This window comes from Leucoraja erinacea, chromosome 14 (genome assembly GCF_028641065.1).
Source record: "Leucoraja erinacea ecotype New England chromosome 14, Leri_hhj_1, whole genome shotgun sequence".
NCBI lineage: Eukaryota > Metazoa > Chordata > Chondrichthyes > Rajiformes > Rajidae > Leucoraja > Leucoraja erinaceus.
The window spans coordinates 30,957,691-31,070,365 of NC_073390.1; the positions used below are offsets into that span (position 1 = coordinate 30,957,691).

Genomic DNA, 112,675 nt, shown 5'->3' on the forward strand with positions numbered 1-112,675 from the left:
TGCTGCCTGACTCCAGCATCTTCAGTGTAAACCAGCATCTACAGTTTCTTCCCACAATTTCAGGTGTTTTAATGCAGACCAGTGTATGCACTGTATGAATGAAATTAACAAGCAGCAGCGTAAGCATGAAGCAAGCTGTAAAAAGTTAGTGTGATAAGAGTTTTGAATGAGGATAAGGATGCAGAAACTTTATGGGTAACACAATGTTTTTGCTTTTGTGTGAACATAAATTTAGAGCTGCTTTCTATCGTTCACCTGAATCTGAAATTGTCTAACACATGCAGAGATGTTTGGTAGCAGGAAATGCATTACTGAGATAACATGTAAAGTTCAATTGTGCACTTGGGGCTCGAGAACTCAGCACAGCCTAACTGCTGGACCCAATATGATGTGGTGGGTTGAGGTCTCCGTTGGCAGTTAAAGGTTCCAAATAACCTGGCCTTCATTACCGCTCATTTTCGCACTTAGTCCCAATCATTATCCCCATCAACCCACTCTCCATGTTGATGTCCTGAGACCTTCAAATTTCACTCCATCTCTTGCCTAAACCTCATCCATAACTCCCCAACATCAACTGAGAATCCCATACACATCAGTTCGTACCCGCCCTAATCCTCACCTTCAGATAGGGGCAGAACAGTGGCACAGCAGTAGAGTTGCTGACTTACAGCATCCTGACCACGGGTGCTGGCTGTCCATAGTTTGTACGTTCTCCCCGTGACCGCATGGGTTTTCTCCGAGATCTTTGGTTTCCTCCCACACTCCAAAGATGTGCAGTTTTGTAGGTTAACTGGCTTGGGTTTGTATACTAGGTATAAGTGTAAATTGCCCTAGTACTGTACGAGTAGGATAGTGTTAATGTGCGAGGGTCGCTGGTCGGCACGGACTCGGTGGGCCGAAGAAACCTGTTTCTGCACAGTATCTCTAAACAATATTAAAGATAGCTAAATCATTTAGTTACAGTATGTATAGCAGATGCGTGCAAAGCAAATGACAAGAGACGAGTTCACTGTGCAGTGGGAAACAACGCCAGAGATTCAATCAGTCCTGAGTGATGCATAACTACCATTCAGACCACCAGAACTGGAATAATAAAGTATTTGCAAGCAACTTGAGATATAGCATATAATAATTACAACATTCTTAAGGTGACGTTAATATTGACAACTAATGCTTGTGTGTTGGAAAGGTTCAATTCTGGTTCCAATGGACAGCAACATAGGACTGACTCAAAACGCAGCACAGTGGTGGAGCAGTAGAGCTGCCACCTCACAGTGCCGGAGACTTGGATTCAATCCCAACCTCGGCTGTCTGTGTGGAGTTTATATTTTGTTCCTGTGACTGCGTGGGTTTCTTCCGCATGCTCCAGTTTCCCCACACATCCCAAAAACATGGGACTTTGGAAGTTATTTGGTCACTGTAACATTACCAACATTACAAGTATGCAGGAAGTTAATGTAAAGCTGTTATAATATAGAACTAATGTGCTGGTTGGTGTGGACCTATTGGGCCGAAGGACCTGTTTCCAAGCTGTATCTTTAAACAAAACTAGGTTTCATCAGTGCTGCTCCATTATCTGAATTGCAAAACCACAGAATCTTCTTCTCAATTCTTGTATCTTCTCCTGTTTCCTCTGCTGACTGCTTTTCTGTGTTAAATGTTCTTACATAGTGAAGAAAACAAGTGATGATGCATCCAGTCTAGCCAGCTGGCCTACAAGATCACAAGAGAATAGGAGCAGGAGATTGAAGAAGGCTCTGGACCTGAATTATCACCTATTCCATTGATACGGAGATGCTGTCTGACCCGCTAAGTTACTCCAGCTTTTTGTGTTTAAACCAGCATCGGCAGTACCTTCCTACACAGGAGCATGAGTTCATCAGTTGGTCTCGCAAGCCTGCCCCACCATTCAATATGATCATGGCTGATCCACCCTAGGCCTCAGCTCCTCTTATGTTCCAATTTTCCATCACCCTGAATTCACTGATTTTTTTTTTGTTTCATGGAAGGATTCCTGCAGCAATTCTAAAAACAAAATTGGTTTTTGGTGGAGTGTTATATAGATTTGTTTCATGTCAGTCTCGCACTAATCACTAACACCGTATTAATCAAGAATCTATCTCTGCCTTAAAAATATTATTGATTTGGTCTCCACAGCCTTCTGTGGCAAATAATTCCACAGATTCACCACCCTCTGATGAAATAAATCCCTCCTCATCTCCTTCCTAAAGGAATGTAATTTAATTCCGAGACTATGACCTCTGCTCCTAGACCAGGGGTCGGCAACCTTGTTCTGCATAGAGGCCGGGACGCATGTCTGTGAGCGGATGGCGGGCCACATCTATCACGTGTACACATGAATCCCACCCCCATCCTGCCTCGGATGGCAAGCATCAAATCACGTGTTCACATGTAGCCAAAAATGCTGGAGAAACTCAGCGGGTGAGGCAGCCTTATGCAATCCTTGCATGTCCCACCCGCTGAGTTTCTCCAGCATTTTTGTCTACCTTCAATTTTTCCAGCATCTGCAGTTCTTTCTTAAACGTGTTTGCAGAAGGTGCGCGGCTGTGCCGGTGGCTTTGCGCAGGATGCAGTACAGCCAGAGCTCGGCCGCGCTTGGGGTGCTCAGCCGCTGCTGCTCGGGGAGCCCAGTGGGCCGGATGATTACGGGGAAAATAAATCCGCCTGCGGGCCGGATGATTTCCGGTTATGGGCCGCATTCGGCCCGGGGGACGTAGGTTGCCGACCCCTACCCTGTCTCCCTCCAGTGGAAACATCCTCTCCACATCCACTCTATCCAAGGCTTTTACCATTCAGTGAGTTTCGATAAAATCTCCCCTCATCCATCAAAATTTCAGCGAGTACAGGCCCAGTGCCGTGACACGCTCACCATATGCTAACCCACTCATTCCTGGGATCATTCTTGTGAAAGCTCGTCCAATTTCCCTGCATTTGGTCCATATCCCTCTAAACATATCCTATCCACATAGTTGTCCAAGTGCCTGTTATAATCATAACATTCATGTCATTAAACTCGGAGATCCACCTTGAATTCCTCATTATCCTTAATGGAGGAATCAAAAGCAAAAAGACAATCTTCTAATACTGTACATAATCATTAATTTATCTCCAAGACCTAATAAGATGTAACAGCTCCAGAATCTTATGATTAATGAGAGAAAGCTCAAAGATATAAGAAAAGTCCCAAGCTGTAATGTCACCTGTCCATGTTCTCTAGAGATGCTGACTGATCTACTGAATTATTCCGGTGTCCGATTTTGTAAACCAGCATCTATAGTTCCTTATTTCTTCCAGAATATAAATCCTATAGCTATTTTTTAATTATAATAGTGTGTCATATCAAACACAGATCTTATTGCTGGCAAATTGACATTAAAACATTTTTTTTTCATACAACAGGTCTAAGAAGGCTTTAATGTATGGCTGCACAGATGAAAAAAAATCCCTTTCAACTATTCAGTTTTAACTCGCATGAAATGGGATGAGACTATTCCTTTGGAAGAGGTTCATGGCACTGAAAGTATTTGGCTATGAATGGGAAAGATTAAAAGATTGAGGAGAAAGTCAAGAAAAACTTGGTCAAGCAGAGAACAGTTGAGAGAAAGGAATGTATTAACTTTGGGAGAGTTTTAAAGTGTAGCAAGATACAATAAGGGATTATGTGAAGGGAGAGGCGTACAGTGAATCAGCTTTACATGGTCCTGGCAAAGAGAAATGGTTACAATGTGCCAAATAAGAACTTTCTGTGATGTTAACTTCCAAGGTTTAATTGTAAACTCATCCTCTAAAGGAATGAGAAAAAACTTTGGCACGCTTTACACTGTCAGTTGTGGGACCATGGTACACAGGTAATTCCCACTTAGAATCATCTGGTAAGGGAGAGGGGTCTAAGAGTTAATTTTTACCTCTACCAGGTCTAATATCTTAAATGATGACGGTCAGGGAAATCTCAACACTGATGAGAGTAAATGAATGATAATTGCATGCCAAAGAACAGTTGTAATATTTTAATTACTAACTAGCACAAGTATAACACAAATGGAAAAAAACACATTGGTATAGCAAGAGAGGTAGGGTTTTAAGCACGCTGTCAGGCAGTCTAGGGGCTCTATATTTTACACAATATATTGGAGCCACACTTATTCGATTGAAATCTGCACAATGCTATCATCAGGACAACGCAATTCAAATTCCCGGCAATCTTGTCTCCCAGCTTGAAGAATTTATACACTGCAGACACACGGTTGTGAATACACAGGCACATTCACACTCATGGGCACCCTTGCACTACAAGCATTCATTCACTCAACCATTCACCTCTCTCTCTGCTTGAACACAAAGACATGTAAAAGTGTGTGCATCTGCTCTCCCCTCCCTTCCTTCCACACACGCATTCTTCTTCAGTAAGTTATGTGTTGATCAGATTTCAACTGTCCTAGTTTTTTGGACTTTGACATCCTCAAATTGAACAAAGCAACACTAAGACGTCTTGGCTGACTCTTCAATGGGTGGCCCCGTCTTTACAATGCGTTAACTTGTGGTGGATTAACTAGCACCATCCTTCTGATGTCTTCGGACGTGATCTCCTTCCACACATCAGCTACAAGGCCCTAAAACAATGAAATAATATTTCACAGTGAATGAGGGAAGTGGCTAACACTTCAAGAATCTCCCTATCACTATATTATTGTTTAAAGGAAAATAATGGCATTAGACCAAAAGCCCACAGGTCTAACATACCAAGGCAGAAACGTGTAGGAAAGGATGAACAGGGTTAGTAGTAATGAGCCCAAAATATGATATAGACGTTTCTCTTCCACAAAGCTGAAAGAGAAAGGAAGGTCTGTTGGGGATACCTGGGAAATAATACGTTTGAGCAAAAGAAAGTGTGATCAAATTTGGATTTAAATTACATTGCAATACATGAAGAAAAATGATGAGAAGAGAAAGTTATGCCAGACAAGAATGAAAACAGATTTCAGTTTATATGTGTTGCACTGTGAGTTACCCATAGATTGTTGGGTGGAAGTGTTTGGGAGAGTTATCTGAGACACTCCCAATTGCACCTGGGCAGCAAATAGTACTTCTTGTAGATATATTGTAAATATGTCTATGGAAGGACACGGAAGATAACAAGATCAAGATGGAGTACCCTGCTACTCTGGGGCTAGTTGATATCAGGAAAGAGGAGATATTAGATTTCTGAAAAGTATTAAGTATTAAAGTTCTCAGAATCTGATAGGATCCATTCCTGGTTATTGCGGGAGGCAAGAGGGTATTGACAGAAAAAATGGTAAACTGTTTAGCCACAGTTCGGGTCACAGAACACGAAAGAATAACCAATGTTGTTCCTCTGTTATAAAGGGCTATAGTCTCAAACCAGGAAATTATAGGTCGGTGAGCCTTATATCAATGGTAGGGAAATTATTGGAGAGGATTGTTAGTATAGGATCTATTCACATCTGAAAAAGCATAGTCAACACAGCTTTGTGCAGGGGAGGTCAAATCTTAAACACTTAATTGAGTTTTTTGAGGAGCTTGTCTGTGAAAGTAATAGGAAGAAATAATATTGCCGTGCAGGTACAGCAGGCAGTGAAGAAAGGTAATGGAATGTTGGCCTTCATAACAAGAGGATTTCAGTAAAGAGGTTCTTCTGCAGTTGTATAGGGCTCTGGTAAGATTTTGAGTATTGTGTACAGTTTTGGTCTCCTAAATTGAGGAAGGACATCCTTGTGATTGAGGCAGTGCAGTGTAGGTTTACGAGATTGATCCCTGGAATGGCAGGACTGTCATATGAGAAAAGATTGAAAAGAATAGGCTTGTATTCACTGGAGTTTAGAAGGATGAGGGGGAAATCTTATAGAAACATATAAAATTATAAAAGGACTGGACAAGCTAGATGCAGGAAAAATGTTCCCAATGTTGAGCGAGTCCAGAACCAGGGGCCACACTTAGAATAAAGGGAAGGCCATTTAAGACTGAGGTGAGAAAAAGTTTTTTCACCCAGAGAGTTGTGAATTTGTGGAATTTGGGACAATCAGCCATGATCACAATGAATGGCAGTGCTGGCTTGAAGAGCCGAATGGCCTCCTTCTGCACCTATTTTCTATGTTTCTATGAAGAACGGATGGGATCTATCAGGTCAGAGTTTGCACTGCCAGAAGTTGCTATGTGATATGAAACATTCTTAAGGACCCGTCCCATTTACGCAACCTTTACAGGCGACTGCCGGCACCTGTCATATTTCGCCGAAAGTTTCAACGTTGGAAATTCAACGGCGACCAGAAAAACGCTACTACTCTTTGGAGACCTGTCACGACCATAGGAGACCTGTCACGATCATACAGCCTGTATGGTCGTGAGCGGTCTCCTATGGTCGTGAGAGGTCACCAGCGACATGTCGCCAAGGGTCGCCTTTATGGTCGCAGCTGAATTTTCAACATTTTGAAAATATCGGCGACCTATCATGGGTGCCGGCAGTTTCCTGTAAAGGTCGCGCAAGTGGGACAGGCCCGTTAAGCTGTAGAACTAAGTATTCCGCAGATATTGATGGAAAATTGCTGAAATGGAGACAGAAAATGTGGGAGAGGGAAAAAAGAGCCAGAGAACTCCTGGATGCTTATAAACAATTGACTGTCAAAGTAACAGTGAGCACGTTGATTAACATTAGTCTGTGGCAAAGAGCAACCATTGAAATACCAATAAACATTTTCACATCGATCAGTAATCAGTCCCAAGAAAACCTTAGTGAAAGTAATCACTACCTCAGGATAATTAACAGTTGAACAGTGGGAAAGTAATCTATTCCTCTCTGCTTGTACTAAATGTGTGGGAGGGGATTGGCAACCTTCCATCATTTTTTTCCATTGAGTGCCAACTGTGCGGAGTTTAGTACAACTAACACACACACTTAGCATTAACAAGAGATAAATGTTTGTATCCCATTATTTCCACAATTACGGTGAATATCAAGATTACAGTCAAAGCCTTATGATAAACTAATGATTACTCCCAACAGTCCTCGTTGGGCCAGATGGTGAACACCAGACCGTGACCACATTGGAGGCTGCATTGCAGACGTTATCCATCAAGGATTTACAGACACCCTTTCTTATATTTACACGTCTCTGGAATGCTAGAGGCTGTGGTGAGACCTGATAGAAGTGTATGAAATTATGAGAGGCATAGATCGGGTTGACAGTCAGAACCTTTTTCCCAGGTTGGTATAATCCAATACTAGAGGTCACAGTTTTAACTCGAGAGGGCAACAATTGAAGGCGATGTGCGGAGCAACTTTTTTTACACAGAGGGTGGTGAGTGCCTGGAATTCACTACTGGGGTCGGTTGAGACAAATATGAAAGTGGCATTTAAGAGACTTTTGAATAGGCATATGGATAAGTAGGAAATGGAGGGTTCTGGATTATGTGCAGGTAGATAAGAGATGTCTTTTACATCATGTTCGGCAAAGGTATTGTGGGCCAAAGACCCTGTTTTGACTCTGTAATGTTCTATGTTCTAGTCTAAGCCAATGTAAAAGAGGCCACATCGGGAGCACCAAATGCAGTAAAAGGTAGAGGTTGTGCACGTAAGCCTCTCATCTGGATGGACTGCCCGGGTCCCTGAATGAATGTGAGAGAGGAGGTATACGGACAGGGATGACATTTCCAGTAGGTGTAAAGAAAAGTACTTGGCGAGGGGCTGTTCGGGTGGGAAGGGATGAGTAAATTTACATTCCCTATCACAAGAAAATGTTATTTTACAATGCACAGGATATCACAAACACACATTATAACTGGTGTAATCCTCACTCACTGACAATATATGTAAGCATAGACGCAATGGTAACCTGACTCCCAGACTTAAAAGAATAGAGCAGGATCAGATGGCCAAAGCATCTTGCAAGCGTTCCCAGGCAGTAGCACAGTTAGAAGTGAAGAGGAACAATTAATTTTACATATATTACATTGCACGGTATTATATTTATCTAGATCAGGTCAGCATGGATTTACGAAGGGGAAATCATGCTTGACAAATCTTCTGGAATTTTTTGAGGATGTAACAAGTAAATTAGACAAGGGCGAGCCAGTTAATGTAGTGTGCCCAGACTTTCAGAAAGCATTTGATATGGTCCCACACAGGAGGTTAGAAGGGAAAATTCACGCACATGGTATTGGGGGTAGGGTATTGACATGGATAGAAAATTGGTTGCAGACAGGAAACAAAGAGTAGGGATTAACCGATCCCTTTCAAAATAGCAGGCAGTGACTAGTGGGGTGCCGCAAGGCTCTGTGCTGGGACCGCTGCTATTTAGAATATACATTAATGATTTACAGTAGATGAAGGAATTAAAAGAAACCTGGCCTGGATCAATCTGTTCTGGCCAATTTTAGACCCATCTCGAAATTGCCTTTTATTTCTAAATTACTGGAGAGACTTGTTTATGCTCAGCTGAAACTATTCCTGGAGGAGCATGATATTCGGGAGATCTTCCAGTCTGGATTTAAAACCATGCACAGCACGTAGTCAGCATTGCTAAGGGTTTTTAACGACATCCTCCTGGCTAATAATTCTGGGGATTGTGTGGTTCTTGTCCTGCTGGACTTGTCTGCCGCCTTTGATACGGTGGACCATAATATCTTGTTATCTCGGCTACAGCTATTAGTGGGCATCTGCGGCAGTGCCCTGGGATGGTTCAGGTCCTATCTGGCGGGCAGAACCATATGTGTTAGCCTTGCTGGGTTTGATTCCTCTTCCGCTCCCCTGTCATATGGGGTTCCACAGGGTTCGATTCTGGGGCCCCTGCTTTTCTCGCTGTACATACTTCCTCTGGGTTCCATCCTTAGAAAGCATGGCATCTCTTTCCACTGTTATGCAGATGATACCCAGCTTTATTTGCCGCTGAGGGGGGAAGACGCCTTTTCTGTAAAATCGCTTCTGTCTTGTCTTGATGACATTAAGTCCTGGTTGGCCCTAAACTTTCTTGGATTTAATGAAAAGAAGACAGAGGTGATTTTATTTGATCCCAATGGCTGCCGTGAACCTCCATTTGTTGATTTAGGTCCATTGTCAAGGTACGTGAAGCCAACAGTTGTGAACCTGGGTTTTAGGATGGACAGTGACTTTAAATTAGATTGCCAAATATGCGCGGTGGTTAAGTCCAGCTTCTTTCACCTAAGGAAGCTGGCGAAGGTGAAGCCCATTCTCGAGCGGCAGCATTTTGAGACAGTAATCCATGCCTTTATTACATCTAGGCTGGATTACTGTAACGCGCTCTATTTTGGTGTTGCTCGTTCTTCACTGGCTCGTCTCCAGTTGGTTCAGAATGCTGCTGCTCGCCTTTTAACAGGGACTCGAAAGAGGGAGCACATAACGCCAATTCTGGCCTCCCTACACTGGCTCCCGGTGCACTTTCGAGTTCATTTTAAGATACTGTTATTTGTTTTTAAATCTCTGAATGGGCTCGCCCCGCCTTACCTCTCTGAGCTGCTCCACCCATACGCTCCTGCCCGGTCCCTCAGGTCAGCTGGTCAGCTGCTCCTGGAGGTACCGAGGTCTAGTCGGAGGCTCAGAGGGGATAGAGCCTTCTCTGTTGCTGCTCCGGCACTCTGGAACACCCTGCCGTTGCACATCAGACAGGCCCCCTCTCTGTCCATCTTCAAATCCAGTGTTAAAACACATTTGTACTCCCTGGCTTTTGACCATGCCTGAGGCTTTGCTTCCGTTTGTGGTGTTTTTGATGTTTCTTTATTTTACATGTCTTTTCCTACTATTTCTTTTGATTGTTATTTTTGGTGTGTATTAACTTTTTTGTCAATAATTAGTGATGTACAGCACTTTGTTGCAGCTATGTTTGTTTTTAAAGTGCTCTATAAATAAAATTATTATTATTTTTATTATAAAAGTAACATTAGAAAATTTGCAGATGACACAAAGCTGGGTGGCAGTGTGAACTGTGAAGAGGATTCTATGAGGCTGCAGGGTGACTTGGACAGGTTGAGTGACTGGGAAGATGTGTGGCAGATGCAGTATAATGTGGATAAATGTGAGGTTATCTACTTTGGTGGAAAGAACAGGAAAGAAGATTATTGTCTGAATTATGTCAGGTTAGGAAAAGGGGAAGTATAACGTGATCTGGGTGTCCTTGTACCTCAGTCACTGAAAGTAAAGGGCCTGTCCCACTTGCATGCGATTGCATGCGTTTGTCGCAACCAAACGGAAGCGGAGTTCACGCGAAGTTCGCGCTAAGTACGCGCTATGTTCGCACACGACGTCATTTGCGTCACGCTTACCAATCAGCTGGGCATGGCGTCGGGCAGTGATGTCATCACGCAACGCCACACCGGGCGGTGATGTAATTGCACAACGTGCTAGGCGTTTGCCGTCAAGATGCAGCATACGCCGTCAAGACTCTGTGTACGACCACAATGCACCTGTGTGCCGATAGGCCGTTGGCGCACGAAGATTTCAGACACTGTCAGATTTTCGGAGCCCCACGCGATGTCGGGACCAGCCTCGCACAACTCCGCGCTTCTAAGTGGGACCGGCCCCACGGAGCCCGTACGCCTTATGCGACCACGTTAGGTCGCGCCAAACACATGCAATCGCATGCAAGTGGGACAGGCCCTTTAGCATGCAGGTAGAGTAGGCAGTGAAGAAAGCTAATGGCATGTTGGCCGTCATTGCAAGAGGATTTGAGTTTAGGAGCAAGAGGCCCTATTGCAGTTGTACAGGACCCTGATGAGACCACATCTGGAATATTGTGTGCAGTTTAGGTCTCCTAATTAGTGGAAGGCCATTCTTGCTATTAAGGGAGTGCAGCGTAGGATCACCAGGTTAATTCCCAGGGTGGCGGGAGTGACATATGATGAAAGAATGGATCGAATGGGCTTGCGTATATTCACTGGAATTTAGAAGAATGAGAGGGGATCTTATAGAAACATTCAAAATTATTAAAGGGCCTGTCCCACTTTACAGCGGACTGCCGGCGACTGTCAAGTTTGCAGCACGCGCCTGAACAACCGGGAACTGGAACGGCGACAGTCAAAGTGGAACACACACTCACACACACACATACAAACACATCGCAAAGGCGGGGACAGGGAAAGCGGGCGAGCGCTGTCTGAAATTCACACGGTGCAAAGCCAATGTGATACAGCCACACACAGCTGTGAAGTTTAGCGGGCATTTAACATTACCGGTTGGTTATCCTTGGTTCTGAAAACATGTGCTTGCTTTTTTTCCCCGCAATGAGCCAATAAAAATGCCAGGTCAGCAAAGACAATTAGCTAAAACTACCTACGACTACCTCGACCACCCATAACTACATGGCGACCCCACTACAACTGCAGGTATGACTACAGGATTATCGATTCTCTCCATGGCGACCAATTTTTGGTTGCAGAAAATTTTTCAACATCTTGAAAAATTTGCGGCGACCATACTGAGGCTGCGACTAGTTCCCAGAATGCGGGAACTCCTCGCGACCATGAAGGAGACTCACCAGAGACCACCTGCGAACATGTGGCAGCCATGTGGCGATCATGAGGCGAGCGCAGTCTCCTGCACGTGCCTAAAAAGTCGCATAAGTGGGACAGGCCCTTAAGGGATTGGCCACGCTAGATGCAGGAAACATGCTCCTGATGTTGGGGGAGTCCAGAACCAGGGACCACTGTTTAAGAATAAGGGGTAGGCCATTTAGAACTGAGATGAAGGAGCAGCAAGAGCAATAGGGGGACTCAGTGGAGGGCCAACAAGAACAATGGTGACCCAGCGTGGGGGGGGGCGGCACCAAGAACAAAGGGGGGTGAGCGTGGGGGGGCTGCCGAGAAGGAAGGTGGTACAGACAATGAATTTTGGGGTGGGGGGGGGGGAGGGAGTAGGGAAAGGGGACCTGCAGCCATATATGGTGGCAAGTGGGGATCAATTATGTTTCCAGTCACAAGAAAATGCATGCCATTTTACAATGCACAGGATATCACAAAAATGCATTATAACTGACGTAACACCCAATAATAACTGGCAATATATATTAGTGCACCACATCTAAAGGGATACATCCATTCATCACACACATTCTGGTCCACAAATACAAACACATACAAATCAATGAAGAATCAGTAAATGAAATCCATAAGGCATACTCACCAGTAATTAGTTAACGTCTGAATAACCTTCTGTTTCCTGAAGGAGGAGGAAGACATTATTTTAGTAATAATTGGACAGATATCGAATCCCTGCTACCCTGGTACAACTTCACAAACTTCACCAGTAGTAAAAGTCCCTCAAAGCAAAATCTTTTTGAGTCTGCGTCTTTTCGACCTATTTGTAATTCAGCCCTGTATCAGAGCTAGTGTGCCTTATGCTTTATTAATTATTTCACTATCAAATTTGATATCAATTCCCTTCCTCCGGAGAACCATCTTTACTTTGTTTGTAAAAGTATTTAGTTTTAGGCCCGATTTGTCACGTGAGTAGTCTGTGATTTTTATCTTTATGTTATTAGGGTCTGTCATAAGAATCCAGGGAGAAACGGATTAGGGCCTATTGCCATCTAATCAACACAGTCCATATTTTCTGCATTGTTTGCAAGTCTAACGTCAGAAGATTTCGCAGAAGATTTTGTTTAGCTGATCAAGGTGCGATACGATTCCCTGTTCATTCCTCTACCTGGAAATCTGATCAAGCCAATGAGCTCATGTTCCTTAACAATTTAAAATAAGTAGAACACAGGAATGAGAATAGGCCATTTGACTCTCAGGCTGGCCCCACCATTCAATCATGGCTGATATAAGCTGGCCTTCATTCCACTTAGGTCTGGATAAAGTGGATGTGGAGAGGATGTTTCCACTAGTGGTAGAGTCTAGGGCCAGAGGCCATAGCCTCGGAAAAAAAGTACGTACCTTTAGGAAGGAGATGAGGAGCAATTTATTTAGTCAGAGGTTGGTGAATCTGTGGAATTAATTGCCACCGAAGGCTGTGGAAGCCGTCAATGGATATTTTTTAAGGCAGAGATTAATAGATTCTTGATAAGTATTGGGTGTCAGGGGTTATGGGGAGAAGGCAGAAGAATGGGTTTGAATGACAGATCAGCCATAATTGAATGACGGAGTAGTCTAGATGTGCTGAATGGCCTAATCCTGCTTCTATCACTTATGGACATGAACTTAGAGGCATAGGTCATACATTATGGAAACAACTCTTTCAGCCCCATTCATCCAAGCCAACTGGGCTAGTCCCATTTACTTCCATGCCAGTTCCCTACCATCTTCAATTCCTTGTTCAAATATTTATCTACATCAAATATATCCAACCCCGTAGTGTAGAGAATTCCACACATTTACCACTTTCTGTGAAATTTCTACACAGCTGTTTTAAATGACCAGCCCCATATCTTGTAACTAACACATACAATATGTATAATTTTTACATTCATACTTTATTTAATACTAAATATCTTGCACTGAACTGAATGTCTGGCCTTGTGTGTGGTGATATGTTGTGTGTGTGTGTGTGAATACTCACTGGGTGTTCTGTGTATTACAGGCTCACAAACTTCTTTGTAGCAGGTATCCTGGTGAACTTTATAAATTCTTCTATACCTTATACACAGAAGAGAAAGGTGAGAACTTCCCAAGCTCCCGTGGGATTACAAACTCAAACCAAAACTTAACTGTAATCCAAAAGAACATCAGAAATAAAACCAGAAACAAGCGGCATGATCGTGGAGATTCATGAGGCAGGGTCTCGACCCGAATCGCTGACCTTCCCTTTACCTCCAACAGAACGTCCATTGTCATCGTGAGGCTAAGCGCACTCCTTCATTGTCAAGAGTGAGGCTAAACGCAAATTGGAGGAACAGATCTCATATTTCACTTATGCAACATACAGCCCAGTGGTATGATATTGATTTATCTCACTTCAGGTAACCCCAGCATTCCCTCTTTCTCCATCGCTCCCTCACCCGTCACACTAACTTTGTGTTTTCACCCAACAAACAGCTAACAATGGCCCGTTTCTTTTATCATCATTTCTTTTGTTTTTGCATATCTTCTATGACTGTATGCACATAAATAGATTTATTTATTGCTCATATTCTATGTCGCTCTTCTAGGGAGATGCTAACTGCATTTCGTTGTCTCTGTACTGTACACTGCACAATGACAATTAAAGTTGAATCTGAATCTGAATCTATTAATTGTTCTTTATCATTCGTCATCATCATCTATATCTCATGTTTCCCTCATCCCTAACCAATCTGAAGAAGGGTCTCGACCCGAAACATCACCCATTCCTTCTCTCCAGAGATGCTGCCCGTCCCGCCGAGTTACTCCAGCTTTTTGTGTTTATCTTCAGTAGTTTGTTTTTTGCAACAGATTCCAGCATCTGCAGCCTCTTGTGACTCTCCTTAGTCTGCTTCTTTACTGAATAACATTGAGAAGATATTTCAGATCAACTGATCCCATATTACCCGATTCTCTCAGTGATAAAATATCATTCAGTCACAGCTTTGAAAATACTGAAGGGGGATTCCTTACTCTTTGAAGACTTGCAACCACTCTGAAAATAAATTTGTTCTCATATAACGTCTAAGTGGCTAGTTCCTCATCCTGGTTCCAGACCTTCCCACAAATGTATCTCTCACAGTATATTCTGTGTCGTAGTGCAATGATCCCTACAGTTCGAAACTCCAGTCACTTCAGGCCCTTTGTCCTCAATCTCTCTGCAAACAACCACCTCACTTGTTTCCAGGAATCAGTCCAGTGAATCTACCCTCCGCTGACCCCTGTCTTTAGGTGCAGTGACAAAAACAACATAAAGTATTCCAATGGAGACACGAAAAACTGCAGATTGAGCAAATATAAAATACTGGACAAATTCAGCGAGTCAGGCAGCATCTGTTGAGAGAATGAATAGGCGATGTTTCGGGTCGGGAACAACTGATTGGAGTAAGGGGGGGAGGGGGGGGAGCTGGAAAGGAGAAGTATGTATGGAATAAAGCCTGGCAAGTGATACTCAGCGGGTGCAGCAGCATCTATGGAGCGAAGGAAAGAGGCGAAGTTTCGGGCCAAAACCCTTCTTCAGCATCAGACAATTGATAGTTGGATACAAGTGAGAGGGGGAGGGGTTGATTAACAGATGGATGATGCTCGAGGTGAGATTGAGACAAAGGGGAGTCGGATAAGGAGCATGGAGTAGGAGTGAAATGTAATGCCAGAGCGAGAGATATAGATTGGAAAGGACAGGGAGGGGGAAGGAGAGGAAATAAAAGGGAAATGGGGACTTGGAGATGGGAGTGTGCGAAGGAGCAAAAAGGACCAGGGTGAAAGGGGGATGGTGGAAGATAGAGTGGGGAGGAGGGAACAAAAGCTAAATATTTTCTCAGCCACACTTCCCAATTTTTTAAACTCCTACCCCTTGCCAATGAAACTGTTTCCTAAATAATTCAGGTCCCTTTTGATTGACTTTGTCTTCCAAGCAGAATGCCTATTGACACATTTTCTAACATATTTCCCATCTGTCATCTTCTTGCCCAATCACTCAAACTGAATGTAGTTCTTTGTGGATTATTTCTGATCTATCAGATCACTTTTCCACCTGGGTTTGTATCAGCAGCAAACTGAGATACACCACAATGTTTTTCTTCATAGGATCATGCAGTACAGAAACAGGCCCTTCAGCCCACCATATCCATGTCAGCTATCAAGTACTTATAAATGTTGATTACAGTGTCCAACACTTGGGCCATGGCTCTCCATGCCTTTGCAATCCAAATATTTATCCAGATCCTTCTTAAATAGTGTGAGCATATCAGGCAATGCGTTCCAGATTGCAACCATCCTCTAGATGAAAACAAAAATGCTGAGATCCTCTCTAATCCTCTCACTCCTCAACTTAAACCATGCCCTCTGGTTTTACACATCTTCATTATGAGGAAGAGGTGCATCACTATCCACTCTGTCTAAGTTCTTCATAATTTTGTACAGTTCCATCAGATCTCCACCTCAGCCTTCTCTGCTCCAGGGAAAAGAAACATAACCGATCCAGTCTCTCTGAAACTGAAACAATCCATCCCAATTATGTGTAAGAAGGAACTGCAGATGCTGGTTTAAACCAAAGATAGGCACAAAAAGCTGGAGTAACTGCAGGACGCAGCTTCTCTGGAGAGAAGGATTGGGTGACGTTTTGGGTCGAGACTCTTCTTCAGACTAAAAAAAATTCTATTAAATTTCACTTGTGCCACTCCAGTCTTCTGCAACATGGTTCCTTCCTCTGGTTTCCCTTTCATCTAGTTTGTTTTGATTAGAAAAATTCAATATCATCTACCTCGTCCATGTCTAAATTGTGGAAAAAACAGGTGTTCTAATATGTATACTTCTACATTTTTCCTTCTCCATGGCCATACAGAATGATTTACTGATGCATTTCTTAAATTAACCTCAATATTATTCAAACATGCACTGTAACTTTCAAGTTTTATTTCATTAACACATGAATTCCCAAAACAATAACTTGCCTGAACTTACTTAAACTGGAAGACACTGTCCTCCCACACTGGAATAGATTTAGTTTCGGAGTATAGGCGTGTGCAGGGGTGTGGTAGTTTCTTGCAAACTGAAATAAAGATAAAATAAGTTTTTAAAAACAAATTCCAGACTGAAACGCATTCGACTCAATTTACATTCAGCCTAGACTGAAAGGTCCTGGTTACACATTATCCTTACCGCATTATTGTACAAAAACTAGAGTTGTTAGCTGCCCAAGTGAAATATGAACAACACCTGATATTTTGCTTGGACAGATTACAACCCAGCGGTATGAACATTGATTTTTCTAACTTTAAGTAATCTGTCTCCGTCCCTCCCCCGCCCATCATTGTACCAGCTTCAAAGTCGTCTTGATGAGTCTCATTGTCTGTAACTCGTTTTCACCTAGATCACAGCTAACAATGGCCTATCTCCTTCATCATTGTTAATTTTTTCTTTGATTCATTTGTTTTATAACTCTCTATATCACCGTCTATATCTCTTATTTCCCTTTCCCTTGACTCCTAGTCTGAAGAAGGGTCTTGACCTGAAATGTCACCTATTCCTTTTCTCTAGAGATGCTGTCTGACCTGCTGAGTTACTCCAGCTTTTTGTGCCTATATCCAATATTTATTTATGGTATTGGTTTATTATTGTCATGTGTACCATGATAAACTTTGTTTTGCATGATATCCAGGTAAATCATACCATACATGTATACATCATATAGTGCAAGAGATAAAGAAGCAGAATGCTGAATATAGGGTTACAGCTACAGAGAAAGTACATGCGCAAAAAGAGCAAGGCCACAATGAGGTAGATTGGGAAATTGGTAACTCGTCCTTGACATATGGGAGGTCTGTTCCAGAGTAAGAGAACAGAGGGAAAGTAGCTGTTCTTGAATCTGCTGGTACGTGCTTTCAAAACTACTTTTAAATACAGATTATATAAGATACATTTACTACAGAAAATAATATCTACTACAGTACGTGCTTTCAAACTTTTGTATCTTCTGCTTGATGGTAGATGGGAGAAGAGGAAATGACTTAGATGTCGGTGGTCCATGATTATATTTTTAGCTTTTTCAAGTCAGCGTGAAGTGTAGACAGGGTCAAAGGTGGGAGATATTGGTTTACGTGCTGGATGGGCACTGTTCACCATTTTTTGCACTTTCTTGCAGTCTTGGCAGAGCAGTTACTATATTGAGCTATAGTGCTGGATCCAGATGCACAAGCAGATCTCAAGAAAAATCCTAGAGTTTCGGGCCGAAACCCCTCTCTTCAGACTGGACTCATCTGTTCTTCCCACCCTGCTTCCTGTAAGGAGATGCCATCCACACCAGCCGTATTGCAGATTCACTATTCAGGGAACGGGGGTTCCCCTCCTCCACCATAAATGAGGCTCGCACCAGGGTCTCTTCCATACCCCGCAACACTGCTCTCTCTCCCCATCCCCGCACTCGCAACAAGGGCCGAGTCCCCCTAGTCCTCACCTTTCACCCCACCAGCCATCACATACAAAAAATAATCCTCCGTCAGTTCGCCACCCCAACGGACCCCACTACTGGCCACACAATAAAATTCTTGCTTCCTCTGCTTCAGCACAACAAAACATAGTAGACATGACTACAAAACAGATCAGTGTGGCCATATACCATTATATAATATATATTCACACATGAATAAATAAACTGATAAAGTGCAAATAACAGATAATGGGCTATTAATGTTCAGAGTTTTGTACGAGCCAAGTTTAATAGCCTGACGGCTGTGGGGAAGTAGCTATTCCTGAACCTGGTCTTTGCAGTTTTCAGGCTCCTGTACCTTCTACCTGAAGGTAGCAGGGAGATGAGTGTGACGAAAAACAATCAGTGTTTCCTATACATTATAATAAATCGTATTCACACATGATAAATAACGAAAAAGGTTCAAATAAGATCATGGGCTATTAATGTTCAAGTGGCCAGGATAGTGTAGGTCCTTGATGATACTGCCAGCCTTTTTGAGGCAGTGACCGCGATAGATCCCCTCGATGGATGGGAGGTCAGAGCCGATGATGGACTGGGCAGCGTTTACTACTTGTTGTAGTCTTTTCCTCTCCAGGGCGCTCAAGTTGCTGAACCAAGATCAGATGCTTTCTATGGCACATCTGTGGAAATTGGTTAGAGTAATTGGAGACTTGCCAAATTTCCTTGGTATTCTAAAGGTGAAAGCGGTGTTGTGCTTTCTTGGCTACAGCATTAATGTGGTGGAACCAGGAGAAATTGTCAGTTATATTTACGCTTGAAGCTGTTGACCATCTCCACGTTAACACCATTAATACTGATAGGCATGTCACTCTGCCTTGCTTCCTGAAGTCAACGAACAGCTCATTCATTTTGCAGATACTGAGGGAGAGGTTGTTGTCTGAACACCATTCTACCAAGACCTTTCCTTTACTCAGTTTCATTGTTATTTCTTTACTTGCTTATTTTCTCCATTGCATTATCAAACACTTCTCCAGACTGAGTTCAATTTAATTAGTTAGTATCAGTTTGATATTACCTTCAGAGTAAAGTACACAAAAAATCTAATGGATGTTAGACTCATAATCTTTCCTTACACAATTCACAGTATTTTCCCTTGAACCCTGCTTCACAGTCGCACAGATACGAGTTCATCCCCTTCACGCAAGTCCCTCCATTTTTACAGGGGTTTGAGGAACATTCCTGGTGGTCATCTGCAAATAGAGAAGTTGGAGATTGGGATCGAGAAATAAAAGCTGCCAATTCCATCCTTGCACTCTCATTCCACTCTGAGATAACAGCTCCCCTCCTCCCCAATAAAGACCATCCCTCTCCAGGACACCAGCCCCTCCCTCACCCCCCACGCGTAATCCCAGATACCCAGTCCTTCTGTCACCCACATAGACTGTCCCAGCTCAGATACCAGCACCTCTCTTACTCATGTGCTTTTTTTTGGTTTCCCTTCCCACATTTTCCATATGCTCGACACTCATGCCGCTACAAATGCAAACTCATCAAATTCCTTCCAATCCTCCATTATTCTACCTTCATATCGAAACAGTAATTGAAGCTCCCTTTGCCTTTGTGAACATTTTCAGAATTTAAAAATAGTATTCTTGGCGTTGAGGCCTCTATGCTGTGAGTCTAGTGTGGCTCTGGCTGAGGGATTGCTTTAAGCTCACTTAATGTCCTCTAACTTTTGACATGAGAGAGATATGAAGTTATTTGACTCCCCATTGCTCCGTCAACTCGGAGCCAATAATTGAACCTAGAAGTTTCTTGTTTTTTCTCATGGATTATTCTGCACCTACCTTGACCTTTATGGTATGCTTATTAAAATAAACTGCTAATCTCTGCATGCCATTACTCAGGTTAAGAGATACCCACAGGTACACATCAAGTACCTACCGGGCTTGCTGTTGGTCTCAGACTTGGCATTGGCCTCAGACTCTTGCATCTCCAGGGCCAGACTGATTCGATTAGTCGATTCCTCCAAGTTTTCTAGTTGAATTGGAGGCTCTGGAGCTGTTCAGGAAAGTAATAAAAGATGAACAATATTTCCATCTTAAGAGATAAATAAAGCTCCCTAGTACCATGATACCTGTTCTATTTGCTTATTGTGAAGCCACAAGATATTTTCACTGTTGATAAATGATGGATTGAGGGAACAGATGACAGTGAACATCGAGGCACAATATAAAAGATGGAACAAAATGGTACCTCCATAACTAGAGCTGACATTTATGTTCATAGACTCTATACTGGGTTTCCTTCCCTCCCTTGGGCTTTGATATTGGAGTAAAAACAACTCCATTCTTTGATAACTTTGGGATAATGAAACAGACAGGTTCTTCAAGATAAACTGATTACATTTTTACCTTTCCAATAAAGTTAAAAGAGACTGCATGAATTTTAGTGGGCCAATTTGCAGATGATCTATTTGATGGTTCAGTGATTTTGAAAATATCTAAATGGGATAACAATAAAGATACCAAAGATAAAAGATGGTACCCAAAATGAAATCACCTTAGACTAATCTGTTTTGTTTATTTTAGTTTAGAGAAACAGCGGCAAAACAGGCCCTTAGGCCCATCGAGTCCACACCGAACCATCGATCCCCGCACATTAACACTATCTTACATACACCAGGGACAATTTACATTTATTGCAAGCCAATTAACCTACAAACCGGTACATCGTTGGAGTGTGGGAGGAAACTGAAGATCTCGGAGAAAACCCATGCAGGTCACGGGGAGAACGTACAATCTCCCCACAGACAACACCCATAGTCAGGGTCAAACACGAATCTTTGGCACCGCATTGCAGCAACTCTACCGCTGTGCCACCATGCCGCCCATGCACTGTGTTAGTCCCTCTCTTCCTAATATCTTCTATTACATTTTTTTTTAATTGATTCTGCTTCTGCAATGCACCTTACATTGTTTCTACATGCTAAAATAAAAACGTTGTTGTATCTTTAAGAATCAATGCCTGAAATATTAAAATGAACAAGGCACTGCAAATCGCTTGTGTTCTGGTACCTACATGCTCGGTGAGTTATTGGTTTGGGCGGTAGATTGCCAAATGTGGCACTGATTCTGCCTCTTCCATCCACCATCTCGGAGTATCTGAAAATTAAATGCAACATAATTTATATTTGGATCTTTATTGAATACCAATATCTTTGACGTTTTACTGCTGAACAACTGTGATAGCTAAAAGCAGTATTATACAAATATGTTGCCTTGTGCACTCATGTTCGTGTTAACTGCAAGTTGAATATTCCTCCACACTGGCTCATGTTCTCCAGGGCCATGTACAGTCATGGTAAATGCACGCTAAAATCACTCCGCAAGAGACCAACATCCTGGTTTCCCAAAGGCTTTCCATCATCTCTAGGGCACAGGTCAGGAATGTGATGGAATACTCACTGCTTTCCTAGATGAGGGCAGTTTCAACAACATTCAAGCAGCAAGCCATTATTCAGGGCAATGTAACCATCCACTGCCTTAAGCATTCACTCCCTCCCTCCACAACAGCAAACCATGGTTGCACCGCAGCAACCCAGCAATACTACTTCTCAGTACAATAAAGCCCAGAGAATCCAACACACTCAATACCTTGGAGGTTTTCTGGAAGAATTAATGCCTTTTCCATGATACTCAGTGTTATGGCCGCTCAAGTTACAGAAATTCACCCCTGCAGTATTCACAAATCACTGCCCACAAATCTAAAATACAACGTAAACCTTGCTCTCACAATATTTGTGTGTCAATTTTTATTTTATGGTGAATACACAGATGATCAGACTTTGTGTTCAGGAAAATCGTGATGCGGATGGTTTTCTGGGAATGCAAATCCCTTGTCCGCCCCCTAGAGATAATATGGGGATTGCCTATACTCCAACACTCCTAATTGACCCTGTTTATATGTTGCACAGTAATATAATAATGTTTCTAGTGTATTCTGTAAGTGTAAAGGGAGCATGAGAGATGGAATCCAGGTCAGTTTAAAGAGAGCATGGAAAATCAAAAAGAAGCCCCAGTAAGTCTGGAGCAAGTGAGCCTGAACCGCAGAGTCAGATGGGAAGGCTGGAACTAGGAACTTGGTGAGTTGAAAGGAAACACATCAAACATCACCAGGAGAACAGATGGTGAACCATTGAGATGCCCAAACAATCACTTAGTGGTTTATCTGAGCTTTGCCATACCAGTCTCTACCACCTCGAAGATCAATAGGTACAGAGAAATAACACTCACGCCAATTTTCCTACCAAATTACACACCATCCTGACTTGGTAGATATTGCATTTCCTCATTATTAAGTCAAGAAAATAATGACATGTCAATAAAAAACACAAAGTGCATGAGTAACTCAACGGGTCAGGTAGAACAAGGAAAGGTAACATTTCAGATTGGGACCCTTCTTCGAAACACTTTTATATGGACTTGTCAAGGCCAATTTGACTCAGGGACTAAAGGTTGGTCATGCCATTGATTTTAAAATATAATGAATGCATTCAAAATACTTGCCATGTTAAGTCCTCAATCTCATAGAGAACAAAGATTTACAAGGATGTTGCCAGGACTAGAGGGTGTGAGCTATAGGGAGAAATTAAATAGACTGGGTCTCTATTCCATGGTGTAGGAGGATGAGGCAAAATCTTATAGAGGTATACAAAATCATGAGAGGAATAGATTAGGGAGATGCACAGTGTTTTACCCAGAGTAAGGCAATCAAGGACCATTGGACAAAGGTTCAAGGTGAAGGGGAAAAGGTTTAATAGGAATCCAAGGGGTAACTTTTTCACAAAAAAGTTTGGCTGCATGGAACAAGATGCCAGTGGAGGTAGTTGAGGCTGGGACTATCCCATCGTTTACGTTGTGGCATGTACATGGATAGGACAGGTTTGGAGGGTTATGGACCAAGCGCAGGTAAGTGAGACAAGGGTAGATGGGACATTATTGTCCTGTGTGGGCGAGTTGGATCGAAGGGTCTGTTTCCACACTATATCACTCTATGACTCTGACAACTATACCTGTTTAGATAAGGAGTAAAATTCCTTCTTCAGTGTCCATCACACATTCCCAGCCTAATCCCAATATCATTCCTTAGGCCAGTGTCTAGTTTCAAGCCAAATAAAAGGATCTCTACATTACTTGATGAAATACTTCCATGAAAATTCTTAAAGCTTGATTTAAAGCAACTGACCATTGCTCCTTAATCAAATCTTATTAAACATTTAAATCTACCACCAAGGCAATTCTACCTTAAATCTTGATCAATTAAAATTCACAAGGAACCTCTGGAAGTCAGTTATTGTCTAGTTCCTTAATGGTACACATGTTGTGGATGTTTTCAAGGACCATTGCTGACATTGAGGTTTCAGAGATTTTGATGCTTCCTTCTCATCCCAATTCTTTATGTCCATCAACTCTGAGGGGAAACAGCTAACCATTCTGCAATTTTTTCTGATTTAGTCACGGCTTAGTTGGCCTGTTGCTCTAACTTTGGTTGCAACATATTGTCAACAAAAACCCCTGACCATTCCAGGATCTGGGTATTATTGACTGCTGCTGGGCGACTGTGAACATCAACGGGGCTTACAGGCATAACACCTCCTGCTACAAATTATTTTTCCTCCGTCAGAACTGCGGGACGTCTTACGTCTGAGCCTCATCTTTGACCTTGCTCTTTATGACCTTGATGAGTCCTGCACATTGGAGTACTCTTCAATCAAGGGCATGAAGCAAGAGGCAAGAGGAATAAAGACATTTTGAAGGAGTTAAACAATGCACCTACCTTATGACTTGAGAATTGTCTTCGTAGCTCCTGTTGTTGATTTCGGCCTCTTCATCAGGTTGTGTTGTGATATGCAGCAGGTTGTTGTGCACCCCTACATTGACAGGCTCTGACTTGGCCTTGCCTTTCCCATGGCCTTCCCTTTGGCTTGTGCCACTGTGGGTTCCCACTAACAAAGGTGCAAGGTGATTATTAGTGCCATTCCATTTCATTAATCCCACTGGAGAAATGACATTCAAGTCACCGAGCCATCTTCAAGGTGCGCTGTACACTTGAAAATCCTGCCATTTACCTCTACCCACCCGAGGTTACAGTGAAAAGCTTGGCTTTAATGATTGCAGTAAGTGAACTACACCCATAGGTAGAATAGGCACCATCTACATACTCATTTAATTAAAAATAAATATTATTTATCTTTCTCCCAATTCTGTTGAAAAGCCATCAGTCTGAAATGTTAACTCTGCTTCTCTCCCCACAAGTTCTGCCCGACTCAATGAGAATCCTTAACATTTTCCACTTTCTTTTGTGATGAAAGTTGAATCATTTGTTGGGCCGGCAACATCTCTGAGTGTGAGGATATCATCATTCTGGTCTGGACCTTCTCATTTCCATCCTACTCGCCAATCTACAATTTCTTTGTTACCCCATCTTCTGCAGATCTTTGGTTTGTAGAAGGACTTGGACAGGTTGGGAGAGTGGGCAAAGAAATGGCAAATGAAGCAAAGTGTATGGTCATGCACTTTGGTAGAAGGAATAAAAGCATAAACTGCTTTCTAAATGGGGAGAGGATTCAGAAATCGGAGGTGCAATGGTAGCATCACATGCACATAGTCTTAGACTCTTCCAAGGTCACATATCCTCTCGTCCACCCTTCCATAGCCTGTATTCTTTATCTTAAGTTAGTCAGTGTACCAGTTTCCTCCACATTCTAGACCTTGGCCTATATAATTAGCTTTCCCTCATCTTACCATGTATCCACTCTCTTTTTCCTTCTTTTACCAGGCAAATTTCATATCAATTAATGTCCCCTTCGAATTCCAAGTCTATTTCCCAGCTTCCTGCTATGAACCCAATCTTTGTCACTTCTACCTGCAGTCTATAATCCAGTCCGCCTCTCTGGATCTATATTCTTTTGTTATCCACTTCCCTCCCAGACAGTTATGTTTTCCTGTTCCCTCCATTTCCCAGAACGTACCATCCCTTCATTCCCATGTCTCTGTTTGCATATCCTCAGTTTACTCAATAATCAGGCACTCTGCTGCTTGTATGTACCTGTGCTGAAGGTCAGATGGGCTGGGTCACTAACCAGCTTGCCCCTCTCCGTGTTCAGCACTCTCATTAGCGCCAGGTTGTATCTTCGTCCCATCTCCAGATTGCGCACGTTGTACGTGGTTAACTTTCCATTGGGAAGGTGGCGGCTTTTTAAGTTGTGGTTGGTTGTGATATTCAAGATGAAGCCATTGCTAGAGCCAGACGGGGGGTTGTTCCAGTGGAGTTTTGCCGTGGTTGTTGTGACTCCAGCCAGCACAAGATTGTGAGGAGGGAGTGGTCCTGTGGGAGAAGCACATGGAGAGCTTTTATTTGTGGTGTCCCTTAAACCACTCAGCCATCACTAGTAGCCATGGTTGACTGCCAATATGCCGATAATCTCCACCACATGGCATTTACCATGTACACGGCTGCGCTTTAGCTGGTGTCCATTTCACTAGAGTTATTTCTCAGGATTGGAACTAGACTTGGGCCACCAAGATAAATAAGTGGCCAAGCATGGGTGAGGTGGAAGGTTTTCATTAGGAATGTTGGCCTGGGATCAGGAGGGGAATTTTTCCAAAGATACCTTGGTTGGGGGCTGAGCTCATTTTTATCAATAATTAGGCATGGTATTGAGTAGAATGCAAGGTGTCTCCCCAGATGGATCCATCAAATGGAGCATTCATTTCAAGGGGACTAAGGAGGTGGAGGAGCACGAAAGGAAAAAGGAAGAGGAGGAGCCCGAGGGCTGAGGGAGAGCTGAGAAGGGGAGGAGACAGCAAGGGCTACCAGAAATTGGAGAATTCAATGTTTATACCACTAGGGTGCAGACTGCCCAAGCGGAATATGAGGCGCTGTTCCTCCAATTTCCGGTGGTGCTCACTCTGGCCATGGAGGAGGCCCAGGACAGAGAGATTGGATTTGGAATGGGAGGGGGAGTAGAAGTGCTGAGCCACCGGGTCAGGTTGGTTAATGCGGACCGAGCGGAGGTATTCGGCGAAACGATCGCCAAGCCTACGCTTGGTCTCACCGATGTAGATCAGCTGACGTCTAGAGCAGCGGATGCAATAGATGAGGTTGGAGGAGATGCAGGTGAACCTCTGTCGCACCTGGATGACTGGTTGGGCCCTTGAATGGAGTCGAGGGGGGAAGGTAAAGCAACAAGTGTAGCATCTCTTGCGGTTGCAAGGGAAAGTGCCCGGGGAAGGGGTGGTGTGGGAGGGAAGGGAAGAATTGACAAAGGAGTTGCGGAGGGAGCGGTCTTTGCGGAAAGCTCACGGGTGGGGGGGGGGGGGGGGGGGGGGGATGATGGGAAGATGTGGCGAGTGGTGGGGTCACATTGGAGGTGGCGAAAATGACAGAGGACTATTTGTTGTGACAGCTAGTGGGGTGGAAGGTGAGGACTAGGGGGACTCTACCCTTGTTATGAGTGGGGGAATGTGGAGAGAGAGCAGGGTTACGGGGTATGGAAGAGACCCTGGTGCAAGCCTCATCTATAGTAGGGGACGGGAACCCCCATTCCCTGAAGAATGAGGACATTTCCGATGTCCTGGGAGCAGATGCGGCGTAGACGGAGGAATTGGGAGTAGGGGATGGAGTCCTTACAAGAAGCAGGGTGGGAAGTATAGTAGTCTAGATAGCCATGGGAGTCCCGGGCTCCTCCTCTTCCTTTTTCCTTTCTTCTAACCCCCTCCCCCTCCCCACCTCCCTCCATCAGTCTGAAGAAGGATTTCGGCCCTATTTCCTTCACTCCATAGATGCTGCTGCACCCGCTGAGTTTCTCCAGCACTTTGGTCTACCTTCGATTTTCCAGCATCTGCAGTTCCTTCTTAAACACAAGGCCAAATAACCTTACTATGTCTTATTCTGCTCCACGAAAGAAGTTTTAAAGAAGATTAAAACTTGCTAAATAGCATAAAGCTAATGGTATTTATCTTATGGTTTTGTGTGCTAATGGGATGGTTCCACAGGTCAGTATCTGGCCCCTTGATTTTGTAATAAAAAATATTCATTTAGGCCTAAATGAGGGACATGTCAAAGACATTTTGGAGATGATACAAGAGTTGATCATGTGATTAACAGTGAAGAGGAAGGAAGTAGACTTAAGATTTATTTTGGAGATACAGCGTGGAAACAGGCCCTTCGGCCCACCGCGTCCGCTCATGCCTACACACACTAGGGACAATTTCCACTTAGTTGGTCTATTTTGACTGCCGACTGTTATTTTCTCAAATGAGGAGTCGTGAAGGTTTGATAAGCCACAGCAAAACACCAAGAGGTGACTGTACACATCGTTTTGGCATCAGTCAACTTGAAGAGTTACAGCCCATTTCTTCTGCATTTAAACAAAAACTATTGTGACTCCTAAATTATTTTCATTACATTGCAATGAAACCATGCAAGAACTCACGTGTCCACACAATTAGGGATTGTGTTGCTATTCCCCTCCAAGGATCGTCCTGGCCTTTAAGACCCATCTGTGGCACAACCTCCACTGTGTAGAGTTCTTGTGGAGAAAGATCACTGTAGGCAGACACATGGGAAAAGTTTGTAATGTATTTAGTTAAAGGACTTAGTTTGTCCATTGCAAGCTCTCTTGGCTAATATTGGTGTGCGGTTGTTAGCCAGTTTGTATATTTGGTTCTGGACACAAGATGAACACACTAGAAAATAGTCACATAGAAATGGACCAGTGCAGCACAGGAACAAGGCTTTCAGCTTATGACGTCTGTGCCGAACATGATGCCAATTTAAATAAATCCCATTTGCCTATACATGATCTATATCCCTCCATTCCCTGCCTGTTCATGTGTCTGTCTAAATGTCTCTTAAACATTGTTGTCGTATCTGCTTTTACCTCCTCCCCTGGCAGCACATTCTAGGCCCCAACCGCACTCTATGTTAAAGGCTTGCCTTGTCAATTTTCTTTGAACACCCCCTCTCTCACCTTATAGTATTTGACATCTGCAGCCGAGAGGCTTTGACTCTATCTATGTCTCCCATAATGTTATATAGATAGGCAGGATAGGTTTGAGCAGGGCACTGCAAGCATTCCATCATTCTATCGGATCATAGTTGATGTACCCCAGGCCTCAACAAATCCTCTTTACCAGATCCCCACAGACCTCAATCCCTCACTTTCAGAAATACATCCATCTCAAATTTAAATCTTTCTATTGAACCAGTCCCTGCAACCCTGTGGGGTAGAGAATAAGGGACTGGCCACCTTCTGTGTGAAGAAATTTCAGTTTTAAATGACTGCCCTCTAACTATGTAACCACATTCCCTCATTCAAGACTCTCCCACTTGTGAAAACATCTTGATATCAACCCTGTCAATTCCCCTAAGAATGATATGTTTCAAGACGTTCCTCTAGACTCCAAAGGCACAGTCTTGCTCAAGACCACGGTATTGCTAGAATATTTACACTTGACATCTACTCTCGGATTCCTAGCAAAGGCTGGCAGGTATTGAGAGCTCGGTCAGAGTTCTCCCACCTGTGTTCTGCCACAATGTAGGAAGGAACTGCAGATGCTGGTTTACACCGAAGATAGACCCAGAAAGCTGGAGTAACTCAACGGGACAGGCAGCATCTCTGGAGAGAAGGAATGGGTGACGTTTCGAGTCAAGACCCATCTTCAGAGTCTACAGAATGGTCTTGACATGAAACGTCACCCATTCCTTCTCTCCAGAGATGCTGCCTGAACTGCTGAGTTACTCCAGCTTTTTGTGTCTATCTTTGCCACAATAACTCAGGCACAGGAGAAACTGCAGCATCCAAATACTGCTTCAACTCCCACCAAAATAACTTGATCCAGATAGTACAGTAAATGTAATTGCTAATAGAAGGTTGTATTTGCAAATGTATACCTCAGCTTAGGGCATACTTTCACCAGTGGATGCCTCCCTGCATGAAGGGTGAGGAGTGTTGGATGGTGATGAGGCAGAGAATACAGACTTACCCAAAGGTGTACCGTGTGAGATTGGAACTCAGTGGGACTGTTATGTCCCTAACCAAGTCAGAAGACCTCAGGGACAGTCGAACTGTGCTTGTCGCTGCCTGTTTCGGACTGTACAAAGACCAGGCGATGGATATACTGGTAGCAGTGACATTTGCCAAAGATAGATTTCCAATAGGACCGGGTTCTAAGGATAAGAAGAGGAATGTCCATTACTTGAAGCCATTACTTTACAAAGAAATGTATGACAGGGCGAGCAAGTAGCCAACACAGAAAGATACACAAATGTTTTAGGTGGATGAACTAAAATCGATTCCAGGGGTGAATCCCAGACCAAGGGCAGGGAACAACAGGCAGTGTTTAAAGTTTCTGCTCAGACTCTCCTCTTCACAATAATTAAGAGATAAACTCTGGGCATTCGTGGAATCAAGGAATATGGGAATTACGCAGTCGAGTGACACTGAACTGAAAGGCCAGCCATGATCATATTGAATGTCCGAGACCCATTTTTAAAAATAGCACAACAATTAAAGGGTTGTCCATCATCTCCATTAATCCCTTTTGATGGTGTACATTCTCCAGACAAATGCTGACTAGTCGAACCTTTGGTCGGATTTATCTGCAGATGCAAAATGACAAAGCTTGTCTTTGTTGCCAAGTGTTAAACACTGTCAGAATCAGTAGCCAACTCCACCCAAATGCTTGACATTTATAAAGGTTGAACAACCAAGTATGAAACACTCTCACAGAGACCAAAGATGAATTTCATACAAGAAATCTGCCATTCTCTTGATTTATTTTTGGAGGGCATTTGAATAAATGTATGTAATGAGTAATTTTGCACAGCCCCCTGCAAATGTACAGCAGCAAGACATCTGAGAGAGATGTAGTTGGGTTAATCTGCTGATATCCACTTGGAAACTGTACTATTCCAGAGAAGAGAATGCAGCTTTCCCATCAGCAGGGGAATCATCAAGTCATAGAGAGTTACAGCACAAAAACAAGCACTTTGTCACAATGAGTCTACACTGACCTCCAACCAGCTATTTACACTAATATTACCTTAATCCCCTTTTTGTTTGTCTTCCCATATTCTCTTCAGATCCCACAGATTCTATTAGTCACTTACCACCTAGAAACAACTTGCCGTGGCCAATTAACCAACCAACATGGATATGTTTGAGATGTGGGAAGACACCAGAGCACATGGATGAATCCCATGTGTTCACAAGGTGAAGGTGCAAACTCCACACAGACAGCTCCGGAGTGAATTATCACAGGGAAATGCAATTAATCTCATGGTACCATTTGAGGAAGAGGCAGTTCTCCTCTGAGAAAATTTCAGGCAACACCACAAGACCATAAAAAAGCAAAAAAAACAAAAAACTGTACATGCTTCAAATTAAAAAAAAAAAATGGTAGAAAGTGCTGGAGATCCTCAGGTCAATCAGTGCACATGGAAAGAAAATTAACAATTCACATTGATGATGTTTGATGAGAACGATGAAACATTAAATCTATTTCATTATTCACAGATGCTGCCTGACCCGATGACTATTACCAGCATTTTCTGCATTTGTGAATGCTATCTAGTCATTATCATATTGTGGGACTCTTGGTGTGTGTTAGGTCACTGCTCCATGATCCTTGCAATACAAATATGAACATTATATATAATTCCTGGTGTAATTGCATTATCCTTGGGCGCTGCAAATTATTTTACTATCGGGATATTAGTTTGATCAGTAGGAGAAGTGTATGAAAGATTAAGTGAACATGTATCTAAGGCACAAACAGAAAATTGCAAAGCATCCAACTGAAACCAAGGCCTGTTTTCTTTGTGCCGACAGAGGGAAAACAAACAGGCCAAGCTCTGTAAAGATCTAAAATGGACACAAATGGTATTGCATGGCATTTTGAGTTAACAGAGAGCAAAGCGATCATACTTGTCCACACATGCAGCACAGCAGGTTTGCTGATGTCATTCTGATTAACGTTACGCTTCACTGAGAAAATGGAGATGTTGTAAAGTCTTCCCGGTGATAGTGATCTCAGCAAATGGCGTGACCTGCTCTTGTCAACAAAGTCGGTCTTGCGCATCTCCCCGTTGTACGATGTGTACGTTACTGCAAAGCCATCGATCAAGTCCTGGGTGCTGTCAGCTCCTGGTGCCTGCCACGAGATTTCGATGGCATTTTCTTCAGATTTCTCCACTCTCAGTTCTGCAGGTGGAGCGAGTTCTGGGAAATGAGGTAAAAGGAGCATCTCACTGATATCACTTTTGATATGATTTTGAACATTGATCTCCAATTTTAGGTAGCCCCTGCTTTCTCCTTCTTTCTCCTCCCCTTCCCAGCTCTTCCACAGCCCACTGTCTCCGCCTCTTCCTTTCTTCTTCCCTCCCCCACCCCCCCACCACACATCAGGCTGAAGAAGGGTCTCGACCTGAAAAATCGCCTATTTCCTTCGCTCCATAGATGCTGCCTCATCCACTGAGTTTCTCCAGCATTTTTGTCTACCTTCAATTTTCCAGCATCTGCAGTTCCTGTTTAAACATCACTGATATCACTTGTCGCTTTACATTACCAGCTTCTTTATATTATCACTACGTCCCCACTGTGCCCTCCCCCTCCTCCCACTTCCAATGAGAGGGGTACAAAATGCTGTAAGGAAAGGAGATGAATCCACACATTTAAACCCCTTCCTTTTCCCATCATTAATTCCATAGCCTACGTGAAAACTTGGGACTCTATCCCAAACAAATATAAAGATAACAGCCCTTTCTTAGAACATAAAACAAATAGTAGAGCACAGGATAAAGCCGGTTGTCCCAGTATGTCTGTGCAGAACACAATGCCAAGATCAATTCTTATCTGCCTGTACATAATCCATATCTGTATATTCCCTGCCTATCCATATGCCTATCCAAAAGTCTTAAAATATCATTATTTTATCTACCTCTACCACCCCTAGCAGCGCATACCAAGCACTCACCACCCTCTTTAATAAAAACCTATCCTGCAAATCTCCTTTAAACTTTGCCCCTCTCAACTTATGCCTTTTGGTATTTGCTATTTTGGTAACATTTCCCCCAGAACAAAATTGTTCTGGTAACATTTACATCTGCTTCACTTTTCACTCATGTTCTCCCCATTGATGCTCCTTTGTTCCATCTCTCTTGTGTTTATGAACGAGCCAATGGCATATGACTGCTCTGCACTGACCTGCGTTACAATGCTTGCCAGAGTACCCGACTTTGCAAGTGCAGACGTACGACCCATTCACACTCCGACAGAAGCCACGGGCACCACAAGGGCTGAGACGGCAGGGATTCACAGCTAGGGAACAACACAAAAGAATCCAGTATTACCAGATAGTCAGAAACATCATGTGGCAAAAGGCATATTAGGAAATCATTGACAAAGGTGAAGCTACAGTGCTTTTTAATTCTGGCATTAGTAAATATATTATATTAGACTAAGTGGGGCCCGTTGGGTCCCAGCATCACATGGGAGGGCTGGTCCCCAATGCAATATTCCACCTCTCCACCAATTCCAATATTGGTGGCCAGTGGGGGGGCTTTCTGGAGTGCTAGTATGGGTGTTGTGGGCTGAAGGGACTGGTTTCCAGAGGGCTAGTATGGACATTGAGGGCCAAATGGATTATTGGACTGGCGAGTAGGCTAGTGGGACCAGTATCTTGGTTGTCATAGGCAAGTTGGTCTGAAGATGTTGGCGAATCTCAACAGATCAGGCAACATCTGTGGTGGGAAATGGATGGAAGACATTTCTGGTTTGGTTCCCTTTTCCCAACCTGAAACGTCATCTGTCCATTTCCCTCTGGATGCATCCTGATCTGAACGATCATCGGACCCACTGAATTTTTACCAATAGTTTGTTTTTTCCTCAAGATTCCAGCATCTGCAGTCTCTTTGTAAATTTGTTTGAGCCCTTTATGTGGCGACTATTCACATACCTTGGGTATGCAAGCAAAGAATTTCACTGTGACTTGTCACATGTGACAATAAAGAATTAATTCAAAGTATTAATTCACTTCATTCATTCATTCATTCTTGTGTCTGCTTATCATGATTGTGCTGCAAAACTAAGCTAGTGAATGCCGCCTTCACTAATGTGGATGAGGATTGGCTCCAATATAACTGGCTTAAAAAAGATCCCTCATTCATAGAAACATAGAAAATAGGTACAGGAGTAGGCCATTCGGCCTTTCGAGCCTGCATCGCCATTCAATATGATCATGGCTGATCATCCAACTCAGTATCCCTTACCTGCCTTCTCTCCATACCCCCTGATCCCTTTAGCCACAAGGGCCACATCTAACTCCCTCTTAAATATAGCCAATGAACTGGCCTCAACTACCTTCTGTGGCAGAGAGTTCCAGAGATTCACCACTCTCTGTGTGAAATTCAATTGTGTTTGTGGGGTAATGAAGAGAGAATTTTCTTTGCACCTTTCTTTCTATGCACTGCTGTTTATTTTACACCTTAAATCACGTAGGAGAGTGTAGAGGAATCTTCTTTCCCATATAGAAATTGTGATGACATCGAAAAATGCTTGTTGAAATAACATTGAGGGGTCCTTCTTTGTATTTCATTTACTTCATCATTTTAAGATTGCATAAAATACCATGCAGTTATAAAAATATTATCAAAGAGAATTGATTTGTTTCCCCATTAAGCGATTTATTCCTCAGTCCAAGGAATGCAGTTTCACCACTTACCTGACTCACAAAATGTTCCAGTGAATGCTTTCTGACACTCGCACACAAAGCTATTAATCCCATCCTTGCAGCTCCCACCGTTCCAACAGGGCTCTGAAGAGCATTCATCGATTTCTGAGGAAAGAGACGTTATTAACAAGTTAACAGCACTTCTTTGGCAAAGCCTGTCTGTATAAAAACATTTCATTCTAAGTCTGTTTGCACATTGGCCATGTGGCCTAAAGAGTGGATGTTTGTGGCATCTTTGCTCTGTTCAATACCTACCACAAATGGCTGAGTGCACCACACAAACTGATACATGCATGGATACAAATGAATCTATTAAACCCAAAGACACCACAAACAATATAATTAACTCATTAACCTCATACAAGCCAATAAACTCAAAGACTTGGGGTTAGGAGGGAGAGTTAGATCAGCCATTATTCAATGGCAGAGTAGACTTGGTGGGCTGAATGGCCTAATTCTGCTCCTATCACTTATGACCATATATAAATCAATAAACGCAGGTGCCCTCAAAATACAATAAACTTTGTACATCTTCCCATTCAATCCATTACCCAATATCTGTTTCGGCACCAACACAATAAACATTATGGACACACAATACGTTCCAATGTCCCAAGAACACCTTGGACAACACAATAAAATAAGAATATCCAATCAAACCATAGACTCAATGATATCCTGTGTACATCGTAAAGTGATGAGCACCAACTCAAAACAAACTGAAGAACCCCAAGAGCACAATATGCATCATGGTTAAAATTATTTTTTTAAGAGCACTTGGGTTCGTTGAGACCTTCTGTATTCTTTGGATTTATAAAATCCTATTAGTGTAAGAGTACTCCAGATAACTGAGTAAAGTTGTAAACCACTAATTATCCTCATCCTCAACACCTCCTCCCCTGTCCCAACTAAATAATCTAATGCAGACTCCCTCTAAACCAATAAAGTCAAGAGCAACACACATACACAGCCAAAGATAACCCAACATAACTCATGGGTGCCACAAACATGCAATAAGCTTAAGGACCCTCTGCAAAATCTACTCAGCTTTTGTGCCTAGTGAACCGGGCTGATTGCATCATGGTGTGGTATGGCAAATCCAATGCATAGGAATGCAAGCGGCCTCAGAGAGCAGAGGACTAAGCCCAGTCATTTCAAGGACGCAGCCCTGCCCGCCTTGTATCAAAAGCATCGACATGAGGCTCTGTCTCAATATTAGCAATATTAGCATCCAATATTAAGGATCTCCACCATCTGGCTCGTGCCCTTTTCCTGCCGCTACTACCAGGCAGGAGATGCAGACCACACCACCAGGTTCAGGAGCTACTTTTTGAAACCGATAGGTTCTTGAACTAACCTGTACAACCCTAATCCTACCTCACTATCAGAACAATATGAACCACCCTTTGTACAACTACAGAAGTTGTCCCTCTATCTGGAGGTATGCGTTTACAAACTTTGCACATCTTAAGAGATCACAGAGGTTTGCCTAAAATGAAGAACTAGAAGAGTTGAGGCATTTATTAGCTAACCTGCTGGATAAATCCTTCATATTTACTCCGGGAAAGAAAGCTGTTGACAAGTGTGTGTCCAGATAGTTTAGGAACTGATTTCATAGAGGAAGCAACAACTCAACCTAGAATTGCTATGGAATCACAAATGGAAAGGTCAAAATCTCTGGTGTGGGATGATTCCAGGATACCATTATTCTTTAACAATCAAATATCAAACAATCAAATATCTCAATTTGATTCCAATTCATAACCAGCTTCTCCGTATCCATTATTCTAAATGTCATCACAATTAGACAGCAACGTCATTTAATCCTCTGAATATATTTTCAGTGGGAATAGCACCATGACTCTGGTGTGACAGGCCACTCACCATCACAGATTGGTGCTTCACTCCATCTTCCATCCAGTTGGCAGGTACTCTCCCCAGTACTGGGCTGCACAATGAATCCAGCTTCGCAAATGTACTGAGCAACGGAGCCATACTTGGTCGAAGAAATGAGGAGCTCTGTGTGCTTCACTTCACTGGGAATTCCGCAGTCCACCTCTGCAGGAACAAGATGTTTTAAGGCTGAAAGAACTAATGAATTAGGGTTTGGCCTTCTGCGACTGAGCTGTGTTCCCCACAGAATCGGATTCATGCCAATATCAATAATCACCCGATTCAGAGAGGAGACTACAAGATGGAGACTCCGGGAGGGAGGATCATGTAGGATTTGGCAGATAAGGTTAGTATTTTAATTGGTGAGGAATTCAGAGATTAGAACCAACTAAGAAGCAATGAAAAGTGTCCATTTGTAGAGGGAAACAAGAGAAATGGTGGAACAGATGTAGTGTTACTTCAGCCTTCCTCACTGTCTGAAAATCCATCAATTTTGATGACGCCTGCAAACTTACTAACCAACCCATCTGCATTTACATCCAACTTGTTTATATATATATTACAAGCGACTAATGTCCCAGTACAAATCTTTGCGAAACACAACTGGTCACAGACCTCCAGCCAGAATAACTCTGTTCACTACCCTCTACTTTCTTAAAGAATGTGAAGTCACATGAGTTCACTGTCATTCATCAACATGGTGTAATTCCACAGAGTCATAGAAAGGGGAAACACAGAAACAAAGACGTTCTTCAACCTACCAAGTCTGAGGCAACCACCAAGTATCCACTTTTACATGAATCCTTTCCCAACCAATTTTATTCCCCCCACATTCCCAACACCTCTCTGCAGATTATATCCCTTATCTACACATGAGGGACAATTTACAGGTGACCAATTCATCTACCAACCTGAAAATCTTTGAGATATGTGTGGAATGTAGGTGAAACACTCAAAGTCTCAGGAAGAACACAACAGCAACAAAGGTCAGAAACAAATCTGTGTCTCTGAAGCTGGGAGACAGCAGCTCCACTACCTACACCACTCTACCGCTTAGGTACCACTGGGACTTTCAAAAGAAGGGTGAGCAAGAAAGATGTGATTCTTTAGAATTACAAAGAGTTGAAGCAAAATGTAAGCATTTGGTCCATCGGGATTCTGTACATTGAGAATAAACGGGATGGACTTTCAACCACTGGAATTCTATAGAATGCGAGTCAATAGGAAGGGATTTTCAGTATTGAGAGTACAAAAGAGATATTCCACAGGAATGGATTTGCTTCCATGGAATCCTGTTAGTCGGAGACAATGTTTCATCGGTGGTCTGTATAATATGAAGTGCTATATTGTAACTGTGAAGGAACAGAGTTGCCAGTGTACCTGTATCGCAGTGCCGTCCTGTGAATCCTCTGGGACACTCACACTTGTATTTTCCAATGTAATGGAAGCAGGTGCCACTGTTCTGGCAGGGGCTGGAGGAGCAAGGGTCCGGTTTACCTACACAGAGAAGAAGAGCACTAACAGTCAGCTACAAATGGACAGATGAGAAAGAGGCAGAATGAGAGTCAGACCTTCAGGGACGCCGCACGATTGGCAGCCTTGCCAATAGTCTGTCTGTTTTTTCGTCTTTTAAAATTTTTTTAGTATATGTTGAAAGTTTGTGTAAATGTTCTCCGGTTTGTTTTATGTGGGGGTCGGGGTGAAACTTTTTTTCAGTCTCTTACCTTGCCGGAGATGAGATTAATTTTCTGGGTCGCATCTCCGGTCGCTCTGCGGACTACCATTGATGGAGCTGGAGGCCTCCTCGGACTGACTTGAGCCCCACCGCGGGGCGTGGCCTTGGGATTGCTCTAACTGCGGCCTGCGGACTTACCATCAAGAGCTCGCAGTCTCGGGAGAGACCGAGTCGGGAAGCTCCAATGACGCAGAGGCTGGACCAGCCCCGACCCGGGGTCCAATTACCGACGCGAGGGAGCTGACATTCCCCCAATGCAGGAGCTGATCGCCCACGGTGTGGAGGGCCCAAACGCTGCCGGTTACAAGAGTCAAAATAATCCCGCCAACGGAGGGCTTGAGGCCCCTGAGCAAAGAGGGGAAGAGATGAACTTTTTTTCGCCTTCGATCACAGTGAGGAATGTGGAGGAGTCACTGTGGTGGAAGTTGATGTTAAAATGGATTTTGTGTGTTCTGTTACTTTTGATTTGTATGACTGACTTGGCAAATAAAATTCCTCGTATGTTGCAAAACATACTTGGCTAATAAAGTATTATTGTGTGTGATTGTGAGACAGAAATCACATAACAGTCACACAACAATTCTATGACATTGTTAACATACATGGGTGTTCACTTTTTACAGTGTTTTATAGCTTTACCAAACTGTCTATGAGTGTGATACTTTACATCCTAGTGTTACTGGGGTGCTGACTATAATCTGAAGCACAATTGTATTACAGTGGTAGTGCTATAATTGTCTTCAAAGTGGAAGACTCTGTTATGTATTACAGGAGTGCAATTTTCATATTAATATGTCTAATCTACCTCCTTGACAGTGATTATTTAAATCCAAAACAATTTTCTTTGGGATTCCTTTAAAATTAGTGTTCTTCCATTCTCATATGCAGCTGCATGCCCCACTGGTGTTCGGGCCCACTTTACATTATCTCCTGGACGTACCTGTCTCACAGTTCTTGCCAGTGAATCGATACAAACAGGTGCACTGGTAAGTTCCTCCGGGAGCCTCTTTGCAGGTTCCACCATTCCGACATGGACTGGATGCACAGGAGCGGAGTCTTTCTGAGGGAATGGAGAAAAAAATTATTTTATATGAAGACGACTGAAGGGCATGTTGTGATGAGAATATAATGAACCTGCAACATGATTGGGATACATTGAATGATTGAGTGAAAACCTGGCCAATTAAGTTTAATGTGGGGAATTATGAGATCATGCACTTTGGTAAGAGAAATCAAAAGGCAGATTATTATCTAAATGTAGGAGATATATACTCCAACAATAACTAGGCATGGTGAATCAGATATCCCATCTGCTCCCATCCTGGAGGCACTCCAGATCTCTCCGTTGCCTGACCAGCAGGTCCAGGAACATCTTCTTCCCTGCGGCTGTTACATTACTTAACTCTACACTCGGTGATGGCCAGTCACCCCCCACCCCGGACACTCCTTCCACCAGATAAATTGCACTACGACGACTGTACGTACATATATATATTTATTGCTCATATTCTATGTTCGCTCTTCTGGGGAGATGCGAACTGCATTTCGTTGTCTCTGTACTGTACACTGCACAATGACAATAAAGTTTGAATCTGAATCTGAGATAATACCCGAGGTTTTGGAAGATTAGATACAGGGTAGAACTCTCTGTGCTTTCCCCCATCATATACTCCTAATTAAGGCTTGCCATGGGTTAAGCATGTAGTAAACTCCCTCTAAAGGATCCAGTTAAGCACTTCCAGGTCAGATGCAGTTTAGGTCAGCAAGCCATTAACACAATTTTCTATTGCGCCATTCCCAGTCAGTTATTGCGTGAGTTAAGTATAGAGTATCTTCAACATGGCACCAGTTTTCTCGCAGCTGAGGTGCGGAAGAAGTTGTACATAAGGCAAAGATCTCCCTCCATGGCACTATCATGAAATATCAGGACAAACTAAGTACAGTTCAACTTCAGAATAATGCTTTCAGTTTGCTTCGTAATCAACCAACCTCAACTCAAACTCAGAGTGGTGCGCATAGCTGTACTTGTTATCTACCATGTTATCCATATGTTCCCTCATCCTCAATATCAAGTTGGTGCTGAAATATTATACCATTTTTGGTGCATATCAGCTGGCATTACTAGGAATATCAATATTCGTCTCACACTCACTTTATTCAGATTCAGATTCAACTTTATTGTCATTGTGCAGTGTACAGAACAGAGACAACGAAATGCAGTAAGAGACAACGAAATGATGATGGGGAGAAGATGCTTATTAAATTGGAAAGTACACCAATGATTAGCACACTCCGTAAAGTGAGGCCAGATGGATCATGCAGAGCATCTGAATGGTCTTTTGTTTACAAGTACTTGGAAGAAAACAAAGCAGAAATAAAACAGACCTTTTTCACAGTGCAGTCCACTGACACCTGGTGGACATTGACAGGTATAGGAGCCATCCAATTCCTTGCAAGTGCCTCCTTTCTGACAGGGATCGGAGTCACAAGGGGATGGGATCACTGCAAACAAGAAAAAAAACTATGTTTCATATTGATGTTTCTCTCTCCATTGATGCTGCCTGACAAAGAGTATTCACAGTATTTTCTGTTGTAACCCCTTTTAAGCGACGCATGCTAGCTTGATGTAGTACATGTAGCTTCAACTGCTGGAAACTAGCTTTAAGAGCTGGTGCTGTCTTGTGTGGTAAATGCAAGCTTTAAGTAGCGAAGATCATCTTTAAGTGACAGAGACGGGCTTTAAATGTATCGCACTGAATCCCAATTGAACCCTGCAGCCAATAAACAGAACATTTGGCATTATGCATGCGCCTTGAGCAATTACATGAAGCAACAGGAAGCTGCTAAACTACCTACATTGAAAAATATACATATACCTATGCCTACACCAAAACAAACAGTTTTATGCCAGGCTTATATAGCGATCATACAGTTACCCCAGTCACTTGCAATGCTTTACGGTGAGAATGATTAATTCACTCAGGGATAATCCTGAAATACAAACTTCCTTCATAGGTGGCGCCATTGCACCACTGCAAAAACAAACAAACTTTCAGTATTTCTTCTAGATCAAGATCAAGGTAGATTTTTCTTAATGCTTTTTTCCAAATGCTTTCTGTACCTCCTGTAACATTTTTCAGGGTTTTCTGTGGAAAGTCTACTGAAGTGATGGCAGCAGAACAGGAGAGGCAATGTGACATCAAACACAAACTCCCTGCCTCCAGTTCAGCTAGATCCTTGGATTACCTCATTGATTTACACAGCTGCCCCCTTCTCACCTTCCTCCAAATTTCAAAGACAAAAGCTCAGATTATAAAACCGAATGAATTGCCTGTGCCAAGTTAATTTAGGGGCATGACATCTATTGCTGGGTACAAGACAGTCAGGAGCTCCGTACTAAGACCTTATTATCCGTGGTTCCACATACTTGTGAGGTTGACCTCACAAGTATGTGGAGTTGTTACAAATATTGTGCTTTCACCCAGAGACCTCTCCTGTGGTGTCCAGTGAATCCTCTTTGATTTGAGATGGATTGCGTTTGATGTTGTACTGGAAAGTAGTGCAGTATCAATAGTTAGTGAGGGCAGAGCGGACAGGATGGGTCAAGGTTTTGACAAACAGAAACTGAGATGGAAGTTGTTTTATCCATAGAGGGTGGACCACTGAATGTCATGGCTATCCTTCACTGCCTTTCCCAGTGACCTAAGTCATTGCTGCAAGAAGCGTTTGTCCTTATCCCTCATGTCTGAAGACTGACTATATAGTAATCTACCCCTACAATAAAAGTTAGGAGTGGGACACAAAAAGTTGGAGCAACTCAGTGGGACAGGCAGCATCTCTGGAGAGAAGGAATGGGATGCTGTCTGTCCCGTTGAGTTACTCCAGCTTTTTGTGTCTACAGTTTCAACCAGCATCTGCAGTTCCTTCCAACACAAGTTAGGAGTGGATTTTATAACCTTAGTGATCCAGGAAATCACATCAATGAAGTGAGAGGATTTAATAAGAGGCAAGTAGTGAAGACATTTATGGGGAGAACTAAGAAAATGATGAGGATTTAAGATGAGAATAAATGTCTAGGTCCCTGGCAGCGTTTGTGAAGTGCTAGCTTGTATAACTGAAACAATGACAAAGAGTAGTTTTAATGGAAAATGTTTTCGAGCACATGGATTGAAGTTGTAAGTGCTCAGTTTCAGAACGATAATAGAGTTATGGAAGGTGTTCAGAGTTGATTTGCAACAATACGAATTGAAGCAAAGAATATGATGCAATGAGAAAAAGGCAACAACTGATACAGCAAGAGTTACAACACAGACATGCAAAAACACTTGAGTGGCATCAAAACAAAGCAACGTAATTTAGTATGATCGGAGAAAAATACTTTGATCAAAAATAATACCTTTTAAAATTACATGGCAGTATAACCACTTGTTCCCATGATACTGGCTGCACCTCTGCAGATGTTAATTCATGTCTCACATTATCATTGATTCCTCCCTCTATCTCCTTTCTTATTGACTCCTCCTTAACTGATATTAATCTATCTCCCTCACTCTGTCTGTCATTAATCCTTCTGCCGGGCACACCATGTTACTGTCTCTCTACCGACATCACCCCAATTCCCTCACTGTGTCACTCAGTAAACCTGATATCCTCCAAACCCCCCCAAACCCACATTTCTGCTGACATTATTCCAGCCTCAACCTCCTCCCTGTCCAAGTTGGTTACAGTCTTGGTGAGAGTGCAGAGCCTTCACTACTATTCATTGCTTTCTGAGTAACTCGTAGATAACTCACAATCTTTCCCGCTGGATCCCTGCGGACAGATGCAGCGATACGTTCCTCCATATTCAGCGCAGGAAGCACCATGGGGGCACTGGTGGTGGGCATTGCAAAGTTGGAGCACCTCTGTCGGTAAGGAACGACAAAATATTTCAGTTACATTTGGGTTCAGGGCAATGAGATGAAAGTCTGGAATGGAGGATGCACAAACAATTGCTGGATAAGGTCACAACACCAGAAGTTGAGATTCATAGAACTCTCCACAATTCTCTATCCCCAAGGTTGGTGGAGGTCTTATCTCATGATATATTTAAGGTAGACAGGGAAATATAATTTGAGGAATTGAGGACTATGGAGACTTATCATAGAGGAGGATTGAGCAAAGATCCACCATGATCATATTGTATGGTGTAGCATGCTTGAGGGTTTAAATGGCCTACTCCTACTCCTGTTTTCATGTGTTCTTGTACTGAAAGACAGTAAGAGAATCGGGAAGGGTGGGATTCGGTGGGAGATAAGCCAGGGTCCCACAATGATCGGCGCTGCACTTTTGTTAATAATTGACCATGATTTAGAACAAGAAAACATATTTGTAAATTTGATGAAAATATCAAGTTGGGTTTGGTGTAAACAGCACCGAGGACAATCGCTCAATGAATAAAGATGTTGACAAACTTGCAACAACTTGCAAAAATACCATGAACATAATCAACACCATGAACAAATGCAACAAAAGATGATGGTATGAAGTGGACATTGACTATCTGGAAGAGTGCATGCAGAAGGCAGAGCACTTGCCAGGCATGGAAAAATGTAGGGGAAATACTCAGCGGGGGACAACAGCGGGGAAGAGGCAAAGGGGCGAAAATTGAGTTTACTTAGAAATACTCAGGAACAGTGCAGCTGCAGAAATATAAATGAAACTAGGATATAAACTGGAACAGTGATATACAATAAAGTCAAGGGTTGAGGTGACCTTTGAAATGCACTGGTAACAACAGATAGAACTTAATGCAAATCTACTCTGAAAAGCTCAAATGTCAAGGTCCACAGCAGGCACTGTACCAACAGCTGATGCTGGAGTTCCGTTAAGGTGAGTCTCAGGCTGCTCACAATGCATGTGACCACAGCAGAAGGTACACATACCATTCTCACAGTCACGACCTGTAAACCCCTCCGGACAGTTGCATAAGTAGCCACCTTCGGTCTCGTTGCAACTACCGCCATTCAGACATGGGTTTGGCTGGCAGGCGTTCAATGTTGTGCTCTCATCTTTGGAGAAAGTAAAGTCGTGGCTTAGGATCCTTCAATTAGAACAAAATCCAACTGTGTTTTTCCACCTGGTTGTGTTACGTGCACATTTTTTAATTTCAAAGATATTCTATATTCATAATATTTATAGTAAATACAAGTGCTAGATTTCAGTAAACTTTCCTGCTTCAGAGCAACACAACCCGTTCAGAATAGACCCCTGTCCACACTGAACTTTCATCATACCATCAATTCAGTAAATTCTTATACTCTTAACATCACTCATGTTTCTTCCTTACACAACCCTCCACAAACCTTGCAGTATTTGTGAGGCTGTTACTCATGACCCAGCCAGCTGAAGAAGAATATCGGCCCGAAACGTTGCCTATTTCCTTCGCTCCATAGATGCTGCTGCACCCACTGAGTTTCTCCAGCACTTATGTCTACCAGCCCTTCAATATCTACTTTTTTGCAGGAGTTCCCCCACAGAGCCCAGAACCTATTTATATTTAGAGTTATAATATTATAGAGTTGAACGTGTCGATGTTGGCTGTACGTTCACTGAGATGAACCAGTGATGAGCTTCCACGCTGCATGCACTGGTACTCACTGACTTGGTTTACTGATCCTGGTTAGAGACGTGCCCTCCTCTTACCTGTCTCACAGTGTTTTCCAGTGAACGGCTGAAGGCACAGACAGGTGTAATTATCAATCAAGTCAATACACTCTCCTCCATTCAGACATGGGTTGGAGTTACACTCATTCGTTTCTAGAATACAGGAAAGCACAACATGAGGACCCAAATCTTATGAATTGGGATCCACTTAATACTGAATTTTACAAAACATATTTATTCCAAATTTTATATGTTGAATGCCCACTTTGACTCCATTAGAATTTCCTCGAGGAAGAGCCCATCTCAAACTACCTCCCAGCACGTGAGAAAGGGTCTCATTGCAATCGCAGGGTCAATAAAACTTGTTGCTTGCATTACTGGGGAAAAGAAGCACAGAAATTGCAGAAACACCACAAATTTCCACAGTGTGGCACTCCTCCATCAGACGCCCTCATTGCAGATAGACATTGTTGAAATGAGCTTCCTCTAAACCATCCTGTTAAACACTCCCATGGCAATTCTAGGATGTAGACTCAGTCCAACTCCCTTTAATCCAACAATACCTAATGTTGCTACATCCCAAAGGGGAGTAAAGAGCAAGATCCATCTACACTGCCGCAGCCAAATCTCCTGAGCCAGGGATATAGCACTAGCTCAGACTGTCCACACTGACCCTTCAGTTCTTTCCCAGTCTTAAAATTCAAACATTGTTTTGGCAGCAAATGGATTCTGAAGTGTGCCTTTCAGTCTGTATTCCTCTTTTTTTCCCACATACTTATGAAACTCATCAGCAATTAAAAAAAACTAGAGGGTGAGGTACAAGTAGTAAAGCTTAAACCAACAGGACAGGAAGCATAAAAAAAATGAGGATGAAAGAAATGGCAAATGACCATTGGTGAGATAAAGAGCAAGAGTTAGAGTGAAAGAATGTGTATGTGAGAGAGGGAGAGAGAGAGAGCGAGAGAGAGAGAGATAGATCCTGCACTCATATTTATATGGTCCATCACTGACACGTCCTTTCTTTTTCTGGATCTCTGTGTCTCCATCTTAACCACTGACATCATTCACAATCCCACATACTTCCACAGCTACCTTACTATACATCATCTCCTCTGCTTCCAGCAAAGGCACCCTTCATTTCTCCCAACGTCTTTGCCTCTGTCATATTTGTTCCAATGATGAAGCTTTCCACCTCTGAAATGTCCTCTTTCTTCCAAAAATGTGGCTTACCCTATGCATCAAAGCTTTGAACCACATTTCCTCCCTGCATGTCTGCTCTCACCCCCTTTCCACTGGGCAGGTCACAGATAGAATTAGCCTTCCACCTCACCAGCCTTGGCCTTTAACATATAATCCTTTAACATATAATCCTTTATAATTTCCGTTGGCTCCAACATGATCCCATCACCAGAAACATCTTCTCCTCTTCTATCCTTTCTGCATTTGACAGGAATCACTCACTTCATCACTTCTTGGTCTATTCGTCCATCCTCGCTCACCGCTCCCCATCCCAGTGCACCTTCCAACGCAACTGGAGGAGATGCAAGACATGTTCTTTCACTTCTTCCCTTCCAACCATTCAAGGACACAAACAATCAGTCCAGGAGAAGCTGTGATTCACTTGCACTTCGTTGAACGTTGAATGTTCCAAATCCAGTTAAACTGCTCTCCCATTGATTCCCATTATCATGCTTATGTCCCGTCTCATCCTATTTCTTTAAAATGTCTCACTGACAGTCAGTATTTATGTTCCATATCACCCGATCTGTCTTCACTAATACCTTAACCCTCATTCTCCCCCCCCCCCCCCCCCCCCCCCAGCCCACCTGATCTGCCTTAAAAACTGACACGCCTCCACCACTCTCCACGTTCTGAGGAAGGGTCTCTGACCCACAACATTAACTGATTCCTCCTTCCACATATGCTGCTTGACAGGCTGAGCTCTCCCAACATTTATGTTTTGGTTATTGACTTCCTGCCTGTTAATATTGGCTGGGTTTAATGATCAGGAGAGCAGCCCAACTGGCTTTTGCCCAGGTGCTGAAACTATGGATTATTATGTGACATTGAGGGAGGAAGATAAACATAGGTCCATGCAGAGCAAAAAAAAAGTGACTGGCAGAAATGTACACTTAGAGATTAAGTGAGGAATGAAGGGAGAAAAAAAAAAAGCTGGAAAGTGAGCTTACCATTTTCACAGCTTTCTCCAGTGTAGCCCTTCTGACAAATACACACTGCCGTTCCATTGTTTATATCACAGACACCACCATTTTGACATTCTTTACTCTTACACAAGGAGTCAGCTGTAATCGGAAACCACAAGTCATGGAGTTAGAGACATAAGCAACTTACTGACAGAGACCAGGTCATCTTACATGTGTTAGAATATAGGCCCTGTGTATTAAACTTAGACACCATGTCAGTAACAGTTTGAAACATTTTAGCATTGCGAGCAGTTTTGGGCCCCATTTCTGAGGAAGGATGTGCTGGCATCAGAAAGGGTCCAGAGGAGGTTTACTAGAATGATCCCAGGAATGTTTGGGTTAACATGTGATGAGCGTTTGAAGGCACTGGGCCTCTACTCATATAGTTTAGAAGAATGAGGGGGAACCTCATTGAAACTTACCGAATAGTGAAAGGTCTGGATATAGTGAATGCGAAGAGGATGTTTCCACTAGTGGGTGAGTCTAGGACCAGAGGCCATAGCCTCAGAATAAAAGGACGTACCTTTAAAAAGATGAGGAGGAGTTTCTTTAGTCAGGTGAATCGGTGGAATTCATTCCCACAGATGGCTGTAGCCTAGTCAATGGATATTTTTAAGGTGATGATTAACAGATTCTTGATTATTAAGAGTGTCAAGGGTTATGAGGAGAATATAGGAGAATGGGGTTGAGAGGGAAAGATAGATCATCCATGATTGAATGGCAGAGTATGCTTGATGGGCCGAATGACCTAATTGCCCATAGAACCCATGAACATTTTAGCTTTGATTTCTGGCATTCTGAATCATCTCAAAATGTATTTGTATAATCAAACTCAGCATAACCCAGTTACCCAATGTTATTGTGAGTCATCTGATTATTATTCTATGCCCTGCTTAGTATTGCCTCATAACACTATGTCTCCACAGCTTCTCCATCATAACATTACTCTTTTGGAACCAAGTTCCCAAAGAATATTGTTAATGCTCTGCTGTTGCACTCTGCTCAGTGTAGGCTTTGACACCATGCTCTGTTACACTGTGATTCCCTTGCTCTGTATGCTCAGGAATACTCACCAATCTCACAGTGCTTCCCGGTAAAGCCTATTAGGCACTTGCAGCTATATGCATCAATTCCATCGATGCACATGCCTCCATTTTGGCAGATATTTGACGCACAATCATCGATATCTTAACAAGAGAGGGGACAGTTGAAAACAGTTTTATGAGACAGAAAAGAGTCCTTCGAACACTACTCTCTCCGAGTCCAAGTATGCTTTTTAGAATGCACATATTTGGCATTGCACCATTGCCAATAGCAGAGGATAAAAGATTGAAGGCAAAACCTGTCACACATTGATATCAGCGGACTATATTTGTTTATTTATTGAGTATGCGTGACTGTGTATATATACACACTGAATGTTTTTTCCCCCATTGTGTACTATGTGTACATGTTCTGTTGTGCTGCAGCAAGTAAGAATTTCATTGTCCTATCCGAGACAATTGACAATAAAACACTCTTGACTACCTGGTTTCTTTTCGCAGTGGTAAAAATGTTGAGTGACAATGCAGGGTTTTAAAACAAGTCTTAAAGAAGGAGTGAGGGATATGGTGACCGTGGGAAAGTGAAGGCAAGGTGAAATGAAAGGAATAAGCCCAGGGGTGCATGTGATGGTAATGTTAAAGCAGTCTGGTCCAAAAAAAGACAGTCGTTTTAATGAAGATTGAGTCATTGTGATGTTTCTTAGCCAATAAAAGAAGATGGCTTTAGTCTACAACTAAATATGGTATTGGAACACCAGGGCTGAATTGTGCAGAACTATCTGAGGACACAAAGCAGATGAAGGGTCTGAATGGTAAAATCTCCTCCCCAAGGCTTTTCTGTGACCGTACGTATTCTGCAGCCTCCCCTTTCTTTCGGCAGAATCGTTGCATGCCACCAGATAGAGCCCAGTTGCTTTATGCTTTTTGTGTGTGACTGTCCACCTCTGGTATGTACGGAAGGGCCAAATGGTGGCTACTCTTCATACCAATGTCGAGGAACTGGCCCTGAAATCTCACAGCCCAGTCTGGGAATCTGATCTGTATTCAGAGATTAAAATAGGAAAACACTCATTTTAACATGGATACCATCAATAGAAAAAACACAGCATTGCAGTCCAGGACATTACAATCATAAACCATGGGATATGAACTAACAGATTCCCAACCGGATGATGGTCCCTCTTAGAGTGACTTATCTATTACATTTTGTAGTAATAGTTCAATGCAATGCTCATGATTTTAAAGATGGCTATGAACCTTTAGTCCACCAGAATCGCAAAGCAGCAAACTAAAGGAATGTAAACTCGTCCACACCTTTTTCGCAAATCACTCCTGTGTACCCAGCAGTGCACTGGCAAGTGTAGGCATTTTGTCCATCCAAGCACGTCCCACCATTGTGACAGGGGTATGAAGCACACTCATCAATGTCTGGAAAACATGATGGAAGGTGAAAAACCAATGAAATGTGTGCAGTCCATACACCAATAGGAGTATTCCAGTTAGCTCAGAGTACCACTGCCATAATCAAGATGAGTGTATCTCCTCAAACACAATGATCACAACTTCCCACTAAACCACCCCCTGCCCCATTCATCTAAATCCCATCCCTTCACCTCTCCTTCTCCCTTATCCGTCTCATTCACTGCACCTCACACCTCCCCATGCAACACCTCATCTCCCCATCTCATCCCTCACCTCCCCATCTGACCACCCCATTCCACCCTCTTCATCTCCCCCATTCTGCCCCCTTAAATCATTCCACCTCTTCATCTCCTCCACCTTATCCGTTTGTTACTCAATTCACCCATTCATCTTCCCCATGCTATCCCCATTTCCCCATCTCACTAACTCACTTCCTTTTATCTAACTCGGTGCCAATAATCTTACTACTGGACCTCATCAATCCCAGCACCCTTAGTAGGGTACTCTTCTCATTGGCACCAAATCTCAGCCCCATCTCATCTTCACACATTGTTCCCACACACGTCAATTTCACAGCTCACCTCTCCTTGCTTTGCTCTACTCCACCTTCCTCACTGAGGATATTCCTCTGTCTTCTCCACGTCTTGCCCCAAAATGATTTGAAAGAAATGGTACCCCATGCAATCCAACAACACACGTTACCTATCTGACACCTCCGGCCCGTGAATCCGGCACGACACGAGCAAGTGTAAGAAGGATTTCCGGTGATGCAGTCATCGATGCACCTTCCATTGTTCAAACATGGTCGAAGATTCAAGCACACTGAGGCTGTGGGGAGCAAAGCATTGGTTACAAACTCTTAACGGCTCACCAACTCAAACCTTTCTATTACCCATGTCATGGCATTACAGAGTTATATAGCATAGAAACAGACCCAGGGACCACTGGGCTTTCACCTACAATAGAATACCCATACATATCCTGTGTTTCGGCAATTCAAGTACAGTACTTGCCTAGATTCTGAAACAGTTGAGAGTACCTGTTTCTACCACCCTCTCACTCAGACGGGTGAAAACATATTTCCTTATTTCATCTCTAAGCCTCTTACTCCTTCCCTAATACCTATGCCCCTTATCTTAGACTTCTCCGTCATGGGTAAAGGTTTCTTTACTATTTACCCGATCTATGCTCCTCATGATTTTGTACACGTGTCAGATCCCCAAATCAGTTTCTTCTGCTCCAAGAGAAACAAACCCAACCTGTCCAGACTCTCATCATAACTGAGATACTCCATCTCTGGCAACATGTGATGAATCTCCTCTGCAGCCCCTCCAGGATAAGCACGCTCTTCCTGTATTGTGATGACCAGAACTGCACACAATGTTCCAGGGATTGCCTCACCAATGTTACAATTTTAAATCTCCACCCCAACGCTCTAAAATTCACAAGAAATCTGCTTTCTCCAAGAGAATTCATGTTTCCAATAATAGAAACCTCACCAGCTTAGCTGCCTGGGAACTGAGACGTGCCGCAGGGCTCACGGTTACATTTCAAAGCAAATATTAGCGGCTGGAAGTTGTACGAGATACCCAGCATGTAGATCCATCATAAGCCTAGAGCAGTATTGCAGCATAATTTAATGCCAGCTGCTTCCCAACCCATATATAATTTAATTCACTCAATAGCCCATCCTATTCTTTTATCAGCTATCCTACCCTTCACTCCCTCATCCCACCTCTCACCCATTCTTTACTCATCCGCCTCTGTCATCCCCACCACACCTCCTCATCTCTCCATTTCATCCCTGACCTTCCCTTTCGCTCTGTCACACCCCTCACATCCACATCGCACGCTCTCCCCTCACCATGAACTTACCCTTTCACTTTCCCATCTTACCCACTCACCTCTTACACCATCCCACGCTCAACTTTAATCTTAGTCTCACCTCTTCACCTCCCAGTCCCACTTATTTTTCCTGAAGAAGGGTCTCGACCCGAAACGTCACTCCAGAAATGCTGCCAGTCAAGCTTTTTGTGTCTATTTCCACTTATTCATCTCATCCTCTTACCTCTCCTTTCCAGTCCTTCATCCCAAAAAATAAAGTTTGGGCACGGGACCTGTGTTCCTGACTCTTTCCAGAGCTCAATAAACTCTAACTATCCACAAATGCCAAATCAAATAGGCTTTTAGATGGATGGCAGTCCACCAAGCCAGAATTGAGGCACAAAACTGCACCTTAAACACAGTCAATTAATAAATAATAGCTTTCATCCCGTATTTATTAGTCCTATATAAGTCTTACATGAAGTTCATTGGTATGCGCAATTAAGACTTTACATAGAAGAATTTATTAATGACAGAGGCAACATTCCAAAAATGTATAACATTTCCACTTGTGGTGCAAGATGAGTGGATGCTAAACTGCCTGAAGCTCATACAGCCTGGCCTCACAGCTCTAGTGGCCCAAGTTCAATCCTGACCATTGTATGACCTTTGCACGTAGCCAATGGCTTTCCTCCATCTATCCTGGATCCCTTCGAATTCTAAAGAAATATTGATAAGTTAATTGGCTACTGAAAATTATGCCTCAATGCAGTTGGAGGCAAAATGACCACCCTCATAACTTCACCAGTACCAGACCACCTGATGTCTGTGCAACAGTACCATATAACTCTCAAAAAGAGTATCAGATCAACCTACATCATTAGGACCAACTTGCGTTCCTGGAAGCAGCAGCCCACATCCATAGGACGGTGCCAGCTATACCCTGTCCCCAGATCGATGCCTTACGTAATCAATATCAGACTATTCAATAGCACTGGAACACTGTCAGACTACCAGCAGTTACTGAAATAGAACAAGGCAACATCATAAAACTAGAACAGTATTGGAACACCCCATTGCATGACCACACTTTCAAACCACCTCACATTACTAGGAGGGAACTAATCCAGTCCATAGAGTCATAGGGAAATAAAGCATGGAAACAGGCCCCACAGCCCAGCTCGTCCATGCTGACCACGATGCCCCATCTAAGCTCTCCACATCTAACTGCATAGAATTTAGAAGAGAACACGATAATATGCCTTTCGGCCCACAATGCCTGTGCCGAACATGATGACTAATACTTATCTGCCTGCACATAATTCATATTCTTCCATTCCTTTAATATCCATATGCCTATCCAAAAGTCTCTTAAATGCCACTTGTGTATCTGCCTCAACCACCATCCCAGCAGAGCAATCCAGGCACTCACCACCCTCTGTGTAATAAAACGTGTCCCTCACATCTCCAATAAACGTTGCCACTCTCCTCTTAAAGCTATGCCCTCTTGCATTTGACTGTCCATCCTATCTATGCCTCTTATAATTTTATATGCTTCTACCAGTCCACATCACTCAATAGCAAATTAGTTCAGTCCATATAATTTGGATAGAAATAGTTCAATCTACATCATATATGAGAGAACTAGTCATGTCAACATTGCAAGGAGCAAACTATTACTGTCCACATCAATAGGAGAGAATTATTGTGGTCTACATCACTAGACCAAGACCAGGTCAAGGCCTTTCGAGTAATGTACCACATCACCCCAGGTCACCAGAACAGACAATACCAAGTCATAAGAGCATCTGTAGAGGAAATGGACAGATGATGTTTCGTGTCAGAACCCTTCTTCAGACATAGTTTCTCCAGCAGCTTATTTTTCACTTAAGATTCCGATATCTGCTGTTTCTTGAGTCTTAATTTGAACTTGATTGCAGATATATTGTTTGGTTTACAAATGTCTGAAGTTTTGTATTGATTGTCATTTAATTATGTAATAAACTTTCTTTTGTAGAAAACATGTCACTTAAACAGTATCAGACTCTACCCCTTCACTTCACCAGTACAGAGCAGGAAGACATCAGCAGCCAAGTATGCCCATCACATATCAATAGATAATGGCAGATAGCCATTCGACTGAATATTGCAAGAGCAGACCACATCCCTAGAACAAGGTTACAATGCCTCATCAGCACACCGAGGCATCGCAGAACAGTGCCAGACCCAACACGTTTACTAGCGCACTGCTAACCCGCCTTACAACATAAGAAAAGTGTAGGACGACCCCATATCATGAGTACAAAACCATCCCATCCTATAATAGTACAACAGTGTCACATCACTGACAACAGACAAGACAATGCCACAGCTTCAGGCCAAGATATGCTACTCCACATCACTAGAAAAAAAAACAGATTACTGCTCCAACGCTCTATTCAATGTTCATTTGAAAAAGACTTAAGGCTGCATTTTCTCAAACCACAATAACAGCTATGGATCAAACGTCAGTAAACAGTACCAGACCTCCAAAACTTTACTGGAACATTACCACATGTTAATGGAGCAGTGTGAGACCACACAACCGTACGTGAACAATAACAGACCACAATATATCACCAAAACACCTACAGACCACCCCACAACACCTTACAGTTCCAGGCTTCCAAATCGCTCAAACGGTACCAAACCATCTCACATGTTAGAATAGGCCAACACACAAAATGAAAACAAAATTACATTAAATCGCAAGAACCATATCAGACCACCCTATATAACTGCAACATCCCGGATCACAAAGAGAACAGCAGACCAGATCACAGGGCGGCACAGTAGCGTAGAGGTAGAGTTACTGCCTTACAGCATCAGAGACCCGGGTTCGACCCTGACTATGGGTCCTATCTGTACTCAGTTTGTATGTTTTCCCGGTGGGTTTCCATGGGTTTTTTCCCGAATGTTCCAATTCCTCCTAAACTCCAAAGATGTACCAATTTGTATGGTAATTGGCTTTGGTAAAATTGTAAATTGTCCCTAGTGTGTAGGATGTTGGTAGTACATGGGGAGATCACTGGTTGGCATGCACTCACTGGTTCGAAGGGTCCGTATTTCTATGCTGTTTCTCTAAAGTAAAGATTAAATGAGTCAGTTGGATGATACCAGACCTTCCACACCTTTTGAACAGCCTCTGTGTCCATTGTATGTGTGGATCACCTGAGCATCATAACACAATGAGGGCCCCCACAACACATAAGCAGTACATGGCCATTTATCTCCGTTGGCCACGACACATTGGTAGAACAGCTACAGACCTTCCCACATCACAAGTACACCTCCAGGACTTCACATCACTGGAACCTTTCAACAAACTCTACATTGCTCAGTTGTAGCAGCCTCTCCATATCATTAGAATTATACAAGACTACCAAAACCAATTGAAACCTCACATCACTAGAACAGTATCACACCAGCCCACGTTACTAGCAAGTTCATGAAGCTTTGATGACAGGAATATTGGCAGCTGACATCTTCCAGGGTTCACAAATATGTCAAGATGAGGGGAAACTATTGCAACCAGCAAACTGAATGTCAAGTTGTTATTGTTGTTTATGAAGCTATTTAAAATTGTACAAATTAAACGTGAATCACTCTGTTTGTGCGATATATAATAAATATACAGACTGTGTTATCCCTGTGAAATTCTGGTGTGTGCAGATGAATAACCAAACTTAGGATGGTAATGCCCATCCATCTGGAAAAATAATTTAGTTTTGCCTAATGTTGCCTTCAATGGCATTTGCTGATTGGTGGATGAGCAGGTGTGGAATTGTCCAGGGTCACTATCCAGAAGTATCTGTTCTGTGTGAGCATCAGTTGGGTAGCACAGTGATGCAGCTGGCAGAACAGCCACCTCATAGTGCCAGACACCCAGGTTCGATCTAACATTAGGTGCTGTTTGCATGGAGTTTGCACATTCTCCATGTGACTGCATAGATTTCCTCAGGGTGTTCTGGTTTTGTCCCACATCCCAAAGATGTGTGGGTTTGTAGGTTAATTGGCTACTGTAAAGGGTGCATAGGGTATGGATGAGAAAGTGAGATAACATAAAATTAATGTGAGTGGAAGATCGATGGTTGGCAAGGACTTGGTGGACCGAAGGATATCTGGTTCCATGCTATATCTCTAAATTAAACAAACCTGCTCAAATATTCTTCACATTCCCTCACTGTGTTGGCAACCGAGGTCAGGTCTCATACAGTACATCTAGAATGGATGAATGCATAAAGTAGGTATGTTGCAAAACCTACCTGAATCGTCGCTGAGAATCTGCCCCAGCCCGTGTGCGCGATTTTGGCGCTGATTAGAGGGGGCGGGTTTAAAACGCGATTTTTACTAGGCTGTTCCAATCGAAGATGTTCAGCCTAGTAAATCATTAACGAAAAATTGCTGAAAGACCCCGTCGCAAAAGGTATTATTAGTTTTATAGGCCTCGAATAATAGTTATAATAGTTTTAAAATCACTCTCTCAACCCGCGACCTCTCGCAGCCCCAGGGTTTTATAAAGCAAACAATTAAAGGTATGTACCTTATTTTTACATTAAAAGGGGATTCTTAAGACCCCTTTATACAAAGTTTACTATAGCGAGTAGTTCATTTTGGGCTCTTTATATCCCGCAGTATTTTTATGGGCATTTGAGGGCACAAATCCAGCACAATGTGAACGTTCTAAACCAGCGCGTTCACAGGAACCCACTAGAAAGCTGATTTAAAATGGACTTTAATTTGCAGCAATTGAACACTAAATTCCTTCCTTCTGGCCTATAAATTGATGTAAATAAGATTTAAAAATCATGTTTTATTGTGAATTATTTGTGAATATTATTTGGACACTTAGGCTATTTAAAAATGTTAATCATTTATTAAGAAATGGATAGATGTTTAGATCTAGTAATTGAAGTTTGAAATTAGCTACAATTGGGTAACTAACTAATTATATGCTTTAATTTCAGGTCATCCAAGTAAGATTATTTGATATATTTGTTTCAGAATGGTTCAATCTATGATAACTGAAAATTTCATTCAGTTCTCTTAATTTTTAAGAAGGTTATGGGCTTTTGACTGTCCATGATCGCAGCGTTTTTGTTATGTCCATAGAAAATCAATAGGGAACAAGATGCTAATTTCTGAGTATGAAAATGGCCATAACGTTTTTATTACTTGAGATATGAAAGTGAATTAGGTGTCAAATTAAACTTCTTTTTATGCTTTATCTGATGGGATAAATTGCAGACTTGATTTTTTAAATCTCAAAATGTTGTAACATTGCTAAATAAAGGCATGTTCTCACCAAAAGTAATGAGACATATATTTGTTTTTGTGATGCTGATTAAGGTATAAATATTGGCCAGGAGAGTGATAACACCCCTGCTCTAAATTGTGCCAAATGATACCCATTCAAGAAGGGAAACTGGCACCATCTAATGTCTCATCTTAAAAACACATCATCAAACAATGCTGCCTTTCTTGGTGGCGTGTGCCAAGATTGAGACTTGGACCCACTACCTCCTAACTCAAAGATAAGAATGTTGAGGTTGAGTAAGGTTTGCAGACTATTGTCCTGTTATTGCCCTCTCAGTTAGTGGTGCCGGAGCTGTAAGCTGCCACTGTACCTGTATCATTGCAGCCACCGATCTCGACTTGGGCATCATGGATCCGGAATACCCAGCGGCCAGGAATTCCAACATTGGTTGTCATCTCAACATCCACAATGTCATCCGTGCGTGAACCAGGAATATTGAAGTAGCGTTTTCCATCTCCAGCGTTAAAACCTGCCTGAGGGCACAGGACATGTGTATATTCAGTGGAAGGGACCCAAATGCGATACGTACATGGGTATTCAAAGGGAGGAACACACTGTTGTAATTCAGTCAAAATTCCCACTTGTACAGAATGGCATTCAAAGCAGGATGGATGGATTTTCAGATTGCTTATGGTACTGGGGGTTGCGTTTAAACTTGTTTTAATCCAGCTTTCAAAGACATTTTGTAGGAAATAGCAGCAAGAAGTTGTCCCTTCTTCCTTCAGTTAAGGCATGTTGAGGTCATTTAGATGCCCCATCCTTCCTCTCTTGCCCAGGAGCAGCTCATTGAACACAAGCCAAGCAATTGAGGCCGGCACCTCTGTGTGTTTCGGTGATGCATTACAAGAGGAATTTACCCATTAGTCCTCCATGCAGCATGTGGCTTTCACTTTCACATGTGGTTAAATTTAGTGGCTGCCTGCCAACAACTCAGAGGTAATGGCAAATTGTGGTATTATGCAATAATAGTGTAAGGCTGAGCAGAGGGGCACTAGGACCCTGTGTGCCAGAAGCCAGGCTCCAGTAACCGGATGTGTCTGGAACCCAAGGTGTGGGAGAGAGGTTAGAAAGCCAAAGAGACTTGATTTGTGATTTATTGATCTGTTTTCTACAATAAAGAAAAAGAGAGAGTGAAATGGGATGTGAAAATGTTCTGTAAACCTGTTACATTTACCTGAAACCTGAAAGAATAGTTCACAGTATGGTAACGTGTAAGTTATTTTATTTCTATTTTGCATGCTTAGATCAGGGACAGGTCTTCCAGCAAAAGGGCAGAATAAACCCCTTAAGACCTGCAGAGACAAAGGTAGTCCACCCTTTGTTCTCAAAGAAAGGGAGATGTGGTATTATGCAATAATAGTGTAAGGCTGAGCAGAGGGGCACTAGGACCCTGTGTGCCAGAAGCCAGGCTCCAGTAACCGGATGTGTCTGGAACCCAGGGTGTGGGCAGTTAGAGAGAGGCCTGGGCTTACACGAGGCTGTTGCAGTTGCTGCTGTTATTGTACAGATTAAAGGTATACTCTGTTTACGTCGTCGTACGAGCCTTATTACAAGCATAACTCGACACAAATCACTGGTGAAGTCTATGGCGATTGAGTCACACTCACCAAGAACTAGTGACGTTGGTAGTAACATGCATGAGTAATCAGATTGGCTCTACCTGTGCGGCAATGCCTCCTAATCCAGCAAAATCCCCTCCACTGCTGGCATGCATTCCTGTTGTCCAGGTGATATTTTCATAGTTGAAGATAGTGAAAGAAAACTCTCCATCCGTGACCAGGACAATCTGGAAAGTGTTGACCTGAAAAGCAGCAGAGATCCTATTGCCATCAAAATCATCAAGTGCAGTTTGTGCCCCAGTCCATTGTGTCCTTTTATCCCAAACCCACCTCCTCCACTACCCAACATCCTTCTTAACTACAACCTCCATCAACATCCTTCACTCGCACAATGAAATTGCAGGATGCATATAATTAAATCCTTCATTAATCCAACTGCAGCACTATAGCCCAGCACCACGTTTGTATCACATGATAATACCAAAGAACAACAGAAGACTTTTCTTATGTTGCATTAAGCTATTTCATTACAATACAACAAATCTACATAATTTGCCTGAAAAAATCTATCAAGATCAATATTGAAAACATCAGTTTTTTTGAATAAACATTCACAACCTTGAAGTTGCTAGTTCTGAACTTGCCAATCACACTTGTCCTTGAAGGGTGGCTTTCTTTGCCATGTCCGAGAGCAGTTAAAGGAAGAGCCATGTTGCTGTAGATCTAGTGACATTGATTGGGTAAGGATGAAAGGTTTCCTTTCCTGAGGGAACCAGGAAAGCTTCTAATGACCACATGGACTGAGGCTTGCAAATCCAATCCCTGTTAACTATCGCTCTTTGCTGAAATTATTAGTTATGCCCAAGGCCAGGCATTGTACATTTTTGAACCATAACTTGGCCACTTGATATCCTTTCAGAAACCAGGTTTACAACTCAGCAGAGAAAGGAGCATCAGAGCTTCATAGAACCAGCGGTTTGGATGCTGTAGGAGGAGTAAATCAGAACCAGTGGAGGATGGAAATGAATCAAAACTTGGCTATTACAGGGAAAGTAGGGAAAGTGGTGTGATGAATATTGGCCATGCAACTGGAATGTGTACGGATTGATGGTAAAATGAACTGTGAACCAGTAGATTCAACGGTCCTGGTAAGGGTGGTGGAGCAAGCGTGGATGGTTAAGTGGTGCTGGCCTATGGATGCTTGGCACCACAGTGATCTTGGGGTCAGGAGTTGGGATCTAGTGGGGTGAGAGGTTAGTAAAATGCAGAGTTATTGGGGTCAGGAAGGAGTTATAAGAGAACAAAACATTAAATCAGGTTTTCCAACCAGGCTATTGGCCTGAAGCAGGCCATGTGGTTAACATATACTATAGTTAGTGAACAGAAAATTCAAAGACATATGGTAAAGAGCTTTGATAGATCAATCCTACCGGTGAAAATGTGCTTCCTCCAAAGAATGTTACTTTGTACCAAGTGGCCACGAATGCCCACTGGGTGGTGAATTCCTCAAGCTCTGGAAAGTATCTCCTAATGTCATTGGTAGCACTCTGAAGGATCATAGGGTCCTTGGTCTCCCTGTAGAAGACATCTCCAGCTCGACGGTTGTCCACATCTGCCCAGAAGGCCGCCACCACTCGACGGTCATTAGAGATCGGAAATGCCACTGGCGTGAACTGGGAAACTTCCTTCAGGAATGATATGATCCCATTATTATTCACCTGTTTGAAAAAAATATTTTCAGACGTAAGAATATAGGAACACCGTCTTAAATGTTTACCATTTACCAGCATCTACAGTTCCTTGTTTCTACAGTGAAACTCCAGGATTCTCTGCTCTGTGTGTGTGGGGGTGGTTAGTGAGTGTGATGCCACATGCCTCCCCCCCCACCGCAACTGGGCGTTGGAGGAACAGACCCAACGGATCAGCACTTGGTCTAGTAACATCTAAAAGCAGAGTAACTATCATCTTTAAATGCAGTACATCAACATTTAGTGTCTTTGGGGTTTGAACCATTAAGGTTTACACCCATGAGCTTGGCACTATGGAAAGCACCATTGTTAAAGTTTGCATTTTAACACAAAAGTGTAATATTGTTGTAGTGTTTGTACTTTATACAGTTAACTGAATCTGGTTGAGGACATCATGGAGGCTTCAATCATCAAATCTTTCTATCTGGCTGAGAACAAGGTACGTTTTGAAGTTAATAGGTTGGAAATGGTATTTTCACCATTGATTCCTATGATGATGTCAGTTACTCACTCAGGTTAGCTGCCGATGCTCACTGAACTGGGTTGAGTATTGAGAGTGGTGGAACAATAGTCATGGTTATACATAGATATAGGTCCTTAGACCTTTCATGTCCATGACAGCCCATCATCTATCTATACCAGACACGTGCCTGCATTCATTCCATATCCCTTTCTGCATTATTCATTCAAAGACACTTAACTGTTCCTTATTAGCTATAAAGTCAGTCACAGAGACAGGGCTGCCAACATTGGGTGAGAGTTGAGAATGAGAAATTGTGAGGGAGAGTAGCGACTGAGGGGGGGAGGGTGCCCCCCTCCCATGGTTGGGAGCTTTCGCATTTTTCAGCTTGATATTGTGCAATCTGGTGCATACTGTAGCGAGTCTTTTAACTTACACTTGAATGCAACATTTATGCTTTAAATTGGATTAGGTATGAATAAGGTTAGGCTAAATTACATTCCTAATTACATTCCACAGTAGAGCCAGGCTCTGATCAACAGGTGCAGCACATGAATGACTATTTCAGGCGAAAGGACAGGCGAAGATGTGCAGCACCTGTTGATCAGATCGCTACAGTATGCACCAGATTGCACAATATCAAGCTGAAAAATGCGAAAGCTCCCAACCATGGGAGGGGGGCACCCTCCCCCCCTCGGTCGCTATTCTCCCTCACAATTTCTCATTCTCAACTCTCACCCAATGTTGGCAGCCCTGTCTCTGTGACTGACTTTATAGCTAATAAGGAACAGTTAAGTGTCTTTGAATGAATAATGCAGAAAGGGATATGGAATGAATGCAGGCACGTGTCCGGTATAGATAGATGATGGGCTGTCATGGACATGAATTTGATTGACCATGTTGCACACAAATCTACCAAAGCATTTCAATCTATTTCAATTTCACTCTGCGTCGAAGACACATCCCCATTTTGAGTTGCTAAATTTTGAAAACAAGCTGGCGGGACAGGATCAAGGGTTTGGCATAGTCATTGCCTCCTTGAAGGAGTTTCACATCTTCCTTTCTACTGACTATGCCAAACCCTTGATCCTGTCCCGCCAGCTTGTTTTCAAAATTTAGCAACTCAAAATGGGGATGTGTCTTCGATGCAGGTGTGTCTTCATTGCCGGGAAATATGGTAAGCTAAGAACAAGATGACACTGACAAAGAAACAACACAGTGCAAGCCAGACTTTCCGAGTTGGGGGATACAATGATATCCTCATGAGCCATGACATTACATTGTCTTGGTCACCTTACTCCCAACACACGCTTCCTCTCTTTGTTGATATTTTGATTTGCTCAGCTAAAATTTAGTTAACAATCTCATTTGCCTCAATGCCGGATGCCACTGTTTTGACACCTGTTGATCTTGATGGCAGGCTGATGGCTCCAGAGTGAAATTGAAATAGATTGAAATGCTTTGGTAGATTTGTGTGCAACATGGTCAATCAAATTCATAAAGCAATCAACAAGACCAGCATTAAACTAATGTACATAATACAGTTTAAACTAATGCACAGGTTAAAGTGGTTCATGGGCAAATTAATCCAGGGGAGATGCTAAATTAATATGGGGAACATGGGTTAAATTAATTGTTTAAGAAGGAACTGCAGATGCTGGAAAATCGAAGGTACACAAAAATGCTGGAGAAACTCAGCGGGTGCAGCAGCATCTAAGGAGCGAAGGAAATAGGCAACGTTTCGGCCCGAAACGTTGCCTATTTCCTTCGCTCGATAGATGCTGCTGCACATGCTGAGTTTCTCCAGCATTTTTGTGTACCATGGGTTAAATTAATATGGGAGATACAGAGTTAAACTAATATAAAGGATGCAAATTAGAAGTTGTAGTCACAAAGTTAAATTCATACAACGGTTAATGGATCAAATTGATTCATAGACACAGAATGAAAGTCACACAGGAAACAACATATTTAAACTGATTAATACAGGAGCTGCACTTGCACTAATGCAAGGGGATAGAGTTAAACTAATAGAGGGTCACGGGGTTAAACCAATATAGAGGTCATATGGCCAAACTAATACACTGGATAAAGGGTTAAACTAGCAGAAGGAGTCACGGGGTGAAAGTAATATAAAGGATGAAACTTACACAGGGGGGCGCAAGGTTAAACTAATGCAGAGGCCACGGGTTTAAGCTAATAGGAAGAGACATTATGATTGGAGTTTTCCGGATAAGAAGTGCAATTATTCATGGAACAGCTGGATGCCAGGATAATGCTTGTGGTGAAGGGGAATGAGGGGATTGTGAACAGAGGACTAAAATAGACCAAATCTATCCCATGATTTAACAATGTTGCCAGAACATTTGTGGTTACTGTATTTTTGGGAATCAAATTAAAAAAGAGGAACTTTACTCCGAAGATGTTAAAGTTAAAGCTATCCCAGTTGATCAATGCAATCAGTATTTTTGTACCAGTACTTTAACAGTGTGATCACCCGTCTCCAAAGAACAACTAGTGTTGGGGCACAGCTGTGTCATAGTCATTTCTATGTATCATTTCATAAGGTCATAAGTTCATAAATGATAGGAGCCGAATTAGGCCATTCAACCCATCAAGTCTATGCCATTCAATCATGGTTGATCTATCTCTCTCTCCTAACCCAATTCTCCTGCCTTCTCTCCCATAACCCCAAGGCCCAGAAGTTTAAGGAGCTATTTTTGACATGTGTTAACCCAGAGAGGGTGATTTGGTCAAGGTATCACGCCAATTTCATCTTCATTGAAAGTAGATGCAGAGTCAATGGGATTGTAGCCAAGAACAAGCACCATGTCAGATGCCCAAACTCCAACCCACCTTCAAATGACTGGGGCAGGCTGCCAGGTCATGCCTGGGTATTCTATAACTGATCAGATCCATTGCCAATACCAATCAAACTCCCTGCACTACAGAACAGATCTAATGTAATCACTGATATCATACAAGATGACCAGGCGCGATTTCCACAATACTATGAAGGATGCCAAAAAAGACTTCCAAAACAAGCTGGAGGCTACCAGGCAACTGTAGCATGGCCTTGACACCGTCGCAGATGACAAGCCAAAAATGGGGGTGATCTCTGGAAATGATGTTTCACCATCAGATGAGCTCAATGCTGTTTTCACCCATTTTGAACATAGAAAAAGCGTCACCTAAGTGTGTCCCTCCACCCCCCCCTTGGCTCTGTTCCACCACATCTCAATAGCAGGTCTTCTTTTATGAGTGGAAACTTAAAAAAAAAAAACTGCCAGCCTGGATGGAGTCCATGTACGAGTTCGGAATTTGCGCTGCAGTCAACTGGCTACAGTCTTCACTGGCATTTTCGCTTCAACAGTCTTCTGTCACCATCTGCTTCAAGGAATGCTCCATTATTTCACTCCCCAAGAAAAATAAACTGACCTTTCTCAATGGCTATGGCTCTGTGGCTCTTAAACTTGACTGCAATGAAATGCTTTGCAAGATTGGTGATGACCCACATCTGTACCAGTTTTCTGGACAATCTGCATCTCCTGCAATTTGCTGACAGGAAAAATAAGTCTACACTATCTCCCTTGCACTACATTCTTGGATCACCATGAAAATATGAACATCTATATCAGATGCTATTCATGGACTATAACTTCGCTAACAATGTCATAATACTGAATAAACTCACCTCTAAACCTCTGGACCTTGGCCTTGGGGTCTCCATCTGCAACTGACTTCAGGACTTCTTAGCCAGCAGACCACATTCAGTTAGAACTACTCATTACATTTCCTCTACCCTGAACTTAGCACTAGTGTCCCTCAGGGTTGTTTGTTCATCCCCTGTCTTTATTCCCTGAACATCCATTACTATATGTCCAACCATAGCACCAACTTGACCTTTAAATTCGGCACTGCTACTACTGCCGGATTTACAATAATGATAAGACAAAGTACAGGAAAGAGATTGAGAACCCTACACGGTTTCAGGAAAATAATGCCAGTTGTTGATCTAAGGAAGCAAGCGGTGAACAAATTTCTGCCTTCATTAATGGAGCTGTTGTAGAGACGGGTCAACAGCATCAAATTCCAAGGCATCCCCATCACCAACAATCTAATTGACCCAAGCAATCGTTCCAGGTGCGACAGAGGTTTACCTGCATCTCTTCCAACCTCATCTATTGCGTCCGCTGCTCTAGATGTCAGCAGATCTATATCGGTGAGACCAAGCGGAGGTTGGGCGATTGTTTCGCCGAACACCTCCGCTCGGTCCGCAATAACCAAGCTGACCTCCCGGTGGCTCAGCACTTCAACTCCCCCTCCCACTCCGCCTCCGACCTCTCTGGCCTGGGTCTCCTCCATGGCCACAGCGAGCAGCATTGGAGGAACAGCACCTCATATTCCGTTTGGGGAGTCTGCACCCCGGGGGCATGAACATCGACTTCTCCCAATTCTGTTAGTCCTTGCTGTCTCCTCCCCTTCCTCAGCTCCCCTGCTGTCTCCTCCCACCCTCCAGCCTTCCGGCTACTCCTCCTTTTCCCTTTCTTGTCCCCACCCACCCCCACCCCTGATCAGTCTGAAGAAGGGTTTCGGCCCGAAACGTTGCCTATTTCCTTCGCTCCATAGATGCTGCTGCACCCGCTGAGTTTCTCCAGCTTTTCTGTGTAACCAACAATCTAACCTCATTCCTGTATACGATATGTGGCAATTAAGAAAGTGCATTAGCACAATTACTTGCTTAGGCATCTGAGAGGATTTGGCATGTCCACAAAGCTTCTCTCAAACTTCCACAGACGTGCCATAGAATGTTTTCTGATGGGATGCATCCCTGATTGGTAAGAAAACTGTGTGCTCTCGACCACTTCCACTTGCAGAGAGTGGCGAACACAGCCCAGTCCATCACAGGCTTGTCACTTCCTTCCATACAGCCCATCCTCATGATGCTTTGCAACAGGAAGGTTGGAAGTATCGTCAAGAATGCTTGCCACCTTGCCCGTTCCCTTTTTTCTCTTCCACCTCCTGGAAGGAGATGCAAGAGCTCAAAAGTCTGATTTAACATCCTGACTTCAGGACAGCTTCTTCCCCCCTGCGATCGGACTCCAGAACCAATCAACACCTTTGCACCCCATTCCCAGAGGTGCTGCCACATACTCTTACTCATATAACCATATAACCATATAACAATTACAGCACGGAAACAGGCCATCTCGGCCCTACAAGTCCATGCCGAACAAATGTTTTTCCCCTTAGTCCCACCTGCATGCACTCTTAACTCCACCTCATTCAGTTATTCCGTTAATGTACTTTAATTTTTTTTTGCACCACCAGATTTTGCACTATAATCTTGCATTCGATGGTTTGGATTCATCGGTGCATTTATTTATCGTTGTATTTATCATTACTGTATGTGTACTGTTTACTCTGTGAGCTTCGTGTGAATAAAGAATTTCATTGTATGACAACAAATGCATCTAATTTAATTTAATCCAACTGACGTTGATTTTACGATTTACAAACCTCAAAATGAGTGAGAGCTTGATAAGGAAGAGTTGTTCTGTGAGCAGTAAATTATGAATCTCGGCAAAGGGTTAACTGAGTTTGATATTTAGTAATTCCTGCCTATTGCAGCCAAGAAAAGCTTCCCTTATAGATGTTAATTCCTTGCTTGTAAAAACACATCTTGAAAACACTTCAAGCATGTGCCGGAAGGAGAAAGGGGGATGGATTGGGTCTGAGCCAAAACGCACCAAGCACAGGAGGACATTGTGAATTTGAACGGATAGTGACAGTACCCTTTTTTTCATGGAAGGCAATTGCTCCCATTACTCCGTGGTAGTAAGCCATCCCACACCAAGTTTAGAAGTCCCACTCATCTTTACTCCTTGCTCATCCCAGAATTTCATCATTCACCCGAACCTCTGCTTCAATACAATACAGCCACTCAACAGGACACGCAACATAGAGAATAACGGAAGCATTGTGTGTCCCAGAGGTAATAATGGTTTTTGTATTAGCCCTAGCGGTGAGGACCACTCTGGTCTCTAAACTAGTTCTGCTGTTCCATTCCATGTACTTCCGCAGGGCTGACACCCTCGTGCAGTCCTGAGAGGATACTGCATTTGTTAGGGCTGTCATCTTTCAGATGAGACAATAAACTGAAGCCCCGATTATATCCTCAGGTGAAAATAAATAACTCAATGGCAATACTTAAACAAAAAAGCAGAGGGGTTCCCCTTTGTGTCATGGGCAATAATAATCAACTGACCAATCACACTGATAGTACATTATATTGATGACTATTCATTGTTTTACTTCAGGATGCCATGTGCTAACTAAATGGAGAATACATTCAAAAAGCGCTTCAGTGGCTGCTAAACACGTTTGAAGCACAGCGTGAATGAAAGGTGCTATTAAAATGTAAGTGTCATACTTTTCAAAGTCATTGCCTTGTGTGGCTAGCAGTTCCCCGAGTCCAGCAAAGGGTGCATTCGGACACAGATGTAACAGAGCTCTGTGGCCTGGGCACTGAGGTAAACAGTAACTGAGTAAGTGCCCACAAGCTTGGCTAATATCATTTGAAATACAGTCAGTGGTTTAAGCCACCGATTGGAGCAGTGTGAAGGAAAGGGATTAACTTTAGTTCCAATATATTGTATTGGTTTCACTCGGGGAACAGCTCTATATGGCTCTCACTGCAACACAGCTAATAATAAGGAAATAATCTTTTAACAAGTTACAAAACTGGGAATTGCAATTCTGAACCATTTAAAAACCGTACAAGCACTCGACGTAGAATCTAGATAATCAGCCAAGGAAGAAAGAATAGAAATATAAACTGACAGGGTTAGATAAAACAAGGTAGCAGGAGAGAGAGAGTAATAGAAAATGTAAACTTCAGCGTAAACCAGTCGGGCTGAATGGCCTGTTTCTGTGGTGTGGAATCAAAGCAATTTGATGCAGCACCTGTGTTTACTTAGCAATGTTTCCGCAGGATAAAGTCCCGCAGCCAAGTTTCTCACTGTATAACTCGGATCATTGGTATGTGCCTGACCGAGGCACTGACAGGCCTCGCTGTATAACCTGGAGAGTTGACAGGGTGATACATGGGCATCTCACAAGCTTTATGAAGATGTCAGCTGACAGCAACAATGTGAATTACTAACACTTGTCATACTGTGTAAATAGGAGCACAGACGGGTACTGTTGTGAAATAGGAAAGCAGGCTACCAATCTGAGCAGCGCAGACACACACCACGCATATGCCTGGAAATTTGGTTGCATAATGCTTTTTTTCAGCATAATGCAATCAAATCAATTTTTCCAAGAGCACTTCAAGGACCATTTTGTTTTGCATCAATCGGAAAAGTCGATGGGCACCTTTAGTCATGAGTCATCCACGTGAGTGAAGGGCTTACGGCTTCAGGGAAGAAAGTGGTGATGTTGTTCTGTTGCCCTGCTTAGTTTTGGACCGTCACAGGAGACTATGGATCATGTTGTGCTGGTGGCACTCATTACTGGGCCTTCCTGGGACAATGTAGCCTAGATCCCATCGCACTTACACGGAGACCCGTAAAAATGTTCACCAAATCCAGTGCTCATATTAAAACTATCCACACGACCTCAAGCAGATTCCCAATCCCTGATCTGTATTCCCCTTAAAGGGCCTGTCCCACTTGGGCGTCATTGGCGCATCATGCAGATTTTGTACATCCCAAAATCCTTGTCCACCGCGCGCGACCGCACGTCACTGCCTACGTCACCACGCACCATCGTAACGTGTAAATGATGTCACGTAAATTATGTGCAAATGACGCCAAGTGGGACAGGCACTTAACTCTCTAATTTACAGCCTTTAGATGCCACTGGCCTCCAGTCCTACTCCTTCCGGCTTCTAACCATTTCTTTCACACCAACCACTCCATGATAATGCTACATCTTGACTTTACCTCACAGCATCCTGCTGTAGCTGCATTCCTTCTTGCTCCTCATCAGACACTGGTCTCCATGGCTCCACCACTTGGGCATTTCTGATAGGGCGAGGACCTAAGTGGCAACCAACAGTTCCACCCCTGAGCGTGTGCTTGAATGTCTGGGCCCTCACTTAGTCAACAAGGCCTGGGACATAACAATATTCGCTCCAATATTCGCAGCATATCACCTCATGCAGTGTCCACTCCAGAAACTCACTGACTGAGCTCTCTGTCATCCAGTCCCTCTCCATAGGATTCAACCTCGCTTTCTAGACAGTTCTAATCACACATCTTAAGACTTTGGACTTTAAAGATACAGCATGGAAACAGGCTCGTCGGCCCACCAAGTCTGCGCTGATCAGCATACACTAACCTACACACACTAGGGACAATTTTACAACTTACCAAACCCAATTAACCTACAAACCTGTTCATCTTCAGAGTGTGGGAGGAAACCAGAGAAAACTCACGTGATCACAGGTAGAACGTACAAACTCTGTACATTCAGCACCTATAGTCAGGGTAAAACCTCAGTCTCTGGCGCTGTAAGGCAGCTACTCTACCACTGCGCTCCCTGTGGAATTCAGCATGCTGATCCGTCCCTCAGATAACTAATTATCACCAAATTGTAGTTAGAAGCAGGATGTTCAGATACCCTGTTTGACAGAAAAGTACCTTACTACAAACATGAGCCGTCTGGGATAATCCACCCAAGTCAACCATTCTGTTTCTACCTTTACACCTTACAAACTTAACAGAAAATCACTTCATCAGAGATCCTTTGTCGAAGTTCTTGTGACGTCCCCATTTGGTGCAACTGGGCTGGAAAAGGAAAGGGAGGTTTCTGGCAATCGCCGTGTCGGGATCAGTAGCCCCCTGTACAATCTCCCATGTCTCAGTTCAGGGAAGCAGCCTTGGGTAACTAATGCCCACCAGGCTGATGCAATGCCCCCCAAGGGAGGCAGGTGGAAACAATAGGGCAGGGAGGAAAATTCTTGCTGCGTGTCACAGACTCCAGTTAACCACACAAATGAAACTTGTAATGACCAGATTGTATTTGATGGGTAGAATTACTCCTTAATTTAGTGGCTGCGAACGTGCTCTGAAGTTGCCTGCTCGCACAGAAGGATTAGCTGGTTATCTCCTATGTGTGATCTCACAGCATGATAAACCACAGCAATGTTCGCCTTGATCTGACGGTAGAGATCTGCTGGTGCTAACTGCTCTGTCCCAGCACCGGCAAGCAGGAAATACAACTCTCCTCCGCTTCCCAACCACAAGAACCACACCAAAGGCAGAGCCGGAATGGGCAAATCCATCGACCCCTTGATGCACAAACAACTGCACATCTGTTCTGAGCAGATTGGACACGGGCTCTTGGCAGAAGATCTACTCCACAAGCTGCAACAGCTGGGAAACTGAACTATATGTCAAAGAACTGCTCATTAATGTTCTCTTTGTGAATTTTCGTGTGTTTTTTTTCCACTGGAGAAGCGTTTCTGTTTATATTTCACTGAAAGCATAGCTCAGGAGAAATAAGCATCTTTCCATGTTGTTTTGTGAGAGAGAGAACAGACCACTGGCTTCCGCAGTTAGCCAAGTTTCAGCAGTGTATTATCTTGCTCCAAGACTGAACCTCACAATTTTCGCTTGAGATGGTGAAGTCACAAATCCAGAGTCTTTTATTGTCGTATTCACAAGAATAGAACAATGAAATTGTTACTTGCTGTAACTTTTACAGGCACATTGATGCAGCAACACAACAAATAAATATACAATAAATAATAATGCAACAAATTATCACTATACTAAGTAACCAGACCATAATAGCCAAAGTACATTGTGGCTAAGGTTATACAGTGTAGTTCAGGAGCCTAATAGTTGGTAGGATGAAGTTGGTCTTGAATCTAGAAGCAACGGTTTGCTGGCTCCTGCACCTTCTTTCCAATGGTTGTAGCGAAGATGACAGCATGGCCAGGTTGGTGTGGAACTATGATGATACAAGCTGCCTTCTTGCAACAGTGCTTCCTGTAGATCCCTTTGATGGTGCGGAGGTCAAAACCAGCAATGGACCAAGCAAAGTCCACCACTTTCTGCAGCCAACTGTTTTGAGCGTTCAACTTATCAAAGCAGGTTGTGATGCAGCCAGTCAGTATGCTCTCCACTGTATACAATATGATTGCAACCACCCCCTTGCACATTACTTGACAAAATTGTAGAGACAGGTATGGTCACAGCTCTTATGGACACTGATACTGAGGTCTGGTCTAAGGACTCAATTGCTGATAAATGGAATTAGCATAGATAGGTATGCAATGGTTGCCAAGGAAATGGTGGGCCGAAGGACCCGTTTCCCTGCTGTATAAATCTGTGTGTCTAGATTACATATTGCATCCTGTGAAATTGCACATTAAAAAAACAGCTTTCTGTGCAAGAGGGATATCCTGTACAACAGCCAAAGCATAAGTTACAGAAGTAATGCATTGGGAAAAGCCTGAATAAACCCATTTTGGAACAATATGTTTGATTTTTATCAATGTACTATGATGTAATGAACTTTCACTGAAGGCAAACAGGAGAACTGTTCATTAATATGATTATGATGCAATTTAAGGTGATTTTAAAGAAAGTGTAGAGGAATTTACAGCAAGGAAATCTTCACTGGAATTATGTGCTAATCCAACCAAATGATGCTCCAATACAGATGGTGGAATACATTGAATTCAAAGGATGTGAATATTGTATACCATAAAGATAAATGAAAATCATTGCAAAGAAATAAAGAAAAAAAGAAAACAGGTCCAAATAGAGATTCAGGAAAGGTTACTATTTTTATTTCCTAATTGTATTTTGTACTATTGTCTTGTCTTTTGCAGTCTTTAGGGCCTGTCCCACCAGCATGCGACTGCATGCGGCAAGCGCGACCAAACCGGAAGTGGGGGCCGCGCGGAGGTTGAGTGATCCCCGTACAGGGCCTGTCCCACGAGCATGCGACTGCATGCGGCGAGCGCGACCAAACCGGAAGCGGGGGCCGCGTGGAGGTTAAGTGGTCCCGTATGAGTTGACGTGAAGTTTGAGTGAAGTCCGCGGGGAGTTTGTGCTAGGCGTACGCCGTCAAGATGCTGCGTACGGCGTTGAGACGGTGCATACGCCCGTTGAGGCGGTGCGTACGGTCTCCATGCAGCTGTGGGCTGGCAGGCCGTTGCCGCGCAGAATTTTTGAACAATGTCAGTTTTTCAGAGCCCCGCGCGATGTCGAGACCAGCTCCGCACAACTCCATACGGCTCCGGCGATCTAAGTGGGATCGGCCCCGCGAGGCCGTACGGCTCAAGCGACCACGTTAGGTCGTGCTTGCCGCATGTAGTCGCATGCTCGTGGGACATGCCCTTTTTTCTATTCTCAGTCTTGCAGAATTTGTGTAATTTATGTATAATTTATGATTAATTTAGAATCTTGTATGTGTCTGAGTCTATGTGTCTGTGATGCTGCTGCAAGCAAAATTTGCATTGCACCTCTACCTCATTGTACCTGTGCATATGACGATAAACCCGACTTGACAATTATTGATAATGGGAAGATCAGCGTCATTCAAATAGTGGGGAATAATTGGTTGATTGGAAATTAATTAAATGCATTTAGATCTCATAAACACGAAGCCTAGGGTGAGCAAAAATAAGCCCGGTTGGGGTAAGTGTTATTTATAAATGGTCTTGGGAAATGGTACTTTGTGATCTCCTGCATGTTAAATTAGCTCCCATTGTTCAGTAAATAGACAATGGCACCATTTGAAATCACACCAGGTACACATTGTTATAAATCCAACCATATCTTACCTAAACAGGTAAATATATTGTCAGCATTGTATTTGCTGTTCCAAGCTCACTGTCTTACCTCAAAAGTATGGTAAACTATCATTGTCATTGCATCTGGTATTGTGCTGTCTCAATACAAACGCAATGTAATATCATATTCCCCAAAAAGTATGCACTCAAAGATGCCGTTGTATCATGGGTTGGGAATCATTGTCAAAGGGAGGTTAAGAGTTGATATCATTCCTGGTTCAACAGCAATAATTCTCAATACAAGCACGTAATAATAATAAATGTTTTATCAATAATTTTAAATAATAATAAATGTCTATCAAACTCTGAATATGGACATAGCACGCCTTGAAGAAATAAGACTCCGACTAATAGATAAATATGACCAATTCTTAAGGAGTTGGTCTCCTTTCATCGACTTTTTGGAATCATGTGATGCAGCGGTGCCGTATTTGCCATTTCAGTTCATGACGCGGATAGAGTTATGATATAGATTCCTTTCTCAACAGCAATAATTTGGGGGCAGAAATTCAGAACACCGTAATAATAAATGTTTTATCAATAATTTTAAATAATAATAAATGTCTATCAAACTCTGAATATATACCTTATTTAATTATTTAATATAGTTCAATTGGAGGAGAAAAATATTTCAAAAGATTCAACATTTCCAATGAGACCACAGCTGAACTCTGAAAATTGGAAAGATGCTAACATCTTCAGAGCTATTTTGATAAGCTACTTCGTGAAGGACATAGCTTTACTAAAGAATAGTAAACCAGAGTAATTGCATCATTTGTACAGGGATTTCAGTGTCTCTGGAGCTCTGTGGAACTCATTGGGTTCTCAGCTTCTGGAGTAACATAGGTTTATATAGAAACAGGTCATTCAATCCAAACACTCCATACCAGTGTTTAATGCTTCACTTGAGCTTCCTCCCATCTTTACTCAGCTAACTCTCAGTAACCCTCTATTCCCTCTATGTTCCTGTCGACTCTCCCCTTAAATGCATCAATACTGTTCACCTCAACTTCTCCTTAAGGAGGTGAGTTCGACATTCTTACCAATCTTTGGGTAAAGTTTCTTCTCAATTCCTTACCATGTTACTTGATGACAAACATATATTGACAACCTCAAGTTATGCTATTCCTCAGCAGTGAAAACATGTTGTTTTCCCCCCATCAGTATTTATTTTATCAAAGTGACACGTTAACATATATAACACGTATATCCATCTCCTCCTCGAATATATTTAATTCCACACCCACTGGAAGAAAACATTTCTTTTGATCTCAATACTAAATTGCACACACCATGGTCCTGGAACTGTCCAGTCATCAGCAATTGTTTCCCCCTATATCTGGCCTGTCTACTTGTTAGAATTTTATAGGTTTTTACTGAGAGCAAGACTTCCATGCTCTTGTACTCAAATCCCCTTTCAATGAAGAGTGACACACCTTTCTAACTGCTTACTCCTTCTAAACTCTTGCTGTCAGTAAGGACACAGGTCTCACTGCACCATCCATTGTCCCAGTCTATCACCACTCTCATGTCAGGGATCCAATGTTAACATCTTCTCTCTCAAAAATAGTGAACATCATTGCTCCTTCCCAGCATTTTCATTCTACTGGAGACACAAGAAACTGCGACTGCTCAAATCCTAAGCAAAAATAAAATGCTGGAGGAACTGAGCAGGTCAGATAGCATCTATGGAGTGAAATAGACAGATAATGTTGCAAGTTTCAGACTGATGTGCAAATTTGAAGACTGAAGCCACTGGAGGTATAGCCCCTGTCACTTTCCATCAATATCCCCCCTCCAGCTTTATATTTTCACTCCTCTTATTTTAGATTCAAAAACTATAGAGCATAGTTTTGGTGAGAGGTAAGAGATTTAAGAGGGACCACAGGGGCAACACTTTTATCAGAGGGTAGTTTGCATTTGGAATGAGCTACCTGAAAAAGTTATGGAAACAGATATAAATCCAACTTTTAACAGACGTTTGGACAGATATATGGAAAGGAAGTGTTTAGAGGGATATGGGTTAAATGCAGGCAAATGGGTCTAACCCAATTGCCAACTTGGTTGGCATGGATAAGGTCGACCGAATGCTAGTTTTTTTGCTCTACTGCTCTTTTATGATTCTGTGACTATCTGGATTCATGTTTCTAGGATTCAAGCATCACAAAAGTTAATTGCTAAGTTATGTCACAATTTTTTCCTAGCAGTTTTTGTTACCATCCATGTTAAATATACCCAGACACAGGTGCAGGATTCAACCTTGTGACACTGGAAGGATAGTGCGCAGAGGAATGGTTAGAAAATGATTAACTTACTAATCTCTGCACACCTCCCAATAAAGAATCTGGAACAGACAATACCCATTGCGATAATGTACAGTACAGTTTTATTCACTCCTTATGTTTGTGTGTGTCTAAACATGTATAGTTTGTATGTAGCTGTCTGCATCTATCTGTGGGCGTCTTTATGTCCAGAAATGCTACCTAACCCACTGAGTTATTCAAGCACTTTGTGTCTTTTTTTTTTGTAAGCCAACATCTGCAATTCCTTGTTTCTACTATTTACTGACGCTTGCTTGTTCTCTACAACCCTGCACCATCACACAGCTCCAGAAGGCAGGGCAAAACTTTGTCCATTCCATCAGAAAGGAAGCACGCATTAAGCAAATTCTTTACATTTCACACTGATAAATGAGAGCATAAAGGAATGTTTAAAATTCATTATCTACCTGCCAGCACTTCAGCTCTTCAGTGAGTGTTTTCATTGGAAAGCAGTCGTTGCCTTTGGCTTCAATCCAACAATTGGTGTCTCAGGGCTAATGTACCTCAGCACCTGGTTAATCCCAACCCATTCGACCGAACTCTTTGCAATTTGTCATTCTGTTTTAGTTTATTAATTCTCAGCTTCGGAAGTCGCAAGGATGTTCTGGCTAACAGGACCTCTACCAATTTTGAGGGGGGTACAATGGCTGCTTGCTGTGTGCAACATAATGTGGATACCCTACCTTCAGGTAAACTGGTACCACTTGATGCATATTTGAAGCTCCAATTGTTTTATTAAAATTTCCACCAGTTTGTGTTTTCCTTTTACCAAAGATGCTCACACACAGGGCAGAGGGGTGGTTGCATATAACTAGAGGTGTAGGAATTTAAATTCTGGGGGCATTCATTAAATGAATACAGTTCACAAAGTCCTGTTATCCGTTGACTTATCATCCGTGGATCGTGTACCAGTGAGGTCAGTCATGCGTTACTGACAGCTGCAGTAAATATAGCGTGCTACACCACAGCCCACTCCAGTGGTTGTATTCAGTGAATCTTGGTGGCCATGAGATGGACTGCAATTGATATCTTACGCTGGCAAAGTCGTGAAGTATCAACAGTCGCCGTGCAACGAGGATTGGGGTTGGGAACACTGGTGGTCTGGAATGTGGGAATGCTTCTAGCTAGAGCAAGAGTCCAGGCTGCTTGGATGCTTTGACCAGTGGAAACATGCATAGAAGTTATTATTTCCACAGAGGGTTTGACTCTGTGGAAATAAATGTTTGACTCAGAGTGAGTGATTGCAGCCTTATTGTCATTGCCTGCGGCCTTACTAGCGTCAATGTGTTTTTTTAATCCACAGGAAGTCCATATCCCTATCCCCATATATCGATACCAGTAACAGGGACTTAGTGAACGTAAATGGGGATTTGCATGTGTCCAGAGTGTTTTTAATGATTGTTGGCTGCAGTAAAGTGATCCCTGCACGTGCTGGCCACCTCTCAGTGCACTCTCGGAACCAGCTGTTCTGTAGAAAGGGCTCAAACCTGGAACTGACTGCATTTCCCTGGCCTTTCACCAATGGCCCATCAGACAGTTGAATATAAGAGTTGGAAATCCCTTGGGAGACTTCGTAGTAAACAGCTCAAACCTAGATTCGCTCCAGCATCTGCTCAAGTGTGCTCAAGATAAATAACTTGCCAGAATTCCTCCTCATAGGCCCCAAAGCCACTCTCACCATCGACGGCACCACTGTCTCCCCAGGCCCGCAACCTTGGCATGATCTTTGATTCCACCCTCTCCCTTGAGCCTCACATCCGCCATGTCATTAAAACCTCCTTCTTTCATTTCCGCAACATCGCCAAACTCAGACCCTCTCTCACACCTCCCGCTGCTGAAAGACTCATCCATACCTTCATCTCCTCCCGACTGGACTATTGCAACTCACTTCTCCTTGGCATCAGCTCCACCTACATCAACAGACTCCAACAGGTCCAGAACGCAGCCGCCCGACTCATCACCCACACCAAATCCTGGCATCACATCACTCCAGTCCTCAAACAACTTCACTGGCTTCCCATCTCCCACCGGATCACCTACAAAATCCTGATCCTCACCTACAAAGCCCTCCACCATCTGGCCCCCCCATATCTCACTGACCTCCTCTCCCCCTACCAACCCTCATGGTCCCTCAGATCCACATCAGCCGGTCTCCTCTCCATCCACAAGTCCATCCTCTGCAGTTTTGGGGACAGAGCCTTCTCCAGGGCAGCTCCCAGGCTCTGGAACTCCCTCCCCCAACTGATCTGCAATTCCGTGTCCCTCACCATCTTCCAGTCCCGCCTCAAGACCCATCTCTTCACCTCTGCCTATCCTTAGCCCCACGTGCCGTCCCTTTTCCTCTGTGCATTAATTGCCTCATACTGTGTTTTGTATTGAATTCTGTATTTACTTTGTGTACTAGTCATGTCTCTACTATTTATTTCATTCCCCTTACATGTTTTTCCTTTACCTGCTAAATATTTGTAAGGTGTCCTTGAGACTCTTGAAAGGCGCTCATAAATAAAATTTATTATTATTATTATTATTAGAAGTGTAGATAAAAAACGACCAACTGTAAAATAAGATTCCCACAGTGATATCAGCAATTATCCTTCAACCTGCACAGGACTAGGGCACAGTGAAAAGCAACAGCACGGTACAAGGCATCTTTCGTGAATGGACTCTAATAGCTTCAAAGAAAATGGCAACAAAAGCCAACTTTGCCTCGTACGACACTCCAAATGTAACAAAACAAGGAAAGATTTTGATTGTTCACATTTTAATGCAGCCTAGCAATCTGTCACAGCCACTTCTATTTTGAAGGAAGTTTTGGATTATTTTTACATTTCCTGCAATGTATGAGAAAAACCAAAACTTCCATCAGCAAAAGTAGTCAAATAAAATCCTGCTAGTACCAACTTCAACAGAAATATATTCTGCTACACCCCATCCACCATTGTCCCTCCTCGCTGAATTTAACTAACCTATCTTCAAAGTGTTCATTTTTAATCCAATTGATAACAATAAAATCTCAAATAAATATTGATGATGGAAATACTCAGAAAATTAGGCAGCATCTGCGGATAGGAAAACTCTGTTTCTCACCATAGATTCAGCCTGACCTGTTGAGTGTTTTCAGCATTATCTGTTTTTTGCTTAGAGTTCCAGGATAGTTTTCATTTACATCAACACCCTCTGCCATCTTCCTTTCCTCTGGTGCAGGAAAGTGCACTCTAGTTGTGGGTAAGCTAGGATGTACTGAGTTTTTTTGAGGTCTGGGTAAGTTACAGGATTAAATCAGCAGTGGAATATTGGATGCATGCCAACTGTATGTGGTAGAATCCGTAATGTGATACCCTGATCAAACATTAGTTGGACCTGAACGGGTCGACCTGTCACTGAAGGCTGCTATTTCTTCCTCTTGATTCCAGGTAACCCTGCAGGCCAATGTGACATTGAAGCTAGGGTGAGCTAGGAGTGAGAGGCTTTCCAGTGATCTGAGCCAAGACGCTATGTGGTTTTAGCTGGTCGAACTCCAACAGTAACCCTGCACACACTTGTCTTTAAAACCGTAACTTGCCGACTCACTGTTTTAAATAGCCTTCTGTTTCTATGGATGTCTGGCAATCAGAATTGGGACTTTGTGCAGCATTTTGATGTAAAGACACCTGTTGCTTAACCTTTAATTCCTCAAATACATAACTCAATTAGCACTGTCCTTACCCAAGCATAAAACATCAAACATCATCAATTTTATGATAAACAAAAATCTTGGAGAAACTCAGCGGGTGCAACAGCATCTATGGAGCAAAGGAAATAGGCAACGTTTCGGGCCGAAACCCTTCTTCAGACTGATAGGTGGTGGGGGGGGTGGGGTGAGAGAAGAAAAGAAAAAGGAGGAGGAGCCCGAGGGCTGAGGGAGGGGAGGAGACAGCCCGAGGTTTTACGTGTTATCAGCTTTATGTTTGAGCAAGGACAGTGCTAATTGAGTTATGTATTTGAGGAATGAAAGGTTAAGCAACAGGTGTCTTTACATCAAAATGCTGCACAATGTCCCAATTCCGATACTGGCAAAGTGGATACATTCTGATTTGTTGCACGTACTTTGATTGCTGGAAACAGTTTGCCAAAGGTAGCAATGGCATTCTATGGGCATTTGCAGAAGTAACCAGTTCAAAAAAAAATTAGACATTTCATTAGCAAACCTCATTCTTCAAGCAAATTGGAACACTATGGAAAACAGTAAGTTCCTGTTATTGTGTTGCTACTTTCGAATAAACGTCTGGCATCCAAGCCTACTATAAGTGGATCCAGGCTTACCAACATTTTCCAAGGCGGTAAATGTGGCTGTCAATAGTTCTATATTTTGTGGGTGCGGATGCTCTGGTCCCATACTTGTGGCAATTTCACATCAGATTAGATTCACTGCAAGGTTTGAAGCCAGCTTCAAATGTATGTGCAGGAAGGACCTGCAGATGCAGGTTTAAACTGCAGATAGACACAAAAAACTGGAGTAACTCAGTGGGTCACACAGCATCGCTGGAGAAAAGGAGCAGGTGACATTGTGGGTCGAGACTTTTTTCAGACTCAGTCTGAAGAAGGATCTCAACCCACGTCGTCAGCTATTCCTTTGTTTCAGATGCTATGTTCTACCTTCTGTAATTACTAATTTAATTTTACAGATGAGGATTTCCACCTTTCTGAAAACCTACTGCTGAGGTTGTTCATAGTCGGTGGGGTAGGATGCATGGCTGGAATGGGCAGTGCATCTCCCCAGCCCTGCGGTGCTGCCTGCAGCAGTCTTGCTCCAAACCACAGCCAGTGCCGCAGACACTATATCAACTTAGGTTCCCCGAATTCCAGCTGCCAGCCAGGAACTGCAGCAGCCACCCGGCAGATTTTCAGGGAAACCGCGGCGAAGCTGCCAGCATCCACTGGCATTACTCGATAACACGGAGAGAAAATCCCATACCTCCAGTGTGAGCATGCAGACGTCCAAAGGTGCCCGCAGATGTACACACTGGTTCTGCTGACTGCACTCTGATGCTGACTGCTCATAAGACAGTGTGTCATTACGGAATTTCCCCATCATTTATATAGAGGAACTGTTCCCACAAAGTGAATGCAAGGCAAGCAAGGTGACTTCCTGACGACGGTAAATAATGCATCAAAAGGGACTTTGGCAAATTGATCTTCACAGGGCCATTCTTCCTGTGATTGGAACTGCAAAGGTTGGGAAACGTCAACGAATAGGCGATAGTTACTCTTTACCCAGTATGGATAGAATTGATGTACATCCTGAGGCCAACCAGAATGGGGTATGAATGGAAATGGAAATGGGAGTATCCTTCGAGATACTGCTGCTGCTTGTGAGTGTTTGTAAGTAGGACGGCTATGACGGTGGGTGAATGAGTGAGAAAGCGAGATAACCATACAAGAGCCATCTCCATCCATCGTCAGAGATTAAACGTTCTCCTTGGACATTCAAAAACATTACTATTCTAGAAATGACCACCACCAACATCTTAGGATGTGGGATTATTTTGACATAGCTTTAAGCGCAGGTCAGAGATGACAATCCAGCAATAGGTTATTTACATCCTGTCATTTCAAAGCCTTTCCATCACCTAGAATACACAGGTATGAGAGTGCAATTAAAATTAAAACACAAGGAGCTCAAATCCATCCAGAATATATTAATCCACTTGTTCATTACCTCACAATCCTAAACTACTGGGGAACTAGCCAATGCTATGAAATAAAAGTGACAAGACCTCCCAGAGCAACAGCCCCCACTGTCAAGCAGGCTGCATCCAAATTGGGTACCTTGCTGACCTGGAAATATACTGTTGCCACTTCATTGCCTTTTGATCTAACCAATACATTGAGGCAATGGCCACCAGTTGACTGGCCGGCCAGCAAAAATGGAGACAGAAGCAATGGCAATAGCAATTTTTAAAGGGCAAATTTATTATGGGGAACAAGAAAATGGCAGACGAGTTGAACAGGTACTTTGGATCCATCATCACTGAGGAGGACACAAACAATCTCCCTGATGTACTAATGGCCAGAGGATCTAGGGTGATAGAGGAACTGAAGGAAATTCACATTAGGCAGGAAATGGAGCTGGGTAGACTGATGGGACTGAAGGCTGATAAATCCCTAGGGCCTGATGGTCTACATCCCAGGGCACTTAAGGAAATGGCTCTAGAAATCCTGGACGCATTGATGATCATTTTCCAATGTTCTATAGATCCAGGAGCAGTCCCTGTGGATTGGAGGGTAGCTAATGTTATCCCACTTTATAAGAAAGGCAAGAGAGAGAAAACAGGGAATCATAGACCAGTTAGCCTGACATCGGTGGTGGGAAAGATGCTGGAGGCAATTGTAAAAGATGAAATAACAGCACATGTGGATAGCAGTAGCAGGATCGGTCTGAGTCTGTATGGATTTACGAAGGGGAAATCATGCTTGACTAATCTTCTGGAATTTTTTGAGGTTGTAACTAGGACAATGAACAAGGGAGAGCCAGTGGATGTAGTGTACCTGGACTTTCAGAAACCCTTTGATAAGGTCCCACATTGAAGATTAGTGTGCAAAATTAGAGCACATGGTATTGGTGTAGGGTGCTGACATGGATAGAAAATTGGTTGGCAGGCAGGAAACAATGAGTGGGGATTAAAGGGCCTTTTTCAGAATGGCAGGCAGTGACTAGTGGGGTACCGCAAGGCTCGGTGCTGGGACTGCAGCTATTTACAATATATATTAATGATTTAGATGAAGGAATTAAAAGTAACATTAGCAAATTAGTAGATGACACAAAACTGGGTGGCAGTGTGAACTGTGAGGAGGATGCAGGGTGGCTTGGACAGGTTGGGTGAGTGGGCAGATGCATGGTAGATGCAGTTTAATATGGATAAATCTGGTTCAGAAGGTTAATTCCCGAGATGGCAGGACTGTCATATGTTGATAGAATTATCATGGACTTATATACTCTGGAATTTAGAAGGATGAGAGCGTATCTTATAGAAACATGTGCGATTATTAAGGGTTTGGACACGCCAGAGGCAGGAAACCTGTTCCCGATGTTGTGGGAGTCCAGAACCAGGGGGCACAGTTTAAGAATAAGGGGCAAGCCATTTAGAACGGAGATGAGGAAATACTTTTTCACAGATAGAGTTGTGAGCTGTGGAATTCTCTGCCTCAGAGGGCGGTGAAGGCCGGTTCTCTGGATGCTTTCAGGAGAGAGTTAGAGCTCTTAAAGATAGCGGAGTCAAGGGATATGGGGAGAAGGCAGGAACGGGGGACTGATTGTGGATGATCACCCATGATCACACTGAATGGCGGTGCTGGCTCGAAGGGCCAAATGGCCTACTCCTACACCTATTGTCTACAACACAAAATCAATAGATCAATAGCAAGCATCAAAACTCAAAGGTGGAATTTTAACAATCATCAAAGAGGAGAAAGAGCTGCAGCGCACAGGCCTTGAACCTGGTGAAACGCAGGAGGTGCCCGACCAGGACTCACCCCACAGAGCCCAGTCTCTCCACGCACTAGAATCTCCCAACCCCTGCAGAGTAGTTATTAGGATGGCTGATCCATGGGCGGTTGCTGCTGGGATGCAAGTCGGGGCCTGATCAACCCCGGCTGGGTGGCCTGCGTGAGGGTGTCTGATGTTGTGAGACCCGAAACACCAGATGACCCCAGATCACATCACTGAGGATGCGTCCCAACACATCTAGAAGATGTATATTTTTCACATTCAGCTAAAGGAGACCACTTGACAATATATTGGCATTACATAGTGCCTTTAATATAATGATCTACCGAACTTCACAGGTGTACATATAGATGATGTTACTGAGAGGCAGTATATTAGTGTGAAATGTGTGGGGAAAGGATATATTTTAACAGATGTGAGAGGTGCAAGAATGCAAAATTAATGCAAACGATTTTCTTGCTGCAATCAAATAAATAAGAATACCATATCCCCCCAACAACCTCACAGTCTCACCACCCCCATGTCATCAACTGTCTCAATAAACTGAGAAGAGTGAGGATGTTTGCACGATCACGTAGGACATTATTCAGTTCCACCAGTTTTAGTGTCAGCTCCATGAACTGACTGCAGTGGGTGGAAGGGAAAGATATACTGTCCAGCACTCACTGAAGATGTCACCATGTTCAGAGCAACCTGCTCAGTAGCAAGTGAGAATAAATTTAATAAACATTTTCTGCAAAAGAGTGATGTTGAGAGCACTTTAATAGGGCCACTGCTTCATTCCATGGTTAAACAGATTGGAAGAAAAAACTGTTTAACTACTGTAATATAGATCCAAAAGGCATGTTTTTTTTTACACTATTAGGTGCCTGGAATGTGTTGCCTGGGGAGGTAGTAGAAGCAGAAATGATACCAACACTCAAGAGTTATTTAGAGGGGCACATAAACAGGCAGGGAATGGAAGGCTAGAGACAACGCATAGGCAGATGAGATTAGATTGCATTGGCATCATGATCAACACTGACATAGTGGGCTGAAGACCCTATTGATTTGCTGTACACTGTTCTCAAAAAGTTCTGGTCCAAAGGGGAGTGAATAACTGTTAGGGGTACATTTACCAGGGGGTAAAAGAGAAGCTTAGAAGTTGGTTCCATTAGACCCTGGATGGCAATGTTGCTGAGAGGGCAAGGGCAGCATCTGATTGAGGACATCCTTGACCAAGGCAGCCTGCAGTGGAAAACTGTTTAAGGAGGGGATGCAGGGGAATAATGAATAGAACATAAATTAGGTATCAATATGATATTATAATTAGCAGGATTAATGCTGTTCTCTGCAGCTATGAAAGAGATCCCCAACGTTTATATTAACTCGCTCTCCCAAGTAAAGGGATGTCTAAGGTAATAGACAGTAGGTGCAGGAGCAGGCCATTCGGCCCTTCGAGCCAGCACCGCCATTCAATGTGATCATGGTAAGAAGTATTGAAGCTAAGAACCGGTGACCATTCAGCACTTTGACCATGCTTCAACATTCAATGAGATCATGACTAATTGTCTATGTTAACATAATTCTCTTGCCCTAATTCATTTTCCTTATAATATATAGAATCTATCAATCCGAGTTATGAATGCAGGCAGTGACTCTGATCTCTGCATATTTCTGGAGTAGGGAATTCCGGAGATTAACCACATGTTGAACGGTCTCCTCACTTCATTCCTAAATGGCCTACCCCTTATTTTGAGACTGTAATTCTCTGTTTTATATTCCTCAGCCAAGAAAAACATTCCCACCATAGCTAACCTGCCCAGATTTCTAAGAATCTTATATGCTTTCAATGAGGTTGCCTCTCGTTCGTCTAAACTCTGGGAGAACAGATAACTTACTCAATCTCGCTTTGTAAGATGAACCCACAATCAGAACAACCAGTGTGGTGCATCTTTGCTCGACTTACTCTGTGGTATCTATATCATTTAGTCATACAGCATAGAATCAGGCCATTTGGCCCAACTCGTCCATACTGACCAGGTTTAAGAACTGAACTACGCTTACTTGCATGCCTCCTAACCCCATTTTCTAGGTAAAGAATCCATAATTTGCACAATACTACAAATGTACTATAATACTTTTCACCATGCCTGATATAATAGCAGCAAAAAGAATTTGAAAAGCGAAGTTGCAAACCTTCGTTGAAACATGTTAGAGTAAGAAAATGGCAGGGCCAGGGAGTAATTCCTGCAGAGTAAAGGTGAGCAGGTGGGAACCAAATTATCTTAAAGAAATGACCTTGCATTATTGCCCAAGTCAAGACTGTAATGGTATGGAGACTAACACATCGAGTGAATTCATAGAAGACAAAAAGAAAGATGCTGGAATCTGGATGAATAAAAAAAAAAAATCACTGGAAAAACTCAGTTGGTCAAGCAGCATCTGTGAAGGCAAACATTACCAGTATATAGTGTTTTAAGGGGTGTGGGTGGAGGGAATTAGAGGTTGGTAGGTGATGTGGAACATGATGGGATGGACACGAAGGGCATAAGCAGCCAGGTGGGAGAATGAGAGTGGATGACAGCGTAGGCAGAATCATTGTGCTGGGGATTAGAAACAGATGGAACCAGGTGAGGAAGAGAGAAAGGAAGAAGTGAATTAAGGCGGAAGAAAACTAGGTGAACAGGAGAGGAAAACACCTCAGGTGGAAATATTGTGTTGATACCATTGGGAAGTAATCTACCCAAGTGGAATATTATTTGTTCTTCCAATTTGCATTTGGCCATTCCATAAAAATGAAGAAGGCAGAAATGCTAAAGTGGGTTTAGGAAGGAGGGTTCAAGTAACATACAACCGGAAGCTGAAAACAGCCATATGGACTACATCCAGATGCTTCACGAAACAGCCACCAATGTAGAGGAGGTTACATCGCGGGTGTCGAATGCAGTAGACGAGGTTGGAAGAGGTGCAGGTGAACTTACGCATCACCAAATTCCTTTCTATCATCTACAAGGCACGTCAGGAGTGTGATTAAATACTTGTGATTGTGGTTGCCCGCATGAGTACAGCTCAAACAATTCTCAAGTAGCTCGACACCATGAAGGCGTTGTGAAAATGACAAAGGGAACATCGTCATTTGGTAAGAGGTGGAACAAGACTCACACTCTTTGCCGGTGGTGTGGAGCTAAAGCATGTCACCTGCAGAAATCCACCTGTGGTAAATGTGCCAACCCTGCCAAGAGAAAGAGAAAGTATAACTGGAGTGCAAAAGCCAAAAGGAGAAACACAACAGGCACAGGTCGCTGAGGCACCTGAAGGTGGTGTTTCGGAGGTTCAGGAATGGATTCTGTGAAGGCACCATCCCAAAGGCCAGACACGCGGCAATGGCTTCTTCCAGCACTGCATAAACTGTTGGTGTACCAATGTAACGAATAAAGCTATCGTTTGGAAAGTTTTTAAAAAAAAGGACAAATTTGCCTTATTGATTTGGTACCTCACCCACCCTTAAACATTCAGTCTCTCTACTGCCAACACATTGTGTCTGCAACATGTACCTACAAATGCACTATGCCTGCTCATCTAATCCACATCTCCCTAGCAAGCGCACATGAACATCACCACCTGCAGATTCCCTTCCAAGTCACACACTAATGTCGTTTCCGCTCTTCCAACGGCACTGCGTCTAAGCCCTGGCCTGTACTCCCCAGCAGTACTCTGGCTGTAGCTTTGCCGGAAGGACTGCAGTGGCTCAAGATGGCAGCTCATTGCCACCTTCTCAAGGAGGATTAAAAATGGAAAGATAAATGTGGCTTTGCCAGCCTTACCCTGATCCTGAAAAATGAAATTAAAATAAAATAGAAGAGGCAAAGGCAGATCAAAATAGAATCAACTGGGGGGATATTTTCCATGGTGCATCATTGAAACTCTCAGTGGAAACACCATTGTTTAATAAGAGTCAAGAACTATCACACACATGGCAGTGTGAATTATTTATCTATCTTAGATAAGCAAGCAGAAACATGTATGCTCATGTAAAGCCATCCCCTGATACAGCCTTCCACTTGTTTAGTAAGTCAAATGCAATTACCATTTGCATATTGTCCCAGATTATATCATAAGCACATCAACCTCACACATACCACTGATGTCCAATTCTATCTCACCAGCACTGTTGTCTTCTTCACTGCCTCTGACTTCCCATTCGTATGTCCAACGTCAGGTTCTGAGTGACCATAAGTGGGAACAAAGCCATTAGCTTTGTCCTTAGCCACTAATTCTAATCCATTCATAACATTGACCCTAACTGATGGCCACTTTGGTTTGTGTTTTATACCAAGATGATCTTATGATCACACATTGCGTCTTTCAGTTAGCACCTTAGAACATTTGGTCATTTCAAAAGCATTCTTTACTACTTTTGTTGTGTTTTGTGTTGTAACCATCTGTACTTAACTATCATTTGCTTTAGGTCCAGAGATTGTATAATTGTCTTCTATCTTTAGAGACAGATTTTTAATGAATTAGTTAGCTTGTTTCTCTCAGAGACCATTCCAGCCCACTGCTTTACTCAGGCAATTATGTAGATAAGTGTTACTGATACAGAGTACATGTTACATCATTCAAATTATAATGTATGTTAAAAGTAACTACAGTACTGATGTATATAGAGAACCCAGAGGTAAAACAAAATGACAGTCAGAGGACACAGGGTATAGCAAGCACCAATGTGATGTCTAGTGTCTAACAAAGAGCTGTTTTGCATATCCATTGTACAATAATAGATTGCCATGTATGATCAATATATGACAATGTGATGTTACCAGTGTATAAAGTGTAAAGGGTAAAATAATGGACAAGCAAATGGGCAGTGCATACAAAGAGCAGATGAAGATCCTAGCAGATTGCAGTGTGCCTTTAGATAGATATTATGATGTATAAAGTATAATTAACTGGTTAGGAGGCATTGTAGACAGCCAAACCTTATGATAGGTGTTGTGTTCCTAGTAAACCTCCTTGATCGCGATTTTCTGTAACGCAAAACCACGTCACCTGCGCAAGCATCAAAAAAATAGATTTTTAGTTTATTTATTTGGTTTTATTTACATAAGCTCCCAGAGAACACATTTTTACTCCATACCTTAGATTTTGTGATAGTGATTTGTGAATTCCGTAATGGTGGATGTCGGTTACCTGAACTGCTGTAACACAGGGGCAAATACCTTCAAATAACAATGTGGAGATAGACCATGCAATGTTTTATAGTGGATAGATAACTCTCGCTCAATGAGCACAAAGATCAGGTAGTTTGGAAAATTACCAACAATAGTCAAAAATACCTTAACCGATGTATAATAGTGGCCGACGATAAACAAAAAGCTGGAGTAACTCAGCAGGACAGGCAGCATCTCTGGAGAGAAAGAATGGGAGGCGTTTCAGGGCGAGACCCTTCTTCATAACGGCCGGGTGGCTTGCCAAGAAATGAACAATGGTTAGATAAGTTAAAGCAGCTGGTGGATTTGCCAATGATCAACAATAACCAGGCAGTTTATCAATTTTCTAACACTGGCAAGGTAGATTGCCTAGTGGTCACTAAAAAGCAGCTATACATTATGGTATTTGAAAATAGATATATCCAGCGTAAAGTAACCAATGTGTAGGGAACAAGAATAATGAAAAGTCAGTGCATACAGAATATTAAACATGGTCTAATACCCAAGGTTTAATAATCGTCGTCATGGCTATCCCTCGAGGTCGAGGATGGTGGTTTATGTTCTGTTGTTTTTATGGACTCTCAGGTGGCTTAAGATCATGTAAATCAGAGAATTGGATCAAGTGGCCATGACACCTGGTATACAATGAACAGAAAGTGCACTCAGAAAATAAAAGGACGACTGTTCAGTATGCAACAAGTGACTTTTTTCTAGTAATGAGTAGGTAAGTCATCCCATGTTGAATAACATTAACTGTATTACACAATGTCCATGTCTGATCAAGTGGAATTGCCTGCCAGTACTGAAACTGTTCCAGTAAATCTTTGTCCTACGTCCTCTATACATGTATATCCTTTTTTTAGGTAGAGAGACCAAAACTGTATACCTGGTGTGGACTTCCAGCATTTTCTGCATGTTTAATTGTTGTAAGACATTGCCCCTGTCTGTAGTATGCCTAAGATGATTATATTAATGGTGATGTTCAACTCAAGCATGGAAATGTTTAAGTCATTACGTTTGGATAAATCTGAACTGGCCATTACTTGGAATGTCTGGTGTCAGCAGCTACAGTAAACGGTGCACTAAGTAACACAATGGAGTCCCCATTGTATAATACTGGGTGCTGACAGATGCAATTTTATAATAATAATCAGGGAAGTTCACCTGAAGAATGATATTTGTACAACGCCTGGTAGGTGGTGATAGAGTGTCCAGTGGATAATAATGACAAGTAAGTATATGAAATGCAATGATATAGGCCCCTGGAATACACAGGTGACAGTACGCTGAAGTATTCTTTTAAAACTGTATACAAATGGAGACCATTTGGGCTCTTGTATCTATGCTAGTTAAAACAGGTATTCCCACTTCCAATGTCTCAATCAATAGATCAGATTCAGATTCAGATTCAACTTTAATTGTCATTGTCAGTGTACAGTACAGAGACAACGAAATGCAGTTAGCATCTCCCTGGAAGAGCAACATAGAATATGATTTCAATAAATAAATCTATTTACATGTAATAGCACTCTAGCTTACAGATCTCATCTCATTCTTATATTTCTATCTTTATCTTATCTCATAGTTTTATCTATTCACCTCTAGCCTTTGTGTCAACTATCTGCCAATCACCCCCCCCCCCCCCCCCCCCCCCCCATGATAATCACCTGTATCCACCTATCACTCACCAGAAAAGGACACCAAGTGTTGGAGTAACTTAGGCAGCATATCTGGAGAACATGGATAGGTGACGTCTGCCAGACTTTGTTCCATGCCCCCTATCTCTCTTCTCGCTTACTGGCTTCTTGTTACTTTTCCTATTTGTCTACTTCACCACGTATGTTCCACAAGATCTGAAGTGGATGAGTGAGGGTGATGTTGATAACACTTTTTGTGAGCTCTTGGTTTGATTTTATTCATACGTATTTGAGCGACAATGATTAACATTGAACATCGAGAGATCCATGCAAAATTATGATCAGAATCCCTGCAATCCCAGTGGAGAGATAGAGATTATAATCAATTTCATTTGTGAGAAGAAAGGCTAGGTCAATCTCCCTGCATATAACAGCAGTCAGGTGAAAGTTACAATATATAATCAAACAGCATACAACTGTGAATATAGGCACAACATGCTGGAGTAACTCAGGGGGTTATGCAGCATCTCTGGAGAAAAGGAACAGCTGATGTTTCAGTTTGGGACCCTCCTGCAGATCCAACATATCCAGTCCAGATCAGTCTCAACCTGAAACATTACCTATTCCTTTCCTCCAGAGATGCTGCCTGACCCATTGAGTTGCTCCAGCATTTTGTCTTTGGTGTAAACCAACATCTGCAGTTCCTTCCTAAGTGTATAGCTGCGAGCCGGTAAGTTATTCAGTATACGACAATGAATGTGCATAAAGCAGTTAATGGCAAACAGTGTCCAATAGTGGTCATTGGAGTAGAAACATAGAAAAATAGGTGGAGTAGGCCATTCGGCCCTTCGAGCCTCCACAGCCATTCAATATGATCGTGGCTGATCATCTACAATTAGTACCTGCTTTTTCCCCTATATCTCTTGATTCCTTTAGCCTTAACAGCTAAATCTAACTCTCTCTTGAAAACATCCAGTGAATTGGCCTCCACTGCCTTCTGCAGCAGAAGATTCCACATATTCACAATTCTCTGGGTGAAGAAATGTTTCCTCATCTCAATCCTAAATGGTCTATTCTTAAACTGTGACCCCCCCGGTTCTGGACTCACCCAACATCGAGTACATTATTCCTGCATCTTGCCTGTCCAATCCTTTAAGAATTTTACATGTTTCTATTCTATAAGAATCCCTCTCATCCTTCTAAATTCCAATGAATACAAGCCCAGTCGACCCATTCTTTCATCATATGTCAGTCCCGCCATCCCACGAATTAACTTGGTAAACCTATGCTGCACTTTTTCGCCAGCCAGGAAATTTTGGTAGTTCATCCTTGCAGTCTTTAAATCTTTGCCATTGCATCTCCACCATCAACCTTTATGTATAATTTGCCAACTCTATCCTAGCCAATTCCCGTCTCATACCTTCAAAGTCCTCTTTCTTTAAGTTCAGAACCCTAGTCTCCGAATTCACCGTGCCACTTTCCATCCTAATGCAGAATTCCGCCACAAGTCACAGTTGCCTAAGGGGCTTTGCACAACAAGATCGCTGACTAATCCTTCTTCATTACACAATACCCAGTCTAGTATGGCCTGTCCTCTAGTTGGTTCTTCTACATATTGGTTTAAAAAACCCATCGGTATACATTCCAGGAAATCGCCCACCTCAGCCCTCCTCAGTATCTATTTAATAGCAATTAGCAGGTGTGGTACAGAGTGGTAGACAATATGGTTTAATAATAATAAGGCAAGAGCTCTTGATGGACAATACCCGAGGTGGAAGAGTGCTGGGTGTACAATGATAACTGGCAGAGCACCTGTTGCTGGGAACACTGCTCTCCCTGATGTGTATCATGTGCAGGCATGGATGGCATCATGCTAATCAAAACTGGCAGAGAGTCTAGTGCATGAGGATGGGATAGTACACTCCCACTATAACCGTGGGCAGATGGTCTACATCGATACAAATGGTCGGCACTTGAAATGCCCAGTACACACATCATCCAGGACAGTAAACTGCCAAAGTATTACACTGGATGTGGTGACCAGTTTACAATGATCAGCACTGGAGCGCCCTGTGATTCCGGGCGTCAGAGCATCCAATACACAATGCTGGATCTGCACGTAGTCTTTTATAAGCCGGCGGATCATAATTGAGAGTGTTCCGTGTGTATTAATGGCCACGGAAAATGTTCCCTACAAAATAACGGGCAATGTGTGATTATTAACTCGCCAGGCGTTGCTCGTGTAATAAGTAAGCAGAGCGCACACGTTGTATAATAATTGACAGTGGTTGCAGTTGCAATAAGCTGCAAAGAATGAAGCGTGTGCAAGTGGGCAGCGGAAAGTCTTGGCTGAACAATGGGATATTAAGTTACAGCCGGCGGATAACGAATGGTCATGTAGTCGGTGCAGTGAAATTGTCGGTCCCTGGTACATGCCCTGTGGTCAAGGGTAACCGGAGCGCATTGAAACAAACCGAGTGTAAACTAACGAACGGGTAAAAAGTTCAGTCTCTGACCGACTCCAAGTGCGGAGGCAATGGAAATGAATGTAAAAACAAAGCGCTGGGGGAACTCAGTGGGTCAGGCAGCATCTGTGGAGGTAAATGGACAGGCGGCGTTTCGATGGAGACCCTTCTTCAGACTCACGAGAATGGAGAGTTGGGTAGATTTGCAGTAAGTAGCAAGCAGAGTGCTCACCACACCGTGCGCCCCCCAAGGAACAAGGACCTGGAGGAAGAGGGAGGTCAAGCGACAGCGTCGCCGGGATGCAGGGGTGAGCGGAGGTGGAGGGGACTGCCGTGGCATCTACTGGAAGGGCGTCTATCTACCTGGAGAGTAGCCTTGGGTTGACAGGTCGGGTGGGAGCGGGAGGAAGCAGTGATCGTCCCAGGACTCCCCAACCAAAGGAAAGCGGTTCGGTGCAGCGAGAGGGGAGTTGATGCGACTCACGTAAAGCCCGGAGTGCCTCTCCCCGAAGAAGGGGAAGCTGTGCGAGATCTCCAGGAGCCCGGAACCTCCATCGTCCACTTTGCCGTTGACCGAGTCGCCGTTCTCCAGCCCGAACGGGTAGAAGTCGCCGAGCGGCACCGAGCAGCATATTCCTCCCAGCAGCGCCAGCAATGTGGCGGCGGGCAATAGCTCCATCAGTCTCAGGCCGGGGCACCTGCACGGTGTGTGAGAGTCAGTCCGCAGCGGTCCCGGTGTCCACATTGTGGCTGCTTCACTCTCCGCCCCCTCGCCCAACCCACACCAATCAAACACACACCCGGGCCGGCCCGCAACGCCTCGCCCAGTCAACAAGCAGAGGCCGCTACCCACCCGCCCAATCAGCTCCAGCCTAGGCTGAACTTCACCAACTTTTTACTCCTAGAACGAGAATAAGATTTTCTTAAAGTTGAATTTAGCAAACACGACAGCCCGGCTTGTAGAAACAAGGAACTGCTACTCTGCCGGTTCTCACAAAAAGTCACAGAGTGTTGGTGGAGTAACTCAGCGGGTCGGGTAGCATCGCTGGAGAACACATTTCAGTTCAGGCAGCACCTCTGGAGAACATGGATAGGTGACACCCCGGCCGAATCGGTACCCTTCTGGGTCCCAACCCGAAACATCACCTATCCATGTTCTCATGAGATGCTGCCTGACCCGCCGTGTTTTCAAGAGGGAGTTAGATTGAGCTCTTCTGGCTAAATGAATCAAGGGATATGTGGCAGAAGCAGGAACGGGGTACTAATTTTAGATGATCAGCCATGATCATATTCAATGGCAGTGTTGGTTCGAAGGGCCGAATGGCACCTATGTTTCTATGTTTCTATGAGTTACTCCAGCGCTTCGTGTCGGAGGTTACCTTAAAACGTCCGGCTCAAATCATCCCACAGCCAGTCCACAGAGAGTGGGAGAGAAATATATATATATATATATATTTATATATATATATATATATATATATAGAGAGAGAGAGCGAGTGCACATCAAAACATATTTAACTCCACGCTCAATGCCGCAGCTTAAGACAATCAAATGCTTTCTCGCTCCCAGTTCTGACGGAGATTTCCGGACCTCAATCATCAACTGTTTCTCTTTCCGCAGCTGCTGACTAACCGGTTCAGCATTGTCTCTTGTTTCTATGTAGATTCGTGCTTTATCAACAAGAGTAATCGTTCCCAAAGTTAAGGCGCAGTTTTGTTTGATTTTATTTGTTAAAGTCACGGGGAGCGGACGTATTCCAAACGGGGCAATCAATCCCCAAATTCTGCACTGTCCGGCCAACACGAACATACTGGGTTAAACACAAAGTGCTGAAGTAACTAACTCAGTGGGTCAGGCAGCACCTGCGGAAGGAAGGGGAAGGCGATGTTTCGGGGTTGGACCTTTCTTCAGACTGGGTACATCATGATCATGAAGATTGTTCTTTCTGCCTTATTTGAAACGTGATTTTTAGGACGGTTCTGGCGAAGCGACTAAGATCGGGAACGGCAACTCTTTGTGGAAACATGAAACGGCAGATGCTGGTTTACCAATGAAATACACAAATATGCAGGGCGAACTCAGCGGGCCCAGCAGCATATCTGGCGAACCAGGCTGGATGGGTGACTCTTCGGATCACCCGACCCGGTTTCTCTCTGTCAGAACCCCGCACGACCGTCTGCGTGTTTGCAGCATTTTCTGTTATTTATTTCAGGTCAGCGGTGAGCGCAGGTTAGATAGAGAGTAAAGGGTCCGGGAAATTGGCATGTCCCCGTGAATTGTACATTTTTTGTCTACTTTCGATTTTTCCAGCATCCGCAGTTCCTTCTTAAACATATAAATTGATGGAAGCTCATTCGCAAATTGCCCAGACAAATAGTTTCAGCAAGCGTGTTCTCACAGTTCTCACAAGCGGGTGTTAGATACAATGCGTCTTGTTGTGCCTCATTGTACTGGAAATAAACAAAATAAGATTGTATGAAACAAGAACAAGAGTCGGTCATTTAGCCCTCTAATAAGCCTTCTCTACCATTGATCGGCATCATGGCTAATCTTCTATCTCAATGCCATTTTCCTGCTCTATACCAATTCCTTTCATATCCAGAAATGTATCAATCTGTTTCAATGAACTTCCAGAGCAGTCACAACCGGTGTACATTGCGTCTGTCCTTTGGAGAGGTAATGCCAGCATTTTACTGTGTTCAAGAAGGAACTGCAGATGCTGGAAGATCGAAGGTACACAAAAATGCTGGAGAAACTCAGCGGGTGCAGCAGCATCTATGGAGCGAAGGAAATAGGTGACGTTTCGGGCCAAAACCCTTCTTCAGACTGACTGTTTTACTGTTCACAGGATGTTCACAATGAGCTGCTTCTTGAATCATTGTCCATGCACTGAAGATGGTCTCACATTAGTGTTCTGTCAAGGGCTTTCTTGTCATTCACTCTAGGTTTTGATTAATGGATAGTACCTGTTCCATTACCGAATGGCATCCTTAACCTTAAAATGTCTTTTGACCTCAAATATATTCTTGCCAGCTTCATAGATAACACATTTCAAATGCTTTTTTCACCCTTTTCAAACCAATCATATAATTTGTCCAAAAGTTTGGAGAGTAGTGAGATCTGAACCAAAGTATGAGATTACATATTTTTACAGATTTATGTTGAGGGAACCAATATATATCCAATTAAAAAGTAGCCTGGTAAACAACTTGGAAGGGATGATGGTATTAAACGCCGAGCTGTATTCTATAAACAAAAGCCTGATTTCTATAAACAAAAGTGTTTTTATTGTCCAAGTGGTCCAATGCGGCGTGGAGAGCCAGTGAAATTGTATCCTCCATTGACCTGTTGTGATGGCATGCAAACTGTAGTGGGTCGAGGTTCTTGTCGAGGTAGGAGTAGATATACACCATAACCAACCTCTCAAAGCACTTCATCACCACAGATGTTAGTGCCACTGCACTCTCCATATCCACTCCATATCATGAACGTCACTGAAAAATTATCTGTCTTCCCATGTTCTGCCCATTACTATTAATACTTCATGTAGCCTAGAGATTAAAAAACACTCTTAACTCAATGCACTGTTAAAATCATCATTCCCTGAGACATATTTATTACTGTGAACCCATAACCCTGTATGGTTAATTGTGAATTTGCAACCATGTTTAATATGCTTGTATCATATTTCTGCTCCACTTTTTCTCATAATCACTTGCAGCCTTATAAATCCAGTATCGTTTAAGCCTTTTTGCAGTTCTGGAAAGAATCAAGAAAATAGAGATCACGTTGTAGACTGTTCTTCATTCACCTCCAGCTTTTTTTTCTTTGGAGCCTTTCTTTCCCCTCTTTATTATTGATAAACCGGAGTGTGAGCTTTCTACTTACTCTGTGTTAGTTTTAAACCTGAAGCTCATGAGAAACACCACTCTCCTTCATCTCTACCTCTTTCTTTTGTCGAATTCTCCTTTCCCAAGCTCACGGCCAACCAATCAACATTTCTTGACTTTGTGCTCTGTCAATGCTGCTTCACTTATTAATGGAATCGCAGCACAGAAGCACAGCACTTTGCGCATTCTGCTTGAGCTGGGGCCTTGAGGGTTCTTCAACACATAGCCCAACAATGAATGAAAAATCTAAAGAATCACAAAGGGCTGTACATGAAGTAAGTCAATGATTTTTCTGAAGTTTTCAATTAAAATTATCTTTGCCATTCAAAAGTCTTAAACTACATTTCAAAGCCATTGGAACTGAATACCAGCGGGTGTGAAAACTCCACTACATTCTGAGAGTGCATTAAAATGTAAGGTTCAGAGATGGTGTAAATTTGAGGCCATACAAATATATCAAGACCATTGTTTTCATTAAATCATGCAGCATTGACCACGACTGCTTAACCCATTGTGCCTGGACTGACTGTGAATTCACCCTTTCACTATTGCACTGGATACTTCCCCATTGCATGTGCTTCTTCACTTTTGAAAGTTATTATTAAACCTGTGCCTTTCAAGAGATTGCATTGTAGGTCAAAACAACGTCTTCTCACCAGCATATTTGTAATTGGTGTCAATTTTGTTAGCTCTTTTTCTTAGACTGTCCGTTAGCATGGAGGATGACCTGCTTTCTCATGAGGCTAATAAGGGAACTGCAGTCTCTTACGAGGTGGCTGTTGAAAGGGTGGGCAGTTTGTGAGCTGGATCGCTGGCTCTGCCACTCATGCATGGGTTCCCTGTGTGAAAACCTAATGTTCCTATTCCATGTTCAGTAATCATGGGCTGGATAAACCCTGAATTTAGTGGGGAAGTTGCATTTCTTCAAAGAAGCTTTGAACACAACCTAAAATCGGCTCCACTGTCCACTAAAGTGACCTCTTCCCCTGATAGAGCTCAGAATAGTGTATCAATGGTCTGGTGTCAGACATCTGAGTAATGTGCCCTGTCTGGAATAGTTGCATGAGAGTAATTTGGGCCTTATTGCTGTTGATGTTGGCCTGGGAGAGGACACCAACCATGTGTCTATTTGTCCTTCCAGTGATTTTGTAGGCTTCTGCAGAAATAGCATTGATGATGCTTTTCCAGTGCCTTAAAATGGGCTGCCCAGGTCTCAGATCCACACAGACCATAAGGTTTGTAAGGTCTTGATTACCTAAAGCACGTTTCTTCAATCAGCCACAGGTAGTGCTGGTGCACTGAAGGCAGTGGTAACTGTCATCACTTACATGTGCCTTCACTGAGAGGTGGTTTAAGTGGTGAAGTGTAGCAGAGTCAAGTAGTGCAGGATTTTCCAGGACAATTATTGTTGGAGGCCAGAAGGGTGCAGCAGGGGCAAGTAGGCAGAGCACATTTATCTTTGGGAGAACCCAAACCAAAGTGTCACCCATCCCTTTTCTCCAGAAATGCTGCCGAACTCACTGAGTTACTCCAGCACTTTGTGTCTGTCTTGTGGGCATTGATGAAAGGGTTGGTAGTGACTTGGAGTTTGAGGCATGCACAAATACAATTTTCATCTGAATATTGCAGCTCAATAATTGAGATTTGGGTGATCTTGGTTCTAGAGTCCACTCGCATGGGCAGTTTGTTGGAGGTGAGATACAATATTGCAGCAAGGAAGATTGAGAATTATGTCAGGGCAACGACACTGCTGTGTTGCTGGTTTTCACAGTTTAATTCAATGGTTGACACATTGGCTAATACTTCAGCCTGATGTCATGGAACAAGTATTAAATGGAGTTTCTGTAGGCAGCCAGAATTGATGAATGTGTTGCACAATCCCTCCAAAGGCTGGAGTCAAAGGCTATGGGGATACTGGGAAACAACACATGTATATTAGCTGATGCTTTCTTGGAGTTGCCATGCAGTGAAGATTATAATCTCTTGACTGTGGATGTACAGAATCCATGCTGTGATTCAGGAAGCAGGCTCTTTGGCTGCTGGAAGGAGACAACTGTGAAAACCTCTGGCGATGATCACCCTGTGGCACACAGACATTTTGTAGTTACCACAGTCTTCTTAAGATGGTCACCACTACAGCATGTCTAAGATTCCCTGAATAGCCTCCCCTTTCAAGATCTGAACAATGAGTCTGTGGATTTGTGACTGAACTTCGCGGTAGTCAAGTTTTAGGATTTCAGTAGTGGTGCTATCTGCTCCCAGGTTAATGCCTTGTTAATTTTGAGTTTGGATACAGTCTTCATGGCAATCAGGAATACCAGAAAGTTTACATGTGTTGCTAAGGGATGGCATCAACTGAGTTCACATCAAGGACAACTATATTAACATTCCCATATTTATATATTATTTCCATCATATATAATAATACACCCTCTAATATTAGCCCCAGTTTCTAATTTGTACTGTATATATAAAAGCCTTATTCTCCACCCCTCTCCCCTCCCCTCTTTCAATCCACGTAGGATTCCAGGCAATGCCATCTGTTGAAGGACACAGGTAACTAAAGCATGTTTCAAACCAGCCTGAGCAAATTTATTTTGGCACCATGCCAGTTAAGGCAAAATTAGAACTGGTAATTAATACCTTATTTGTGGATCCATATTTTAAGGAATTGAAAGAGACAGAGGCAGAGGCAGTTAAGGAAGGAATTACAGATCTTAGGGCCAGGGCGGCCAAAAACCATGACCAGCAGTGGTGGAAGGGGGAGCGGTGATAAAAACTGTGGTTGCATCGGAGACCGGAACTGGAGGTAATGCTGAACCTTGGAAGCATCAACAATCTGCATTTTAATACGATTTCACAATCTCTGGCAGCCACATGCTGAACAACATGCTTAAACTAGACACAAAGAGCCCAGTGGAATGAAAAGTACGAGCATTGATTGCAAAGCACTTGAATATTAACAGTTTGTCATCAAAACCCTTCAGCCCAATTGTCCTTCTCCTTGTCAAGTTTCCCAGTAGGTTTAACACTCTCTCCCTTCTCCGATTATTCCTTTATTAGTAAACCCTTGCTTTCCTTTAAGGTTATCCGATTTTCAAAGAAGTTTGAAAGAGGCAAGGCGTTTTGTTTAATAACCTGCGTTAAGCATAACTCTGAGCGTACATCCCATAATGTAAATAAAGCATCACAACAGCTGAGCGAACTCAGAAACTGTAAGCAAAGAATTACCAGCCAGCCGAAAGTTATTGCTGCAATTAGTGCTGACTCGGGGAAGATACTGATCTTGGGAGCGACAGTGTGTGGGAGTTGGATTAACATTAGCAGCGATACAACAATAATACACACTGCTGGAGCAGGGTTACTGAGTGACAGTGTGGGGGAGCTAGATTAATACCAATGGATATAAAGTCAGTAACTATAGGGCACTGGAAGAAGAGTGACAAGGTGAGGGATTAGCAGATGTGTTGAGGTAATTGTGACAATAATTAATTGCATTTACATGGTAATGCAGTAAAGTATCCCAAGGCATTTATTTCATATTTCCAGTGCTTGCATTCTTTTTTATTTCTGAGCGATCTCAAGCATAATTTGACACTGCCTATTCGATCTGCATTCCATTGTGAGCAGAGGTTATTTGGGTAATCAAGCAGCTATTTTCCAGGGTTTTCATTATGACAGAACGAGATAAATGAAAGTTTTCTTCTTAAAAAATTGTTGTGGAGACAGATGGTGTTTCAGGAGCATCAGATTCTAATTACACACAGCAGAGAGGCACAGGGACTGGGTCACTACAAAAGCATTTTTAGTGAATTTCTTTATGGCTGGTAGTCAGGAATTCACCCCATAAGACCAACGCATCTCCCCTCCACCCCCCACCTCCCACTCCTCCAACTACCACCACCACCACCCTCAACCTTCCCTCTTTATCTGGAGACAGCAGGAGAGAAGAGGTGCAGTACTTAGCATTGCAAGTCCTGGAATGCATCTGCCATGCCGAGCTTGTTAACTTTAAGCCAGCCACAAGAAAAGATGTCTGCATCTGAGAACGCAGGTATTCCTGATGGTAAGAGCTTTTGTCCAAGCACTGCAGTGAACCTCTTAAACATTGTTGTTACCAGTCACTCTTTCCTGAATGGTTCACCGTCCTTGGTATTGAAAATGAGCCTCCACAGGAATTGAAGAAGAAATTGAGAACTATCTCCCTCAAAACCTTTCTGAAAGTTTCAAATGTCGGCTTTTGTTAAAGGTCTTGGAGCCAAGTCACACGTTAAATTCCAGATTAACTGTAATTGAATTTAATGGCTATCAAATCCAGAATGCTGAATGGCCAAGGTTTTTTCACTGACGTGAAGCACAGAGCTTCACTGTTAGTATTTATTTAACCCTTTCTTGTTGATGGGTAGAATGATGTTAAATGTTGCCTTGCCTGGACAGGGTTCACAGCGTCTGGGGTTATGGGGAGAAGGCAGGAGAATTGAGGTTAAGAGGGAAAAATAGATCCGCCGTGATTGAATGGCAGAGTAGACTTGATGGGCCGAATGGCCTAATTCTGCTCCTATCATGTGAACGTATGAACAATGATAAATGTTGTTTTTTCAGTTCACATATGATGATAACTTTATCCAAGTGTGGAGTATATTTCAAAAGCAATCTGTTTCAGTGCTGCAGTGGCTGAAACATAACAGCCAAGGAGGTCCAATCCAGGATTTGAAAACAATTTTGAATTAACTAAAGGCACAAGAAACTGCAGATACATCTTTACAAATATAAAACACAATGTACTGGAGTAACCCAGTAGGTCAGGCGGCATCTGTTGAGGACATTAATTGGTGACGTTTTGGACCAGGAGCCTTCTTCACTGATTTTAGTCAGGAGGAGAAAGCTGGAAAAGAGATGTGGGCAGGACAAAGCCTGGCAAGTGTTAGGTGCAGATATGTTTGATCGGCAGATGAATGGACAAATGTTAGAGATAACAATGAGGCAAAAGAGTGTCAGACAAGGACAGGAGTGAAATGTAAAGCCAGAGGGAGTGATATCGGTGGAAGGGGATGGAAAAAAAAAGGGAAAGGGAGTGGGGGCGGGTAAGTGGGAGAAATAGGTGAGCACCAGGGTAGGGCACTGAAATGAGCAGGACGAGGGGGGGGGGGGGGGGGGGGGGGGGGGTGGGGGATGGTGGGCAGGTTTTTCTAGAACTAGACTAAGTGGGACAACGGAGGGCTGGTGTCCCAATGCAATATTCCACCTCTCCACCAATTCCAATATTGGTGGCCAGTGGCGGGGGGGAGGGCGAGCTTTCTGGAGGGCTAGTATGGGTATTGTGGGCTGAAGGGACTGGTTTCCAGAGGGCTAGTATGGACATTGTGGGCAAAATGGATTCTTGGGGTGGCAGCTCAGTCACTCAAGTCTGATGTGCTGGCAACTCACTCACGGCTGGTGGGCTAGCATTTGACTCATGGCTATTCTTTGAAATCCCATTTCAAGCCACCAAATTCAAATGCAATTTCCGACCATTTCAAGCAGGGTGCAAGGCCACCAAATTCAAGTGCAGTTTCATGCCACTTCAAGCAGGATGCAAGACAACCAAATCGAAGTGCAGTTTCATACCACTTCAAGCAGGGTGCAAGGCCACCAAATTCAAGTGCCTTTTCCGACTACTTCAACTAGGGTGCAAGGCCACCAAATTCAAGTGCAGTTTCATGCCACTTCAAGCAGGATGCAAGACAACCAAATTGAAGTGCAGTTTCATACCACTTCAAGCAGGATGCAAGACAACCAAATTGAAGTGCAGTTTCATACCACTTCAAGCAGGGTGCAAGGCCACCAAATTCAAATGCAGTTTCATGCCACTTCAAGCAGGGTGCAAGGCCACCAAATTCAAATGCAGTTTCATACCATTTTGTTCAGGGTGCAAGGCCACCACATTCAAATGCAGTTTCATACAATGTCAAGCAGGGTGAAACCTACATAAAACACCACATAAAAACCACACTCACTTTTAAGTAGACATTCAGTCTGTTCAGTTGATTCACAGCTCAGACAGTCGTGACCTCTCGCTCCCCCATCTTGGAGAGACTGAGCCACACCCACACCTCTGGGTTTTATAATCCCTCCTCTCTTCCACTGGAAAGGGCATGGCCTTCATGGTGTGATTGACAGGAGAGAGATTCTCAACATTTTTTTAAACACTAATAACATTTTTATTTTTCATTGATGGGAAGAATTCTCTGTACCTGATGAGCAGAGGGGGACTGAGTTAGATGGCCAAAAATGAGAGCCATAAATAGTAGCGTTTTATCTAAAATCAATATATAGTGCAAACAGGAAGTTGTCAAGTTTCCACCAACAACAATTTGCAGTGCAGCAGTTCAAAGCAACCCCCATACCAACAACAATTTACAGCGCAGCAGTTCAAAGCACCCCCCCCATACCAACAGTCCATTTACAGTGCAGCAGTTCAAAGCAACCCCCCCCTCCCCCACCAACAAGCATTTGCAGTGCAGCAGTTCAAAGCAACTGTATTTTCTTTTTCAAACCACATTAAGGGCACTCACATTTGAGTAGGCATGTGTTCAGTGTTATTCACAGCTCAGAGAGACATGCCCTCTTGCTTCCTCCATCTTGCAGGGACTCAGTGAGGCACAACAATTCTGGGTTTTATAGTCCTTCCCCCCTACCACCAGCAGGGGCAGCAGAGAGAATCTCAATTTTTTAAACATTAATAACTCTTTTATTTTTCATCAATGGGAAAAATCCTCTTGTCCTGCACAGCGGAGGGGGACTCTGAGTAAAATGGCCAAAAATCACAGCCGTAAGTGGCAGCGTTTTCTCTAAAATCACGAAACAGTAAAACAGGAAGTGGTCAAGATCTTATTTTTAGTAATATAGATTCAATGTTCATATGGTTGGGCTGTAAACTACTGTACCCAAGCAGAATATGTGACATTCCTCCAGTTTTCATGTGGCTTCAGGATAGAATGATCAATATGGGAATGGGAAAGGATGTTCAAATAATCAGTCACTGGGAGATCCGGCAGGCCTAGGTGCATCGGGCGCAAGGGTTCAGTAAAGCTGTCACCCAGTCTATACTTCGTCTCACTGATGTAAAGGAGGCCTGATTGGGAGCACTGAATACAATAGATGAGGTTAGAGGAAGTTCATGTAAGAGGTCTCACCTGGAAGGGCTGCTGGCATCCCTGGATGGATGTGAGGGATAGATGAAGGGACAGGTGTTACATCTCCTGCGGTTGCAGTGGAATGTACCTGGGGAGAGGGTAGTTTGAGTGGGAATGCACCAAGGAGTTGCAGAGAGAGTGGTCCCCATGAACGTAGGAAAGCAATGGGGATGGGAAGATGTGACTGGTGGTGGGATCACATTGAAGGTGGAGGAATTGTCGGGTAATGATGAGTTGGATGTGGAGGGTAGTGGAGTGTGAAGTAAGGACCATGGGAACTCAATCCTGGTTCCATCTGGGGGGACGGGGAGTGAGAGCAGAACAATGCATCAAAGAGGACACACGGGTTACTATTTATTCCCACTGGAATCAGATCTGCTTGCCTTAACGAGTTAAAGAGATAAAACAGAATTTAAAAAAAAGCAAGCTCTGGAAATATGAAATAAATATTAAAAAATGCTGGAAAAACAGCAAATCAGGGAGAAAGAGAAGCAGTCAACATTTTAAGTCTGATGGCGGTTCTGAGACCAGAAATGAGAACTGTTTTGCTTTCCATCGAAGAGATAAACCAACTGGCCTTTTCTGCTCCTGGTTGCTTTCAACAGGACCACACTAACCTAAAATGCTTTGAATGCTGCAAAGTTGAACTGCTTGTTGTTGCTCAGGAAAACGTTTAGAATGGTTTGAGCGAACAACTGGTGTTCCTGGTTTGATTTTGAATTCCTTTTTTGGATTTATACAGATATCACAGGTTGAGTAGATTCCCAGTACATTTGCCTGAAGTTGAGCTGGAAGTGGCAAGTCCCTCAGGCTAACTAATTTGATACAGACCCTGTTGGAATTTGTTGCTGAGTGCAAGTATTATCAAGCGATTTGTTGGGAGACTCTCTCCACCATCTCAGGTTTCTCCAAGTAAATCTGTATCGTGTGAAATACCTGTCCTTCAAATCTTTTATGGTTTATTTTTTAGCCACCTTGTTCACCAATTATCAGAAGTTGCAGCTTCTGGTCATTCACGACTAGGTTCTTTTTAAGTAGTGGTGGTCAGAACTGTGTAATGATGTTGGCGGAGTGGGGGTGAAGAGACCAGTTGTGGGAATAGGAATCATAAGATGAGAGGCCCTATGGTTAAAGAATTTTACGTTCTATGTTTTCCTGAGGGATACTCTGATGATAGGGATAATTTGCAAGCACCAAAATTGTTACAAACCAGAGAGTCTATATTAATGACTCAAATACTAAGGATGCCAATTTCCAGTAATTTCTACCACCCACTGTACTAACTTTATAAAACATGCATTGTTAACCCTGTGACTACTGAAAAGTTCTGATAACATTCTCCTGCTCACTATTTCCTCCATACTGTACATCCTCGTTCCCTACATAACCTCATTTACTGCTAACATGCATTTGCTACTGTCTGGCAAGTCCTAGTTGTTCGGCAGTGGCAGCGAATATTATATCATGTTAGCTACTGCAATCGAACTCAGTCTCTTCTTCCTCTTGAGGCTCATATTCATATTCATTCCACAAGAATCAGAAGATGGTGATCAACAAAAACGACTGAGCTAGTAAATATAATAAAACATATACAATTGTGACTATTCAGAAATCTTGATCATTCAACGTGTAGCTCTGATTCCCTGCTCCCTTTAACACACCAGTGTCCTAGTGTTACCTATCTCCATTCAACACACCAGGGCCCTCTGGTCCTCATGCTTCATGAAACACACCAGAACTTGATTCCTTACTTTCTTTAACACACTGAGGCCCAAATCTCATTCTACTTTTGACATATTGGATCCCTCGCATCCTTTAACATAATGAGGTCCTGGCTCCCATACACCCTTTTACACTGCTTCCTATCCTCCATTTAAACTTACCAGGTTCACTGGCCAGTTTGTTATTTTCCTGTGTAATATGGTGGTGACCATGCGGTGACTGCATAGTCTCCTGCAGTCACCTAAAATGTCGCCTAAGTGGGACACACCCATTAGTATACTTTCCCAAAGCTGCTGAAGTTTCCTTACTTCCGTCAAACAGATATCTCAGCACAGACTCATCTTCTGAATGAAATTACATTCCCAAACGCATAACCTCAATATAAATGGTTAAATATACAATTAATTATGTAACCTTAGCACAACTGTAAACTTTTACATTAACAATTGTACTGCAGTTGAGAGTATCAAATCTAAATCTGGATTGATGAGAGTTAACTAGCTGCACAGCAAACGATAATAGAATATCTGGCTCCAATTAGGGCTCTCCCTTATTTTACATACCCAGCAGGAGAATTTCACAGATTGCGGGAGACTTTACAAAGGCAAATTAGGCAGAGGCAAAATAGATCTGTGAAATGGAAATCAAGTTTCAGAATTTTATCAACACAAGTAGTTGAACTGATTGATAAAATTGATAAAAAATACATCCATTGATGCTCCTAAATACATCATCAGTGATGTAACTTGGGGTCATTAGGTGTTTCGGGTCTTTCAACATCAGACACCCTCACCCAGGCGACTCAGCTGCGGTTGATCAGACCACGACGTGTTCAGGTGGCATTCGCTCCTCCCCATGGTCCTTCTCTCCTGATCCAGAGCCATCTCAAGGCCTTTTCCCGCTGCCTCTGTGGTGTTCTTGATGGCTCTTCTCCTCACCACTCCATTGATGCCCAGTGCACTCAAGGCTTTGTAGAGCGAATGCCCTGCAAAACCTCTGCAGCTAACCTCGATGGGCATACACCTCACCTTCCAGCCCAGCTTACGGCAGTCTATGACCAGCTCTTCATCCCTCCAAACCTGTCCTATCCATGCACCTGTCTAACTGTTTCTTAAACGATGGGATAGTCCCAGCCTCAAATACCTCCTCTGGCAGCTTGTTCCATACGCCCACCACCCTTTGTGTGAAAAAGATACCCCTTGGATTCCGATTAAATCTTTTCCCCTTCACCTTGAACCTATGTCTTCTGGTCCTCGATTCCTCTACTCTGTGCATCTACCCGATCTATTCCTCATGAATTTGTACACCTCTATAAGATCTCCCCTCATCCTCCTGTGCTCCATAGTATAGATACCCAGCCTACTCAACCTCTCCCTATAGCTCACACCCTCTAGTCTTGGCAACATCCTCGTAAACCTTTTCTGAACCCTTTCAAGCTTGACAAAATCTTTTAATACAAATAACATGGTACCCAGAACTGAACACGATATTCTAAATGCGGTCTCACCAACGTCTTATACAACTGCAACATGATCTCCCAAAGTGCCAAACCCCTTTTTGATCTCAGATGCTACTTGACCCCATGAGTGTTTCTGGTACTTACTCTTTTTATTTCAAATTTCTACCATCTGCAGTGGTTTGATTTCTGACTGATGGATCATGCATATGTGAATGAGTAGAAAGTGTGGTGCTTAAGTCTTTTTTCTTAGACAGTCATTAGGGATTGAGGATGACTTTCTTCCATTCCAGACTTGATGATTCCAAACATGAGGTAAATAATGAGGCCAATGTAGGTACCACAGAAATTCCACAGATGGGCACGAGGTTTCTGATGAGGGAGGTGGGGGGGGGGGGGGGGGGGGGGGGGGTGGTGGTTTGCAACCACTATTATGGAATATGCATTGTATGTTTGGAGGTGGATGTTTATGGGAAGTGTCATGTATGAGATGTCTAAATGTGAAGTGCTTTATCTTGAACTGTAAATCCTGGAAGATTATATTTTTTAAAGACTCAGAAAAAAAAAGAACATGTTGTAATGCTTTAATTTTTTTTAGATAAAGGTAGGCAATATATTGTTTTGGCATAGCATAATGTATAGCACAACTGAGTTACAATAGGACCAATGTATTAACTACATCCTGCATCCCTTTGTGCAGTTTGTGGGTGAAAAATACTGGACTAAAATTACCGTCTACTTAAATAAAGGGAATTATAATGGTATGAAGGTGGAGTTGGCTGCAGTTGACTAGGAAAATAAGATAAGAAACAGGTCAGTGTAGGAATAGTGGCAGAAATTCAACAGCTGGTTCATAACACTCAGCAGGAATTTATTCCAATTAGGAAGAGGGATTCCATGGCAAAGAGGCACAAACTGTGGTTAATAAAGGATGTTGACTAGAATGTTAAATTGAAAAGTGGGGCATATAGAATAGCAAGAGCTAATGATAAGCTAGAGGACTGGAAATCTTTTAGGATTCAACAATGAATAACTAAAATGTTCATTAGAAGGGGGGAAAATATTTATGAGAGCAATCTGTGTGAAAACGTAAAAACAAAGAGATGCTGTTCCTCCAATTTGCATGTGGTCTCACTCCGACAGTGAGGAGGACCAGGCCAGAAAGGTCAGTGTGGGAATGGGAATCAGTAAGTTTGCATCAAGATTGCTGTGGTTTGCGGACTGTGGGGAAGGCTGTTAAAGTATACTAAGGGATATAAATCAGCTACAGAAATGGGCAGGGAAATGACAGATGGGGTTTAATCTGAGCAAGTGTGGGGCGTTGCACTTTGAGAGGTCATATGTAAGGGGAAAATATACAATTAATGACATGACCCTTAACAGTATGGATGTACTGAGGGACCTTAGAGTCCATGTCCATAACTGCTTGAAAGTGGCAGCAAGTGTAGATAATGTAGTAAGGCATGTGGTATGCTTGCTATTATAGATTGGGACATTGAGTACAAGAGGAAGTTGTGATTCATAGGAGTTTTAAAGGACTTTGGTTAGGCTGCATTTAAAGTAATATGTGCAGTTCTGATTGCCCGATTATCGGAAAGAGAGACTTTAGAAAGTTTCACCAGAATGATGTCTAGATTTGGGGGTATTAGCTATAGGGAGAGGTGGTACAGACTTTGGTTGTTTACTCTGGAATGCCAGAGGATGCAGGAAACGTGATAGAAGTATATAAATTATGAGAGGCATAGAGAGGATAGACAGTCAGAACTTTTTTTACAAGAATGTAAAAATCTAATACTAGAGGGGCAAAGTTTAGAGGAGATGTGCGGGGAAATGTTTTACACACGGCTCTGGCCAGCAGCGGCCTCTGCAGTCTGTCCACGTTTTTATTATTTTCTGTCTGTGTTTTAATGTAGTTTTTGTTATTTTTTTGTTGGGGTGTGTGTGTGTGGTGGGAGTGGGGGTGGGAAAACTTTTAAAATCTCTCCCTGCACTGGAGACCCGACCTTTTTCTCGTCGGGTTTCCGTTGTCGTTGAGGCCGCAACGAGGAGCGGCCTCCAACAGGAAGAAGCCGGGGACTCAGGTGCTACTCACCGTCGCCGTCGCGGGGCTGGCCGAGTCCGGAGCGGTTGGAGCGGTGGAGGAGCGCTGCTGCTGCTGCTGCCGCTGCTGCTGCTGCTGCTGCTGAGTCGGAGGCTGCTGCTGAGTCGGAGGCTGCTGCTGCGGGTCTGCGGACAGCGGCGCCGGGAGCCCGCGGATCCCTGGAGAGAGACCGCTTTTCGGGGCTCCTGCAACGGCGAATTCTCCCGCCCGAGTTGCGGGGTCGAAGAGCTCCTGGAGCGGGGCCTAACACCATTGCCCCGCGCGGCTGGAACGGCCGCGGGACTTTACGGGCTCCAACACCAAGACCCGGTGTGCGACCTTGCACCACCCGGCGTGGCCTCAATGGCCGCGGGACAATCGCCATCGCCAGCCGGGGGCTTTGACTTTGACTCTGACATCGGGGGGGGGGGGAGAGTGCAGTGGAGAGATAAGTTTTTTTTTGGCCTTCCATCACAGCTATGTGATGGATGTTTATGTAAAATGTAATTATGTTGTGTCTGGGTCTATTTGTGTGTAATGTATGGCTGCAGAAACGGCATTTCGTTTGGACCTCTAGGGGTCCAAATGACAATTAAATTGACTCTTGACTCTTGACTCTTGACTCTTGAGTGCCTGGAACGCATTGCTGAGGGTGGTGGTTGAGGAAGATACAATAGTGGCATTTAAGCTTTTGGACAGCCATATGGATAGGCAGGGAAAGGAGGGACGTGGATTATATGCACGCAGATAAGAGTTCGTCTCAGCATTATGTTCAGCATATAGACATTGTGGGCCGGAGTGCCTGATATTGTACTGCACTGTTCCATGTTCTATGTTCGGTGTATGTGTGGGGCCTTTAGAGAATGACATGTGAATTAATAAAAGGCAACAAAAATGCTAGATATGTTCAATTCATGTTTTCCTTCAGCCTTCTCCATGGAGGACACTGCAAATATCAGTAAGATAAAGATGAGTTAATTTCAAATTAAAGAGATGAACATGAAAATCTAAATCACAATGGATAAAATATTTGAGAAATCCACAGGGCTAAAGATGGACAAAGTACCAGGACTTGATAATCTGCAGGTTTTGAAGGTTCTAAAAGAAGTATCTGCAGAGATGGCAGGCCCATTCAGTTAATTTTTTTCAGAACTCACTAGATGCCAGGAGGGCACAAGAAAACTGGAAAATAGCTTCCGTGACTCCTTTGTTCAAAGAGGGAGGAAGGCAGACGGTGGGGATCTATAGTCCAATTAGTTTATATGCTATTGTTGGCAAGATGTTCAAGTCCCATCGCTGTGTCTGAAGAAGGATTTCGGCCCGAAACGTTGCCTATTTCCTTCGCTCCATAGACGCTGCTGCACCCACTGAGTTTCTCCAGTGTTTTTGTGTACCTTCGATTTTCCAGCATCTGCAGTTCCTTCTTAAACACTGTATTTACTTTATTGGGCATCTGAGAAGATTTTGCTTGTCTACGAGGATTTTCTCAAACTTCTACAGATGCACTCTTGAAAATATTCCGCCTGGTATGGGTATTGCTCTGCTCTTCGCTGCCTGAACCCAGAGAGGGTGACAAACACAGCCCAATCCATCACAGGCTTTCATTTATTTCTATCTTGTCCACCTTCATGGTGCATTGCTTTATTAAGGCTGGAAGTTTCGTTATGGATGCCTGCCATTCTAGACATCCGCTTTTTCTTGCCTCTACCTCTGGGAGAAGATAAGGGTGTTTGAAGGCTTGGACATTCAGACTTAAGAACAGCTTCCTCCCAATGCTATCTGACTCCTGAACCAATCACCCCTTTCACACCCCAGGTGATGGCATGTATTCTTACTTTCTTAGTCTTACCTCAATCTCATTGTACATTAATACAATTTTTGCATTACTCAGTTTTCACATTGCAATCTTGCACCATTCTGCAGCTTTGCATTTAACATTTCATTTTTGATCCATAAACAGTGCTGGAAGATCTCAGCATGCCCGGCAGCATCTGTGGAGGGAAATGGACAAATGCTATTTCGGGTCAACATCTTTTTCGAGACCTGGAATGTCATCTGTGCATTTCCCTCCACGTGCTGCTGAACCCGTTGTATTTCTCCAACACTTTATGTTTAGCTGAAGATTCTGCATCTGTGGTCTCGTGACTTTATTTTATTTATTGTTATATTTATTATTTCTCTGTTATACTGTGTACTGTTTACTTTATGATCTTCAAGTGAACAAGGAATTTCTGCAGGCCATAAGCAAAAAGGAGATAAATCATGATTTAGGTAAAATGAATATGATCAAACCTAGACAATAATTTATGTTTAACAAATTTGCTCAAATTCTTTGAGGATGTGCAAAGGAGAATTGATAGAGAGAAAACTGAAGATACCAAAAGATATTTGACAATTTGCCACAAAAGAGATTGGTGCATGAAGAAAGAGCCCAGGGTATCAGGGGAAGTGTGTTAACATGGATTGAGAATTGTCCATCGCATGGAAATCGATGGTGCAATAAACGTGTCCTTTATGGGTTGGAGGAATGTTGCTATTGAAGTATCCAGGAGATCTGTTCTTGATTCTCAATCGTTCACTATTTATTAATGACCAGGAGGAGGGAACAAGTTGAAGGTTTCCAACTTCCAAAGCTAGCATGGATCAGACATGATCATATTGAAGTGGGAAAGGTTTGAGGGATGAGGGGCCTACTTCTGCCCCTATTTTCTTCTGTTCCTATCTTCTGTTTCGCTATCTTCTGGCTCCTACTTCCAGAAGCCATTTGCCCCAGGAGCTTGTGCCAACTCCTAGAAGCAGTTTCCAGATCAACTCCCAACGTTACTTGACGATATGAAAAGATACGATAGAACTTTATTTATCCCGGGAGGGAAATTGATTGGCCAACAGTCATAAAACACAAAATACATGAAACATTAAATTAAAGTGACGAGTGGAAAGGATTGAGGATGTGCAAAGATTGGGGAGGGGTTAATATTTACTTTACTCATGATATATGTAGCAAATAAAATCAGTAAACGTTGACGGTGGCGTCGCAATTGAGCGCCAGAGCGCCTTACAGCGCCAGAGACCCGGGTTCGATCCTGACTCGAATTTGTACGTTCTCCTCATGGGTTTTCTCCAAGATATTTGGCTTCCTCCCACACTCCAAAAACGTACAAGTTTTGTAGGTTCATTGGCTTAGTATAAATGTAAAATGGACCCTAGTGTGTGTAGGGTAGTGTTAATGTGCGGAGATCGCTGGTCAGTGTGGACCCGGTAGGCCGAAGGGCCTGTTTCTGCACTGTATCTCTAAAATAAACTAAACTAAACTAAATCCTCTTCTGTTCATTGTACCATCAAGTCAATACATTTTCTTACAATGGGTCAGTGTGAGCAGCTTTCGGATGCTCATACACAATCAGCTTTTGCAAGCTAATGCAATTCATTCAAAGCTTATAAATATAACAATGTTGCTCCATATTACAGTGTAGGATGCATGTCCTCTGAGTGTCAAACAAAGTGTTCTTTATAAGCAGTGTTCTTTATGAGAACACTTTCCAACATTTACAGGGATATTTTTGTCTTGGCTTGGCGCAGTTTTCCATTGCCATTGCAGAATTAGCAAAAGGGAATTCCTTTTTACAAAGTCAATGTTGATTTGTTTCCCTAGTCCAGTCTGAGAGCATTACACAGAGAGTTAAATTACCAGAACTTCACTCTGATCAGAAGTGGGTTTGAGTGGCTATTTTACTTTCATTATTCACCATTGGGATATGGACAATCGCTCACATTTCTGGCATTTATTCCCTCATTGCTCTAAAGAAGATGCTGGTGAGTCACCTTTGTAAAGAACTTTGCCTCTTCCAGTGAATGAATTTCTCAGTGCTGTTGAGGAGAGAGTTCCATGATTTTGACCTGTGGCAATGAATGTCATAGAGTCACAGTGTGGAAACAGGCCCTTCGGTCTAACTTGCACTTGCCGACCAACATGTACCATTTACATAACACCCGCCTGCCTGTGTTTGGCCCATATCCTTTTAAACCTATCCAATCCATGTACTTGTCTAAATGTTTCTTAAACATTGCGATAGTACCTGCCTCAGCTATTTCCTCTGGCAGTTTGTTCCATACACCCATCAATATGTGATTTAGAGGGAAATCTGTGGGTGATGATCATAGCATCATGAGGTACATAACCTGGTAACAGGCTCTTCAACCTAACTCATCCACACCGACCAAGTAGCCTACCCGAGCCATTAACGTGCATTTGACACATATCTCTCTAAATGTTACCTACAGTATGTAACCATCTGAAGGTATTTTAAATGTCATAATTGTATGCTCCTCTACCATTTCTCTTGGATGCTTGTTCAACATAGCCACCACCTTCTGTGTGGTCCCCTTTAAAATATTCTCCGCTCACTTTAAATCTATGCCCTCTAGTTTTAGACCTCTCTAAGCCTGGGAAAAAGACTGTTACTATCCATCTTTTCTGCAGCTAGATTTTATTTACTCCATAAGGCCATCCCTCAACCTCCAGAGAAAAAAGGTCCCACCCTATCTAATCACTACCTATAGCTCAAGCCCTCTGGTAACATCCTTGTGGTGTTCCCATACTTTTGCCACCTTCGTCCTTCTAGATGGTAGAGATCATACATTCTGGGTAGAAACAAAGAACTGCTGGTTTACATCAAAGGTGGATACAAGTGCTGGAGTAACTCCAGAACTTTGTGCCTATCATATATTTTGGGATTGCTGTCAGAATGGCCTGGTCAAGTAACTACAGTGTAGTTTGTAGATGATATACACTTCATACACAGTCGAGCGTGGTCAATGGTGTGTTAATCAACCAGTCTTATTTGCCTTGGATGCTGTCAAACTTCCTCTGCGTTGTTGGAACTGCATTCATCCAGGCCACAGGTTATTTGAATTGTTATGTATCTCAAGAGTCATTTGCCCTTCTGATTTACCACTTCAAATTAATTGAACATCTTGAGCCAGGAGTCTATTAGCTCTCAATTTTTCTCCAGACTGATTTCTACACCCATCTGTCTTCTCTATTCCTCTTAAGTTCTAAGTGGAGTAAATATTGGACAATGATTCAGATTGATTTTAACCGTCGAAGTACAAAATAACTGCTGTGCCTCTGATGGCACAGTTGATAAACTTTCAAACAAGTTCACAAGTGTTGTATTTTCCAACAATAACATTGGATCAAGTCTTAGGGGATACAGCATGCAAACAGGCCTTTTGACCCACCGTCAATGTTAACTATCAACCACCCATTTACACTTCTTCTACTAGTCCTGTTTTTTCATTCTCCTCTCATAACCATCCACCTCACCCCAGATTTTACCACTCACTGATAAGGGGAAATTTACTGTGGCAAATTAACTTACAAAGCCACAGGACTGCGGGAGAAAGCTGAAACACCTTGAGGAAGCCCATGTGGCCACAAGTAGAACATGCAAACTCCACACAGTTAGCGTCCATGGTCATGATTGAAATTGGGCCACAGGCTCCGTGAGGCAGCAACTCCGTTTGGATGGTGCCCTCATTGGTTATTATCCAAATATTTATGCTATATCCAGACAATAACTAAAATACACTATTGGGAATGATCTTTTGCGTCTCACTTATGATTTTATTACTCGTATGCTTTATTCAATCTTTTCACAGAATAAAGTAACATTTTTCATTTAACCATCAAGTATTTATGTAATTTTATCAACAGTTTTATGTCTTAATGAAGTG

The 112,675-nt window shown here is 43.0% G+C and overlaps 1 protein-coding gene and 1 pseudogene across 1 annotated transcript; one reads left to right on the plus strand and one right to left on the minus strand.

Annotated features, from left to right (window-relative positions):
• Positions 1–4,013: 4,013 nt before the first annotated feature.
• sned1 (sushi, nidogen and EGF-like domains 1) lies at positions 4,014–91,374 on the minus strand. Its single transcript, XM_055646033.1, has 29 exons — positions 91,100–91,374; positions 58,922–59,209; positions 57,593–57,733; positions 56,243–56,405; positions 49,455–49,580; positions 48,645–48,758; positions 47,361–47,474; positions 46,273–46,386; positions 44,123–44,236; positions 43,363–43,488; positions 42,232–42,342; positions 39,824–39,940; positions 38,379–38,498; positions 37,084–37,200; positions 35,695–35,868; positions 33,802–33,915; positions 32,286–32,399; positions 31,008–31,301; positions 29,065–29,248; positions 27,513–27,625; positions 25,124–25,402; positions 23,852–24,020; positions 21,095–21,177; positions 19,958–20,074; positions 19,147–19,263; positions 16,546–16,633; positions 13,544–13,620; positions 12,167–12,202; positions 4,014–4,631 (listed from the first exon to the last, which is right to left on the minus strand). The coding sequence occupies exons 1-28, from the start codon at positions 91,358–91,360 to the stop codon at positions 12,177–12,179; spliced, it is 3,975 nt and encodes a 1,324-aa protein (XP_055502008.1). The 5' UTR covers positions 91,361–91,374; the 3' UTR covers positions 4,014–4,631; positions 12,167–12,176.
• LOC129703507 (60S ribosomal protein L37-like) lies at positions 84,299–85,470 on the plus strand (annotated as a pseudogene).
• Positions 91,375–112,675: the final 21,301 nt, after the last annotated feature.

What these genes read in the sequence shown, in the direction of transcription:
- sned1 (XM_055646033.1), bottom strand. Translation starts at nt 91,360, where the DNA reads ATGTGGACACCGGGACCGCTGCGGACTGACTCTCACACACCGTGCAGG. An exon ending in GGGCCGGAGGTGTCAGATAG is followed by an intron (nt 48,759 to 49,454) that starts GTAACGTGTGTT and finishes CATGTTTTCCAG; the next exon opens with ACATTGATGAGTGTGCTTCA. An exon ending in CTCACACGGTACACCTTTGG is followed by an intron (nt 27,626 to 29,064) that starts GTAAGTCTGTAT and finishes GTCTGCCTACAG; the next exon opens with TGATCTTTCTCCACAAGAAC.